The 126,972-nt window shown below is 40.7% G+C and overlaps 5 protein-coding genes across 12 annotated transcripts; 3 read left to right on the top strand and 2 right to left on the bottom strand.

The window, feature by feature from the left end:
• Window positions 1–7,541: 7,541 nt before the first annotated feature.
• Window positions 7,542–24,517, top strand: adck2 (aarF domain containing kinase 2). Of its 2 annotated transcripts, XM_043709389.2 has the most exons (8): window positions 7,542–8,915; window positions 13,214–13,360; window positions 14,921–15,049; window positions 19,412–19,507; window positions 22,233–22,484; window positions 23,375–23,503; window positions 23,844–23,897; window positions 23,998–24,516. In XM_043709389.2, the coding sequence occupies exons 1-8, from the start codon at window positions 7,989–7,991 to the stop codon at window positions 24,133–24,135; spliced, it is 1,872 nt and encodes a 623-aa protein (XP_043565324.1). In that variant the 5' UTR covers window positions 7,542–7,988; the 3' UTR covers window positions 24,136–24,516. The 2 variants fall into 2 exon arrangements, with proteins under 2 accessions (XP_043565324.1, XP_087853411.1); XM_087997285.1 differs by lacking the exon at window positions 19,412–19,507 and having other exon boundaries at window positions 23,998–24,517.
• Window positions 24,518–26,919: 2,402 nt separating this feature from the next.
• LOC122559376 (uncharacterized) lies at window positions 26,920–68,946 on the bottom strand. 4 transcript variants are annotated; one of them, XM_087997284.1, is made up of 8 exons: window positions 68,456–68,946; window positions 57,301–57,513; window positions 53,406–53,765; window positions 51,487–51,626; window positions 49,885–50,053; window positions 48,023–48,251; window positions 41,497–42,237; window positions 26,920–27,027 (listed from the first exon to the last, which is right to left on the bottom strand). In XM_087997284.1, the coding sequence occupies exons 2-8, from the start codon at window positions 57,502–57,504 to the stop codon at window positions 26,984–26,986; spliced, it is 1,887 nt and encodes a 628-aa protein (XP_087853410.1). In that variant the 5' UTR covers window positions 57,505–57,513; window positions 68,456–68,946; the 3' UTR covers window positions 26,920–26,983. The 4 variants fall into 4 exon arrangements, with proteins under 4 accessions (XP_087853410.1, XP_043564762.2, XP_087853408.1 ...); XM_043708827.2 differs by lacking the exon at window positions 26,920–27,027 and adding an exon at window positions 31,021–32,436; XM_087997282.1 differs by lacking the exon at window positions 26,920–27,027 and adding an exon at window positions 33,532–33,671.
• A 5,220-nt stretch (window positions 68,947–74,166) lies between these two features.
• Window positions 74,167–82,251, top strand: ndufb2 (NADH:ubiquinone oxidoreductase subunit B2). Of its 2 annotated transcripts, none has more exons than XM_043709390.2 (4): window positions 74,167–74,327; window positions 78,375–78,519; window positions 81,041–81,134; window positions 82,153–82,251. In XM_043709390.2, exons 1-3 carry the CDS (start codon window positions 74,182–74,184, stop codon window positions 81,113–81,115), a joined length of 366 nt encoding a protein of 121 aa, XP_043565325.1. In that variant the 5' UTR covers window positions 74,167–74,181; the 3' UTR covers window positions 81,116–81,134; window positions 82,153–82,251. The 2 variants fall into 2 exon arrangements, with proteins under 2 accessions (XP_043565325.1, XP_043565326.1); XM_043709391.2 differs by having other exon boundaries at window positions 81,948–82,251.
• Window positions 82,252–87,131: 4,880 nt separating this feature from the next.
• Window positions 87,132–110,786, bottom strand: prdm4 (PR domain containing 4). 2 transcript variants are annotated; one of them, XM_043709393.2, is made up of 12 exons: window positions 110,768–110,786; window positions 109,436–109,502; window positions 108,722–108,852; window positions 104,285–104,470; window positions 103,161–103,955; window positions 100,641–100,790; window positions 99,746–99,864; window positions 97,625–97,710; window positions 96,872–96,999; window positions 94,566–94,832; window positions 91,373–91,541; window positions 87,132–88,585 (listed from the first exon to the last, which is right to left on the bottom strand). In XM_043709393.2, coding segments are annotated over exons 1-12 (2,409 nt in total). In that variant the 5' UTR covers window positions 110,769–110,786; the 3' UTR covers window positions 87,132–88,275. The 2 variants fall into 2 exon arrangements, with proteins under 2 accessions (XP_043565328.1, XP_043565330.1); XM_043709395.2 differs by lacking the exon at window positions 110,768–110,786 and adding an exon at window positions 109,594–110,673.
• A 2,290-nt stretch (window positions 110,787–113,076) lies between these two features.
• LOC122559614 (achaete-scute homolog 4-like) lies at window positions 113,077–116,773 on the top strand. Of its 2 annotated transcripts, XM_087996906.1 has the most exons (4): window positions 113,077–113,389; window positions 114,141–114,218; window positions 114,831–114,970; window positions 115,420–116,773. In XM_087996906.1, the coding sequence occupies exon 4, from the start codon at window positions 115,616–115,618 to the stop codon at window positions 116,174–116,176; it is 561 nt and encodes a 186-aa protein (XP_087853032.1). In that variant the 5' UTR covers window positions 113,077–113,389; window positions 114,141–114,218; window positions 114,831–114,970; window positions 115,420–115,615; the 3' UTR covers window positions 116,177–116,773. The 2 variants fall into 2 exon arrangements, with proteins under 2 accessions (XP_087853032.1, XP_087853031.1); XM_087996905.1 differs by lacking the exon at window positions 114,831–114,970.
• Window positions 116,774–126,972: the final 10,199 nt, after the last annotated feature.

The raw sequence follows: 126,972 nt of genomic DNA, 5'->3' as shown, positions 1-126,972 counted from the left end.
GCAAAAATGTTTAAAATACCCAAACCGCCCTCATGTACAAATATATAAATATGTATTAAAAAAATATAAAAAGCCCCCCATTAACTACTGAAATAAATAAATAATAACTAACAACAACCTAATAAATAATAATAACACAGCTCAGCCAAACAAAACACTAACTCTTGAATATCGAGAGTATTAATTTTCACCTTTTCATAAGTTTGCAGTTCCCCCCTCTGGATATTGGACTCGTAAAGCACAATCATTACAGCTACATAAAAGCCCTTATTAGTGTGGCAGACAAATCTGTATCCAGGTAGTTCAAAAATGGCTGCCACGTATTACAGAAATTCTCAGTTTTGTGGTGTACCATACTTGTAAAAAGATTCAGGGGGATATGTTCCATAACAATCTTCTGCCAATCTGACAGTATCGGGGGATTGTTGGATACCCAACCGAACAAGATATTCTTTTTTGCGCAGAAAGTGAGGAAGTTGAAAACTGTTTTCTTATGTGCATCGACAGGGAATACACTGGGCAGGCCAAGAAGAAGAAGGATCAGGTCCTTCTCCACCCTTACACACAAAATCCCTTCCATTGATCCGCTACAATGCTCCAGTATGTTTGAAGCCTGGTGTGACATAGCCATAGAGTCATAAAGATGTACAGCATGGAAACAGACCCTTCGGTTCAACCCGTCCATCTTGACCAGATATCCCAACCCAATCTAGTCCCACCTGCCAGCATCCGGCCCATATCCCTCCAAACCCTTCCTATTCATATAACCATCCAAATGCCTCTTAAATGTTGCAATTGTACCAGCCTCCACCACTTCCCCTGGCAGCTCGTTCCATACACGTATCACCCTCTGTGTGAAAAAGTTGCCCCTTAGGTCTCTTTTATATCTTTCCCCTCTCACCCTAAACCTATGCCCTCTAGTTCTGGACTCCCTGACCCCAGGGAAAAGACTTTGTCTATTTATCCTATCCATGCCCTTCATCATTTTGTAAACCTCTATAAGGTCACCCCTCAGCTCCGACGCTCCAGGGAAAACAGCCCCAGACTGTTCAGTCTCTCCCTATAGCTCAAATCCTCCAACCCTGGCAACATCCTTGTAAATCTTTTCTAAACCCTTTCAAGTTTCACAACATCTTTCCGATAGGAAGGAGACTAGAATTGCATGCAATATTCCATCTGTGTGAATTGGAAAAAAAATGTAAAATCCCAGCCTGTAGGATGGAGGCACCTCCAGACATCCACCAACCTTAACTCCACACGCAGATCCACTAATTGTTTAGTTTGTACAGAGGGTATCGAGGAACCGTTGGGCAACATGTCTACTGTGGGATCCATTAGACAGTTAAAATCTCCCCCATAATGATATGCCAGACTCGAGACTGATCACTTTCAAGAATGCTTCGACCAGAAATTTGAGGGGATGGGCCAGAGGACAATAAGCATTTAAAACACCATATTCTTCCCCATTTATCAGGGCTTTGAGGATTACAAACCTCCTGTGTGTGTGTCTTTAACACACTCTAGTAGCTTAAATGGGAGATTGCTCCCGAACCAATATAGCCACTCCCCTACTTCTGGTATTAAAAGATGAAAAGTAAACTCGATCAAAGCCACTCTGCTGTCATTTCAAATGCTCCCTATCATCCAAGTGTGTCTCCTGTAATGAATCAATATCCATCTTTTCCTTTCTAAGACTCGAAAGTACCTTCTTCCTTTTAATTGGTGAGTGACTCCCCTTGATGTTCGAGGTATACCATTTAATCAAGTCATTAGCCATAACCTTCTGCAGTAACATTTAAATTCCAGTGAGGAGGAACTCGGATTACAAATCGCCGAGCCTTAGTGTCGCAAGATCCATCTAACATATAAAACAACATAAACTAAAACCACTACAGTTAACAAACCTACAAAGCTTTCAAAAACTATATGCAACAAAAAGCAAAAAACAAACCAAAATATAGAGTGCCAATGATGCTGAATAGGGGAACTCACCCCCGCCCAAAAGGGGCATTTACACATCTCAGAACCCAACTTCCCATCCCGCTGCCAATACTGCAGTCAGGGCATTTAAATACCTGAACTGGGCATAAACTGCCCATAAGTAGGCATCTAGGCATCCCAGCCATTTTCCCTCCTCCTAGCTAGAGCTGCACTGCAAACACAAGCAGAAAAGAAAGAAAATACACCATGGAATAGCGATGTGAACAAAGAAATTTTGAAAAAAAAAGTACCCCACCCATCCTTTGGTACAACTTAAATTAGAAATTGAAAGCACACATCCCAACTGCCCGAACATAGTTTAGACCAGATTATTACCAGAAATGAAAAAAGGAAAAAAAGAGCCATGACCGGACTTCCTTATTTTTTAAAGAAAAAGAGAGACATACGCAAACAACACTCCTATTTGTACGTACTGAATTGTTCAGATTAAGTTAATTTGTCCACAAAGTCTCTTGCCTTCTCCAATGTGTCAAAGAGATGTACAGATCCATCTAAGGTGATCTGAAGCACTGCTGGATATCTCAGAGAGTACTGAATCCCGAGTTCCCTCAGTCTTCTCTTGACGCTGTCATTGGAGTTTCTTTTCCGGATCACCACTACTAAGAAGTCCTGGAAGAACATGATCTTAGAGCCCTCGTAAACTAGGGCCTTTGTATTCTTGCCCTGGATTCTGAAAGCTTCTACGATTCGCTCCTTATCCCTATAGTGATGAAACTGCACCAAGATAGAATGAAGATGTTGGTCCAGACCTGACCTCTGCACCGTGACCCGACAAGCCCTCTCAATCTTCAAACCTCTCATTCCAGCCTCCAAGTTAAGGAATTTCGGCAACCAGTCCTCAATAAGTTCCACCAGCTGCTCACTTTCCTTACCTTCTGGCAGACCAATGATCTGAATATTTTTTCTCCTGCTCCTGTGCTCGAGGTCATCAACCCGATCAACTCTGGATCCTATTCTTGGAGGAACCGTTATCAGCTTCCACCACTGTGACTCTGTATTCTACTTCATCTGTCCTTTTCTCCAGGTCTCCCAGCTGCTGTTCATGCTTCTGCAGCATGATAGAGATCGGGGCCAGCTTCTCCTCTATCTGCTTGCCCAACATCTCGCGAGATCTTGCAAGCTCCTTCACTAGGATCTGGTAGGAAATAGAGTCCGAGGATCCCACAGGCTGGACTGCGAACCCAGTCTCGGACGTACCTACTCCCTACTTCAGCATTCCTGGATGGCAAAAACCATGTTAAGTTGCTGTCTTACAGTTTCTTGGGATTCCACGATAGGTCCGGGTAGGGTGTGCTAGGACTTTGTCACACTTGCAATGCAGTGTGGAGCTCTGCAATGTGATCTTCCTGGATCACCGCCGTTTTGGATCCCCCTAATATGTTTTAATAGGTTGGAAGGCTGAGAAGTGCAACATTATGAGGTTATCCGTGGGCTTTGGTTGAGTGAGGTACTGAGGTGGCCATCCTTAATGGAAATGCATGTGTCCAGGAATGAGACTGATTCTAAGAGTAGTTCATGGTGAGTCTGGTAGTTGGATGAAACTTGTTGATATCACTGTAGTTGTTTCATTGACTCCTCACCATGGGACCAGAGGAAGAAAATCTTATCAATATATCTGGTTTATAGTGTTGGTTGGAGGTCTCGTTTAAACTTGAAAAGTTGTCATTTTGGGGTGTAAAGTTGGTGCCCATGGCTGTTCAGTGTGTCTGGATGAAGAACTGGTTGTCAAAAGTGACGATGTTATGGTCGGGGATGAAGCAAATGAATTGTAGGATGGTGCTCAGAGATTGGCAGTTGTTGGTATTGAGTACTGAGGCTGTTGCAGCGATGCTGTCGATGTGGGGGATGCTGGTGCAGAGTGCCGAAATATCCATTGTGACAAGAATGTTCCTGGTTCGGTTGGCCCCGTGGGTGCTGATGTTTTGTAAGAAATCTGTAGTGTCACAACAGAAGCTGGAGGTGCCCTGCACAATGGGTTTCAAGATGCCCTCGACATAGCCAGAGAGGTTCTCACACATTCAAGGGTGTGGATGAAAAAGTCTTGAAAAAGCACAGCAGGTCAGGTAGCATCCGAGGAGCAGCAGAATTGATGTTTTGGACAGAAGCCCTTCATCAGGAATGAGGCTTGTAGGTCAGGGCTGAGAGATAAAAGGGAGGGGGTGGGGTTGGGGGGAAGGTAACTGGGAAAACGATAGGTGGATGGAGGTGAGGGAGAAGGTGATAGGTCAGAGGGGGGAGTGATGGACGGGTCCGGAAGGCGGTGCTGAGTTGGAGGCTTGGGACTGGGATAATGTGGAGGGAGGGGATGAGGAAGCTGTTGAAATCCACATTTTGCAGGGTGTGTTTGCAGGGTCCCAAGGTGGAATTTGAGACATTCCTCCTTCAGGCGTCCGGTGGTAATAGTCTGGCAGTGGAGGATACCCAGGACCTGCATACCCTTGATGGAGTGGAGGGGAAGTTGAAGTGTTCAGCCACAGGGCAGTGGGGTTGGTGGGTGCGCGTGTCCCAGAGATGTTCTCTGATTGTAGTAAATGTCTGTGGTTAGTCGGTCAACAGAGTGATGGAGAGATGGAAATGTGTTGCTGGAAAAGTGCAGCAGGTCAGGCAGCATCTAGGGAACAGGAGAATCGACGTTTCGGGCATTAGCCCTTCTTCAGGAATGGAGTGATGGAGAGGTCCAGGAAAGGGAGGGTTGTTTCCAAAATGGTCCAGGTGAATTTGAGGTCAGGGTGGAGGTGTTGGTAAAGTTGATGACCTGTTCAACCTCCTTGTGGGAGCATGAGGTGGCGCTGATACAGGTTCTCACACAAGGTCCCATTGCCTGATATGATGGGAATTCCAGGTGTGTTGACTTTCTGTATCTTTGGAAGGCAGTAGAAGTCCCCTATGTGAGAGGTACGTGGGATGAGAGTGCGTAGGGTACTCTGAAGGACTGGATAAAAAGTCTTGATCAATCTATTTAGTTCACTGCTGTGTTCTTTGGTCGGATTGGCTAGTAGTTGCCTGCAGTGTTCCTAGTTGTTCAGTTGTCAGTACACTTCCTTGCAGTAGTCCACTATATTCTGTATGACGATGGCCCTTCCTTTTTCTGCTGGTTTGATGACACTGTTGCGATTGGTCTTGAGAGCATAGGTAGCATTACGTTGTGATTGGGAGACGTTTTGCTCTACCTTGTGAGTGTGAATGATGAATCTGGCATTTACACAATTCCTGATGGTTTGTGCATACATGTCAAGCCCAGAGCAGCAGCCCTCCAGAGGAGTCCAAATCAACTCCTTCTTTGGTCGCTCTCTGACAACTGTTCTGTTCATCAGTTGTCTCACTGGGCTTGGTGCTGATATCTTGGAAGAATTACCAAAGTCTCATTCATCTGATGAATTCCTCTGTGTCTGCCACAAGACCAATGGGATCCATGGGAGGCGGGGCAAAAATTGAACACTTAGCTGAGAACTTCAATCTCTTTGGTTGAAGGGTGTGGTCCGATAAGTTGATGATTAATATCCCCATGGTGGTACTGTTTTCAATTGGTGCCAGGGGATGCTTGGCTACTGCTGGTGGTGATGCCAAGTTTCTCCAGTTTCTTGTTCTTGGTGTGCATGTAGGTGGTGTAGTTCCATCGCCTTGTCTGCTTGGCAATGTCTCGTAACTATATTGATGTATCTTGTGGAGAAAGTGAGGTCTGCAGATGCTGGAGATCAGAGATGGAAATGTGTTGCTGGAAAAGCGCAGCAGGTCAGGCAGCATCTAGGGAACAGGAGAATCGACGTTTCGGGCATTAGCCCTTCTTCAGGAATGAGGAAAGTTGGTCCAGCAGGCTAAGATAAAAGATAGGGAGGAGGGACTTGGGGGAGGGACGTCGGAAATGTGATAGGTGGAAAGAGGTCAAGGTGAGGGTGATAGGTCAGACTGGGGTGGGGGCGGAGAGGTCGGGAAGAAGATTGCAGGTTAGGAAGGCGGTGCTGAATTTGATGGATTTGACTGAGACAGGCTGGGGGGAGGGGAAATGAGGAAACTGGTGAAATCCGAGTTCATCCCTTGTGGTTGGAGGGTTCCTAGCCGGAAGATGAGGCGTTCTTCCTCCAACCGTCGTTTCGCTGTGGTCTGACGATGGAGGAGTCCAAAGACCTGCATATCCTTGGTGGAGTGGGAGGGGGAATTGAAATGTTGAGCTACAGGGTGGTTGGGTTGGTTGGTCCGGGTGTCCCAGAGGTGTTCCCTGAAACGCTCCGCAAGTAGGCGGCCCGTCTCCCCAATATAGAGGAGACCACATCGGGTGCAAAGGATGCAATAGATGATATGTGTGGAGGTACAGGTGAATCTGTGGTGGATATGGACGTTTCCTTTGGGGCCTTGGAGGGAGGTGAGGGGGGAGGTGTGGGCGCAAGTCTTGCACCTCTTGCGGTTGCAGGGGAAGGTGCCGGGAGTGGAGGTTGGGTTGGTGGGGGGTGTGGATCTGACGAGGGAGTCACGGAGGGAGTGGTCTTTACAGAATGCTGATAGGGGAGGGGAGGGAAATATATCCTTGGTGGTGGGGTCCGTTTGGAGGTGGCGGAAATGGCGGCGGATGATGCGCTGTACATGGAGGTTAGTGGGGTGGTAGGTGAGGACCAGTGGGGTTCTGTCCTGGTGGCGGTTGGAGGGGTGGGGTTCAAGGGCGGAGGATCGGGAAGTGGAAGAGATGCGGTGGAGGGCATCGTCGATCATGTCGGGGGGGAAATTGCGGTCCTTGAAGAAGGAGGCCATCTGGGATGTGCGTTTTTGGAACTGGTCCTCCTGATGTATCTTGTGTGCAAGCTCAGAATATGGACTCTATCTCAATTTCAAGGTTATTATGTCTGCTATAGAATTCGCGTACTAAATGATTGAGGAGTGTGCGAGAGGTGTGATGGCAAAAGTCTCTCAGCATAGCCTGTGTTGTAGGTCATCTTGAGTGGGTTCGTGATCTGTAGTCGTTTCGGAATCTTTCCTGCTTTCTTGCATTTCTGCAGAAATTTGATGTGTATGTCTATATGCACAATCATTTTGGAGATCCTCTCCACTTTGACCTGGCAGTTGCATAAGTTGTATGACACTTTTATCTTTAATTATAAATTCTGTGTCCTATAATCCTGTCCCATTAGCTACCTTGATGAAGGAGCAGTGCTCCCAAACCTTGGACTTCCAAATAAACTTGTTGGACTATAACCTGGTGTTGTGTGATTTTGAACTTTGTCCAGCCCAGTCCAACACTGGCTCCTCCACACCACAGAGACAGAAGCGTAGGGGCGGGGTGTCAGGAGACAGGCCAATAGGAGGGCGGAGGGGGCAGGGACCTGAAGAAATTGACCAATAGAATGGGATCGGCCTGATGACTGTCCAATAGCAGGGGGGAGAGGCGGGTTAAACGGACAATGACCAATAGGAGGATGGAAGGGGATTGTAACCCGTGGCACCAATAGAAGGAGAGATGGTGGAGAGCCGGCCGGGTGCGCGTGCGCAGTGCCCTGGTCTCCGGGAGGAGGGTTGTTTTTGTTCATTGTCGCCGAGAGAGAGGATCTGGTCGGCTCGGTTCAGGTGTATTAACGCTGGGGGGGTCTCCAGGTCCAGGCAGGAGGGAGTCCCTGATATGGAATGACAGTGTGGAAGGATCAGGAAAAGAAAGAGGAGAGAATTGCACACTATAAGAGACAAGGTGCTGGTAAGACAGCAGCCTCGGAGAATCATTCATTACCTGTGCTTCGTTAATGCTGGAGAGAGCTCACTGAGGCGTTCATCATCGCGTGAATCTGCTGCATTCTCCCTTGGCAATGAAGAGACTGGCTGCTGTGAGATAGAGACTGGCTGCTGTGAGATTGAGACTGCAGTTTGCTGTTTATAACTGAACTGCAAGACAGAGCAATATTTTTGCAGGTCTGCATTGGACCACATGGAAGATAAGGGTAGAAATTAGCCTGGCTTTCCCAGGTTCAACATCAGTAAATCCTGTCTGGTTTCTGTATCCCTTCACTATGATGGCTGCATTTTCCTTCAGTTGCAGGATACGTTCAGTGATGTTCAAACCTATGTCGAACATCACTGTCCTGATATCAGGCAGACCTGCTTTGAAAGCGTCTTTCAGATTGAAGTATTTTCCCAAACTTACTCTTGCTTATCTAGGTCTGGGAGCATCATCAGTTGCAAATTCCCAAAAGGCGGTCACTATGGAAGCAAAAGTGTTACATTGGCCAAATTCAAAAGCTAAACACTCATTTTTGAAAGATCTATTCTGGAAGCTTCGTTTAACTGTTCAAGTGGCTGTTCGAGCTGTGATTCTGCTGTTGAGGTTTGGACCTTTGTTGCTGCTGTATCCAGTTTGTCTTGCATCTTCCAGTTTTGGTACTTTCTGGTGTAATTTGCTTTTGAGATCCATTGAAGCTGCAGGTCCTACTTACATTAAACTTGGTCAGTGGCTCAGCACCAGGAGGGATCTCTTCTCAGCAGAGTTCTGTGATAAGCTCTCCAGACTTCATGTCCATGGTGTACCACATCCGTGGCACTACACAGAATATAGTATGAAAAGGGCCTTTGGAGAGGGCTGGAGTAATATATTTCAGTTTGAAAATAAGAAACCCATCAGATCGGGCTGCATTGCTCAAGTCTACAGAGCTTACACTGATCCAAGGAACATTAATAACTCTGAATTTCAGAAACTTGTTGAAAGTTTTGAAAAAGAGGACCACTTTGAAGCCTGGGAGGTATTTGGGCTTCAAGGCATATTTCATTACATATTTGGTAAAAAACAGAATGATTTTCAAGATCAGACCAAGAAAGTTGACCATAATGACCCAGAAAATGGGGTTGAAACTGCTGAGGAATCTGCTGGAATACCAGAACTGGAGGGTAGAAAGATATACCATCACCCTGAACCAATAACACTCATTCCAGTGGCTATCAAGGTATTACATTTTACAGAAGACTACACATGTGCTATAAATAACCTTTCAAGTTTAGTTTTTTTCCTGTAGAAGCCATTTTTAGTGCTTAAAAATTAAATACGAACGTTAGGTTATTATTGGTGTGTTTATATATGTGTGCAGCTGTATTAGGGTGCTGGTGCGAATGAAAAGAGTTCTAAGGCTAGATATTTATGTTTTCATTTTGCCATGGAGTAGAAGATAGTTCATGAAAAGAATAACTTTTGTCATTTTTGTGTACAATGCCTGCATCAAGATAATTAGACATAATGGTCACTTGGTAATCCAAACCCTGAGTATTGCTGAGAAAAGGGAGAAATTATTCTAGTTCTTCAACTTGTGTTCATCAGATCAGCTTTGTAAGAATGCCAGGCTTCAAAAGAAGTGATAATTCATACTGCATAAGAAGAGAGTTGGCATATGAACTATGATTGGTAAAGACATTGCCGTAGACAGTGCACCAGGGAACACTTAACGTCCAAGCTTTTGTTTAAATCCAAGCAAGTAAATGTTGATTAGTCAAGCCATGAGGGAATGGCTATCTCCAATCTTTTATTTAGTTGGAAATTGCTCAGTTCTTCTTAATTGCAAAGGACAGTACTCTGCAAATAAGTATGTGTACCTTCTAGCAAGTGTAAGTGAGCTACAGTGCAAGCCCAACTGTTAATCTTAAATTGGTTGTTACTGTAATCCTTGTACAAACAGAATTGTTTGCCAAATGCCATCCAGTTGTATACTTATACGTTGATTCCAATGTTTTAGACAAACACAAGTTGGGTTTGAGTATGGTCATTATATTGTCTGTTGCTAACGCCCAAAAGGTTTGATGCGGTCATTGGAACCTATGGCCCATTTGCTTAGCATCACATTCATTGAAATTCATATACCACATTGTATATTGTTATGAAGTTATAGGTGTACCGTACCTTTAAAAGAGAGTGAAAGCTGGCAAGGACTGACTGAAAGCAGAGTGTGCTGAACAATTTTAAAATGTAACATTTGGCTGTGAAACAAATAGCTGGAGCTGGGTTGCTATGTTACTCAACAAATTCAAATTCGGCAAATCAGTTTACATTATGCCCCAAGATACCAAAATACAATCGAGTTTGAATTTTAATGTTTTGAAGACATAAAACCAATGAGATGGTCTGATGTTTTGGGGGTATATGAAATCAGGTATTTTGAACAGTTGGCCAGAACAGCAAAGAGCAGCTAAGCATCAACAGACTGCTAGAAGAATAGCTCTCTAAAAGGTACCTGTCTGTAAGAAATTTGCGCAGCAAAAAAACCAAAGAAAAGATGACCCAGGAAAATCTACAAAGGAGAATAGACACAGCTGGCTGGTTTTGAAATGTGATTTTTTTTTTGTAAATCTTAATTAGAGTTTTTTTTATCAGACCAGTATTGTAGAGTGGGAGGCAAAAGATAGGTTTAAGAGAAAGGAGTTGTAAATAGTCATTGTCTAATATTCTCTTTTGGACTGAAAGAATAAAATTGTTAATTTTTTTTCTTTAAATAGTGATATTTGGGGTAGTTCTTTGTCACTCAAAATTTAACAGATTACGAGGTGAGGTGAGCTTTTCTGTGTGTCTGGTTTAAATTAGCAGAGGGGTTTACTCCATATTGTAACAGTAGTAGGTAGAATATCTTTTTGACTTGGTGGCAGCATTGTGTTAATGGAGCATATCATCCATTTTACTATTGTCTATCTCTGATTATTATGGAATATTCTGGATTATCCAAGAAAAGTTGATGTTCCAGGCTGCTGCTAAATAGTTTCAACAGGAGTGTTATTCTTTACAATCAGGAGTTGCCATCAATCCAAATATTATTTTTTTGCCTACTACACAAATAAGTAAATACAGTGCAACCCATGTATCAGCGGAATTATTTTCCATGGTTTCAGTTATCCATGGTTTACTGCAGCCCGACTATATTATGGGGAACCTTCCAGAACAAGGGACCAGGAGACTGTCGGGAAGATAAATTTACCATTGAAATGAATGGGCTCGCTCCTATCCGTTGTTTCGTGCTTCTGTGGTAGGTCTTGGAATCTATCCTCTGTGGGTACAGGGAGGGGATCCATTGTATATAAGTTTCAGTGACAGTGTGATACCAGATATGTGGGCCATAGTGTCCCAACGACTGATGGATTATATTAAATAGCATGTCCATTTGTTTGTTTGCAACAAGCAGAGCATTAACGATACTCAACTATTCCATACTTGCAAAACTCAGAACATAGCAGTGGTCTAAATATATATTTCCAAGGGCTGCTTGTGTGATTTTTTAACATGGCTACTTTTCATTTTTGGGGTCTACCTGTTGGTTTTCAGTTGCACCTTGTTCATTCCCACACTCCTTTAGAGTGATTTAGACCCTTTAGTTAATGCAGTCACAAAGTAACATTGCCTTCTATATGTGTGGTTTTAGGTGTTTTTTTCTTTCAACAAGAAAGGAAAGTTATTAAAGATTGTATTCGTATATATAAAATTGTTTAACTTGGAATCTCTAACTTAAGATATTGATGTTAATTTTAAAAAATTGAATATCTCAACACACATGTTCCTTTTCACTCAGCTGCCATTCTGCTTCACCTCCCCACACTCGAACACCCTGCACAGAATGTTACATAGTATGTCAAAACAATTATTTTCCTTTACACTTTAAGTTAATATTTGATCATGCATAACTTAAAATCATCAGAAAGCAATGCAAAATAAAGGTCAAGATTAAGATTTTCAAATTTTAATTTACAACTCCAAAGAAACATGAATGAAGGAGGTTCGTTGCTGACATGAAGATAATTATAGAAGGTAAATGTGATTATAGACCATGTTCAATGTACAATGTTCAAGCTCACCAATGTTTGCTTGTGAAAACAAAAGAAAATGCTAAAGTAACTTTAGGAAGAATGATGCTGAGCTGGCCAGCAACTTTATAAGCTCTCCAGTCTGGTTGATATTTTTGCTCAGCATCCCTGCCCCTGATAGGCCTGAGTTTCAGCCAATGAACCTGTCACCCTCAATCAGTGGTGAAATTTGGGGCCAGCCTAATGGGCACGTACTTCCTTCAAGTTGAGTGAGTGACAGTTACCCGGGCGTGCTGTCACCTTGTCAAAGTCTTCTGCAGGCTGTGCGTCTGGTCAGACCAGCTCCTCCAAACCAAGATTTTCCTACTTTACTGCTCCTGCAATGATATATTCTGTCTCTTGAGAAGCAGCAAGAGTGAGAAAGTGGGAACTGGTGATTGGAGGAGCATGAGAAACACAGGATCTTTGGAGAAATAACAATTCACAGACTCTGGCTTATTTACTGGAATTGGTCAACATATGATTGATTTTGTTTCCCTCCAGGTATTTGGGTGCTTTCATGGTGAATTTAACCACTGTTCCAATGTATTTTAAATGCTGGAATTTGGTATCCAACATTAGAGGTGGTAATTCTACAATTGGACATCAATGGCTAAAAAATCCCAATTATGTTAAGCACATGGATGATGATGGGATGGTGTAGGGGGAACGAGCTGAGAATAGTTCACAAGTCGACGCAACATAGAGGGCCAAAGGGCCTGTTCTGCGCTGTATTGTTCTATGTTCTAACCAATTTTATAATTATCTGTCAGGTTCATTTGTGTGCATGCTGGAAGGTGCTATAACAAAACCTTTGGAGATAGTTGTTTCCTGGTGTATTACCCAAAGCAATGTCTTGACCAATTAGTGACAACTTGCCTGATTTGAATTTAACAAGAGTTTAGCATTTAATTTTTTACAATAGATTCTTCTTAACAATGCCTCTGCTAATCAATCAGAACCTCTCTTCATGCAATATAAATCATTGTTCCCTTTCAGATATGGTATTCTTCTGATTCTGTCTGATGAGTGCAAGACAAAAAGCTTCAGCAGCATTTTTCAACTGCTCAACTTGTTATACTCCTCACTTATTTCACAAGCAGGTCTCAGATTAAGTCAGCATGCTGCGCACTTGTCCTCCTGTTTGTAGGATCAATGTGCCCTAATCACCAGTGTCAATAAAGCAAACCAGCATGACCTTTTCATTTCATACAAGGCCATCTTTGAGTCTGCCTGTATGTCTGTGTCAATTAATATTACATTTTAGGCATTTCTGCAACCATGGCTAAGTTCTCCAAACTGTTTTCTGGCGATAATTTACAATTAACAGAAAGAGATGATATTCATTTCGTCCCATTTGGATTTTATAATATGAGACTGCAGAGTAAGACAGTTTGCAAAGGTTCACATCTACTATTTCTGTTTGTAGGTGATGCATCCTGGGATAACCCATCGAGTCAATATGGATCTGATGCTGATGAAAGCAACAAGCTGGGTTCTCAATCTCCTGCCGGGTCTGAAGTGGCTGAGGTTGACTGAAGTAATAGGAGAATTTGAAGAGGTCATGAAACGACTGGTGAGGACACAAATTAACTAAGTCTGCTTTTGACCATGGCCTTTCTGAAAGATTGGACAGGTGGCTTTGTGAGGGAGGAGGCAGGAGAGTGTGTTAATTGGAGGAGATGGATGTTCTTTTCCATCTTATTTGCAATTCAAGTACTTTTCAGAAATCTTCTTAGTAAAAGAAATACCGACGTCATATTATATTTTTTAAAGTTCTTACGACTAAAATGGCTAATAGTCGGTGTTACGTCAGCCTGTGTAAATTAGTACTTCTGAAACTAAAGTGAAATAATTGTATACATCATTGACTAAACATGACTGTGAGGAGAAAGTAAGGTCTGCAGATGCTGGAGATCAAAGTTGAAACTTTATTGCTGGAACAGCACAGCAGGTCAGGCAGCATCCAGGGAACAGGAGATTCGACGCTTCGGGCACAGGCCCTTCCTCAGGAAGGGCCTGTGCCCGAAGCGTCGAATCTCCTGTTCCCTGGATGCTGCCTGACCTGCTGTGCTGTTCCAGCAATAAACATGACTGTGTCAACTTATTAAAATGATGAATGATTCAGCAGCAGTGAACTGAGCAATGATAAAGTTTACATTTTTCAACTGCTTAGCAATCTCAAATTATCCGATAATAATAAATATCAATTCTAGGCTGGCAAGTAACTAGCAGTGATCAATCAGATCAGCAAACATTTAGTGAACTCCATTGGACTCATCATCCTGCATTCCTGTTCCAACTGAAAACAAGTGTAACCATAAGACCTACTTCACAAAAGCAGAAATAATTCAGAAGAAAATGCTTATTTTAATCATACAGTTAACTGTAAAGTATTTTCTCTCAGAGAGACCTACTCATGGGTTGACAGTCAATCACTTAATTTTAAGCACTTAAAGAACTTAACTGGAACTGCGATTAGCTGTTTTGCCTGCTGTTTTGTAAATGCTGTAGTTATGTGAGATTGGCTACATTTGATGTTAATCATTGTAAACTCTGACTAATTTTGTAGCAATACTATAGAATAAGTACAAATGGAGAACAAAACCTCGAATTAACAGTGTAGAATTAGTGCTTGCTTTCCCAGCATGATGGCTCAGTGGTTAGCACTGCTGCCTCACAGCTCCAGGGTCCCAGGTTCAATTCTGTGTGGAGTTAGCACATTCTCCCCGTGTCTATGTGAGTTTCCTCTGGCTGCTCTGGTTTCCTCCCACAGTCCAGAGATGTGCAGTTCAGGTGAATTTGCCATTTTAAATTGCCCACAGTGTTAGTCAGAGGTGGGTTACTCTTCAGAGGGTTGGTGTGGACTGGTTGGGCCGAAAGGCCTGTTTCCACACTATAGGGAATCTAATAATAAAAAAAATCTAATAATAATATTTCTTCCTGTAATTTTCTTTAATGGAATTTAAAATTTTCTCTTTTTAATCTTAATGATTTGTCTCAGGTTAAAAACTATCTTGTGATTTTTTTTTTATATAAGTTATTGGGTTAGTTAGTGAGAAATTACTTCCTTCTATAGTTCAACTCAGACAGCATTTATCTAAACTAAACACTGTTTCCTGGCATTACCCGACAGATTGACTTGCGCCATGAAGCAAAGAATATGGAGAAGTTCCGAGAGAATTTTCAGAATATGGAATCAGTCAAGTTTCCAATACCTCTTAGGCCGTTTGTCACAAGAACAATTCTGGTTGAAACATTTGAGGTATTTTTTTAAACTACAAGTTGTTGCTGAAATTTGTTGTTGGAACAGGGTGAAACAGGATTTTAATTTGATTGCCATTGTAAAACATGGGAATTGGTTTAGCTCAGTTGGTTGGATTGTCGTATTGCAGAGCAGTGTGATGCTAACAGTGTGGGGTTCAATTCCCATCACCAGTTTGAGGTTACCATGAAGGACTCTCCTCCTCAATCTCTTCACTCGCCTGAGGTCTGGTGGCCCTCAGATTAAATCACCACCAGTCGCTTCTCTTTAATAAGAGAAGCCTCTATGGTCTGGTAAGACTATGGAGACACCACAACAGTGAAACATAAAAGCAATAGATATGAGAATTTAACTGCAGGAGAAAAGATGAATTTTGACTTAATTCCATTCTAGTCAGATCACAGCTGGAATAGAGTGAACAGTTTTGTCCCCCTTATTTAAGGGAAGATGTATTGGGATTAGTGGCAAACCAGATAGACGGATACCAGATATAGAGGGACTGTCTATGAGGAGAAGTTGATTAGATTGTGCCTTTACTCATTGTAATATAGATGAATGAGAGGTTTTTTCCCAAAATCTGTAAGGTTATTCGGAAACTTGACAGGCTAAGTGTGGAAAGATTGTTTCCCCTTATTGGAAATTCTAGGACCAGAGGGCATTATATCAGAATAAGGTGTCACACATTTATGTCAAAGATGAGAAGATCTTTGTTTCCTTCAGAGGATTCCAAATCTGTGGAATTCTTGACTGCAGTGGGCTTTCAAGGCTAGGCCATTTAGTACATTCAAAGTTAAAAATCACTCAACACCAGGTTAAAGTCCAACGGGTTTATTTGGAATCACAAACTTTCAAAGCACTGCTTCTTCAGGTGGTTATGGAGCAGAACATAAGACACAGACTTTATAGCAACAGGATTGAATGCCATGGAATGTAATATTAAACAAATCTAGCTTTTAATATTACATTCCATGGCGCTGCAATCCTGTTGCTAAAAAGTCTGTGTCTTATGATTCTGCTCCATAACCACCTGATGAAGAAGCAGTGCTTCGAAGACTAGTGATTCCAAATAAACCTGTTGGACTATAACCTGGTGTTGGTGATCTTTAACTTTGTCCACCCCAGTCCAACACCGGCTCCTTCAAATCATAGTATATTCAAGGCTGAGATGTGCAGATTTTTAATCATTAAGTAACTCAAGGGATATGGAGAAAAGATAGGAAAGTGGAATTGAGATTTATCAAATCAGCCAAAATTTCATTGAATGGCAGATCAGACTGGATGGGTTGAATGGCCTACTTTTGATTTTGCATCTAATGTCGAATGTAAATGGATAAATGAACATATGACAATTACATCACTAGCCGTTTATTGACACATACTGCAGGAATATTCTTTGCAATTTGTTCACCCAGTCTCGAATCTATTGCAGTTCAAAAGAATGAAGTTATGTCAATTAAATGACAATTGAAAGACTACAGTAGAACATCAAAGCTAATAAAGCTCTTGAAGGAAGCTGATGGTTGTAAAAATGATTTCTCCTTGGAACACTAGTAGTTAGCAGCTGATCATGTGTGAAATGACACCTAATATAACAGCCCAAAAAAAGATTACTTGCATGGAAGAACTTGGAAATTACATGAAATGGTAACATGCTAGATAAATTGAATTTTTAAAACATCTGGTTAGGAATGTGATTAAAGTGCATACAGGCGTGTTTGTTCAAAAATTCTAGTCTTTCCTGAGAATTCTTAATATTGCAAGCATATCAAATTTAAGTGACATCATTTAATCTGCTGTAATTTTACACAAAAACATATTAATTAACAGAGGTTGGTAAGATAAGATTGAAATGGCCTCAGTTTCCCAATAGACTGAAATTCAGTTTTATTACCAGGCCATAACACAGGTGAAACTTAAGAGGTCCTAGAAGTGGTGGTCCTTAAAATTTTTCTCTTCTTCAGAATGCATTAACTACAAATCCTAGCACGTACTAATCTTTGCCTCAGAAATAAGATACGTGAGTTTAACTGCAAAACAGAGCTTCCAAATAATTATCTCTCAACAACCTTTAGAATGGACCTATTATTCCTAGACAACTGAGTAATATGAAGTTGAATGTATTTGTATTCATGAACATACAGGCCTGTAAGAAACTGGAGCAATTAAAATAAATATTGTCAAATGCTTAGAAAAAGTACACCTGAGACAGTAGAAGAAGTATGAGCTGGTATTTAGAATGGGTTAAGGAAATATCGAAAAACTCTTTGAACACAGTGTAGTTCTGGAAGTGTCGTGTATGGTAAACTTACATCGTGTTCACAGCGTGGAAGGTAATCTGGAGGAGAGGAGAGCTTTTTCTTTTCCTATTTCTTTTTTTCTTTTCCCACAATACTGCCTAACTGCGGTAGTGCTTATTTTTTCCCCAGCACCCATGTGTGTGTGTGTGTGTGCAGGTGTGAGACACAGTGAAAGACACAAGGTGCACAAAGTTTTATTCAATTTCCACCACCTGGAAGCAAAGAAACACCCAAGTGGCCAGTGACAAGCAATGCCCTTCACATCAAAGGGCAATGCTGCGTGATCAAACAATGAGGAGAGGAGAGCTTGTTGTAATGGAGCACTTTGTGACCCCACCCCACCTTAATTATCATTCCATTGGTTTCAATCGAATTAAGTTTCAAGCTGCTTGTAATGAACGTGAGGGTGGGGTGCTCTCAGATTGCCACGGTACAGTAAGGTTAACATTTACCCCAATATATTATGATTCTTTTTAAAAAATAATTTTTAAAGTATCATTCTGGCAGGCCTATTGGCTTTTCATGACTGATTGGAAAATTATTCTGAGCAGCAGTTTCTCTTTGGAAAGAGGGAGCTTATGCTGCCCAGAAAGACAAAGATGGGCAATGTCTCTCCGAAAAAAAGGATAAACCAACTGAGGTCAATAACGTTTTCTAGTTCTTGCAGTCCTGTCATCTTGTGCGTTGGAGAATGTATAGGTAGCTGTACGGTAAGTTTGTAGGGAGCATTTCTCCTCTACGTTCTAAGACAGATGTGTGCTTTAGAGTCATAGTCATACAGCACAGAAACGGACCCTTAGGTCCAACCAGTCCATGTCAAACATAATCCCAAACTAAACTAGCCCCAACTGCCTGCTCTTGGTCTATATCCCTCTAAACCTTTTCTATTCATGTAGCTATCCAAATGTCTTTTAAATGTAATTGTACCACATTCATCACTTCCTTAGGAAATTCATTTCACATGCAAAACATGTTCTGAAAAAATTTGCCTCTCCTGTCTTTTTTAAAATCTCTCTCCTCTCACCTTAAAAATGTGACTCCTCGTCTTGAAATCCTCCATCCTAGGGAAAAGACAACTACCATTAACTCTATTATATCTCTCATTAATTTATAAACTTCTATCAGGTCACTTCTGAACTTCCTGCACTCCAGTGAAAAAGTCCAGCCTATCCAGTCTTTCTTTATAACTGAAATCTTCCATACCCAGCAACATCCTGGTAACTCTCTTCTGAACCCTCTCCAACTTAGTAATATACTTTCTATAACTGGGTGACCAGAACTGGACACAGTGTTCCAGAAGAGGCTTCACTAATGTCCTGTACAACCTCAACATGACTTCCCACCTCCTATACTCAAATGACTGAGCAATAAGGTGAGTGTGCCAAACGTGTTTTTAACCACCCTGTCTATATGTGACACACTTCAAAGAATTATATATCTGCACCCTTAAGTCCCTCTGTTCTACAACACTACCCAAGACCCTACCATTAATTGTATAAGTCCTACCCATGTTTGTTGTACGAAAATGAAATGCCTCGCATTTATCCAGATTAAACTCCATCTGCTGTTTTTCAGCCCATTGACCTCTTTCATCAAGATCCCTTTGTTATCTTAGAAAACCTTCTTCACTGTTTACTATGCCACCAATTTTGGTGTCATCCACAAACATACTAACCATGCCTCTTATATATTCTTATGCAAATCATTTATATAAATGACAAACAAAAGAGAACCCAGAACTGATTCCTATGGAAAACTGCTGGTGAAAGACCTCCAGTTCAAAAAGCACCCCTCCACCATCATTCTCTGTCCCCTCAGCGCATGGTTACTACAGAATCTTATTTTATATTTCACATCATCCTTTATTTACACTGGGAATGTGTAAGTTTTATGCAGCAGTAATAGCACTGGCTCAATATCGCATACAAAACAACTGTTTGATGAATAAACTGATATTTTAGAGTCTGGACAGGGAATTCAGAACACTCAACATTTAATTAAATGCTACTATATACCATCACAAGGGACAGTGAGAGTCTAACTTTTCTGTGTTCTTTGTGTTTAGGAGAATGAACCCATCTCAATGTACTTGGCAAAGGATGTACCTTGCGTATTGAAACAGAAGTTGGCAAGAGTTGGGGTGGAGATGCTGCTGAAGATGGTAACTCAGGGCAAATGGTCACAGGTTCTGAAAATGATGTGAGGACAGGGTCCACAAAATATTTAGTATGTTGTTCAACAGTATGTAAAGGGAGAATATGAGAAGTACTGATTAATTGGACCAGACAATTACACTTGCATATGTGAAAACAGACTGTACAGAGAGCTGCACCTGTGTCCCAATAATAATAACCCATTAAGCATTTTCCAAGCACAACACTTTACCTGACTTAACGTTACTGACTCACGCTGCGATAAGTAATTACCCTCCTTTTTGTATCTGTAACTGGGCATTGCGTATTACCACTCTTCTAATGAAGAGTCACCAAACTCAAAAAGTAACTCTGTTTTCTCTCCACAGATGCTGCCAGACCTGCTGAGTTTCTCCAGAAATTTCTGTTTTCATTTCAGATCTCCAGCATCTGCAGATCTTTGTTTTAATTGAGTGTTGCCAGGTTGTTTAACAGTGGCATCACAAAATCAGCGCTTGTCCGTTAACATACAAGTGTTTTCTTTTAAGAAACACCTCAATTGATTTTCCTTTTTGTCCCTAGCTCGGGAACTGTAAGACCAACTGAATCATTTCCACAAGAACAGGCCTGAAGTTAAACTGGATTTTTTTTTTTGTGGTCTGTTTGACTCACTGCGTAACATGTTGGGAGAATGCAACACCTTTTTATTAATTAATGTGTTTGTGTGCTTAATATAAAATTTTTGTATTGCTCAAAATTAATCGGAGTAAACTGAACATTTCTTTAATGTACAACAGGTGTAGGATGCAGTGGAAGCAAAGTAACATATAATGTCCTTCATTTGTTATTCCACATCACCCTCATTGCTTCCCATCCTTTCCCTTAGACCATACTCTGTTTTTGCCTTCCTTACTCTGTACCGATTCTTCCCTTCCCTCTTGCTTCAATGACTCATCTACTCTTGTATTCTTGTATATCAAAGGTTACAGTACAATCAGAAGAAAGCACAGCAGGCATTACCACCACCACACTAGTGATTGAGATAAACTGCAGACTTCTATGTAATTGATTGTAGACACCATACCAAGTGTCATAGTTAAGAGAAACACAAATCAAACAGACTCAGCAGTTTAATACATTCTAATAATGTCTCTTATTGTGTTGCTTATGGTGAGCCACAGGGTGTTGATATCAAGTTGGGTGCTTATGGTGTTTTAGGAATAACAATGTCCAATTTTAAAATAACAAATAGTCAATCTCCAGTGGCACTGGACATGGGAATTCAAGGCCGCTCACAGACCTATTGAATGAGTGATTGTTGGATAGTTAGGTGATAAGGGAGTGAATAAAAGGGATTATGAGCGGAAGAAAAGGAGGGAATGTGATTAATAGGAGGGGTTCAGAGAAAATGAAATTGGGGAAGAGATGCAGGAGGAGAATGATGAGCCAAGTTGGGGAATGGGTTGATAAAGGGTATGGATGAGTGAGGAGATAGGGTGAGAGCAGGGCAGATAAGCAAACCTGGGGATTGGTGGAGGGGAAGAAGCTGTTTGGGGCAAGACAAACAAAGAAAGTGTATGAGATTAGGAAAAGCATAGGAAACAATGGGGCATTGATGCAGAGTCACAGGGAAAAGAAGTAATGAGTAGAGTGAAGCAGCTAAGGCTCAGAGAAGTTGCTATGTGATCATAAAGAAAAACTGATGCAAATTTGCTGTTAGTGTCAATGAGAGAACAGAAACCAGGGAAGGATATGATCTCGGGTCTTAAAGGAAGTATAGTGCAATAAGTGGTCCTGTGGAAGTAAAGGCATCAAGAACAGTTGTGTTTGTTCTCAGCCCTCACTGCTGCCTCTGTGCATACAAGTTGGTGGATCCATGTCACTTTGCTGTCAAACAGTTTAATGATGCAAAAAGGACGTTTAACACTGCAACTTAGTTCCTACACAAATTGGCAAGTTTATTGGCAGATAATTGGTCTCCTAATCTGAGAATCATTGTTACAAGCCCTGCAATCAATATTTTTTAAAAAAATTTATTTTATTGATTTTTACCAATGCTGAAACTCCCCAGTTCAGAAGACTAATTGGTTGCTGTAGAAAGACTGTCATTCCTAGGTATCTTGTATTGACTGCTTGAGTTGAGCTTGTATTGACTATTTGACTAGACTCGAAAAGGGTTGCTCTTTGACGTAGCTGCATTTTTTCCATTACTGGTTTTGTTATTAAGAAGACAATTATAATTACTTTCAAAGTGACAGAAAACATTTCGAAGCACCTGTTACTTTAATCAGTGACTGGCACTAACATGTGCCAGAAGTGCTTCCCTAGTGTTGGGTCATAAATAAACACAGTCTCAAGGAAGAGAGAGCCAACTGATAGAAGGAACATTGTTTTGACTCAAATTGTGATAACAGTCTTTTTCAAGTAAAAAGTTAAAAATCACACAACACCGGGTTATAGTCCAACAGGTTTATTTGGAAGCACTAGGTTTTGAGGTGCTGCCTCTTTATCAGGTGGTGAATAAAGTGATTTATGAGAGGAAGAAAAGGAGGGGATGTGATGAATAGGAGGAGTTCAGCGAAAATGGAATTGGGGAAGAGATGCAGGAGGAGAATGGTGAACTACATCTTTGAATGATCTACATCAGGTGCTGTACTTTTTCAAGTACAGCAAATTAATGATTCTGAAAAAGACGTTTAGTTTTCTGTGTTATTGTGACAGTGTTCCCAGTTGAAATATTATTTTTCTCCATAGGTGTTTGTGGATAACTTTATTCATGGAGACCTTCACTCGAGAAATATTTTCATCCAGGGGGCTAATCAATTTGATTTACAAAATGATGACAAGACGACGATTGTAGACTTATGTGATACGCTAATTGTTAATGTGCATCATTCCCAATGCCCATTAAAGCTTATTCTTCTAGATACTGGCATTGTTACTGAACTCCATCCATCTGATGTGCATAATTTCAAGGCTGTCTTCACTGCTTTAATTGAAGGGCAGGTAAGAGTATGTGAATTCTTCTTCCTCTGTATGTACCATTCCATCCCCAAAAGACCAGATAAGGGAAGTGCTGCAAAATGTAGGTCAATCAACTCTCGTAATCGTGTGTTTTTATTTTACTTTACTTTTGATCTAACTTGAGAATTTCAAGTTTGCTTTTTACATATGACAAAAAAATTATTACTTCAATCCACTTTAATGTAGAATTTTCAGTTTCCTCCTGCAAACATTTAACATAAAATTGTAATATTTGGATATCAAATCATGAGACACATCCTGAGTAAATATATTGGATATCATGCTCTGCCAAAATTAGAAGCTGTACATTCCAACCCTACCCTACATGTGATATTGGTGACATAGAGCATTAGTTAACAGGAAGGCATAAATTCATTTATCATTTGCTTATGAGAGTGCATTCCTTTAAGGATTAAGGTATTCTTCACTGAGTGGCTCTGTGGGCCTCATGGCCCTTTCTTGGTCCAGACAAAGTTAAAAGCTGCTTCTTGCTGAGATTAACTGATTTTGATCAATTTTATTGATACTTGCTGATGGGGTTTAGTAGTGATATCAAAGTCATTTAATTAATTCTACCACTAAGTATTTAACAGTTGAATTGTGTATTTGATTTTGTACTTAGTAACCATGGTGACTGTTCAGTACCTTGTATTCATTAAGCTTTCCTCTTTAGGTCGTTGCATCCAGGTTAGTTTCCTATTCATTTTTAAAGCTATATTTCTGCTTTCCTCATTCTTAATTTGAGTTTTTATCCAGAGAAGCAGTGTGTTGGGCGTAGGTGGTCAAATTGCATGTCAACAAAGATAGGTGTACTAAATTTACCTGGATTTTGGCTTCATATTGTGTAATACTGCACGCTGTTTTATTTTCAGGGAGAACAAGTTGCAGAATTACTCCTGACTCGGTCTAGAACCAATGAATGTCCGGACATACAACTTTTTAAATCTGAAATAAAAAATCTCTTCAGTGAAGCCAGGAAGAAGACAGATTCTCTGGGAGAGGTATTAGCACATTGACATTCCTTAGTTAAGGCCGCATTAAAATAATACTGATATAATTCAGCATTGTCATGCAGGAATTGTTCATTGTAAAGATATTCAAAGGTTTAATAGAAATATCCAGTTAATGTATTTGTCGTCATAATGGTGATTTCTACATATTTGTCCCCAGGTGAAGTGACTCCATGAAATACTACAGTTGTGTGGTTTATTTTAATCACCTAGATTGCTGTCAGATAGAATGGAAAGTGGGCTGATGGTACCAGTTGATGAGGAAGAAGGAAAGATGTTTATTTGTTGGCTGATCAATTTTAAATGTTTTTTTGCCCTCTTATTTTCTCAGCTCCATGTTGCAGGTTTACTGTCTCAGGTTTTGGAGACACTGTTTGCACACAAGGTAAAGTGAAACTCTGAGTTTGATGACATGTGGAAATCCATGTTTTTGATCAATTAAAATGTGACTGCATCTTTGTTTGCACTTCTTCCCTCAACTCCAGGTCAAGGTGGAAAGTAACCTGGTCTCCATCATTTTTGCCTTCATGGTCTTGGAGAGCCTCAGTCATTCTCTGGATCCCAAGCTGGACTTTCTGGAAGTGGCCAGACCTGCGCTACTGAAGAACACCCAAAATTTGTAATGATGTTCTCGAACTGTGGCATTGCATTATGACCACCCTTACACATGAAAGGAGAGAGAGCACCTTTACCAGAGATCTGCACCTATTCAACTTTGACCAATGCAAGAGTAGAGATTTAACTACAGGATGATGCCAAGTCCAATAAAAATTCATTTGTGGAGTTATTTGTGTATAATCAGACTGTTGAGCCCTTGTGACAGTGTAAACAAAATGAAAATGCAAGATTATGTGTGTGTACAAATAGACTTCTTGGATATATTGATTTTATTATACTGCACCAACAAACTGAACAAATGTAGCTTTCAATCGTGGTGATTTGAATCAGGGAGTGGGGGGGGGGGGGGGGTGTTAAGAAGTTGGTACAGTGTGTACCATGCTGCAGAGATTTATACAACAACCTAATAAAATGCTAAAACTCAACCATTTCTTATGTCTCTAATTTTAACTGTAGTATGCCTCATGTTTTTTTAAAGAGAGAAAGAAATAGTGCTTACAAATGTATAGCATCTTTCATGACTTTAGCCAAAGAACTACTGTTGAAGTACAGTTACTACTGTAATGTAGGAAGAGCAGCAGCCAGTTTGCACACATGAAACTCCCATGAACAGCAATGACCTGATAATCCATATTTTTGTTTTAGATTAGGTTACAATGTGGAAACAGGCCCTTCGGCCCAACAAGTCCACACCGACCCGCCAAAGCGAAACCCACCCATACCCCTATATTTACCCCTTACCGAACACTACGGGCAATTTAGTATGGCCAATTCACCTAACCTGCGCATCTTTGGACTGTGGGAGGAAACCGGAGCACCCGGAGGAAACTCACACAGACACGGGGAGAATGTGCAAACTCCACACAGTCAGTCGCCTGAGGCGGGAATTGAACCCGGGTCTCTGGCGCTGTGAGGCAGCAGTGCTACCACTGTGCCACCGTGCCGCCCCATTTGTGATACTGATTTGAGCAATACAGATTGCCTAAGACATCAGGAATAACTCACCCTTCATTTTGATGGAGTTGAAATATTTGTATCATAATTTGTTTTGAGATTTGCACAAGTATTTGTGTGTATGCAGCAAAACAAATTATAAAGTCATGACTGCAACACAAAACCTTTTCAAATCATTTACAATCCACAGGGTAGAAAACTGTTTTATTGGGGTTTTTTTGGTCACCTAGCCATTCCAGTCTTCATTTCTCCTCGAGCTTTTTTTCCCCTGAATTTCCTTAGCTGATTAGTGTTTCTCTGCTTTTTTGCTCTAATTCTTAGCTAAATGCACAATGATCTTCTCTTTGCCTCTCCATCCTCCAGAGGGCCCAATTATACCCCCAGCACTGGCTCATCACCAACTACAACACCAAATATCCTTGCGTTCCAATCTTTCCATTTCATGTGTAACTTGGATGCTTAGCTTCCTGTCATCACACTTCACCTATCATTGCCTCCATGGTTGATGATAGCTGATGTACAATCAGACCCTTTACATTTTCTTATCAAATGCCCACTCTATCAAAAACAGGGCCTTGTTTACTACAGCAGCTATTGTGGATGATTATATGAACATTTTGAATTTAGGTGAAACTTGGCTGATGGGTGGAAATGGATTACTCCTGACTGAATATTTTCACTTGCCTTTTGATTGGTGGTCATATGGCACATAGAGTCATAGAGATGTATAGCATGGAAACAGGCCGTTCGGTCCAACCTGTCCAGGCCGACCAGATATCCCAACCCAACCTAGTCCCCCCTGCCAGCACCCGGCTCATATCCCTCTAAACCATATTCATATACCCAACCAAATGCCTCTTGAATGTTGCAATTGTACCAGACTCCACCACTTCCCCTGGCAGCTCATTCCATACACTTACCACCCTCTGCGTGAAAAGGTTGCCCCTTGGGTCCCTTTTATATCTTTCCCCTCTCACCCTAAACCTGTGCCCTCTAGTTTTGGATTCCCCGACCCCAGGGAAAAGACTTTGTCTATTTATCCTATCCATGCCCCTCATAATTTTGTAAACCTCTATAAGGTCACCCCCTCAGCCTCTGACATTCCAGGGAAAACAGCCCTAGCCTGTTAAACCTCTCCCTCTAGCTCAAATCCTCTAACCCTGGTAAATCATTTCTGAACCCTGTCAAGTTTCACAACATCTTTCCGATAGGAAGGAAACCAGAAATGCATGCAATATTCCAACAGTGGCCTAACCAATATCCTGTACTCAATACTCTGACCAATAAAAGAGAGCATACCAAACGCCTTCTTCACTATCCTATCTACCTGCAACTCCACTTTCATGGAGCAATGAACCTGCACTCCAAGGTCTCTTTGTTCAGCAACACTCCCTAGGACCTTACCATTAAGTGTATAAGTCCTGCTAAGATTTGCTTTCCCAAAATGCAGTACCTCACATTTACCTGAATTAAACTCCATCTACCACTTCTCAGCCCATTGACCCATCTGATCAAGATCCTGTTGTAATCTGAGGTAACTTTCTTCGCTGTCCACTACACCTCAATTTTGGTGTCATCTGCAAACTTACTAACTATACCTCTTATGCTCGCATCCAAATCATTTATGTAAATGACAAAAAGTCTTTTAATGACACTTTGATCTCTCCCACTACTCTGGCTTGTCCTGTTCTGAATACTTCACTTTGTTCCACACCTTTCACCTTCTTCAAAATTCTCATTCCTTATCAGAACCCAAAACCCACCTTGTGAACTTTTCTCCAAGATCTCTGTCCTTTTTTTGTGCTTTGATGTTTGTATTGAGTGACTCATCATTTTTGATTTCAAATTCCATCTGAGTTGACCATCCATTTCTCTGATCTCATTTATGAAAAAAAATTCTTATTTCGTTTTGTCCTTCCTGAACCTCTGTCTCCATATTGTTTCTGTGAGGCATGGATTAGGAGTGGAAGAAATGACAAATTTGGTTAGTGTGGTAGATAACGGCATCAGTTGCATAATGCCATCTTTCAACAACTCTTTATTCTGCTAAAAAGCAAGATTCACTAGATTTGAATGAATACATTTTAGGAAAGCTGTCAGGTGAACTAAAACAATACATTAGCACTGATTTTATGGACATGGAAGATCTATATCTTCAGAGTTTTTAGACAGTCTAACTCCCATGCATGCTACTACTCAAATATCAACTCCAGGAAGCAGCAGTTATAATGTTGCTTTGAAAGTTTTATCTTGAAAAAGGCCACTGTCATAAAACAGGATTGGTGGTTAGTGTGACGATCCTAGCTGATGGCAATACTGAACAAAATAAGATTTCAGAATGAACACTGGCTTATTAGATCATAGGTTTGATATTTTTGTTCATTAACCTAGTGGTGAATGACTGAAACATATCCACACAAGACTGCAGATCCTTTTTAAAATAATTGAACGTAAGTTTATTACACTAAAGGAAAAACAAGTAAACGAAGCTGCAAATACATACACACTAGAGTTAGAACGATATTAAAACATCACAGCAAAGTTTCAACATGTTTCACAATATCACCCATTAGAGTGTCAAGCCCAGAGAAATTACACCCACATCTCAACTGTTTCCGTTTCTGCTTCACTGACTTCTTTCTAGCTTCTTCAAAATGCACTGGGGAGACCGTTTGATGATTTCTTTCTGAGTCTGCTGTCTGAAACTCTTCACAAATCTGTAAGCCTAAATGTTCTAGGTTCCAAGGACATGCAGCTTTCAGTTCAAACTCTCCTGACCTGGAAGCTGCATAAACTAGAAATTTCTGCCGGGGTGGCTGGTTTCCTGAACTGAACAGGAATAACTCTTACTGGGAGAGGAACTAAAATGAAGTTCTGAATTCAGCTTTGTTGTCGTCTGTACTGAACTGAAGACCTTGCTTCTGAACTCAATCCCTGATTTTCTGAACTGAACTGAAAATAAAGTTAATGGCCTTAATATCTATGTGTCCTACACTGAAACGTATAAACATGGTTTCATTAACTTCACTGAGGTCTGCAGTCATAATATTTTTAAACAATGATGAATTTTTCGGCTCCATGATGAGTTGCAGGCCTTTTTTTAATTTTTAATAAAACCTTCTCTTAACTGACTCCCATCAATCTGCTTGAAAGCAATCAAAATTCCAAAAACAATAATACATACTACACACGTTGTTACATCAGGAAGCGGTTTCCTTAGATGAATAAGAAAGAGGAGGGCCCAGAGATAGTCAACAGCACTACATGAGTGGAAAGAGGAGGACTCAGAGACACCTAAAATCTCAAGAGAGAGAGAGAGAGAGTGGATTCCAGATAAAACACGAGAAGAAAAAATTGTATAAAACTGACATTACACAGGTGTGACTTGATTGGTTGTTGAGTAGTTGCTGTTGGGGCCTGTGTTTCAGTTCTGTAATTTTGAAAAAACAAATTTCTAATCTTGCACAGAGAAGGAAGAATTTGTAGGCACAGGAGAGGGAGCTGATTTGTTGATAAGATCAAAGAAATACCACATTTTGCTAATCTTCAGCTTGTAGCTAATAGTGTAAGAGTAAGGTTAAAGTAATTAAAGTTACAGTAAGTCAAGCAAGTTAAAAGTACATATTAGGGGAAGATTGGAGGCTTGGCAGTGGGCAAATGGGATATCAATCCAATGACGTGTGGAAAATCACAGATGGTTCTTGTGACCTGGTTGAGTCCGTGCTAGTCTACACAAGCTTGAGCTCTATGTTTCAGAGCTTGAGCAGCAGCTGAGGTCCATCCTTGAGCCAGAGAAGTATAAGGATAGCACATTCTGAGAGGTGATTACACGGTACATAAGGGTAAAACAGGCAAGTAGGGAATGGGTAATTGCCAGGCAGTCCAAGAGAAGCAGGCAGATAGTGCAGGAATCCCCAGAGTTTCACTCACTAAGTGGTTTTCCATTCTGAATATCAGTGAGGGTGATGGATTCCTGAAGGAGTGCAGTAAGAGCCAAGCCCTTGACATCACAGGTAGCTCAGCTGTACAGGAAGGGAGGAAGAAGACTGGAAGGGCAGAATTGATTGAGGATTCTTTAGTTAGGGGATCACACTGGTATTTCAGCAATCATGGCATCAATGTGACTCCAGGATGATTTGCCTGCCTGGTGTTCGGGTCAGGGATTACACAGAACAGCTGCAGAACTTTTTGTCTGGGGAGGTCAAAAAGCCAGAGATCACGACCCTCATTAGTATCTATGACACAGGTCGGAAGGGGGATGTGGTCCTGCAATCAGAATTTAAAGAGCTGTTTAGAAAGTTAGCAAGATGGACGTCTAAAGTAGTAATATAAAAGAAAAATATTGTGGATGCTGAAAATCTGAAGAAGGCTCAAAATATTAACTCTCATTCTTTTTGCACAGATGCAAGGATGTTGCAGGTAGTGAGAGTGTAAGTTGCAGAGATGGATGCAATTACATTGCACACTGTAACACACAGATCACCAGCTGTGGAAAGGCTATAGAGGAACAAATCTTCAAGGAAATTACAGAGTTGTAAACAGACAGTACTTATGATGGGGGTTTTCATTATCCATATATGGAATAAGATAGTGGTAGTGTAAGGGGTAGCAAGAGACAAACATTTCTAGATTTTATTCAGGAGAATTGCAGGTCATAGATAGCCAACCAAGCTAAATACATGGGAGAGATTATGTAAAACGACTGGAGCTAACAAGAGGAATCCCAAAGTCTTCTATCAGCACATCAGTAGTGAAAGATAGAGTAGGACTGACTAAGGACCAAAAAGGGGAACTACACTTTAAGGCAAGAGGCATGAGTTATTAAATGAATATTTTGCATCTGTCTTTATCTATGCTGCCCAGGCCATGATATCAGCAGAAATAATAATTAAACTCAGTTACTAGAAGGGTGTAAAATTGATAAGGACAAAATATTGGATAAGATGTTGAGACTTCAAATTAATAAGGCACCAAAACCAGATGACAGGCATCCAAAGATATTACAGTTAGTGTGGAAATGACAGACATCAGAATTATCTTTCAATCATTCCTGGATTGGAGATGGTGCTGAAGAGATGTAAACAGGATGCCCTTGTTCAAAGTTTGTAAAGAGTGGCCAGCAATTACAGCCCAGTAAGTTTAACTTTGATGGTTGGAAAACTTCTAGAAAGAGAGGTCCTCAGTATCACTGATGCCAGTCTTCAGCCAATTTGAATCACTCCAAATGATAGCAAGAAACAGTTGGAGGTACTTGAGACTGTAAAGGCTATGGACCAGACAACATCTGGCAATAGTACTGAAGACTTGTGCTCCAGAACTTGTCGTATTCCAAGCCAAGCTGTTCCAGTACAGTTATAACAGTGGCATCTACCCAACATTGTGGAAAATTACCCACCTATGTCCTGTGCACAAAAAGCAGGAAAATCTAACCTGGCCAATTATTGCCCCATCAGTCTACTCTCTATCATCAATAAAGTGATGGAAGGTGGAATCATCAACAGTCATATCAAACAGCACATGCTTAGCAATAACATACTCACTGATGCTGAGTTTGGGCTCTACCAAGAGAATGCCCTTGACATCAAAGCCACATTTGACCAATGTGGCATCAAGGAGCTCTAGCACAACTGGAGCAAATGGACAGCAAAGGGAAAACTCTCCAATGATTGGAGTCATACCTGGCACATAGGAAGATAGTTGTGGTCAGTTGGAGGTCAGTTATCTCAGTTCCAGGATGTCTCTGCTGGAGTTCCTCAGGGTAGTGTCCTAGGCCCAACTATCTTCAGCTGCTTAATCAAAGACCTTCCTTTAATCTGAGGTGTTGTAAATGGTGCTGAACATTGGATATACTGATGATTGCACAATGTTCAGCACCATTCACAACACCTCAGATGTTGTTGCAGTCCATGTTCAAATGCAGTAAGACTTGGACAACATCCATGCTTGGGCTGACAACTGGCAAGTAATATTTTGGCTACACAAGTGCCAAGTGGTTATCATTTTCAACAAGAGAGAACCTAATGATTGCCCCATAACATTCAATGACATAACCATTACAGAAACCCTCATTATCAATATCCTGGGGATTATCATTAATTACAAGTTGAACTGGACTAGTTCTACAAGTACAGTTGTTATAAGAGCAGAACAAAGGCTAAGTGTGCTGCAGTGAGTAATTGTCTTCCTGACTCCCTAAAGCCTACCCACCATCTATAAGGTCTAAATCAGGAGTGTGATGCCATTTTCCTGGGTGAGTATAGCTTCAAGAACACTCAGGAAGCTTGACACCTTCCAGGACAAAACAGCCCACATTATTGTTTGTGACTCCACCACTGACGCACAGTAGCAGCAGTGTGTACCATCTACAAGATGCATTGCAAACATTTATCAAAGGTCTTAAGACAGCACCTTCCAAACCCACAACCTCTACCATCTAGAATGACAAAGGCAGCAGATACATGGGAACACCACCACCTGCAAGATCTTCTCCAAGCCACTCAACATCCAGACTTGGAAATATACTGCTGTTCCTTCAGTGCCGCTGGTTCAAAATCTGGGAACTCCCTCGGATGGTATTGTGGATCTAGCTACAGCAAATGGACTGCAGAGCTTCAAGAAGGCAGCTCACCAACACTTTCTCATGACCAGTTAGAAATGGGTAATAAATGATGGCCCAACAAACATATAAAAAGTTATTGCAGTTAGAGTAAACAAGCAAATGAAAAAAATATGAATTGATTTGAAAGAGTTAGTATGGATGTCGAAGGGAAAATGAAGCTGACGTTTTTTGAAGAGGTAACAGAGAAGATTAATGAAATGGAAACTAATTATGCAATGTACATGGACTTCCGAAAGGTTTTCTATGTTATGCTGCACAACAAATCTATGAGGTAAGTTATATGTCATGGAATAAAAGGGTCAGCAGTGATGTGAATACAAACTTGATTGATAGATTGGAATCTGAGAGTAATGACTAATGAGTATGTTTGGGGCTGGAAGTTCGATCAGCATTGAGCCTCCCTACTCTTCCTAGTAGATATAAATGTAAATATATCAACAATTTTGATGTGCAGGAGACAATTTTAAAAGCTTGTGGATGACACAAAACTTGGGAAAATTGTAAAATTTGAGGAGATAGTGCAGAACTTCAAAGAGATATTGATATTTTATAGAGTGGCAAAATAGCAGAAATCTCATTACAGCTTGTTCAGAAGGTAAGCTGCAACCTTTGCATTGTCGCTCATAATCTGTTCTTAGCAAATGCTTTTCCTACTCCTGCCCGTCATCTTCTGTTCACCAATTTGCCATTTCTCCATTTGCTTCATGATTGAAGTTTGTCCATCAGGCAGTTGCTACGGGAAGTACATAGAAGAAATTAACAAAATCTTAAGCCACTTATTGGAAAAAAAACGATAAATTTAAATTAGACCAATAAAAAGATTTGCAACCCTTGACCAAGGTCGGAAATGAGAATATTCCACCCTTGTTTCTGCTCAAACTTCACCCTACATTTCCCCACTCCCCCCACCCCACTTCCCACCCTTCCCTTAGCCACCTCTTCCCATTACCTCTCTCCCCACCTACCTCCTCATCCCCACTCCCCACAGACCCCCGCTACCCGATTTCTGCCACTGCTCAGCACCCCAACTGCCCCACCTCCCAACACCCACCATCCGACTATTCACGAGAATGATGAACCTGTGGACAAACTATAAGAGAAAGTAATTGAATTGGGAATCTATTGGAAGGTGTTGTGATTCACATAAAGACTCATAACTTTTAAAGAGAAATTTAAATTTCAAATTAACAGCTGAGAGGGACATTAGCAGCAGAAGATTGTTGAGTCAAAATATAAAGATTTCTGAAAATGAGCCTTATGATCCGTGGAAGATTTAAGGACTTGTGATTACCTCTTTAACAAAGAGGAAACAAGGTTTAGCCTTAACACTTTTGTTATCATCCAGGAACAAGATAAGAGCTAAGGTTTCTTTTTGGAATTGGAGTCTGATCATTTTAACATGGATAAAGGTTTGGACAAAATGTTAACTTCCTTTTTTCACATGAAGAAAATTTATCAAAAAGATGATTTACTGACTGCTGATGAAACGTCAGATTTTTGGCAAGTTTAGAAAGATATGCCAGTAATGTTGAAGAGTACATAATGGAATTCAGTAGGCAAGACTGCAGGAATTTCATTTAGAACCCCCCACCCCCCCAACCCAGCCAATGCTGGTACTTAAGTTATTGACATTTGCCAAAGTCTCAAGCATGGAATGACTTCTAATTTGACCAGAGTTAAATTTGTGTACAAATATATACAGCTCGAACAATTGTCAGAAATTCTAAGAAAAATTCCGAGAAAACTATTCCTTTGCAGCAGTGTTTTGTAGTGCAAAGGATGCAATCTGTGACATAACAGAAAATGGAGAAAACAATGTTAACAAATTAGTAAGAGGAGAAAGTGAGGTCTGCAGATGCTGGAGATCAAAGTTGAAACTTTATTGCTGGAACAGCACAGCAGGTCAGGCAGCATCCAGGGAACAGGAGATTCGACGTTTCGGGCACAGGCCCTTCTTCAGGAAAGGGCCTGAAACAAATTAGTAAGACTATTTAGATTCAGGTCACAGGTGACAATATGAAAGTAGAGCTGTAACTAAAAGAAATGAGGACTGAAATGCTACAGATAATTTTAATATTTGACATTTATAATAAGGGAACAAATCCCAGAAATGTTTGGGGTATAATTAATCAAATGTTTTAGATGCAAGATCTTCCATGTAAATACTTTATAGGCAAGTAGCAGGAATGATATTAACTCCATGCAGTATCTGTACATAGGAGAGTTTGATAGAATTATGCTCTGCATTTTAAGCCTTGCAATTGTCAACTGTTGAAGTAAAGCCATTACCAGAAGTTACAGAAGATCATTCTACAGGATGGCCTGAAAGTACTGAAGAAGTACCTGAAAAAATTAATTCATTTTGGCTGTACAGAGGTAAATTTGGGATATCATGACAAGTCATTTGCAAGTCCTAATACCAAAAGTATTACATCAAGACCATGTATGTTTGTTACATGACAGATACATGCGTATTGAATGCATAAAACAGCTAGCATACAAATCTATATCCTGTTTAGTAAAACAATACTATGGCTTTAAGAGGTGTATTTTGTCCTTTTTTTGCAAAAGGAGGTTAAGACAGAGGTGCTGAGTGGACACCTCTCAGCCAAACCAATAAAGTAAACAGCCTGTGGGGTCTTGGGTTTTTTTTAAAGGTGGTACAGTACAAGCAGCATGAAGAGTTTGAGTCAGGCTCCCATAGATCAAGGGTTTAGATTAGCTTTCTGTAGTTGTTGGGGTTTTTGAAGCTGCCATACATCTCTCCCTGTTACAGTAAAATGCTTGAGTTCTCTCTCTCTTTGCCAAAATTTTCTCTTCATGCTCTTTCATCCTGGACTAGATTGCATGTAAGACAATCTATTTTACTGAATTCACCTTTGCCATGGGCGTGTTTATAGGATGTTACTATATTACTATACAGTTGCTGTTTAGTAGTTACATAAGCTTTCCAATATTTAAATTTAAACTAATTCTTCTTTATTTTGTTTGTATTTTAACTGTAGAGTAAAAATAAAGAATGTTTTTCTTAAAGCTAAGTAGAATAACCAAGTGAATTACATCTGGAACACAACACCTTACACTTGCCTTAAAAATAAAAAAGGTTAGGGTCTAGGCCATCTCCTTGATATATTTGTAGGGGGTTTGGTCTGGTCCATAACACCAGCAATGAATCAAGATATTAAGTAACTCATGCATGCATATGAGAGATGCTAAACATATCAGTCCAGAAGTGGACGGAGCCTCTATATGCAAATAATTTTTCATCCACTCCTTGAATGAAAACAGCAACAGATTTATTCTTAGTGGATGGGGAAAATTTCATTCTTGTGGAAGAATTACTTCTCTAAATTTCCTATTGTTAAGTGACTTAACAATTTTTGTGACCTAGATCAGAAAACAGACTGCAGTTTACTGGCATTATCATTTCAAGACATGTAAACTAAGTGATGAGTGACTCATATCACATTGCTATCCCACTATTCAAGAGAGTCTAGCAGAATCTTCAGTACTTACTATCAAAATCAATTATCATTATCATCAAGAAACTAAATAAGATTTTCACAATGCATTGCTGCATTTTCTTGCTACATTGATGGAGAAAGGATTACCATCCCAGCACAACCTAAGCTCAGAAGTGAACATGAAGGCAACCAATTACCTCAGTATTCTGAGACACAGCACATTCTTCTTCAAAGAAGAAGGAAAGTGAAGAATACACATGAGCTGAGTAGGTAGAGAACCACCAAAATTGCACTGGGCAATTCACTTAGTTATTCTACTTGGATTTAAGAAAACCATTCTTTATTTTTACTCTACAGTTAAAATACGAACAAAAGAAAGAAGAATTAGTCGCAATTTAATGATGTATTATGTTTCATGGTCACTATGCCTTTAAATGACACGGTCATGATGTCATCATTGCATCATAGCATGTGACCTAAAAGTATAAAGATCCCATACTCCTCTTACCTTAAATTGTTTGAAGCATGATACTCTATGAAAAGTATACTGCTCTGTGTAATGTGATAGTTTAAGGTTAGCCCAGGCACTAATAATTGTACATAAGAGCTACTTATAATAAACATCTGTTGGATTATTCAATAGTATAGTATCCATGCTCAGTTTCTTATCTTACTGGAGATATCATAAGCATTGCCATATCAGGTAAAACACCATGCTAGAGGCAAACTCACACCAATTTATATCTCTTTTCCACAGATAATACATACACTACCCTTATGAATCATCGTTTTTTTGGAGTGGGTAAAGCATCGAAAGTTTATCATGTGAAAGATTAGTTGGAATTTGCAGCAGTGTTCTATAATATATTAATGTCGCTAACATTAGATGTTTTATTTTTAAACTGGCATCTCTGTAAATTATTTTATGTTTTGTTAATAAGAGGAAGTATATCAAACTATTAATTTAAACTAATTGAAATAAATAATATTTTGTTAAAATATTTAATTCTGAGGGTCTGAATGTCACTATGGATTATACAGTCTTACCTATAGACACAGATTTCAATCAAGCACTAACAAATGGGATGGTCCTAGTGGGCTGCAAGGTGAACAGCCATCCAAACAGGATGATGCTGGTGAGCTAGACAATCAGACATGATCATGAAGAATGGTGGAACAGACTCAAAGGGCCAAATGGCCTCCTCCTGCTCCTATCTTCTATGTTTCTATTTTCCATGAGCTTGATGAACATTTAAAAACAAGCCTAAATGCAAATTATTTTGTGGCACAGTAATTTTCTTTTTGTTGTGAAAAGAAACTTGCTTCTTTGTGAATCATTGAACCAATTTTAATCTTACATCTAAGAATCTCTTTAAAGAATGTTAAATATTGGTAATAACTGGGTATTGTTAAGTTCAACAAGAAAATAGTGAGGCTGATATGTCCGAGTATCTATGGTCGCTGCATGTCACTAATCACTAAATACTCATCTGTTTGATTCAATATTGGTTGGTTCCAAAGCAGACCTGTAAGGAGCTATTAAATATAGTGAGGAAATGGAGTACGACGATTTTGCTTGGAACTGTAAGAATGTAAATGTAGCTGTTGCATTTTGTCTTCAGGCCAGACCCCCTCAAAATATTTCAAGAAAGTAGCCCGGGCCATAACTTTGCTAGTTTTTTAAAGCACATATAAAGTGGATATTCCAGAAGGAATGCAGCTGGTCAAAACATTTAGTTTTAAACAAAACAGCATTTATTTACAAGATTTCTAAATGAACCACAAACAAAAAAGGGAACAGAATATAGAATAACTTAATCAATCCGAGAACCCAACAGATTGTCCCAACTAAATGATACTATTCCACACACTTGTAACAATTCCCATAAACACCCCTTGGCAAATAAGGAAAGATCAAACTCAGGTTCTTACAGGAGAGTTGTCAGAGAGAGGGAGGATCAGCACAGACCTGCCTTCTTTGGGTCCAGCAGGTTCAAAAACTCTGCTTGCTAAAACCAAACCAAACCAGAGAAAAGCCGAGCAAGGAGAACTGGCCACTCCCCTTTCATTGCACCAGTGTTTTTAAAACTTTAAAACCTTTTGGCAGAGGCAGTATCTGTTAGCTATAATCAAATTGGCCCTAAAACCCTTTAAACCTTGACCCCCTGGAGTCTCCTGTGAAAAAAAAAAACAAGGACAACATAAAGGAGCAGCATTGTCACAATTTATAATGTCAGACAGTGGGATTTGTGGAATGATAGGATATGTAAGGCTGAGATCCCTCTTTTGCAGTTGACCTGGTAGAAATGCAAGAATGTCAAGTTGCATTGAGCTGCAGGAAAGCAATTTTCCTTGACATGCTTCCCCTCTATAGACATTGTTCTCATGGTAACCAAGCAGTCTCAAGTGTTATTTGAAAGAAGTTTCTCCTACACTTCTGTGGAAATAAAGTGTTGTTTAAAGATAATCTGACCATAGTGAGATTAGAAGAGCAGGGTAGTGGATGAGAGGGGAAAGGGGCTGTGACTAGGAAAACAACTTCCACAACAAGTTTGGAACTCATTGCACAGAAAATTGGAAATTAAAACTTGCTGGGGAAAAGGGGAAATAAAACATTAAAATGAATGCTTCTGCAAGCTGACAGTGTGTTTAATAATACCTGAGCAGGATTAATCTTTTCAGGACTTAGTTGCTGAAGGAACACCTGTGAACCACTATAATCAGGCTCCAGAGTCTGGTCATCCATTTTCAAAATGACTCTCTGGTTCACATGTCCAGAGAACATGTGGGAAACCCTGGGAAAGGATTTAACTACCTGTGCTGTTGGCTGAAGGGTACTTGAGAGGAAAATGAAGAAAGCAAATAAGTTCATTACATTAAATACATAGATAACAGAGTTTAAGGCTAAACATTCCAAATGTCTATGGGAAAGTTCTAATGTAGTTTTGGTAGAGGATTGGTGGAGGTTGTGGTTGCAATTTGAGGAAAAAATATATTTTGAACTTACATCTTTGTCCTCAAGTTCTCTTTTAGGAATGACAGAATGCGACGTGGAGTTTAGACAGTAAAATGGAGTAGGTGCTTCTATTGTGCCTCCACAGGTGGGGATCCTTCACTCTAAAGATTTAGGTGGAGCCAAAGTGGTAGGTGGATGTCCCATCCCACCAAACTTTCAACGTCCTGAATAGGTTCACAACATTTGTAGCCTTTTGTCCATCCACAATTGACCCTTAACGTCCCAAATTAGGGATCAGTTTTTGGACATAAAATACATCAGGGAACCCAGTTTACATCAGAGTAAGCTACCAGTGTTAACCCTGCTCCCTGCTGTGTGGAAGCACTGGAAATCTTATGTGGATACACAGCAGTAGAGGTAGGTAACATGTAGAGTGTAAGAGCAATGAGGTCAAACTGAATATTTTTAAGACATCAGTTAGATCTCAGCTGAAGTACTGTGTACAAGTCTGGGTGCCATACTTGGGAAGGGTGCAAATCTATTGGAAAGAGTGCAGAAGGAGGTTTGCAAGAATGCATTGAGGAATAAGGAACTTGAGATATGAAGGTAGATTGGAGAGCCTGGGATTGTTTTCCTTAGAACTGAGAAGGCTAAGAGATTGGTCGAAGTTTTCAAATTCACTGGGGGTCTGGACAGAGTAAATAGCAAGAAACTGTTACCACTCAAAAGGGTCAAGATTGAGGGAGCACGGATTTAAAGTAAATTGCAAAAGATGGAAATGTAGTGGCCGATGAAACCTTTTCACATAACAATTTATTTGGATTGGGAATGCACTTTCGGGAGCATTAGAAAATTTATTGAATCAAACAGTGTCGGGTTATGGAACAAAACAAAAGAATAGCACAAAGAAAGTATGCTTATTTGGAGAGGTAGTCCAGAGATAGAACATAGAACTGTACAGCACAGGAACGCGCCCTTTGGCCTAAGATGTTGTGCTGAACATGATGCACAATTAAACCAAACCCTTCTGCCTGCCCTTGGTCTATATCCCTTTATTCTTTGCATATTCATAAGCTTAACTAAAAGTCCCTTAAATGCCCCTATCATGGCTTCCTTCACCACCTCCCCTGGCAGTGCGTTCCAGACTGTTACAATTCTCTATGTCACAAACCTGCCCTTCACATCTCCTTTGTACTTTCCTCTGCTCACCTTAAAGGCATGCCCCCTAGTATTAGACATTTCGACTCTGATAAAAAGATTCTGACCGTCAACCCTATCCATGCATCTCATAATTTTATGGACTTCTATCAAGTCTCCCCTCAGCTTCTGCCTTCTAGAGAAAACAATGTGTGCTTTTCTAGCCTCTCATTATAGCTCATACTCTCTAATTCAAGTATATTTCCTGATGGGCTGAATGGCCTCCATAATAATTCAGTATTCTGTGAATTGTATTTCAGGAATTGGTTGGGTTGTGGATGTAGGGTTGTGGGAGGGAATAATATGTGGTGAAGATTGAACTCCAGATTTGGCCACCTTGGCAGGAATGGTACTGAACTGGGTAATGCTGATTTAATTTACGAAACGCTGAATCTGGAACTGGGCAGAATGCAAGGCTGGAAATGGAGACAAGTAACAAATATGAATTACATTTGGTCCTAAAACTAATTAGGACCCTAATTTACATTTTACATTAGGTTCCCACATGTTTCAGCTAGGAGCACTAGCTCTCTAATCAAGGCTTAGATTAGAGTGGTGCTGGAAAAGCACAGCAGGTCAGGCAGCATCCGAGGAGCAGGAAAATTGACGTTTTGGGCAAAAGCCCTTCATCAGGAATAGAGGCAGGGTGCCTGCACAGTGGAGAGATAAATGAGAGGGGGCTGGGGGTGGGGAGAAAATAGTATAGAGTACAATAGGTAAATGGAGGTGGGGATGGAGGTGATAGGTCAGAGAGGAGGGTGGAGTGGATAGGTAGAAAGGAAGATAGGCAGGTAGGACAGGTCATGAGGGAGGTGCTGAGCTGGAAGGTTGGAGCTCGGGTGAGGTGGGGAAAGGGCAAAATGAGGAAACTGGTGAAGTCCACATTGATGCCCTGGGGTTGAAGTGTTCCGAGGCAGAAGATGAGGCGTTCTTCCTCCAGGCGTTGGATGGTGAGGGAGCGGCGGTGAAGGAGGCCCAGGACCTCCATGTCCTCGGCAGAGTGGGAGGGGGAGTTGAAATGTTGGGCCACAGGGCGATGTGGTTGATTGGTGCGGGTGTCTCGGAGATGTTCCCTAAAGTGCTCTGCTAGGAGGCATCCAGTTTCCCCAGTGTAGAGGAGACCGCTTCCGGAGCAACGGATACAATAAATGATATTGGTGGATGTGCAGGTAAAACTTTGATGGATGTGGAAGGCTCCTTTGGGGCTTTGGATGGGATTGAGGGAGGAGGAGTGGGCACGGGTTTTACAATTCCTGCGGTGACAGAGGATGGTGCCAGGAAGGGAGGGTGGGTTGTTAGGGGGCGTGGACCTGACCAGGTAGTCACAGAGGGAACAGTCTTTGCGGAATGTGGAAAGGGGTGGGGTGGGAAATATATCCCTGGTGGTGGGGTCCGTTTGGAGGTGGCAGAATTGTCTTCAGATGATGTGGTTTGTTCGAAGGTTGGTGGGGTAGAAGGTGAGCACCAGAAGGGTTCTGTCCTTGTTACAGTTGGAGGGGTGAGGTCTGAGAGCGGAGGTGCCGGATGTGGACGAGAGGAGTTGGAGGGCATCTTTAACCACGTGGGAAGGGAAATTGCGGTCTCTAAAGAAGGAGGCCTATCACCTTCATCCGTACCCCTATTCACCTATTGTCTTCTATGCTACTTTCTCCCCACCCCCACCCCCCTCTCATTTATCTCTCCACTCTGCAGGCACCCTGCCTCTATTCCTGATGAAGGGCTTTTGCCCGAAATGTCAATTTTCCTGCTCCCTGGATGCTGCCTGACCTGCTGTGCTTTTCCAGCGCCACTCTGACCTAGACTTTGGTTTCCAGCATCTGCAGTCCTTGCTTGAACCTGTAATCAAGGCCTACCAAGTGAGTGCATTGGACAGGCTTCTGGGGCCAAATCAGCAAAGAGTTTTTATCAATTTCTGATCAACTGGGCTGTTTACATTTGGATGCATGGCAACAGGCGATGAAGAATGCACTTGACATTTCTTGTAGATAATGCTAATAAGTGGCATGATATTGGAGTTCTAACACTGTGAACACAACTCTAAATCTAACTGTGAGAAACATTTATCAAAGGATCCATCAAAAACAGCTGTCAGAGTACATAGCCAATGGGATTCTTGCTGGATATGCTACAAGTATAAATGAAATGCATTAGTCTCAGAAATGAAACAATATCTCACCAGATTTCTTCTGAAGAGGGACTGAGGGGATCCTTTTCCCAGATGTCCACATATCCTTTTCTTTCACTTTGTCTTTTTTGCCTTGATGAAGATTAAACAGTCCACAGTCAGCATGTAAGGCTCTACCTCCAGTTGTAGGCTCACTCCAGTTAATGTCAATCAGGTTAGCAGATTTACACCTTAAAGTTGTCTTGTCAGTGGTCCTGCCAGGGGAAGTCTTGCTTCCCATCCCATCAAATACTACATTTAAACCTTTCTTTTTCATCATTAGTGATTTTGACTGAATAGGTAGATCATGTTGAGCGAGTTGTTCTGTTACTTTCTGATTCAGATTCCTTCTCGTCAGGTCAATCGCAGGGACCTTTTCATCTTTGAGTCCACTTCTAGAGGCAACAGACATGACAGGAGATATTCCATCAGGGCTCAATGAACATGGTGGGTTATCAGGGATCCAGCACACTGCTTGACTGCAATCAGAATGAATGCCTTGGCAATCAAAAAGGCCCCTGAAATGATGCATAGGCTCCACACTACTCTGTAATCCTGGGTACCCGGGTGGCACAATCTGTGGATAATCAGGGTAAGTTTCTAGAAGTTTCTGTTTAGCTGTGGTGGTCATCTGGAGTTCCAAAATGATTCGCTGACTCTGGAGCACAGGGATCCATACAGCTATTCCAGGATGAACTTTCTCTGTTTTGCCATTCCAGAAATTCACTATTAAACCTTCTCTGCATACATGATCTACAAACAAAATTAGATTTCAGTTCTTTTCCTATTGTTTTGCCTTCAGGTTACTTTGAACTTGCAACTGTTTTCTTATGCAAAAATATCTCAACTGAGGATTAAGTGTTAACAACAATAAAGGTAAAGTTAATGACAGGGTGAATAGAAAGATGACTGAAAAGAAGAACACATATGTAGCAATACAGAACCATAATTGTTACAGTGCAGAAAGAGGTCTTTTGGCCCATCATATCCACACGGGTTCTCAGAGAATATTTTAACTTAAACCATTCATCAGCTTTTCTCCAGAACCTTGCACATTTTGTCTATTCAAATAATCATCTAATACTGTTTGGACTGCCTCAATTAAACCGACCCCACCACTCTTCCAGGCAGTGCACTTCAGATTCCTATTATTCATTGAGAGAAAACATTTATTGTCACCTCTCATTTGCTTCTTCTGCAATTACTTTAAATTTGCACCCTCCTCTCCTTGACTGTTTAAGAATGGGAACAACATCTCCTCATCGATTCTGTCCTCAGCTTTATAATTTGAAAACTTCTATCAAACCTCCTGCTAGCTTCCTTCTCTCCAAAGAAAACAGCCTCAACTTCTCCAATCTATCTTAATAACTGAATTTTCTTATCCCTGGAACTACTCTCATAAACCTTTTCTGCACCCCCTCCAGTGCATTCATATCCTTTCTGAATGATGTCCAGAACTGCACACAATATTCTAGCTGAAGACTAACTTGTGTCTTACACAGGTTCAGCATAAACTCCTTGTTGCTGCATACTATACCTCTAATAATAAAGCCATGGATATTACTTACTTTATTAACTGCTGTCTCAACTTGTCCTGCTCCCTGAAATGACTTATGCACACAAACACCCAGATCTCTCCGCTCCTGCACTCCTTTTAGAATAATTCTATTTTATGTGATCACTCCATTTCTAGAGTGCATTACCTCACACCTATCTCCATTGAATTTCATCTGCCACCTATCCACCTACTTCACAAACTTATCAATGATCTTTTGAAGCTCTGGACTCTGTACTATCCCTCAGTTTATAATTCTTCTAAGCTTTGTACTGTATTTAAATGATGAAATTATCACCATACACCAAGGTCTAGTTCATTAATACATAGCAGAAAAAGGAAAGGTCTCAATCTTGACCCCTAGGGAACTCCACTACAAATCTTCTGCCAACCCAAAAAAATCCATTAACCATTATTGTCTATTTCCTATCAGTCAGCCAATTTTATATCCGCATTACTCCTGCATCTTTTATACGATGAAATCTGAGTTTGCTCACAAGCCTGTTTTGTGGCTTGTTTTAGAAGTCACATTAACAATATTACATTCATCAATGTCTCAAAAAAATTCCAGCAAATTAGTTAATTTCTCTTAAATCTGTGTTGGCTCTCCTCAATTAACTCATGTTACTTCATTTCTCGATTATTGTTTCTCAAAGTTTCCCCACCAATGTTAAATTAACTGAATCGTAATTACTGAAATTATCCCTGCATCCTTTATGAACAAAACAAACGGAAAGAGATGGTGATAATTCCGTAACAATCTGTTAGTGCACAACCAGAATAGTGTGTGCAGTTTTATGTACAATTGGTAATTAAAGGGAAAGTTCAGTGGGTTTTAAAGCTTACAGGAGACTCGCCTCAACAAAAGCATTGAATATTTGAACTGATAAGTACATGATAAAACCTCTAAACTTCTGTCTCATTTCTGGACTGGATTCAATGCCTCAAGAGCACTGTAGCTATCTGAGGAGAACCAAGAAGAACAGCAGAAAATTGACAAACTATATATGAAATGTCAACAGAATTCAGCATATCAACTCTACCTCAGGCATAGATATCCGGTAATAAATATACTGCAAACTTTAGGAGGCTGTGGCTGAGCTGGGCATGCCAACTTCTTCTTAAAACTCCCAGCTAGGAGTTCATCTTTCAATCACACTGCTATGGTCTGTTAATGTCATTGTTCAGGTTAAGAGAAAGAGATGGTGATTATTAAAATTCTTTGAGCGTTTATAAACGAGAGGCATCAAGGTCATCAAGTTGGTTGAGACTAAAAGATTGAGCAAGTCAATAAACTCACTTCACAAAGTGAAGTTGTGTGTCTTGGTTTCTACCTCTCTGATTAGCTCAGAAGCTATTAATAATGGGAATACAGTATGGTTGCCTAAAGTTTGAGATTGGAAACTATGAATTCTTTAAAACTGCAAGTTGTAAGTAAAGGTAGTTTGGAGGAGAGTGGGTGAAATGAAGCGTTAAGTTTCAGGATATGATTTCCAACCAACATTCTCTGAAACTGAACCTTAAAGTGAATGGAAAAATGAAATGGATATGTGGATATGGGTCATGTCTACACTGAGAAAAGAAAGGTATGACCTTGGCATTGTTGTTTCCTATTGGAAGTACATTCAGGTGTAAAGTATTTTTGGAGCTAGAGGCTGAACAATTGGACACTGAAGAAGGTTTGGAAATTCTATTGAAATTTATAAGAAAACAATCTAATATATGTATTGAGACATGGTCAGATTTTTATAAATTTAGAAAGCTGGATGGTAAGAAAAAGGTGATGGAATTTAGTAGACATTATGCAAGAATGAAAAACTTCTATTTGGTGATTGCTAATTTAGTGCATAATTATTTGCATTATACTTAGGCATTTAACATGGATAGACTCCAACTATTAACCAGAATTAAATTTTCAGGACAAAATATACTTTTTGAACAAATGTCAGAAGCTTTTAAACATTTCCGAGGAAAGCATTCATTTCCAATGGCTTTCAATGTCTGAAATGCAGCATTCAGTAGCAACACAAAAAGTGGAAAGTTCAATGATGGCTGGATAGTCTAAAAATACCATTATGGGCTGCAAGCATCTACAAAAGAATTATATCAAAAAGGATGGCAGCTATGACAGACAACAGGAATTGGGGAATTATCAACTGAAGAATGAACCCTAAGAATGCTTGGGAAATGGTAAACAGATGTCTCAGATGAGACTCTTAAGTATTGTTGTATAATGAATTGTCCTAAATTCAGTAACAAGGTTCTGAAGATGATACATGACATGGAAGGTTCAGAAGGAATTGTATTGACAGTATTGAACTTTCAAATCATAGATTCAGTCAGTTGTGTTGTGCTGGACTATGGTTGCGCATCTACGTATGTTAAGCAAATAAGTTAAAATACTACATAGATTCTTGAAATACTAAAGACTTAAGTAAGGTTAAGGGAAGGGAAATACACTAAGCAAGCTATTCATGGAAAAAAGCTCAAATGAAACTGAACATAGAATATAAGGCAATTATTAATTTAGATTTACATTATAAACAATCAGGACATTATTCTATCTAATTAAAATATTAAAGAAATGTTAATGGCACCAGAGACAGGAGTTTAAAGGAAAAATGGCTAATAAATTTACTTGTTCAGTTGCTGTCTCACAGGTTAAAAATAAAGAAGAATACAGGAATATGGAATGATGAATACACAAAATTTTTAATCAAAGAAACTAGCATTAATGTAACAAAAAAGGACATCATCACTGCCCATAGTGAGTCTCCCATTAGCAACTATTCAATCTCTTTGGTAAGTCTCCATTCCTTTGTCTGTCCAACTGTTCTTCTCTCTTTTTGGGCTCTATCTCCACCTATCATTTACTCCTTAGCCCCTCCTCCTACCCTATCCCCTGCATAAAAAACAACTTTTTCCTAGCTACCTCCAGTTCTGAGGAAGGGTCACTGGATTTGAAATGTTAACTCTGATGTCTGTACACAGATGCTGCCAGCCATGTTGAGATTTTCCAGCAATTTCTGTTTTGTTAAAAAGGCAAGGGATGACACTATGGTAGGGTGCTGGAAAATACTGAAGGGCAGTCTGATCTTAGGATTGCATAACCACAAATCCCTGAAGGGAGCAGAGTAGATAGACAAGGTGGTAAGGAATGCATATGGGATATTTGCTGAAGTACAGAATACAAGGGTAGGGAGGTTATGCTGGAACTGTATAAAATGGTTGTTAGATCACAACTGGAATACAGGACTCAGTTCTGGTCACAACATTGGAAGGATGCGATTGCATTGGAAAGTGTGCAGAGATTTAGTAGGATGCTGAAATAAAGCTAGGTGTTGGAGAAACACAGAAGATCTGGCAGCATCTATGGAAGGGAAACTGTTTTAACATTATGAATCTGACATGACTCTTTCTTAGGACTGAAAGGGGCTGGAAAATGGTGGTTTTTATGCTGTAGACAGAGGGGAAGGAGGGGCAGATGATAAGGATGCCAAGGCAAAATTCAAAGGGAATGCTTTCATTCCTGGATGTTGCCTGGGCTAGAGAGTCTGAGCTATGTTCAGAGACTGGATAGGCTAAAGGTTGTTTTCCTTGACGCAGCAAAGATTCAGAGAGACATGATAGAAGTGTGATTTGGATTAGTGGTGCTGGAAAAGCACAGCAGTTCAGGCAGCATCCGAGGAGCAGTAAAATCTTTCTTGATGTTTCGGGCAAAAGCCCTTCATCAGGAATACAGGCAGAGTGCCTGAAGGGTGGAGAGATAAATGAGAGGAGGGTGGGGGTGGGGAGAAAGTAGCATAGAGTACAATAGGTGAGTGTGGGTGGGGATGAAGGTAATAGGTCAGGGAGGAGGTGGGGGAAGGTAGCAAAGAGTACAATGGGTGGATGGGGGTGGGATGAAGGTGATAGGTCAGAGAGGAGGGTGGAGTGAATAGGTGGAAAAGAAGATAAGCAGGTAGGACAAGTCATGGGGACTGTGCTGAGCTGGAAGTTTGGAACTGGGGTGAGGTGGGGGAAGGGGAAATGAAGAAACTGGTGAAGTCCACATTGATGCCCTGGGGTTGAAGTGTTCTGAGGCGGAAGATGAGTCGTTCTTCCTCCAGGCGTCGGGTGGTGAGAGAGCGGTGGTGAAGGAGGCTCAGGACCTCCATGTCCTCGGCAGAGCGGGAGGGGGAGTTGAAATGTTGGGCCACAGGACAGTGTGGTTGATTGGTGCGGGTGTCCCAGAGAAGTGTGTAAGATTGAGGGGCATAAAGAGAGTGAATAGGAAAGCTTTTTCTCCGGTAGCCAAGGGGTCAATAGCCAGTGGGCAAAGATTCAAAGTAAACAGTAATCAGTCAAGAGAAGAGTTGAGAAAATGTTTTCACCCAGAGGGTGGTAGGAGCCTGGAACATACTGTTTAAAGGAGTGGTTATAATATTTTAAACAGTATTTAGATATTCATTTGCATTGCCATGGCATTACAGGTCTCATGTTACGGGCCAAGAGCTAGAAAATGGGATTTGTGTAGTCTGATCTTTGTTGACTAGCTTGGACACAATGGGCCAAATAGCTGTCTCCTATGCTAAAGATGTCTGTATTACTTTAAATATATGTTAGGGCTGACTCCATATCTGTTTGATGTTGACTATGGCAAAACCTAATTGGTTTAGATTTTGACAGGTTTCACTAATTGTTCTATGTCCATCTATTTCTTCCAAAGTAGGTACATTAGATGTCTTTGTGGTGCAGGATTAAAAAGAATTAAGAAGTAAGAGGTGGTGTGGAATTGAAACTTATTTTTTAAAGCGAATCTTTCTCTCATTCATTCTAACAACAAATGTGATGCCTGGTGTGGGGTATTTCTTTACAATGGTTGCTATCTTAATGTGGGATCTTAAATGGAATAGTGCTTAAAATACTACTGAAATCAAAAGATCACCTATCAGAAAATTCATTTCATACATATTTCTTATGTGTTTTGTTGAAATTCTTTACCTGAATTTAATCCCCGTTCCTCCCTTCCTTGTAACACTGTTCCTGGGCCATAACAGTTCATGCCAATCTCCCATGGTGCCAAGACTTTGCATCCAGGTCCAATGGCGTGTCTTCGAGCATCTTCATAGTGTATGATATCATAAAGGGCAGTTTCATGCATGCAACAGTAGGCCTTTCGCTTTATTTTCTTATCTTTGTCGAACTGCACCAAGAATCGACTTGGAAATCCCTAAATATAACAGTTCATCAGACATCATGGATAGTGTTTGGCCATTATTTTCATCTTTAAAGGATACTTTTTCTTCTCTAATCTCTAGTTTCAATAAAAAGGTAAATGTGGCAGCTCAGAATGAATAGTAACAGAATAATTATGTTGTTCAGAGGAGTGATTCAATGTTATTTAAACAATATAAAATACATGTTTACTTGTTAAAAACATATTATAGGCTAATCACAAAGGTTCTGCAGATGACAATGGGGGCAGTTAATTTGAAAAGAAAGGGCAGGTCAACAATTTATTAGCAGATGGAATAACATTTCATAGTTTCAATGGTTTCTTTTCTAGGCTCAAGACTTTGACTGGCATTGTCAGAAGATAAATCTCATCTTTAGGTTTAACTGGTAAATAATGCACCAATTCAGAAATTGCTTGAAAATGTCACAGAGGTTAATCATGAGCTGACAGTTTTGTTAATCAAAATCTCCAATGTATATTTTTCTGCAGAGAACATGGAGTTTTCCTCATAGCAGAAAACTAAAAAACGCTGACCACTATTGGAATGGCAAATTAGGAGCTTTATCAAAAAGCAGAAGTGCTAAATATTAGCATTAGATTTAAAATAAAGAGCAAAAGTGCACTAAAGAACTTGCAGATTGTAAGCAACACTGGCCATATACAATAGAGAGTTCTCACGACATTGAAATATCTAAAATTGATCTGAGATTGAAAGGAACACCTACCTTTTCCCACTGTTCTACTGATGGATACTATTTAGGTGGACTAAGTTAGAGTCATGTTGTTAGAAAGTGTAATGTAGGAAAAAAAGTAAAAGAATATCATGCCATCTGTCTGGAAAGGGTTTGGAATTCTGCATCTCAAGAACACATGAGAAAAACGATGTCTAATCTTAACAAGACATTATATCAACCAAGATCCTAGGAAGGGACTGCAATGTCAGGAGCATGAATAATGATCAACATGGAGTGACAGTACTGTGCTTTTAAGAGGGATTTGTTCTGTGCTGTTTTGGCAGAGAGATGTTGCCAGTGGTGCTGGAATGTCTGCTTCATAAGCAGCAGGTTAATAGCTTTGAGCTCCTGGAGTGTTTCTTTTTAATTAGACAAAAAAAATGTATGCTCACACAAACCCAAGGTTTTAGTTTAGCTTTCAGTTGAAGTTGAAGTTGGGATTTCAGTTGGGAGTGAGATACAGCTCTCTTCGCTGCAGCTAATACTTGGAGTTGTTTCTCTGCTGCTAGATTGTTTATTTTGATGTTCCTTTCTCTGGACTAGAGATAGCACATTAGACAATCTGTTTTGCTGAATTTGCCTTTGCCAGAGGTGTGTTTATGGTGATATATTGGAACGGTTAATGATTTGTTTTTTTTTGTTAAGTATTTCAATAGAGTTAAGGTTATGCCCATACTTTTTTTTGTTTGTATTTTGACTTTGGTGTAAGAATAATGTATGGTTTGTTCAAAGCTTAATAGTGGACCAATCAAATTACATCTGGAACACAGTACCTTATGCCTGCCTTTAAATTAGATAAAAGTTAGTGTCTTGGCTATCTCTTTGATATATTTTGAGAAAGTTTGGTCTGGTGCATAACAATGGTGAGGCAAAGAAACATCATAAACAAGCACCTTAACTTCTTGGGCAAGTCTTCCCAGGTAATAATATCCATCACTTTCCCTTCGAGCCAAAACACGAGCTCCCCTTATCAGCTCTCCCGCATAGGAATCAATTAAATCTCCTTTTGTATTAACCTTCACATCACAAGGATGCAATGTACTCCAGCTACATAGAAGAGGCCTGTGTAAGTAAGACAGGTACAGACAATATATACAGAATACACAGTAACTAGTTAAAAAATAATAGTTGAAATGTAAATTTTTGATCATGCTTTTGCGTGCAGCCAATTGTTTGAAAAATACCCAAAATTTTGTGTTTGACTTAATGCAAATACTTGCAATGTAAATGATTCCCTTCTCCTATAAAGTTAGGCACTGGGGCATATTCCCCTCTTCAGAGAACTGTAGACCTGGCAGGACAAAATTTCTAGCAGCCCTTTTAGTCATCCCAGTCCTAACCCACTTCCCTGGGTCATGGCTACATTAAGTATTAACTGTGAAATACAATCAGGATTTCCACTGTCAGAAGATCAGTAATCAATCCAAAAAACAGAATTCTAGTAGTGCTGCAATGAAGACAACTACATAATCCTCAAGGAGATTAAACAGTCCAATGCATTCTGATGGGCTCAACCCTATTACTTTGATTGTGCTTTTGGCCATGCATCTTACTGTCTCCTTTTGCACCTTGTCATAATCCCAGCGAATGGTAATATTGGACAAGTCAGAGTCCTGGAGTGAAAGCTAGCTTAATACATCATAAGTTTCATTTTTGCAGTTTGGCTATCCTGGTGACCAGTCACTGAACGTATTTGTAACAGGTTACTAATGTTCTTTAAACAAAAGAAAATAACTTGAGTACATAAAAGAAATAAAAACTAACCTATATATAATTTGACACTTTTGAAAGATCTTACTATAAACATCAACAAAGAAAGACTAAAATCTTGTTCCCATCAAAATCCTTTCCAGTCACTCAACCTCAGAGAATTATATCTCTGACCTTAACTTTAAGATTTCCTTCTTACCAAGGGTTACCAGCTCTTTCTAATCCTGACAGCTGGATTTTATTTCACTTCTTACAAACTATAAACTACCCTCCTGTTAGGATGACTTATTTTTTTCTGAACTCAACCTATTAATGACTCCTGACCATTTGTTTCTGAGCAGATCATTTAACTTGGTATTGTAAAAATTCAGCAATTAACTCCCCAGGAAGTTTATGTAGTAATTTAATCACATAATTGACAAGCTATCTAAGCCCCTTCACAAATGACTTTCTGACTTGTTATAAAAATGTAATCTTCACAGAGTTAAAGCCCAAATTGCTTTTCATCTGCTTTAAAATCCAAACTTCCAAATAATAACAATATATTAAAGAAATAAACCATTATCACAAGCTCAGTGTTATATAATGTTTGATATTTACTATTGTCAAGTGTCTTGGAACATTTTACTACAATTAAGGTGCTACATAAATGCAAGCTGCTGTTATTGTTGATAGCAATCAACATTTTTCCAATATTTTGTTACTGATCAGATATTCGAACTGATAAGAAGGCAAACTCTTCAGGGTAGAATATAAACACCATGCTGCTCCTCATAATGTCATACCTGAAAGGCACAGCCACATGTAATGGCCCGATTGGGCTGTAGGGATCTCCACTCAATGTAGCAACCATGTTGCAGCAATTTGGTTCTGGAGAGTTTATCATCATTGGGTCAGAATAGTTGAATTGGTAGACTGGAATAAGCTGCAAATGATAAGATTTCCAGGACTGTTGTTAGGAAGCCTTGTAATATCATTTTCAATTTTTATTCTTATAAATATTTAAAAATGTATTGACTTTGTAGTCATCACAATAACTATCATTGTTGTCCTAAATATTGATGTCAAATAATCCCTATTGAAAAGATAGTGAGCACAACAGAAAGCTCTCAGTATTAGATTAGGTACAGTGAGAAAGGGTCCATGAGAAAGGGTGCTAAGTGCTCTGTAAAGAACCCCATCACTCTGCCTCCACAGACTTCCACTGGGACCCATGTTATGAAATTCTCACTGCAGAAATAAAGTTACTTCAAAACAAAATGTAAGAGTTGATGCATTATTTTACTATAATGGCTTCTTTTTAGCAATTTTCCACTGATACTGTGGAATGAAGTTATGAGATTGTGGCATACATAGAATTCTACTACCATATTCAAGTGCAAGCAAAAGCTTTAGCCTAAAATCTAGTAAACTATGAGCAATATACTGAAAATTCTCCATCAACCCCAGAATAAAACGATCAAAAGGATATAGATCATAGAGATGTACAGCACGGAAACAGACCCTTCGGTCCAACTCATTCATGCTGACCAGATAACCTACTCCAATTTGCCAGCACTTGGCCCATTTTCCTCTAAGCCCTTCCTATTCATATACCCATCCAGATGCCTCTTAAATGTTGTAATTGTACCACAAGTGAAACTTTACACTTTGCCATTATTTAATATCTTTAACGTATTTTAAATAGTTAAACCATATGAATCTCAAACACAACTAACACAAAATGATAAACATGAGTGGAAAATTCTAGAAAATAATTTCAGTTTGAAGAGAAGTATTGGGGCAGCATAGTAGCTCAGTGGTTAGCACAGCTACCTCACAGCACCAGGGACCAGGGTTCAATTCCCACCTTGGGTGACTGTCTGTGTGGAGATTGCACATTCTCCCCATGTCTGTGTGGGTTTCCTCCCATAATCCAAAGATGTACAGGTCAGGTGAATTGGCCAGGCTAAATTGCCTGTAGTGATAGGTGCATTAGTTAGGCGTAAATGTAGGGGAATGGCTCTGGGTAGGTTGCTCTTCAGAGGGTCAATGTGGATCTATTGAATGAATGTCCAATTTTAAAGATATTAGATTAGATTAGATTAGATTAGATTACAGTGTGGAAACAGGCCCTTCGGCCCAACAAGTCCACACCGACCCGCCGAAGCGAAACCCACCCATACCCCTACATTTACCCCTTACCTAACACTACGGGCAATTTAGCATGGCCAATTCACCTGACCCTGCACATCTTTGGACTGTGGGAGGAAACCGGAGCACCCGGAGGAAACCCACGCAGACACGGGGAGAATGTGCAAACTCCACACAGTCAGTCGCCTGAGGCAGGAATTGAACCCAGGTCTCAGGCGCTGTGAGGCAGCAGTGCTAACCACTGTGCCACCGTGCCGCCCACGTTGTTTATTTACATTTTAATTTTAGTACTTTTGCTGTAACATTTGGGAGTATAAACAAAATACAAAATTATTTAAACTTCTGTTAATATCTTTTGATCTTATCTTAAACCTAAGTTTTTAAAATAGATGGAACTGCCTTATTACATATTTGGAAATAAGCTATCTTGTTACACACAAATTTTAGCATGTCCCTAATTGTAATGCAATTATTGAAAGATTGCTATTGTAGATGGTAAAAGACAGTCCCATACACCACAAGTATTAAATCCTCAGTTTACTATCATTATTTTAGACATTTTCAAACCCACTTGTTCTGTTGAATCACTTCTGTTGAGTCTTGCTGTTTGAAAGGCAGCACCAGTCTGCCATGCTATCTTTTCCAAGAACTCATGAGCCTCAGATCTGCTGTGACGTCCCATCACATATAGAGTGTGTACCGGTCGAGCTTTTGCTGCATATGTCAACATAGTGTAGATTTCTTGCGGGTTGATGTCAGGTATCCCATCTGTAATCAGGCAAACTGCATCTGTGGCTGGATCATCTAATGCAACAGCTAAAGCACGTTGCATGTTTCTACCAGTTTGACACTCCAAAGATTTGATCCATGGGATAGTTTTCTCTACTGCCTGAAGTTTGCAATCAATCAAATTGTCACTGTATTTTGCAACCTAGTGAAAAGGTAAATAAAAAAATGTTAAATTACTCAGATTTGCAAAAGCCTTAATTGTGTAACTAATCAGGCATTGGTTTACACAGGGGAGGATTGGATGTTTTTGATCCTCAGGTGACCTGCTCAGATTGTCCAAAGTCAAAACTGGGATACAATGTGAAACCATGTGGAGGTGAGGATGGGTGATGTTGGAAATGTTGGGTAACTGATGACAAGGAGTCTGGAGGGAAGGACAATTGAAGATGAAAGATCATGTGTTGTCATCTCCTGGATTATGTCCACCCAGAGTTGGCAACATTATTTTGCAGATCATTTAAAAGGTTTCAGCAGCATTGGAGCTATCAGCACCGAAAAGGTAGTGGCAACTCAATTGGGGTCTAGGGGAGTGGTGGTGGGCATTGGTATCGATCTGCTGCCTGCAATGCAATTCTATGTGATGGGTGTTTACAGGAAGAATGACACCATTTCATGCAGACTTTCTGCCTCAAGACCCAGCTTTTCTGTTTGACACAAATGAAAAAGGTGAAAACAATGAAATTTGATCTATTCATATGAAGTTGTTGAGAAATCAGGACACTTAATGAGAAGATGTTGTCTGGTCACTTTACTCTATCCAATGCAGCTGAATAACACACACATGCAATGGAATAAATATTTAGCTTAGAATGACAAATCAAAGCAACCATTGATTTTAGGCAGAGATAGCAATAAGCATGGCTTTACACATCTACTCAACACTGACATATTTTTTCGGATGAAATTTGTAACTGAAATTTACTAAGACATATTGTCATGAATGATCACCATGAGAGATTTCAGGAATGTAGCAAAAGAGGTTGTGTTAATTCACTAAGAAAGCTTTGAGATGGACATAGTGTTCCTGCTATGGCTATTTCCAGTGAGATTGGAAGTCATCAGGAATCTGGCTGACATTCATGTCGGCTGACAGAATCCAATTATATGGTGGCTGGTCAATTAGTGAGGGTGACATGGTCAGATCTTATGGTGAGGGCAAATTTGATGTCAGGAAGGAATTAGGAATAATAATATTAATAAAGAATATTATTTTTGTGTAATAAACTTTCTTCAGTTAAAAGTATATTGACAGCTTAGTGTTACAATGTTCAGCGACTGACCTCCATGATAAACATAAAAGAAGAATAAAACTTGTGATCTATCAAGCCAGGTTCTACTATGGAACCTGATTCCATCAGCTGGGATCATACAGCATGCTGACTGAGTCACCACTCCTCAGTCTTTCAGATCTGTACATTTTTACACAGGGAACAAGTCTTCAAAATTGTATCTTCTGTCCAAGAAGCCAAAGCAATTCTTAAGCTATTTATAAGTAACCAGCTTTAACTGGGCTGGTTAATGAAGGCATGGGAAAGCTATGTTGCTTAAATTATATTTGGGAGGTGATGTTAAATTGCCTAAACTGATGTAAATTATATTTAATGGCCTATGAATCATTTTAGTGAGGTTCTGTTACCAATGGGCAACTTTTCCATGCCATTACCTTACTGCCACGCACTTAATATCTGGGCACATTTCCAGCGGTTAGAATTCAGACACGTGGCCTCCTACATGATTCTCTGCTCCAGTGGATAGCTCTACATTGAGCCCATGATTTTTCACCAGATGTGTTGCATATATTGCACTTCAGGTGTCAGTTACATGTTTTTTTTCCATTTGTAATTTCATCTTTTGCTTGTCTTTTGTTTTTTTTTGGGGGGGGGGCAGTGTGTTGGCAAGTATATTCAAAATGCCAGCCTTCTAAAACTTCCTGTCTTCATACATTCAAGTCCCAAAACCAAAGTGTTGTTCAGCTAAACTGTTACACATTTTGATCTCAGTCCTAAAACTGATGAAGCATAGGTTTGATAACCAGTACTCTTCTCTATCCCGGTGAGCACTTGAAAGTTAGGCACCATCTAATGGAGATAAATCTTTATCTACAAATATTGTACATTAATTACAATGCTTGAGAACTTCTGAGAAAATAGACCAGGTATAGGATGAGTGACATGCAGACAGTCAATTTTTTTTTTAAACTGACAACTTGTCTCTATTTCCACAATAGCTATGGAATTTCAGTTAACTAAATAGGTTTAGGAAATAAGAAAACAAAACATTGAAGTAGTTTATGAAGGACATCAAACATCTTTACCCATTCTGGCCTATTTGTAAATCCAATAGAAATCTGAATGGCTCTTAACTGTTCTCTAAAATATCTTTATTGCATTCAAAAAGGCAGATCACCACTACCTTCTCAAGGACAATTATAAATGGACAATAAATGTTGGCTTGTCCAGAGACACCACACCCGGTGAATGATTACAAAAAGGTGCTCAGGACAACTGGTTAGATTGGTTAGATTTTAGCTCAATGACAAAGAAGACACTGTTGGCTCTAATAGTAGAAAATATAGGAAGGCAACAAAAGGATCACGTAACATCTAAGATGTAGTTATGACAATATAATTAAAATTGAAAAAGAAAGAGAATGGTAAAGACCTTTACTGGAAAAGTCTGAGTTTATTAAGATGTGGAAACTGGCCCAAATAAACTAGAAAGAAAAGTTGCAGAAAATATATTGTACAAATAATGCAAAACATTTGAAGAGAACTCGATTAAATTTTGTTCTTGGCATAATGCCAGAGGAAAAAGTGCAGAATAAACTGGAATTCTTTGGATGAATAGTGAATTTAAAATTAAGATTATAAATTGAAAGGAAAAGTTGCTATACTATTAAGAAAGAGCAGAAGAGATTGAATAATTGGATAGCCCTTTTAAAGAGCATAATGGATTGAATGGCCACTTTCGTGTGAAGATATTCAAGATGCTTTAGAGAGATGTATTGATAAATCTGGACCCAAGGATCCAAATCAAAATCAAATTAAACATAAAGGAAAACAACACAAATTAGAGAAGATAAGAGGAGGATGAAGCAGACTGACAATAACACAATCCAATCACATGATATCATTTTTGCAGGACAAAGACAAGACACAGCTCAGTACATGGACCTACTCATCTCTCAAGGGCATATTCCTTGAAAACATACAGTAAACTAAGTAAAATAATTGTCACAGTAAAAGAGCAAGATCCATTGAAGATGAAGAACGAAACCTTATGGAACATATAGATGTGATGTAATAGAAAGTGAGAATAGAATGGGTACAACAGGAAAAGATGAAGCAATCAGATGAATTGCAAATGGAGAGGTTCAAAGTGGAAAAGACCCTGTGTCATTATAAATTTTAAATAACAATGAGACAGGTTAGTATCAAGCTTGAAATAGGAAAGTACAAGCATGTGAAAGGAGGGAAAGAAAAGTATCCCCTCTCATAAATGATGCAGGTGTAAGCAGTCTCACACCCCCTTTCCTATCACAAGATGCTAGGGTGAACATGAACTAGTGACATATTGATTTAGATAAATATTTATTTATGTCTACAATGTTATTCTTAACTGTACTTAAGTCTTTTATTGACTTAATAAACTAAAGAAGTAACTTACTGAACAACCTACCTTGCCAGCGAATGCAATGATGTTGAATTTGCTATTAATCATTGCAGAGGCCTGAGTGAACAGGGCCTGGATTAAGTAGTATTTCACTGCTTCTAGTTTGGAATACATACTTTCAGATATGTCCAGAACAAAGGTTACATTCTTGTCTTTAATACTCCTGAAAAGAAGGCTCCCGGTGAAACATAAAGGAAAAAAGACTGCCATAATGAGACCCTGAAATGAAAACAATGTAATTAATTATGCACCATATTGAACCTCCAGTTTCTCTTCCTCAGATCCAATAAGGTGTTTAAAACTGACATTCCATAATTCAGTGCAGCACAGTCCCTTTCACAATGCACGATGGAAAATCCCGCACAATAACAATGTTATTTTTGAAGTATTGTATTTAATATAACACTATATTCAAACTATTAGACCCAACAGCATTTTCCTACTTCCGATATTTTGGTATTAATACTAATTGCTTCATCTGCAAATTATGCCATCAAATAACAATCCAATGTTTCCCCAATATTACATCATGCTGTCTCCAAACATCACACCCAATATAAATTGTGCCCAAACTATTTTTTTTACAGATCACTACAGGCAGTTGTTTTATGTGATGCTTATTGAAGATAAACCTCCTGCGTGTCTTTGAAATAACACCACAGGATCTGTTATGCCCACCTAATCAAGCAGTCATGGCCTCAATTTTAAAATACCATCTGAGAAATAGCACCTCTGCTGTGGCTACCAGCCCTGTCACACTAGCCTGGTCAGTAAACTGAATGACTATAGCTTGCTTAGTACACATTTTAGTTCGTAATGATCCTAGTTAAAGCTGATCAACAATCAAACAAGTTATTACTGAAGGTTTGTTAGGAATTGAAGAGACACATTTATTAACAGGAACTTACAGGAAAACAACATATGATGATTAAACCTAGTACCAATAAGACAAAATAATAATGATATGAAGAATGTCCCAATTAGTCTCTGTGGTATACCACTAGGGCCAATTGATTAAGTTCCTTGTTGATGAAATGGAGAGGTTAATGTTTGAACTCAGTTGCAATTGAATGGTTGTTCTTTCATTACACATGCACACTCTATACAACAACAAATTCTGGAAGACAGAGAAGATTCCAGCTGACTCTCCAAGTGTGGCACTTTATAGTTGCCCAGTTATTTGATTGCTTTTTGTTCGTGTAGGCAGCATTTTTAAATTTTACAATCCTGTGGATTCAAGATGGCGGTGACCCAGTAGGTCTGCTCTGCTGAGCTCTGCACCAGAACCCAGACAAAGTGGTGCACTCATCCTCCCTTTATTACCCAAAGTGGTAGAAATAGTTATTTTTGACTCCTAGAATTTTTCAGTGTCAGTTTAAAATAGTTAGGAAAATTACCAAAGGGAAGGGACCGCAGGGATTGCAGCAAGCAGGGCACCCTCCCCCTCCCCAGCAACAACGGACACACCCATGGCCACAGCATCAGCCTTCGCAATTGCCCCAGGGGACCGGAGCAGAGCCTGGTCTTGAAGTCTGTGAAACTCTGAGAGAAGATCCATTCAGCGATGGAGGAGACCCGGGCCAGGCTTGAACCGATCTCTGTCATGCTGCAGAAACATGACCAGGAGATCCAGCATCTCGGGCAGCGTGTTGGGGAGGTGGAGCAATGGTCCGTGGCCTCCAAAACCGCAGCGGAATCCTCGGCAGGTCAGGTCCAGGCCCTGGAACAGCAGGCATGGGCATCGGAGGGGCAGGTTGATGACATCGAAAATCGAGGTCGTCGGAAGAACATCCGTCTGGTGGGGCTTCCAATTCAGGAGGAGGAAGGCCAGCTCGACAGCTTCTTGGAGCAATGTCTCCTGTAGTTTCTGAAGCTGGAAGTTGAGGTAGGCTGGGTACAAGTCAAGGGGGCCCACCTGTTTGCAGTGCGCAGACCTGGCTGGAACAACGCCCCTGCCTGGTCCTAACGCGATTCCAGCACTACAGAAATAAGCAAATGATGCTGGAAGCCTCTAGAGCACTGGGGAAAGATCCACGGGCTCTGATATACAAAGGATCACGAGTTATGGTTTTCCAAGACCTTTCTGTGGTTGTGATTCATAAGATGAAGTAAAAAGGCAACTGGGGGACTTGAATATCCAGTATTCTGTAAGACATCCGGCAATATTACGTTTCAGCCACGAAGGGTCCGTATTCAATTTTGACTCACTGGAAAAAGCAAAGGACTTTCTGGATGCTTTAAAATAGACTGGCTGGCTTGAATAATATGGACAATAATGTTTATTTTGTTTTTCCTTGTAATTTGCCTGGTTTTTCTTGTTGTCGAGGGGCTTTTTAAAAATATATGTGGGGTCATAATTGTTTCTTTTTTCTTTTCCCTTCTCTCTACCCTCCCATAATCCTTTGTTCTTTTTTCTTATCATTTCCTTTTGTTTTTTGACTTCTGGTATGGGATGTGGGTGGGGCGGTTGGGGTTAGAGAGGTTATGTATTTCTGTTCTACGAGGAGTGCCTAGGATTACAGTATGGATGGGACGGGTTGAGTGCCTACTTTTAACTTTCTTGTTGTAAGATGTGTGTATTTTTTCTTACCTTGTGTTGTCTGGGGTGGGGCATGGCTTCAGCTAGAAGGAACAATGGAGGAGTTCGTGGGTAGTATGAGCACCCCCTGTGGGCAAGGGGGAAAGTCTCCTTTTATTTGTGTTTTCTGTTGGTTAGAAGTTTTGATTTGGTAGTTTAAAAATTTATATGAACTGTTTATTGCTTTCACTTGGCACACTATGAGTGGGTTTTTTCCTCCCGGAGGTCACAGACTTTTTTTTTAGATTCCTTACAGTGGAAACAGGCCATTTGGCCCAACAAGTCCACACCGACCTTCCGTAGAGCAAGCCTCCCAGACCCATCTCCCTCTGACTAATGGACCTAACACTATGGGCAATTTAGCATGGCCAATTCACCTGAGCTGCACATCTTCGGATTGTGGGAGGAAACCGGAGCACCCGGAGGAAACTCAGGCAGACACGGGGAGAATGTGCAAACTCCACACTCCTGAGGCAGGAATCGAAACCAGGTCCCTGGCGCTGTGAAGCTGCAATGCTAACCACTGAGCCACCGTGCCACCCACCCATTTTAGATGGTTATGGCTAGCCATTCGTTTAAATGGAATGTTAAGGGGAGTCATTCACAAATTAAGAGAAAAAAGATACTTTCAAGCCTTAGAAAAGAGAGAGTCGATGTAGCCTTGCTTATAGAAACACATTTAGCCAATAAGGAGCGCTTGAAATTGCAACAGGGAGGATTTGGACAGGTGTTTTTCTCATTCTTTAATTTGAAAAGTAGAGGGGTTGCTATACTCATCCAGAAGAATCTCCCATTTCAAATGTTAGACCAAATTAAGGATGAATATGGATGGTTTATCATTCTTAAAGCTTTAATACATGGAGAGGAATATGGGATTTTGAATGAATATTGCCCCCTGACACATCCCCTCAAATTTTTAACAGATATGCTTTCCAGGTTGATAGCTTTTGGGATGCGTCATACAATTATAGGGGGAGACTTTAATCATCTTATTGATCCTGAAGTGGGCAGGATGCCTAGGGGTCTTGCAGGTATGTGCCCACAATCCAGGCAGTTGGTGGATCTGAACAGGGAGCTGGGGTTGGTGGACGTGTGGAGGTGTCTTCACCCCGAAGGAAGGGATTTCACCTTTTTCTCTAAGCCACTTAAGTGTTATACCAGAATTGTTTGAATTCGGTGCTGTCTTGCCGAATAGAGAACGTAGCCATTTCCGATCATGTGGCAGTGTACTTGGAGGTCAAGGCTGGTGGTAACAGGATAGGCTCCCAGCACTGGCGCATGGACCCTTTCCTCTTGAAAGATATCAAGTTAATAGAGTATTTTTCACAGGAATTTAAAAACTTTTGGGATGTTACGGCCAGTAATCCATTGGTGTCTGGGAGACTGCAAAGGCCTATGCAAGGGTTTGATTATTTCTTACTCAGTGGCCCAGAAGCGGCAGAGGGGAGAACAGCAACATTTGCTCAAGGCTCGCCTGAAGGCAGTTGAGTTAGCTTACTTTGACAGACTGTCTGTAGCCAAATTGGAGTGGATTACAGTCCTTAGGGCTACTTTGAATGCTGCGTTCACCCAGACAGCAAAAAGGGAAATCTCCTTTGCGAGTACAGAGGTTATTTGAGTATGGTGATAAACTGGATAGGTATCTAGTGTACCTGGCCAGAAAGAAGAATGCCCCCCCCAATCTGTGACATCCATCAGAGAAAGTGCTGGTAATCTTACTTGCGATGCCAAAAAGATTAATGCAGCATTTAGGAAGCTCGGAGCTGTACCGGTCAGAGGGCTGTGAGGACAGATTTTTGAAGATGGAGTCCTTTTTTAAGATCCTGGACCTCCCAGGCATAACTTCAGAGCAGGCATCCTTTCTGAATGCTCCCTTGACAATCCAGGAAATATTGGAGGCGGTGAGGCAGTTCCAGAGTGGGAAAGTGCCTGGCCCAGACAGTTTTCAAAGTGACTTTTATAAGGAGTTTATAGATATGCTGGCCAGATCACTCTTGGAGATGTACAACTACTCATAAAGTCAGGACTGCATTCCATCCTCTCTCTCAGAGAAGCAATATTTTTCTTATTCTTAAGAAAGGGAAAGCTCCAGAGGATTGCACTTCATACAGGCCCATAACATTACTGAACTTGGATTTTAAAACTCTTTCAAAAATGCTATCGTTAAGGTTGGAGCGGGTTTGCCCATCATTGTAAAGGAGAACCAGACAGGTTTTATCAGGGGTCATAGGTCTAACAACAACATTAGTTAAGTGTAAAACATGGTCCAGATATGCCAGCAATGTTCAATTCTGGGCATGGTAGTCTCCCTGGGTGCAGAGAAAGGGTTTGACCGGGTAGAGTGGCCGTACCTCTTGTGTACTGGAGCAGTTTGGTCTTGGAGGGGTTTTTGCCAGGTGGGTGGCAGTGTTATATAGTGATCCAAAAGCAACAGTTCTCACAAATGGTATAAGGTCAGATACTTTTAGGGTTGGCAGAGGCTGCTGACAAAGGTGCCCTCTCTCGCCACTATTATTTACCATTAGCTGCTGGCGGAGGCCATCTGGAGGGATCCCAATATAATTGCCCTGGAGATAGGGTCAGGCAGACATAAGATCATCCTCTATATGGATGATGTTCTTCTCTTTTTAACTGATCCGATGACATCTGTGTCCCATTTAATACAAGTGATTAATCAAATTGGTTTGTTCTCAGGGTATAAAATTTACTTTATGAAGTCGGAGGCCATGCCTGTGGGGGGCCTTACAAAAATATCTGATTTTGGGAATGGAACCCGTTTCCCTTTCAGATGGTCAGAGGGAGATTTCCTGTATTTAGGAATTTTTATCACCCCAGCCTTCAATCAATTATATAAAGGTAATTTTGTGCAGTTGCTAGAGAAAATAAGGCAGGACTTTCAGCGTTGGGAGGATCTTCCAATATTTTGGTTGGGTAGAATAGCTCTGGTCAAAATGAATGTTCTTCCTCGCTTATTATATCCCATGTGAATGCTCCCCTTGATGCTGCCAAAGCAAGCACCACAGAAGCTTTAAAGTTGGCTTAGATCTTTCATCTGGTGTCATAGGCGGCCTCTTATTAAGCTGGACAAATTGCAGCGTCCACAGGGGATGGGAGGTTTGGATTTTCCAGACTTTAAGAAATATCAATTGAGTTCCTTACTATCCTATGTGGCTGACTGAGCCTGCCAAGACTCGTGACCAACTTGGCGGGATATCGAGGTCTCCCAGGCAAAATCCCCCTCATCAATTTGTTGTCTATGGACAAGATGAGGACTGTTATGGACCATTGCAGGAATCCGATTGTCCTTAACACGGTTAAAGCATGGAGAGTGATGCGGCAAGGTGAGGGCAACTTACAAAAAGCTTCCCCTTTCACTCCCATAGTAGGAATGTTAGGATTCTGGCTGGGTTATTGGACTCTGGCTTTAAACTTTGGGAGTTTAGAGGCATCTCCTGTTTAGGAGATTTATTCAACAGGGAGGTCATGATGCCTTTCGAGCAGCTGAGTCAGAAATATGAGCTATCTAGGAGGGACCTCTTTCGTTAGGGACTTTCTACAGAAAAAGACTATATTGATGGTTAGTCCCTATAAGTCAGATATGGAGAGGAGAGTGCTCCTGTCTCCCGTCACACTCTCGGTCAGCACCCTCTATCACTTGTTATGAAGTAATGTTTCAAAGGACTCTATGCAGAATCTGGATTCGGAAATTGGGGGTAGAAATCTTGTCAGAGGTGTGGGAGGATATTTGGGAGAACGTAAGGAAGATTTCAATTTGTAATAGGTTGCAGGCTATGCAACTGAAGGTGTGCCACAGGGCTCATTTGGCACCGGAGCGGCTTGAGAAATATAAGACAGTAGCATCCCCAACGTGTCCCAAATGTAAAACAGATATTGGCACTCTTACTCATTGTTTGCGGTCATGCCACAAGCTTCGTAGGTATTAGGGTGCCATAGCGAGTGTTTTGGAAGATGTCTTGGGGAACTGAGGTTAAATTGGATCCAGTGTCCCTCCTCTTGGGTTTGCCAAATCTCCCCTCTTTGGACGTGCATGGGCAGAAACTGTTTAATATTCTTTAATTCTGTGCGAGGAAGAACATTCTAATGAGCTGGGTGTCGGAGAATCCCCCAGAACTTTTGGGTTGGCATAGGTTAGTTATGGAGCACATTCCCCAGACTTCCTTATGAGTATGGTGCACCAGAAAACACAACTGAATTATTTGGATGCAGATTTGTTGACTATAATCGGTCAGGTCTTTGTGTAGTCATGAGGGCTCTGTCTGGCGGTCCGGGGGCCCCTGGGAGGAAGAATCCTGAACAAATACGGGTTTGCTTACTGATGCTCCCGGTGGTGGGGAGCTTCAGTGGGGTTGTGCTAACTGCAGTAACTTAACTGAATATAACTTAATTTACCTTGGTTTAATTTAATTTTTTTTCTCTTAGTTATTTATTGAATTGTAGTTTTTGTAGGTTTTTTTGTTCTTTCTCTCATCAGTGGTTTGTGGAGTAGAGTAGTAGTTTTATTTGTTATGTTATTATATTATAAGGTTGTTATACTATTTTGTACTAATTTTGTAACTTTGTAAAAAATTTTAAATATTTTTTCTCAATAAAAATATTTACAAATAAAGCTCACAATCCTGTCATGTCCACTCTCACCTTCAACAATAGTTTCCAGAGATCATGCATTTCATTAGCAATAAGCTGAAGACCAATTCACTCCCTCTATTAATTCTATCCTTTCCTTTAATCCACCAAACTTCCCAGGTCAAAGGTTCACCGTCTTACTCTGAATTTGAATTTATCTCCAGTTTATCTCTTATTTATCTCTTTATGTCATTTCCAAATTGTGTTGACTACCAAAATTCCATTCCTGTCTCCCATATTAGCTGATATTAACAATGAAAAATATTATTTAAAAAAGATCTTCTTTATTATTGTTTTGGTCTGCACTGAGAACTGGTGAGCATTAATTTCTGTGTAAAGTTAACAATTAACTAAAGATACTGTTTAAGTTAAGAGATGTTAAGTTTTATTCTAGCCTTACAATAGTAATATACAAGGTCTCTGAGTGCGGTTCCAGCTAGCTAACAAATTGTCTGGTTAAAACAGACCTTTTCAGGAGTTTGAATGCAGTTGTTTGAGAGATAAAAAAAAGGGAAGGGTTTTCTTTGTGCTGCATTTCTGTAGAGTGTAAAGTGGGAATTGTTCAATAAAGAAGTTCAAACAGGAGGGCAAGGAAATGTTTTGTTTTCTTTCTTTTGCTTTGGCTTTTACTTTGGTATAGGAAAAGAAACTGATTAGAATAACTTACCGGTTACTCACCACTTATTCTAATTGTAATAAAGAGTTTTTAAAGTTACAGTATAGCAGATTAGCTCAGTCAAGTGGAATACAGCCTGCAGTATGTGGGAAGTCATGGATGTACCACGTGCCTTAGACAAATATATCTGCAAGTAGTATAAGTGGCTGTGTAAGCTTGACCTCTGGGTTCCAGAACTCAAAGTGGTGGTTGGAGACACACTGTGCATCCACAAGGCAGAGAACCATGTATGGAATATTTAAATTGAGAATTAGAACTAACTTGATTGTCACATGTACGCATACAAGTACAGTGAAAGGTTTACAAATTGGCATGTATGGTAAAATCTTAGGTACAAAGGTTCCTAGATACAGATTCTTCAGAATATATTAGAATAATACAAAATTTAGGGATAAAGTAGGAAAATAAAGGAATACAAAGGTCAGAATTACAGTCCTTCCACCCCAGTCTGTGTCAGCACCCATCCCCCAAACTACAAATGAATAAAGAAGAAATTACATAAATAGAGTTAATCTTCTGAACAAGGGAGTCTACAAAGACAGGGCTTTTGCAAGATCTCTGTGAGGACCCACAGTCAGAAGTCCTTGCTTTGGGCACTGCCCTCGGAGTAGCTAAGTCAATGTTTCAGGCTTTCGGAGCACCACTCCTTGCATGCCTGATGGAAGAGCAGCACTCTGAAAGCTTGTGATTTCAAATAAACCTGTTTGACTATAACTTAATGTCGCTTGATTTTTGATCTTAGAGAAGAAGAAATCGAGTGTCTGAAAGCAGATTTTAGGGAATTAGGAAGTAAATTAAAAAGTAAAATGTCTAGAGCAGTCATCTCAGGATTACTCTCAGTGCCATGTGATAGTGAGCATGGGAATAGGAGGATTTATCAATTGAAAAATATGGAAAAAAATTGGTCCAGGAAGGAGAATAGCAGATTTCTGAGGGATTGGGACTAATTCTGGGGCAGGTGGGACCTGCTCAAGTTGGATGTATCACACTTTAACATGACTGCGGCTGATATTCATAGAATCCCTACAGTGTAAAAGCAGGCCATTTAGCCCATCAAGTTCACACCAACCCTCTCATGCAGGGAAATTCGCCAGTACTGATTGGGAGGGTTTAAACCAGCTTCTCAGAGATGGGAACCTAAAGAATGGTCATAGAAAGTCATAAAAATGGTAAATGAGACCAGAAGGCAGGCGAAATGAAGGCAAATATCAACTATGCTTGGAATGCAGAATAATACTAAAAAGGGAAAGTTAAGTGCACTCCACCATCATTTTCTCCAACTTGTAGATTGCAATTGACTGGTCTATTGCAGTCTCTAATAGTCAATCTGACTGCCTGCCAGTGTTCCTTCACTAGGCATGTCTGACAGTTGATTTCATCATCTGCCCATATTCCCTCATTGTGCACATATCAACCATCATGCCCCTGCATGACTTCTACTTTTGGGAGCTGTGCAGCTAGAGAAAAGCACAGGCTTTAACAGACTTTATCATCATGTTTCTACTTGGTCCAGATGGACTATCATTGCATGATAATGTAAGTTTTGTGTTGGAAATACAAACTAATGAATCAGAAATATACTTGGAACTGAAAACAATGTATTACAGTACTAGAAACATAGGTGACCATTCAGCCCATCATATCCATGCAAGGTCCCTGCAAGAGCAGCTCAGCTAGTCCTGCTCCACTGTTCACTTTCTGTAGACCTGCAGCTTTGTGTTCTTCATCTTATCATCAAAAAAGTCTGTGCTGGATAAAAAACAAATTATGGGGAACACTGCTGCAACCCATATCCAATATCCAAGTAATGCAAATAGATCCGGAGCTCTGAAGCAAATTGCAATCACAGAAGTGACCTCTGGTGCCTCACAGTTGAAAGCAGCAACATTCCGAATGTTCTAGAGATGTGGATCCAGAGGCTGACCTGCAGTATGAGCAGTAGCTGAGTGATGTTACAAACTACAAGGGAAAGCAATAATAATGCCTGGAGAATCCGGGCCATTTAAAAAAAAAACAAAAAAGTATACAGCTTCCATGAAAATAAATTTCTGTTCATAACTTTAAAACAAAAGAACATTTGCTTTCTCTGTTACCAGAGTATATTGATAAGTAGAAGTGGGTATTTGGAATGAAACCACATAACAATGCAGTGAATTCAAAGTTAGGTTTCCCCTGAACAGCATGCTTTAAACAAAGAAAGTTGAAGAGTTGAAGGCTGTATTTGAAAGCTGAAGTCATTTGTTTACAAACCTACATACAACAAAAGATAAGACCTACATTGAAGCATCACTTCACATTTGCCATCTTCACAGATGGTGAAGTAATTTAAAAAAGTGATTGTGGCCATGAACTCTACATTCAAAGTCTTTGAGAATAAAGAAGAAATAATGGCAATTCAGTAGCATGATGTGTAGAACTTCGTCCACAGACATCTTTCAGCAACTACTGCAGAATTTGAAGGACTGTGAACACTTTTCGCTGCAGTTCAATGAGTCCATTGACAGAGCCCAACTGATTGTGTTTTTTAAGGACATAAGGATCTTGTCACCTTTTTGCCCGTTAACGAGGCAACAAGAGGCGAGAGTAGCTACAATGAATTCAAAAAGGCATGTGCTTGAGATAAGCATTCTAATAAAGAAACTTGTTTCCAGTACAACTAATGGTGCAAATATGGGCTTTGTTGCGTTTTAGAGAAATAATCTTGACTTCCTCTCTTCCATCAATTATCACAGTATAATCCACCAGCAAATATTAACATGGTATGATGCCAGCCATAGTTAAGATTGGTCATTTGAGCAGGCTCCAGAAATTACCCGTAACATCAAGCGAGAACCGTCCAAGGAGAGAAGAAAATCAATAATCATGAGAGTGGAGGTATATCAATGCAGTGACATTGTCAGAAATGGTTATCTAAGAAGATCCTAAATACCTGAACTCTGAACAAGTAGCCTTGAGTTTAAGATTTTTAGATATTACATTTTTACATGGTCTCCGCCAGGAAATCAATGTGCACCTAGCCCACAAAGATACATCAAGGATTTATCTCCATTGCAATTACCACCAGATACTTGAATAAATATTGGCATTCTATTGTTGCAACCACAAACTGAGAAAAAGTGAAGGAATAATATAACAAAGAAACACTTTTTCATAACATCCCCAAAACTGAATACAGATAGCTTGTTCACCTACACACAAAATGCTCCTATTACAAACATTGAACAGTTTTCAAATATGCTATTCGACAGTGAAAAGGGACTCACAGCAGGATGAAATAATCCTTTTCCTTTTAATGTCTGGATTGTTTCTTGTCTTGTACACACTTATTCCGTCCAGTATTTTGCTTGAAGCTGTAGGGTATTCTTTGATCCTTTCAGGTTGGATCTCAATTTGCAAAAATATTCTCTCAGCTTGTCATTTTCTCTGATATTTATCTCTTTCTCTGTCTATTATAATGAGTTTCTCTCCAGCTGTAATTCTGATTACGTGTGCCTCACCTTTTGTCTGTAGTATTCTTTTTGACATACATGTACATTCCTCCTGTGACTGTACAGCATGTAATGTCTCTATACTTGTAACTTTCCAGTATGTGTCTTCTATACGACTGCTTATTTCTTTGTGTACATCTCAGTTTCAAAATACCAGCCTGGAAACATGTCTGTTTGTGACTTCCTCATTTGTTTTTACTTTCCTGTGTGCTTTTTTTTGGTAGCTCCATTTCACTGTCTTCCTACATTCTATTTTGTCACGAGAGACTTAACTCAATAACTCACTATATCGATGCCCTCCTGTCTCTCTCGGTTTCTATTCTGAAGTCTCCTTCTTATGAGTTTATGTTTCTGTTGTTACCTAGGAGACCACATACAATTGGTGTATACTAATCTTTCAACGCAGAGATAGTTTTAAATTACTCTGACTATCCATGTTTTATGATACTCCAACTAAACATTCAGGCTATTACCACAGCTAGCTACAATCATAAAAAGTGATTTTTAAAGCAAACAAGCTTTAGTAACAGAATGAATCAACTGAAATGTTAATGCATCTAGTGGTTTAATCCAGGTAATATCAAGCTTTTGTTTCACTGCATGCTACTAAGATACAACTCCATACAAAGACACAGGATTCTAAATATAAAAATATTTATTAATCAACCTGTTCAGAGATACAAATGTATAAAAAAAAGTAGGAATAGTTTTGGGTGTAACCCTTCTTCAAGTCTAGGTATGGTGTAAGATAAAAGGGAGGGGGCGGCAGGGTGGTGAGGTGGGGATAGGTGAATATAGCTAGAGGATATGACCTGGTTGGTCGATGGGAGGAATGAATCTAGTTGGTGGCTAGAAGGATGGGTCAAAGAGAGGAATGGAAGGGAGGGGAGGGGCTGGGAAGAGAGTCGGGTGATGGGAAGGGAGGTTATTTAAAATTAGAGAACTTAATGTTGAGTCCTCTGGGCTATACGCTGTCCAGCAGAAGATGAGGTGTTGTTCTTCTAATCTGTGGTCTGATTCATTGTAGTAATGGAGGAGGCCAAGGATGGTCATGTCGGAAAGGGAGTGGGAAGCGACAGTGAATGGGGGGTCAGGTCAGCCCCTCCAGGCCCAGCTGAGATGCTCGGCGAAACATTCACTTAGTTTACATTTGGTCTTTCCAGTGTAGAGAAGACCACATCAGGAGCACTGGATACAGAAAACAAGGTTGGAGGAGAGGCAGGTGAACCACTGTCTCACCTAGAAAGACTGTTTGGGGCCCTGGATGGAGGTGAGGAGGTTGGGGAAGGGTGGGGGATGTGCCAGCAGGTTTTACATTTTCTGGTTGCAGGGGGTTTGGGATTGCTCGGGTCTTGCTGCATATGGACACAGATTGCTTCAGCTTCTGGAGAGTTCCAAATAGTGAACGTTGTGTGATCATCAGCTAACATCTCTAATTTTGATCTCGTGATGGAGGGAAGGCCATTGATTAAGCAGTGAAGATAGTTGTGCACTACTCTGGGAATCACCTGCAGAAATGATTTTGGGGATTGTAATGATTGACTTCCATCAGCCAAAACCGTCTTCTTTTGTATTAGGAACCAGTATAAAGCAATCTAGGAGTCATTCTCACTGATATCCATCACATTTACTGTAGTTTTATTCGTCAAAAGGGAATAGGTCATTTAAAGGCAGCAAGCAAAACAAAAGGAGGGAATGGAGTTCAAAATAGAGTGGATAGTTCATAAACTAAAAACAGCAACTAAAGGAAGCCAGCAAGTGATCCACATAAAAAAGCACTATAAAGGAGTGTAGCTAACATTCATGTTGCTGAACCACGAGCAGCAGGTCACTGCAGCCAAGGTCAGCATCACCTTGCACTGGATCGAACCAAGTCCCAGGAAATCACCCTCTCCTTGCAGGCGAAAGAGGGTACTGCAGATTAGAGTAAAGATTAGAGTGGTGCTGGAAAAGCACAGCAGGTCAGGCAGCATCGAAGGAGCAGGAAAATCGGCATTTCGGATAAAAGCTCTTCATTAGGAATGAGGCTGGGAGCCTTTGGGTTGAAGAGATAAATAGGAGGGGGCGGTGGGGCTGGGGAGAAGGTAGCTGAGAGTGCAATAGGTGGATGGAGGTGGGGTAAAGGTGAAAGGTCAGAGAGGAGGATGGAGTGGATAGGTGGGAAGGAAGATTGACAGGTGAGACAGGTCATGAGGACAATGCTGAGCTGGAAGGTTGGAACTGGGATTGGGGGAGGCGGGAATGAGGAAACTGGTGAAGTCCACATTGAGGCCATGGGGTTGAAGGGTCACGAGGTGGAAGGAGTTTTTCCACCAGGCGTCAGCTGGTAAGGGAGTGGCAATGGAGGTAGCCCAGGACCTGCATGCCCTCGATGGAGTGGGAGGGGAAGATGAAATGTTCGGCCACGGGGTGGTGGGGTTGATTGGTGCGGGTGTCCTGGAGGTGTTCTCTGAAGTGCTCTGTGAGTAGGCAGCTAGTCTCCCCAATGTAGAGGAGACCACATTGGGAGCAACAGTACCGTAAGTGACATGTGTGGAAGTGCAGGTGAAGCTTTGATGGATGTAGAAGGCTCCTTTGGGGCCTTGGACAGAGGTGAGGAGGGGTGGGAAGATGTGGGCACAGGGTTTGCAATTCCTGTGGTGGCAGTGGAAGGTCCCAGGAGGGGAGGGTGGGCTGTTTGGGGTTGTGGACCTGAACAGGTACTCATTGAGGCAACAGTCTTTAAGGAAAGCAGATAGGGGTGGGGAGTGAAATATATCCCTGGTGGTGGGGTCCGGGTTGCAGAAATGTCGGCGGATGATGTGATGTATACCTCCATATACACCTCCAGGACATGCGCACCAATCAATCCCACTGCCCCATGGCCGAACATTTCAACTCCCCCTCCCACTCTGCCGAGGACATCCTGGGCTTCCTCCACTGCCACTCCCTCACCACCCGACGCCTGGAGGAAGTACGCCTCATCTTCCGCCTCGGAACACTTCAACTCCAGGGCATCAATGTGGGCTTCACCAGTTTCCTCATTTCCCCTCCCCCCACCTTACCCCATTTCCAGCTTAGCACCGCACTCATGACCTGTCCCACCTGTCAATCTTCCTTTCCAACAATCCACTCCACCCTCCCCTCTGACCTATCACATTCATCCCCACCTCCATCCACCTATCGCACTCTTAGTTACCTTTCCCCCAGCCCCACCCCCCTCTCATTTATCTCTCCACCCTGGAGGCTCCCAGCTTCATTCCTGATGAAGGGCTCTTGCCTGACCTGTTGTGCTTTTCCAGCATCACACTAATCCTGACCCCGCCCCGCTGCCAGTACTGGGATACAGCGGGTGAAACAAGAGAAAAATTGAGCAAGTCTGCATCATCTGTGAAGATAAAGTGGAGTTAATCTTGAAGGATTGGCGCTGACTCGGTGGTAAAAACAATGACTGCAGATGCTGGAAACCAGAGCTTAGATTAGAGTGGTGCTGGAAAAGCACAGCAGTTCAGGCAGCATCTGAGGAGCAGTAAAATTGACGTTTCAGGCAAAAGCCTTTCATCAGGAATACAGGCAGAGAGCCTGAAGGGTGGAGAGATAAGTGAGAGGAGGGTGGTAGTGGGGAGAAAGTAGGTGAGTGGGGAAGGGGATGAAGGTGATAGGTCAGGGGGGAGGGTGGAGTGGATAGGTGAAAAAGAAGATAGGCAGGTAGCACAAGTCATGGGGACAGTGCTGAGCTGGAAGTTTGGAACTGGGGTGAGGTGGGGGAAGGGGAAATGAGGAAACTGTTGAAGTCCACATTGATGCCCTGGGGTTGAAGTGTTCCAAGGTGGAAGATGAGGCGTTCTTCTGCCAGGCGTCTGGTGGTGAGGAAGCTGCGGTGAAGGAGGCCCAGGACCTCCATGTCCTCGTCAGAGTGGGAGGGGGAGTTGAAATGTTGGGCCACAGGGTGGTGTGGTTGATTGGTGCGGGTGTCCCGGAGATGTTCCCTAAAGCGCTCTGCTAGGAGGCGTACAGTCTCCCCAATGTAGAGGAGACCATATTGGGAGCAACGGATACAATAAATGATATTGGTAGATGTGCAGGTAAAACTTTGGATGTGGAAGGCTCCTTTAGGGCCTTGGATGGAGGTGAGGGAGGTGGTGTGGGCGCAGGTTTTGCAATTCCTGCGGTGGCAGAATGTGCCAGGACGGGAGGGTGGGTTGTAGGGGGCGTGGACCTGACCAGGTAGTCATGGAGGGAACGGTATTTGCGGAAGGCGGAAAGGGGTGGGGAGGGAAATATATCCCTGGTGGTGGGGTCCGTTTGGAGGTGGCGGAAATGTCAGCGGATGATTGGTAGGGTGGAAGGTGAGCACCAGGTGTGTTCTGTCCTTGTTACGGTTGGAGGGGTGGGGTCGGAGGTGCGGATGTGGACGCGTTGCGTTGGAGGGTATCTTTAACCACTTGGGAAGGGAAATTGCGGTCTCTGAAGGAGGCCATCTGGTGTGTTCTGTGGTGGAACTGGTCCTCCTGGGAGCGGATACAGCGGAGGCGGAGGAATTGGGAATATGGGATGGCATTTTTGCAAGAGGTAGGGTGGGAAGAGGTGTAATCCAGGTAGCTGTGGGAGTCGGTGGGTTTGTAAAAAAAAATGTCAGTGTCAAGTCGGTCGTCACTAATGGAGATGGAGAGGTCCAGGAAGGGGAGGAAGGTGTCAGAGATGGTCCAGGTAAATTTAAGGTCAGGGTGGAATATGTTGGTGAAGCTGATGAATTGCTCAACCTCCTCGCGGGAGCATGAGATGGCACCAATGCAGTCATCAATGTAGCGGAGGAAGAGATGGGGAGTGGTGCCGGTGTAATTACGGAAGATCAACTGCTCTACGTAGCCAACAAAGAGACAGGCATAGCTAGGGCCCAAACGTGTGCCCATGGCTACCCCTTTGGTCTGGAGGAAGTGGGAGGATTTGAAGGAGAAATTAAGGGTGAGGACCAGTTCAGTCAAATGAATGAGTGTGTCGGTGGAAGGGCCTAACAGGTTCTTTCCGCACTGAAGGGATTCTATGAAGCTCCATAACTAACGTATTCTCTTACTCAGTCGGTGCTCACAGTAAAAACAGGATCGACCTGACCTTCGCGCCTACACGCTGACATGTTCCAGTACTTTCTGTAAGAGAAGCTCAACTGTCATTTAAACCACACCCCATGAGGTCACACACATCAGCCATCGAATCCGCCCCTATTAGGTATGTCTCCACCGCATATGGTCACATCCATCAACCACCGAACCCGCCCCTATGAGGCGTGGCTCCACCCAATGAGGTCGCACCCAACAACAACAGAATCCGTCCCTGTAAGGCATAGCTCCGCCCCTATAAGGCATGGCCCCGCCCCATTTGTTTTCAGTCTTCCCACCCAGGTCACGCCCATCCACTGCCACTCTCTCTGACCATTAGGCTCTCACGAGACCTGTTTGGTCTGGTCCTGCCCACCTGGGGAAAAAGCCCCGCCCACCGCAAGCTGTTCTTGAAGCTGCTGTCCAATGAGTGTAGAGCTTGTTGGAGGGTGGAGGCGGTTGTACCTGGAGACAACAGGCGCCATGTTGTGGGTAAGGACAATCGGGACGGCGCTGAGGAGTGGTTCCCGGTTTCTGCAGGGCCGGAGTCCTGGCAAGCCCTCGGTCAGGAGGTGAGTAGCCGTTTCATCAATTAGATGCTGTTTCAAACTGTAATGCAGGTTCTCAGAATGCCATCGCGAAGGGTCACTATCTGCTGAAGTTGCCTGTGTATTGTGAAGGACGTTGCCCCCAGTTGGACCGTGCTGTAGACCTGTCCTAATGGAGACACCTTTCTGACCCAACTTCAGTAGGCTGCATGAGATGTTCTTGTGACTTTGCAGAAAAAAAATGATAGCAGATTCTGTACTGGGGAGACTAGGAGAAAGTGAGGTCTGCAGATGCTGGAGATCAGAGCTTAAAAATGTGTTGCTGGAAAAGCGCAGCAGGTCAGACAGCATCTAAGGAGCAGGAGAATCGACGATTCGGGCATGAGCCCTTCTTCAGGAATGGGGAGACTATCAAAGCCATTTAGAAGAGTGGCTTGTCAAAAGATTCAGGAAAGCTCCAAGGTTGATTAATGCTGAGAAGGTCAGCTTCGTGCACAGTTGGAGTCTCAACAACAACTGAATACATAACGGCAGGAGGCAGTGGTTAGTGGTGGAAGGTTGGATTTTTTTTTGGATTGGAGAAGGCCTGTTGCCAGCAGTGTTCCATAGGGATTCGTTCTGGTTCTTTTTTGTTTGTCATTTACATAAATAATTTGGATGAGCATGGAGAAAGCATGGTTAGTTTTGTGGATAACACCAAAATTGTTGGCATAGTAGACAGTGATGGTTTTAGATTTGATTACTTAATATGGAAACGGGCACTTCGGCCCAACAAGTCTACACCGACCCGCCGAAGCGCAACCCACCTAGACCCATTCCGCTACATTTACCCCGTCACCTAACACTGTTTAGCACAGCCAATTTACCTAACCTGCACATTTTTTGGACTGTGGGAGGAAACCAGAGCATCTGGAGGAAACCCACACAGACATGGGGAGGACGTGCAAACTCCACACAGTCAGTCGCCTGAGGTGGGAATTGAACCCGGGTCTCTGGCGCTGTGAGGCAGCAGGGCTAAGTACTGTGCCACGCAGAAGAGATTTACCAGGATGTTGCTGGCTAGGGAAGGTTTGAGTTATGAAGATAAGCTGGATCGATTGGGACTTTTTTTAACTCAACTGTAGGAGATTGAGAGGCAACCTGGTAAAAATTTATAAAATAATGAGGTATAAAGAGAATTAATCATAGTCGTCTCCTCCCTGGGGTGGGGTGGGGGGAGGTTTCGGGGCTAGGAGGCAAATTTTTAAGGCAAAGATTTTTTTAAAAAAAAAAGACATGAGGGGCAAATGTTTTACGCAGAAGGTGGTTTGTATGTGGAACGAACGTCCTGAGGAAGTGGTGGATGTGGGTACAATTACAATTGTTTAAAATACATTTGGATAAGTACGTGAATAGGAAGGTTTGGAGGGATATGGGCCAGGAGCCAACAGGTGGGACTAGTTTAGTTTGGGATTATGTTCGGTTTGGACTGAAGGGTCTGTTTCCATGTTCTGACTCTGTGACACAATATGCGATCATCTTGCAGCAGGGAAGACATATTCTTGTAAATGTGCCTTTGCAAAGCGCTGTAGGTAGAAATGCAGACCTATCTGTTGAGGTTCATTCTGAGCAAGTCTAAACATTGTAACAGACACTCTGTTATATGGTTTGTTGCACAATGAAACAAACATCAACTGGAGAGTAATCAACTCTAGGTACTCTTTGGTCTCCCTGAAACTTGTTGCTCTTCCAATGCAAAGAGCTGATTGTGGCCGAGTGCAGACTTGAACAGCTCAAAGTGTCATAGAGTCATAGAGATGTACTGCACGGAAACAGACCCTTCGGTGAAACCCGTCCATGCCGACCAGATATCCCAACCCAGTCTAGTCCCACCTGCCAGCAGCTGGCCCATATACCTCCAAACCCTTCCTATTCATATACCCATCCAAATGCCTCTTCAATGTTGCAATTGTACCAGCCTCCACCACTTCCTCTGGCAGCTCATTCCATACCCGTACCACCCTCTGCATGACAAGGTTGCCCCTTAGATCTCTTTTATATCTTTCCCCTCTCACCCTAAACCTATGCCCTCTAGTTCTGGACTCCCTGACCCCAGAGAAAAGACTTTGCCCATTTACCCTATCCATGTCCCTCATCGTTCTGTAAACCTCTATAAGGTCACCCCTCCGCTCTGACGCTCCAGGAAAAACAGCCCCAGCCTGTTCAGCCTCTCCCTAAAGCTCAAATCCTCCACCCTGGCAACATCCTTGTAAATCTTTTCTGAACCCTTTCAAGATTCACAACATCTTTCCGATAGGAAAGAGATCAGAATTGCATGCAATATTCCAATGTCCTGTACAGCCTCAACATGACCTCCCAACTCCTGTACTCAATACTCTGACCAATAAAAGAAAGCATACCAAACGCCGCCTTCACTATCCTATCTATCTGCGACACCACTTTCAAGGAGCTACGATCCTGCACTCCAAGGTCTCTTTGTTCAGCAACACTCCCTAGGACCTTACCATGAAGTGTATAAGTCTTGCTAAGATTTGCTTTCCCAAAATACAGTACCTCACATTTATCTGAATTAAACTCCATCTGCCACTTCTCAGCCCATTGGTCCAACTGGTCAAGATCCTGTTGTAGTCTGAGGTTACCCTCTTCACTGTCCACTACACCTGCAATTTTGGTGTCATCTGCAAACTTACTAACTGTACCTCTTATGCTCACATCCAAATCATTTATGTAAATGACAAAAAGTAGAGGACCCAGCACCGCTCCTTGTGGCACTCTACTGGTCACAGGCCTCCAGTCTGAAAAACAACCCTCCACCACCACCCTCTCTCTTCTACCTTTTGAGCCAGTTCTGTATCCAAATGGTTAGTTCTTCCTGTATTCCATGAGATCTAACCTTGCTAATCAGTCTCTCATGAGGAACCTTGTTGAACGCCTTACTGAAGTCCGTATAGATCACCTCTACCGCTCTGTCCTCATCACTCCTCTGTTACTTCCTCAAAAAACGCAATCAAGTTTGTGAGACATGAATTTCCATGCACAGTGTCAAGACTATGATTGAAGCATGACCAAACATTGTGGCAGCTGCCACATGGGTGTAAGCTCCTGTCATGCCACACCATTGAGCTGGAACTTTTGAAAATTCCTTCTGGCTGTTTATACCAGTGACTTTGAGGTGTGGAGTATATATTGTAAGTGTAACTAGAATTGGAAGTATAGGGATATCTCCATACCTAGTACTGTATTGAAAGAAATTTAAGGTGTATTGCACTTTTCCTAGGTGTGAATTGATGTTGTAATTAATAAATTTCAAGCAAAAGAAATGTACGTTTATGTAGTGTCTCAGGATTGCCCGAAGAGCTTCACAATTAGGCATTTTTGAAGTGTAATCATTCCTACTGTAGGAAGCAGAATGTAACTCAGCAATAAGTAGGAAGCCATTGGCCCTTGTAACCTTTGACCATTTTCTTTCTTAATTTTAGAACTGATAGCTTAGGCCGACTTTGTAAATGAATGAATGAATCCAGGTACTTGCAAAGAAACGTTATGTAGTTTCATTTCACTACCCCTGTTGTTATTTGATAGATGTGTCACCCACTTAAAGCATAGTTCTTTCCTTTCTTTCCAGTAACATTGAAGTGTGCCCACCTTGTTGTCAGATTCCGGGTCAGGCGCAACATCTGAGTTTAAAGTTTCTACACCTGTGAAAATCCTCTATTGAAAATTCTTTCTCTCTCTTTCTCGTCCCTTTAAATTCTGTCCAATAACTATACATTTTTCTTTTGATAGGAAGGACAGAATTGATTGGCCTAAAATCTTTACAACTATTATCTGAAATATATGCACATTCAATGGTCCTCCTTATTCTTGCTAATTCTAATTAATTAGTTTTGAGATTTTGCATTTGTTGACATTGAGGCTCTCCAGTGGTATAGTGAAATTTGAGGTATCCTTGGCAATTTTACCAGGGTTTATTCATTTCCCTAAAGAGGTTAAAATATTTCTAAAATTATGACTACTGATGCATCTGATCACATTTCCTGATGTATTCATATCTTAACTCCTCTTTCGCAGAGCTGGTGGTGGACCACATATTGAGCCCCAATATCGACAGTATCCACAATTGACCAAAAATCAAGTACTGGAGGCTGAGTTTCTTAGTGGTTTCATGTGGTTCTGGATTTTCTGGCACCTATGGCATGATCCTGATGCAGTCCTTGTGAGTACTTTGAATGTCCAGGATTTCTTGTAGCATCTTATGGTTTTCACTCTACAGTTTAAAAATTAGTGAAGACTTATGATTTGCTTTGCTTTTAGGATTCGTGTCAAATGACCATTTTAAGAGATGGTTCTGTAAAAATAAGTAAAAGTACTTTGCTAGTTCTAGAACTTCCATTGTGTTTCCTGGTTATACTTCTAAGCAATGCAGAATTTCATTAACAATTTAAGGAAAATCAAAGATATGAGGTGGTGTTTGTCAAATTAATGTGTAAGGAAAAGCACTACAAAATATTTGCGTTATACATTAAGAGTGACAATACAGCTAAATGATTTTAAATTTCAAAAACAGATGTTTATGCACATTATCTGTCTTGGAACCTTCAATATTAGTACAGCAGTTAATAAAACATGTTGGGCCTTGGGATTTATAAATAGAGGCATAGACAGGGAGTCGTTCTAATAGTACATAAGACACTAGTTCAGCTCCAGTTGCAGTATTAAATTCCTTTAGGAAGGATGTGAGGAATTTGGTGATTCTAGGAATGAGGCTGTTAATTACTTAGTTTAATTAGCAAAACTGGGGTTTACTTGGAGCAAAGAAATGTAAGAGATTTGACTGAGTTGTTTAAAACCATGAAGGTTTAGATAGTTTCTCTCCATGTAGGCTATTTTACTTCCGTCATCAATGGTATCAAACAGTATTTTACACTGAGCCATGTAAGGAGGTAAGAACAAATGATCAAAGCTTTGACCAGTGAGAGTGTTTTATGGATTATCTTGAAGACAGCAAGGTAGACATTGTAGAGATCCGAGGATATGGTTGCCAAAAGTAGAACAGTTAAAAGTCTGAAAGAAACAAGAGGCCAGAACGGAAGAGTGAAGAGATCTCGATAGATTTGTGAGGATAGAGGATCAACAGAAATAGAGAGGAAGTAAAGTAATTGAGAACTTCGTAAACAATGATGAAAACTTAAATTTAAAAGTCAAAGCATTGCTGTACTAGGAACAAGTGTAGGCCATCATGCACAGAAGCAATAGGAAATCAATACACCATGTCAGTTAGGAAATGGACATTGAAGTTCAATAAGCTTCAACAGATTTTCCTAGTTATGGTGGTGTTTATTTTCTTGGTTGATTATAGTGCAGAATTTCACAAATTGATTACCTTTTTGCTCAACTTAAAAGTTCATTTTGATCCTACCTCCTAAAGCCTAAAACTGAAAGAACCAGAATTGGGTTTAAGTAGCTCAAAACCACTTAAATACAGGAATAAGATGCCTTATTAAGGAAGTAAGTGACTGCTGAAAGAGTTCTGACTGAACACACTAGCCCATTTGAACTTTTTGTGGAAATAATGTCAATACATTGACCTGGATTTTCCAATTCTGATTGAAAATAGGGATTTCAATCCAGGTTAGACAAAGGTTTGTTCACTTACTTCCTGGGATTTTCCTGGCTGGATTTGTGATGCAGGGTTTATCACAATACATGCAATCCAATAACCTGACGGGCAGCATTGGAGGGATTGTTGCAGAAACCACACCCTGTTTTGTAGCAATAGCTAGCATATACAAGTAAGTAAAATGTTTAAAGGTCCCAAAGCCACTTAGACAGCTGCTGAGAGGGTAAATGTGTAAGGTAGGTGGGTAAGGGGAAATGTAGAGTGACAGGTGGATTGATGAGCATGGGGATAGAATAGTGGATGACTGGGTTGCTGAAGGAACAAGACAGCAGCTGGGTGGATGAGGCAATAGTATAATGGGTGGGTGGCAAGGGTATTATGGCAGGAAAGTGGATGAAGGAGGAGGTAGTATGGTAGGCAATTGATTGAAAAGGCAGGTGTCAGGAGGGTACAAGGTAATGTCCAGGATTGAGAGTTTGTGTATGGGTGGTGAGGGGGTGACAGATTCATTAGAGTTTGGTGGGTGGGGTCCAGATTTGTAGTTAGCCAGGAATTATGGGGCTTTTTAATTCCTTTACCTTTTCCTGACTAACTATAAAGGTCAGTAAGTCAACACTCCAAGGCCTCCAGCTATAACTTAAGAATCGAGGACATTTTTGGAAACTTCCAGGTGTTGACCATTGGAAATTTAAACTTCGCACGCAATTACCAGGTAATCATTATGTTGGGATTTACAAGATATCCCAATGTGCATCTTTCAGGGTACATCCTCGTCTCGAACTTACCAGAGTGGAAGATCTTTGCCTGTATCCATATAAGCTAAACAAATTAAATGTGTACACAAATAAAAATAAACACTTGAGTCTATTATCTAGAGAAAATGTAAATGAATGCACTGCAAAACAATACAGCAAAAATGTTGTAAAGGCTTAACCATAATAAAAATTACATTGTTTCAGTACCTACAGTGTAGTTTGTTTTTGATTTCCTGTTAATAATCTTTCATAATTTCTCTCAGATTTAAGCATGTAACAAATTAGTCCTTACATTTCTGGATGTATTGATGTTTAAGCTATTACCTCCTGCCCTATTTATTAACTACATATTTTTAAAACAGGGTCATTTTCCTTATCCTGATCCCTCCAAATGGACTGATGAGGAGCTGGGCATACCTCCAATTGATGAGGAATAACCTGAACTAGCTTTGAAATGTAAGTTTCATAGAACTACAGTCTACACTTGTAGAGGTGGAGAAATATCTTTAGCAACAACTTGTTTGCATAGTATCTTTAACACAATAAAACTGCCCAAGATATTTCACAGGAATGTTATAAGAAAAATTTGACACCAAGCCACATTAGGTAGTATTAGGGCAGATGACCAAAAGCTTGGTAAGAGATTGTCAGAAGCAACTAGGAAACACCATTCTGATTTGAGAAATTGTGCTAGAACTCTTGCCCGTAATATTGACCAGCACAGAAACTTACACACAGGAGCACATGATGATTGTGCTCTTTTGTTGTCATTAGTACTTTTTCCTACTCCATTGTTTTCGTCAATCTGATCAACCTGCCTTCCCAGACATCTGATTTTTGTTCATGTAAAAAACATGACTATGGGCCCTTGCTCTGGTTCAGTAATATCATGGTCGATTTTTATTACCTCAACATTTCCTGCAGTAAACCCAGATCACTTAATGCATTTAATATTTAAAAATATAAATATAACCTTGGAGACTAGCCTTCTGTGTTAATATATTCCTTGGAGGTTGAGTCATTTCTACTTTTAAGTACTGCTTTAAATTCTGTTTTGCTGCCTCCCTGTTTGTGGACCTGATTTGGTGCTTTGGTTCAGTAGGAGTCAGCAGTTCTTCAGTATCTCCCTCAAATGACCATTCTTCATGCCTTGAGTTAAGATGGTGACTGAAGACTATTGATCAGCACCACCACAAAGTTTGCATCCAGTGTGGAGCAGAGTTACTGCCAATCTGAATTTTTTTTTGTTTTGATTTTATTTCTTTCCAGGTTCACCAGAGAAGAAATGTAGCACTGAGCTAATAGCCAGGCTAAGAATCAAAGTCTGAATCTTTTTCTAGTCTGCATGCACGATCCATGTTAAATAGTCACTTCACCACAGAGCCACTAGGCAACAATTCTTTTCTTGTAAATACTTGTTCATTTTAAGAATACTTGGATGCTAAACAATAGTGTTGTACCTTTTGTTCCACAGTGTTTCCTTGGTGGGCATTTCTGGGGATGTTCGTCTGACATTTGGGGAAAAAAACAACATATTGTAAATTAAATTGAAATAAATATATTATTTGGACAATTATCTGTTATGCAATTTCTTCTATCCAAATATTTGTCTGTGTCTCATTCTTGATGAACGGCTCCGGCCCGAAACATCGATTTTGTTTTTTTTCTTTCTTTCCTGCTCCTCGGATGCTGCCTGACCTGCTGTGCTTTTCCAGCACCACACTCTCGACTCTGATCTCCAGCATCTGCAGACCTCAGTCTCCCTGTGCCTCTGTACTATCAAGCAAGTCAACGTACAATGCCAGAATTAGTGTGTTCTGATAAACACTGTGATTGGAGCAGTGGGGAAGAAGAATGTTGACTACAGATATGATTAGCCTTAATCACCATATTTCACACCAGTACAATTTGTATTAAGTCCATTGTTAAAAGGATTTGTTCAAGTGCATTCTGGGTAATCCAAGATGGAGGATGGGAAGAAATTCTGGATATGAGAGCTGCTTTTCTTTTGAGGTATTTAGGTGTTGGTGATTTCCTGGAATTCCAGGAGCAGCAATTACTTTCATATGCTGTTGCATTGTTTTGGAACTTGAGGAAAATAAAATCAAAACAATGGCACTTTAGAAGGAAGAAGGACAGGCAAAAGGACAGAAAGAAACCCACACTGCTAACTGACACAGTAGTGAATGTGCAGTTACTGCCTTTGCTGTTTGAATTCATATCTCTGGACATTGGAGTGCATCAAGGAAAACTTAACAAATAATGAAATTCACAAATGATCTTGGAGGAACCTGGTGTGGGAGAGCTTACAACACAGGTACAGATAAGTGCATAGTTTTTAACATGTAAGTCTACAGAGTGGATTCTGTTGTATTGAAATGTCTCAAATTTAAAATATAAACCATAAGTACTAAGTTAGCCTGGCACACTTTTTTTTTAAGAGCAAAAGATGGTGCTGTTTTCTGGATCTGGAGATTATGAAGGATCAAAGATGGCCTTTAGTAGAAGAATATGCTCTTGTCTGATGTGGAAGTTTAGGGAGAGTTTACATGTTACAGAGGATAATGTATTTTGGTCACGCAACCTATCAGATCAAATGGATCAGTTGGAGCAACAATTAGAGGCAACGAGGAATTTAAAAGAGTGATGGATGGCGGTTATAGGAAGAGAAAGTTGCAGATACAGTCACATGGATGGGTTAACTCCAGGGAAGGTAAGAGAGGTAGGCAGGTAGTGCAGGAGTCTTCTGCGGCTATCCCCATTTCAAACAAGTATCCTGTTTTGGAAAGTGTATGGGGTGATGGACTCTTGGGAATGAATTGAATTGAATTTATGAATGGAACAGAACATGAACAGCCAGGTTTCAGGTATTGAGACAGTCTCTAACGTAATGAAGGGTTTGTCTGGTTCCAAGCAATCAATTGTGATAGGGGACTCTTTAGTCAGAGGCACAGACAGATGTTTCTGCGGCCAGCAGTGAAAAATCTGAATAGCGTGTTGCCTCCCTGGTGCCAGGATCAAGGATATCTCAGAGGGTGTAGAATGCTCTCAAAGGGGAGCGGGACCAACAGGAGGTCATACATTCCAATGTGAACAATGACATCGGAAGGGAAAATGATGAGATTCTGAAGGGAGAATATAGAAAGTTAGGTAGGAATTTTAAAAGGAAGTCCTCGAGGGTAGTAATATTGGATTACTCCTGGTGCTATGAGCTAGTGAGGATGGGAATGGGAGGATAAAACAGATCAATGCATGGCTGAGGAGCTGGGAGGAGGGTTTGCATTTTTTTTTTGGATCACTGGAATGGCTTGTGGGGTAGACGTGACGTGTACAAGAAGGATAGATTGCACCTGAATTGGAAAGGGACTAATATACTGGCAGGGAGATTTGTTAGAGCTGCTCGGGAGGATTTAAACTGGATGCAAGTTTGTTCGCTGAGCTGGAAGGTTCATTTTCATAAACTAACCTTTCAACTCCGCATGTAAACTTGCATCCAGAATCTCAACCTGAGCTACAAATCTTCTCAGGATTTAAAGTAGTAGGGTGGAGTGACCCAGGGAGATAGAAGAACGAGGTCAATCTGAGACTGGTACAGTTGGGAAAAGGAGTGAGTCAAACAGTCAGGGACAAAGGAGAGAACAAGGTAGGACTGATAATTAAACTGCATTTACTTCAATTCAAGATGCCTAACAGGGAAGGCAGATGAGCCCAGGGTATGGTTAGGAACATGGGACTGAGATATCATAGCAATTACAGAAATGTGGCTCAGGGATGGATAGGACTGACAGCTTAATATTCCAGGATACAAATGCTCGAGGAAGGATAGAAAAGGGGGCAAGAGAGGAGGGGGGAGTGGTGTTTTTTATAAGGGATAGTATTACTGTGATACTTAGGATATTCCTGGGAATGCATCCAGGCAAGTTATTTGAGTGGAACTGAGAAATAAGGATGGGATGATCTCCTTATTGGGATTGCATTATAGACTTCCTAATAGTCAGTGGGAATTTGAGAAACAAATTTGTAAGGAGATCTCCGCTAACTGTAAGAATAATAGGGTAGTTATGGTTTAACTTTCCAAACGTAGACTGTGACTGCCACAGTGTTAAGGGTTTACATGGAGAGGAATTTAATTGTGCACAAGAAAACTGATTCGGTATGTGGATGTACCTACTAGAGAAGTTGCAAAATTTGACCAACTGTTGAGAAATAAGGCAGGGCAGGTGACTGAGGTGTCAGTGGGGGAGCACTTTGGAGCCAACTACTATAATTCTTAGTTTTAAAATACTAATAGAAAAGGATAGACCAGATCTAAAAGTTGAAGTTCTAAATTGGAGGAAGGCTAATTTTGATGGTATTAGGCAGGAACTTTCAAAGGCTGGAGGCAGATGTTCACAGATAAAGGATCAGCTGGAAATTAGGAACCTTTCAACAATGAGATAACGAGAGTCCAGAGATAGTATATTTCTGTTAGGGTGGAAGGAATGGCTGGTAGGTGTAGGGAATGCTGGATGACTAGAGAAATTGAGATTTTGGTTAAGAAAAAGCAGCATATGTCAGGTACAGACAGGAGAGATATAGAGAATCATTAGAGAATAAAGGCAGTACAAGTATACTTAAGAGTCAAATCAGGAGGGCAAAAAGGGCCATGAGATAGCTTTGGCAAATAGAGTTAAGGAGAATCCAAAGGGTTTTTATAATACCTTTAAGGACAAAAGGGTAATGAGGGAGAGAATAGGGCCCCTCAAAGGTCAGCAAGGCAGCCTATGTGTGAAGTCACAGGAGATGGGGGTGATACTAAGCGAGTATTTTGCATCAGTGTTGACTGTGGAGAAGGACATGGAAGATTATAGAATGTGGGGAAATAGATGGTAACATCAAAAATGTCCATATTACCAAACTATCAATTTGGATACAGAACTGGCTTGAAGGTAGAAGACAAAGTGGAGGTGGAGGCTTGCTTTTCAGACTGCGACCAGTGGAATGTCACAAGGATTGGTGCTGAGTCCACTACTTTTCAACATCTATATAAATGATTTGGATGTGAAAATAGGGGATATAGTAAGTTTGCAGATGACACCAAAATTGGAGGTGTAGTGGACAGCAAAGAAGGTTACCACAGATTACAACGGGATCTTGATCAGATAGGCCAAGGAATGACAGATTGAGTTTAATTTAGATAAATGTGAGGTGCTGCATTTTGGAGTGTTGATGAACAAAGACCTTTGAGTGCAGGTTCGTAGTTCCTTGTAAGTAGAGTTGCAGGTAGATAGGATAGTGAAGAATGTGTTTGGTATGTTTTCCTTTATTGGTCAGAGTACTGAGTATAGGATTGGGAGGTCATGTTGTGGCTGTACAAGACATTGGTTAGGCCACTGTTGGAATATTGCAATCAATTCTGGTCTCCTTGAAAGGGTTCAGAAAAGATGTACAAGGAAATTACCAGGGTTGGAGAATTTGAGCTATAGGGAGAGGCTGAATAGGTTGGGGCTGTTTTCTCTGGAGCGTCAGGCTGAGGAGTGACCTCATAGAGGTTTATAAAATCATGAGGAGCATGGATAGGATAAACAGACAAAGTATTTTCCCTGGGGTGTGGGGTGTCCATAACTAGAGGGCATAGGTTTAGGGTGAGAGGGGAAAGCTATAAAATGGATATAAGGGGCAACTCTTTCACGCAGAGGGTGATGCGTGTGTAGAACGAGCAGCCAGAGGAAGTGGTGAGGCTAGAACAATTGCAGCATTTAAAAGGCATCTGGATGGATATATGAATAGGAAGGATTTAAAGGGATATGGGCCAAGTGCTGGCAAATGGGACTGGATTAGTTTAGGATATCTGGTAGAGTTGGACTAAACGGTCTGTTTCCGTGCTGTACATCTCTATGACTAACACTCAAATTTATATTTTTTGTACATTTCACCACATGGTTAATGACTTCAGTTGAGTAGGTGGCTCAACAAGGAGTGCATGGAATAAAGGTCTTCTAGTACTGGTCTCCTTCTGATCGGAAAGATGTTGTGAAACTTGAAAGGGTTCAGAAAAGATTTACAAGGATGTTGCCAGAGTTGGAGGATTTGAGCTAGAGCGAGCTGTTGAATAGGATGGCGCAGCTTTCCCTGGCTGAGGGGTGACCAAGGGACAATTTTTTCACACAGAGGGTGTTATGTATATGGAATGAGCTGCCAGAGAAAGTGGTGGAGGCTAGTACAATTGTAACATTTAAAAGACATCTGCATAGGTATATGAATAGGAAAGATTTGGAGGGAGATAGGCCAGGTGCTGGCAGGTGGGACTAGATTTGGGTTGGGATATCTGGTCGGCGTGAACGAGTTGGACTGAAGGGTTTTCTTCCATGCTGTACATCTTTCTGACTCTAGTATCAAAACAGAGTGGTTTATTTGGCTTTTTTGTGAAATATTCTAAAAATTGATTTCTTAAATTTGAAATGAGACTATATCTTTTGTCTTTAAGATAAAACCACCATAATTTTAATTCATCTTTTTAGTATTACTTTGAATGGAACATTAAGGAAAATATATTACCAAAAGATGATGTACAATATATTACAGCTAAACACAGGTCAGCATTGTCTTTTTGGCCAAAAAAAAACACCTTGTTTGTTGCTTACCTGCATATGTTTTTTCCTAAGCCATTGGAGAGTCACAAGAACTACATTAGTGTGAGGCAGCAATACAAGTTTGAAATATTTTACAGTCTACTTGAACTTTGCCTTCACTGTTCATTTCCAGTTCGCAAAACGTGTGAATTATATCACTTGCTACAAAAAGTCAATTATCTTCCAATGTGCATTGTACCTCCATGTGCATTCACAAAACTGTTTCAGATGAAAAGTTAATTTCTATTTTGTCTAGATAATCAGGTCCATTAGAAGATACCTGCTGAATACTGATATACAATAGGTGCACATTTGTTCTTCCACTAGATTGATTGATTCACACTGGACTAAGCACTGTAGAGTAAGATTTAAGATGCACACTTTGAACTCAGTTTATGCTTAACACTTTGAAGCAAGGTTACGAGTGCATTGATTTATTTTGCATGTTAACCAAACTCCTCACGAATCCTTGATATCATTAATTGTGGACAGCAAGGAGCCATGCTTCTTCTCCTAGAACAGCAATTCAGGTAAATGAGTGTCTCCCTTTGTCAGGGTGACAGATTGTCATGTTCTTAAAACTCACATCAGCAGACTAGTTCTGGTTAATCATATTGCAGGTCAATCTCCAAGATACTTGTATGATTTTATAGAAATGAAATGATACACCTCATAAAATCTATGTTTGGACTGATCCTGAGTAAGAATTGACCAATTTAGAATTAAGACCTAGTTTCATATTCAGTGTGTCTGATTCATGTCCCTGATACTCCTTTTAATGGTACCTCGCTGCTCTGTGCTCATCTACTCTTGCTTAATGTGCTCCATTATTTACATTTCTGCAATATTTGGTTCAGGGGAGCTGCTGTGATCTTCTATAAGGAATCTATTTGCATGTTGTTCATAAGATTATGAAAGCTCTGCACTCAATCCATGAAGGTGTTCTTGCTCAATAGGACAGTCACATCTGAAATATTTTGCAACTCCTACTGCCCACCCTCTTCTGTGGTGTAATTGTCATTGTTCAACTGGCAGGTCCCTCTACCAGACTGCAAGAGTTCTTCATCCTCACTATCTACATCCTCATCCTCTTCCTCCAGATCTTGCATGGGCAGGCATGTCTTGGAACCTTTGCAGATCTTTAAATGTCTAGTTAAGTGATACTTTGTTAAGTATGCCTTCGAACACTTCTCACAGATGAAATCCCTTCTTCCTTCATGTGAATTGAGATGTTTCTTTAAGTGTGTTGTCCTCCAGAAGAGTTTGTCACAGTTTGGACACTTGATTTGCCTCTCTCTGTACAAAAGCGTAAAAAGAATTATTTTAGAGGTGTTAATTAAAATTCAATGCTTATTTTTGGTAGATACCATGTATGGTGTTATAATATTGAAGTCACAGATCCTTAACCCCTAATCTTTCTCAATGCCTAAACATAGTGTAACAGTTTTTTTTTCTTCATTGCAATTTATGGCAACTTGCATGAATGAGCAGTAATGCTTTAAGTGCATTCAAAGCTACACTGGCCCATTCTAGTCAAGAAATGTGGTGACATTAATTTACTGTTTTTGAGATGATCCTAGTATGCTATCAGTTTTGCCTCAGACAGAGATTTAATTCAGGACCACTCAATGATTTGACTATATAATCTAGGCTGACATCTGTACAGTATTGAAGAAATATTGCTCAGTCACGTGTTATATTTTGGATGAAACATGAAATAAAGTCCATATGTTCAGTTCACACTAAAGATCCCATGGTTGTATTTAAAGAAGAGCAAGACAGTTCCCCCAGAGTCTTATAACAATGCTAGTACTCTTTGTTGCTTGCTGCTAAACAGACTTGCATTGTTAGAGAATATACAGCCCAGAAATCAGACTCCATTTTTTAAAATCTAAATTCACCCAATGGACTGTGATGGTTCAAGAAGGCAGTCCATCACCACTTCTCAAGGGCAACTTGGGAAGGCCTTGCTAATGATGCCCAAGTCTCAAGAAATAACAAAAAAAATCCTTTGAACCCTCAAAATGCCATTATCAATTTTTTAAATAATGCAACCGAAACAGCAGCCTTCCCAAATACAGTGTAATCAAGGTTCAATGCAGATTTAGCACAACTTTTTGTTCCATTTCCATCCTTCTAGAAATAAAGCATTTTGTTTGACTTATTTACTAAGGCCTTGCTAATCTGTGGTGCAACGTTTAGTTACTAATAGATCCATTTGTTCTTCTACCTAATCTATATTTGCACTTTCCAAATAATGTGACCGTACTATTCTCCCTACCAAAATGTGCCACTTCATTAGTCTACTCTGCAATCTTATTGTTGTCCTCATAATCTGTAGAAATGCTCCGCACTGATAACCATCCTCCCAAATCTGGTGTCATTAAAGTCAAAACCAAAATTTCTATATTTACAAAGTCCAAATCCTTAATAAAAATTGGGGACAGAAGAGATCCCAGCACTCATCCTTGTGAAACATCACTTCCCATCTTCTGCCACTGAATAAATACATTTTTACTCCCACTCTTGAAGCCAGCTAGCAATTCATTCTGACACTTGTCCCCTTACTCCCCATTCTAATACTCTATTCATTGGCCTATGATGGAACATCAGAACCAAGGCCTTTTGAAAATCCAGATAAATAACGTCTACTACTGTTTAATAAAGTAGCTCAAACAAGATTTTCCCTTCTGAAATCCATTCTGACTGCACAATATTATGTTTCTCATTTTTTAGCTGTTCTGCTGTTTACTCCTTTAGTATGGATTTTCTTTCCCATCTCTGCTTTAAGCTGACTGTTTATATTATTTCTTAGACAAGTTAAATATAGGGAATACACTAGGAATTCACCAGCCATTGCTTTTTTTTCTTGCAAATAATTGAAAATGTAACTAGTAATTTGATAGTGCAGAACTTGAGTATTGCTGAAGAGAAAGTTTTTCATCTCTCAGGACAATTCACAAGAAATACTAGAGAGAGAAATCAACATTTATACTGTATGACAGGAGGATGCTGATTGATAGATAAGTGGACTAATTGGCAGGGCCACAGGAAGACCAGTGAAATGACAAGAGTCAGTCCCACACTGCTAATACGATCGGTATATTGCTGTTCATGTCATTAATTAAAAGCCATTTACTTACTCGGTGGTTATTGGGTTCAGTGAATGTAACTGCATTTGCGATCATCTTAAAATGTAACAATGGAGAATTGAGGAGCAGCAAAATAGACGTTTCGGGCAAAGGCCCTTTATCAGGCTTTTGCCCGAAACATCGATTTTCCTGCTCCTCGGATGCTGCCTGACCTGCTGTGACTTGACTCTAATCTCCAGCATCTGCAGTAGCCACTTTGCCCAATTAGTTAATTGATCCAGCTATGATTACTTAATAATGTGTGCATAATTCTGCCAGAGAGAAGACATTAATTGGAAGATGACTCATTCCATTAAACCTTCCATTACTACTAACACCACATTTTAATTTTTTAATTTTGTATCATGCAAATTGTTCAGTTAAAACTCTGAAAGGGGTTGTGCAAGGGGTTCATTTCATATCAATATTATGAACATAGAAAGATGTGGAGGTGCCGGTGTTGGACTGGTGTGGACAAAGTTAAAAATCACACAACACTAGGTTGTAGTCCAACAAGTTTATTTGGAAGGACAAGCTTTCAGAGCACCGCTTCTTTGTGAGTTACCTGATGGAGGAATAGCGCTCTGAAAGCTTGTCCTTCCAAACAAATCTGTTAGACTACAACCTGGTGTTGTGTGATTTTTAACTGCATAGAATGAGACCATACTTAATTTATCTGGGCAGTGTTAAACATTTGTGTTGTAATATGGTAGCTTTGTGAATCTCAATTTGGTTTCCATATGACTTTTGATACTCTTAAGCATAAACATTGCATTTGCTGGCCAGCATTTTCCAATGCTCCAACCTTACAGCAATGCTGAAAAAGGGGATTACATTCAATGAGGTATGTATTTATAGTTGGATTGACACACTAGATTCTGCAAATAAACTTAGCAAATACTCAGTACTAACAAGAAAACAAAAGAGCTAGAACAGCTAATGGATGACTTACTGTGTATGGGTCAACATGTGCTGCCGTAGGTCCTGCCGCCGCATGAACATTTTCTCACAATAATCACATTTCAGGTTCTTCTCTCCTGTGTGGATTATCATGTGAGAGGCCAGGTGAGCCTTCTGAGTAAAAGACTTGTCACACATTTCACAGCGGTAGTTTTTCTGACCTGAAAGCAAATGTAAACATATGCATATATATTTTTAAAACAGGCTAATTCACTGCTTTACACTTATTTGCATTAATATCCTAATACTGTTCTTATGTCAAAACACCCAATATTATGATAGTTGTTCCAGGATTTTGACCTGTTACAAGCAGCAGCAGTTTTCTTTTCTGTCTACTCTGTACATGGAGTTCATCATTTTGAAAGCACCTATCAAATCTCCTCTTAGTCTTTTCCTCTCCAAGGAATACCAAATTCTCAGTCTCAAATTCTCCAACCGTTCCTCATAACATAAATGTTACATCCCTGGAATCATTCTCATTAACCTCTCCTGGAGTCTCAGTGGTGCGTTTACATCTTTTCTATAATATGGCACCCAGAATTCGACACAATGCTCCAGCTAAGATCTAATAGTGTCCTATAAAAGTTTATTTTCACTTTCCTGCTCTTCCATGCTATACCTCAGTAAGGAACTGCAAAATACTGTATGCTTTAACAGCTCTACCTGTCCTGTCACCTTTTATGATTTACATGGCCAGGTGTCTGTCTTCTGTATATCCTTTAGTTTATACTATCACTTTGCATTTCTTTGCAACAAACTTCATCTGCCACCTATCCATCAGCTCCCATCAATTTATCAATATCCTTTAGATGTCATCTCATGACTGTTCTGGGCTATTTCCCCAAACTACTCTACAGCACACAACTCCTCCCTGAAGTCTCATTTGGTCTGTCTCCTCCACATTCCCTTGAGGCAATTTCTCCCTTGTAACCTCTTTCCCCCAACCTTAATGAGTCAGAGGTCAGACAGAGTGTGCCTCACAATCTTACTGTTCCCTACTCCTCTAGCTATGACTATTTTGCATCTAAACTTGCTGCGGAAAAGCTCTACAGGCTAATGTGAGAGAGAAACACCCTGTGTTTAAACAAGCAGCTTCTAGCAAAATTTGCCACTCTGCTTACAGTACCCCGTAGAAAATTGCTATACCTGTTCAGCAGAAAGTTCGCATTATCCAAAAAGCATCTACATTTCATCAACTATGTTATAGCCAATTCATGTTGATGAAGTGCGCATTATACCAGAAATACCTGTATTTAGCACCAGATTCCCAGCGATATTTTGTCTCAGTTACAGAGAGTGGGCTTATATTTACAAAACATTCAGATTCTTTCAACCTACATATTAAGTTCAATAGCATCATGAAGTACTGGATTTTTTTTAGTTGTAAAATAGGACAAATATACTTAATCTTTGTGCTTTTATTGTTCTAGTAACAGAAACATATTGCAAAAAATGCTTAATGTATTGGAAATACAGTTCCTGAAGAGAATAGGGAGAGTGCCAGAAAAGTGGAGGGTTGCTAATGTAGTGCCTTTATTTAAGAAAGGTGGTAAGGAAAAACTAGGGAATTATAGACCAGTGAGCCTATAATTCAGTGGCAAGTACGTTGTTGGAGGGGATTCTGAGGGACAATTTACATGTATTTGGAAAGGAGGAGAAAGTGAGGACTGCAGATGCTGGAGGTTGACTATCCCTAACCAGTCCTTGCCTTTCCAAATACATGTCAAAAAGTGTGGTGCTGGAAAAGCACAGCCGATCAGGCAGCATCCGAGAATCCGAAGAGTCAATGTTTCGACTTATACCTGATAATGAAGAGCTTATGCTCCTCAGTTGCTGTCTGACTGGCTGTGCTTTTCCAGCACCACGCTTTTTGACATGTATTTGGAAAGGTAAGGACTGGTTAGGGATAGTCAACATAGCTTTGAGCATGGGAAATCATGTCACACGAACTTGATTGAGTTTTTTTGAAGAGTTCTCAAAGAAGATTGCTGAAGGCAGATTAGTAAATGTTATCTCAGGCATTTGACAAGGTTCTGCATGGTAGACTGGTTAGCAAGGTTAGATCACATGGAAACCGGGGAGCTAGCCAACTGGATACTAAATTGGCTTGAAGTAGGAGACAGAGGGTGGTGGTAGAGGATTGTTTTAGGATTGGAGGCCTGTACCAGTGGCATGTCCCAAGGATCGATGCTGGGTCCACTGCTTTTCATTATTATATAAACGATTTGAATGTGAAGATAGGAAGTTTGCAGATGACACCAAAATTGGTGGTGTAGTGGACAGTGAATCTCAAAGTACAATGGGATCTTGATCAAATGAGCCAAGGAGTGGCAGGTGCAGTTTAATTTAGGTAAGAATGAGGTGTTGCGTTTTGATAAGGCAAACCAGTGCAGGACTTTTACAATTAATGGTAGGTCCCTGAGGAGTGTTGCTGAACAAAGACCTAGGGGTCCAGGTATATAGTTTCTTGAAAGTGGAGTCAAAGGTAGACAGGATGGTGAAGAAGGCAGTTGACATACTTGTCTTCATTGGTCAGTGCATTAATTATAGGGGTTGATGTCATGTTGAAGCTGTACAGGACATTGGTGAGGCCAGTTTTAGAATACTGTGTTCAATTCTTGTCTCCCTGGTATAAGAAAAATGTTGATAAACTTGAAAATATTCAGAAAAGATTTACAAGAACTTTGCAAGGACTGGAGGGTTTGAGATATATGGAGGGGCTGAATAGGCTGAGGAAATTTTCCCTGGCGCGTTGGAGGCTGAGGGCTGACTTTCTAGAGATTTATAAAATCATGACCTTGGATAGTGTGAATAGCCATGGTCTTCTTCCAAGGGGAGGGGAGTCCAAAACTAGAGAGCATAGGTTTAAAGTGAGGGGGGCAAGATTTAAAAGGGACCCAAGGGGTAACTTTTTCACACAGAAGGTGATGCGCATCTGAAATCAGTTGCCAGAGGAAGTGCTGGAGACAGTACAATTACAACATTTTAAAGATTTCTGGATGGGTACATGAATAGGAGAGGGTTTAGAGGGAAATGGGCCAAATGCTGGCAAATAAGACAAGATCAGATTAGGATATCCAGTTGGCACAGATGAGTTGGACCAAAGGATCTGTTTCTGCACTGTATAACTCTATGATACACTGCTCAGAGGTATATTTAGCAAAAACTGAATATTGTAAGCTTACCTGTGTGAATTTTCAGGTGAGTTCGAAGATTGCTGGGATCGCTGAAAGCCTTGCTGCAGAACTCACACTTGTGTGGTTTCATCCCCATGTGTCCCATCATGTGAACATTTAGTTTGGTAGAAGAGGTGAATGCTCTTGGACAGATGGAACACTTCCACTTCCTTTCCCGACTCTGTCCATGACTGCTCAGATGTGACTTCAGCTCACTGTATGTACCATATGCCTTGCCACAGTGACACATGTGTACATTTGGATGCTCTGGAACTCCTTCAACAAAATATATACACAAAGATACATATTCCATTCCTCAATTGGTCAGTGGGTGCATATCAAGTTCTGAAATAGAGCTATAGATGCAATGAATGTTTCTGTAACAATACATAAGGTGCGACACCATGGTTCAGTGGCTAGCACTGCAGTTTCGCAGTGCCAGGGACCCGGGTTCAATTCCAGCCTTGGGTGCCCGTCTGTTTGGAGTTTGCACATGTCTTTGTTTCCTCTAGGTGCTCCGGTTTCCCCCCATAGTCCAAAGATGTGTAGATTGGGGAATTTAGCATAGCCAATTCACCTATAGTGTTCAGGGATATGAAGGTTAGGGGCATTACTCAGGAGTAAATATGGGATGGGAGAGGAATGGGTCGGTATGGACTTGTGGGCTGAAGGGCCTGTTTTCACACGGTAGGATTCTACAACAAGAAATAACTGCAGTTGTAGGTCAGTGCAATTATCTATCAAACTAAGTCTTCAATGATATTCAATTACCCAGCCGCCATAGCTCTCTGGAGTAGAGGATTTTTGAAAGCTAACCACCCTCTGAGAAGAAATCTTTATCAACTTAAATGGAAGACTCGGTATATTAACCTGGGAATCCTATTTCTAGATTTCCCCCCAAAAACCATCCTCTTAGCATTTACTACACCAAGCTCCTTCAAAATCTTTTTATTTCGAAAAGTTCACCTCTTGTTCTTCAATAGTCTACTGAGTAAATATCAACATGGTCAACATTACATGGTAAGAAAACCCCTTAATTTCAGTAGTTATCTTTCTCTGAATTGTCTCCACCAAAGTATACTCCTGAAATAAGAGGAGTAAAAGTGCGGGCAGTACACTTGTGGTTTCACCAGTGCCTGATACAGTTTAGCAGGACTTTGCCATTTCCGTGCTTTATCCCTTTGCAATAAAGACCAAGATTCCATTTGCCTTCCTAGTTACTTGCCGAAGCTGCATGGTTACTTTTTGTCATTCATATATAATGAGACCCAGATCTCGACTACAACATTCTGCAGTCTCTCTCTTCATTTAATTAAATTTCTACTCAACACTCTTCCAACTACAGCAACAATCCTTACACTTTCCTAAATTACACTCCATTTGCCAAATTTTAGGGAAAGGAGAAAGAACTTTTTAACTCTTACTGCCACCTTAAATTACAGCAAACCAATTGAAGATAACAACTCCAGGTACTGGTCTCCCACAATGCACATATATCTGAACTTCCTGAGGTAGTAGAGCACAAACAAAAGGAATCTCCATACAATAGCATACATTTTCACAAATGAATTTAATCGATAGCTTTATAACTCAAGTAGACATTTCAAAGAGAATCAGAATTGTGAAGTCAGTATCGGTTTCTAATTGCTAGAGACCCAAGCTGTTTTGCTGCATGCAACAAAGGCAAGTAGTAAATGTTGACCTAATCATGTTTCAGGTTTTGCAATTGTACTTAAGTTGAATTTCCTAGCTTTGGTATGAACTGAGACAGAAAATAAAGATGAACAAATTAAGAGGAAAGAGCATACTGAACACAAAACAAATCAGAATAGATGGACAGTAAATATTTTTAAACATACAAGTCGTGCCCACATTTTCTCTGTCTTCAGTCTAGAGACTTTTAAAAACGATCCTTGGTTTCTACTCATGCAGATTTTTGAGTAGGAACGCAGACAAAATAGCTGCCGACTCCCAGATCACTTTTTGGATATCAAAGTGTATATAATCACATTCCATAGGGTTCTTGTGACACAGTGGTAGTGTCCCTGCCTCTGAGCCAGGTGACCCAGGTTCAAGTCCCATATACTCCAGAGGTGTGTAATACCATCTCTGAACTGGTAGATTAGAAAATATCTACAACCACGTTCCATGCAATCCCATTACACTGTCCTGAGAAGCCTGATAAGGGACCAAATGAAGAGATTTCAGCCTTGCTACAGAGCACAGATAATAACGTCTGGTTATTGCATTTTGAATTATCCAGAATAATTAACTAAATTTAAAACAAATTAATGGGAAGACCGAGTACCACTTACCAAGTTGCCTTGCATAGTCCCTGGTATAGTAAAAAAGTAGCTCATGGTTAGGAGGAATCTCTTTGGATGTACAGAAATAAATCTTCCCATTGTGAGGATAGGCTACTAGGTTTTGCTCCTCCCGTGTCCTACAGGAGATGTAATAATTGTTAAATTAAATATTGTAAGTTTTAAAAACTGTCCAAATCACCATGTCATACTTTCTGCCACTTTCATCACACTGGCAGAATAAGCAGGCACTAGTGGGCGGCACGGTGGCACAGTGGTTAGCACTGCTGCCTCACAGCGCCAGAGACCCGGGTTCAATTCCCGCCTCAGGCGACCGACTGTGTGGAGTTTGCTTGTTCTCCCCGTGTCTGCGTGGGTTTCCGCCGGGTGCTCCGGTTTCCTCCCACAGTCCAAAGATGTGCAGGTCAGGTGAATTGGCCATGCTAAATTGCCCGTAGTGTTAGGCAAAGAGGTAAATGTAGGGGAATGGGTGGGTTGCGCTTTGGCGGGTCGGTGTGGACTTGTTGGGCCGCAGGGCCTGTTTCCACACTGTAAGTAATCTAATCTAATCTAATTTTCGGCCTTTTTGTAGCATATTAGCAGGAGATCTATGCAAATGTTGAAAATGGAACATTTTCTTTGCTAAATATAATTTAAGCAGATGAGCAATAAACTTATGGGTTTTGCACAAGCAAGCTGTAACCTGCTGTCAGTATTTTATCTTTTGTGATATCTACATTGCATATATCCTTACAATATACTCACCTCGCTCGGTGTACAAACATCATCCAGTTACAGATGTTCTCATCTGCTGTCACTATCAGAAATTCCAAAACATAATTGCAAAATATCTGAATTAAAAAAACAAACACAATTCCATCATAAGGTAAAATACTTCGGGACTGTAACAGGAAATAGATAAAGAAGGAGACTTGAAAATGTTAAGAGGAAATTAGGCTAATAAAGATTCATAAAATATACTACAGCGCAGGTCATTCTGCTTACACGTGCATTTCATAGCGTCATAGAAATGCACAGCATGGAAACAGACCCTTCAGTCCAACCCGTCCATCTTGACCAGATATCCCAACCCAATCTAGTCCCACCTGCCAGCATCCGGCCCATATCCCTCCAAACCCTTCCTATTCATATATCCATCCAAATGCCTCTTAAATGTTGCAATTGTACCAGCCTCGACCACTTCCCCTGGCAGCTCGTTCCATATACGTACCACCCTCTGTGTGAAAAAGTTGCCCCTTAGGTCTCTTTTATATCTTTCCCTTCTTACCCTAACCTATGCCCTCTAGTTCTGGACTCCCCGACCCCAGGGAAAAGACTTTGTCTATTTACCCTATCCATGCCCCTCAATTTTGTAAACCTCTATAAGGTCAGCCTCAGACGCTCCAGAGAAAACAGCCCAGCCTGTTCAGCCTCTCCCTATAGCTCAAATCCTCCAACCCTCCTTGCAAATCTTTTCTGAACCCTTTCAAGTTTCACAACATCTTTCCAATAGGAAGGAGACCAGAATTGCATGCAGTATTCCAACAGTAGCCTAACCAATGTCCTGTATAGCCTCAACATGACCTCCCAACTCCTGTACTCTGACCAATAAAGGAAAGCATACCAAATGTCTTCTTAACTATCCTATCTATTTGCAACTCCACTTTCAAGGAGCTATGAACCTGCACTCCAAGGTCTCTTTGTTCAGCAACACTCCCTAGGACCTTGCCATTAAGTGTATAAGTCCTGCTAAGATTTGCTTTCCCAAAATGCAGCACCTCACATTTATCTGAATTAAACTCCATCTGCCACTTCTCAGCCCATTGGCTCATCTGGTCAAGATCCTGTTATCATCTGAGGTTACCCTCTTCGCTGTCCACTACACCTCCAATTTTGATGTCATCTGCAAATTTACTAACTGTACCTATTGTGTTCGCATCCAAATCATTTATGTAAATGACTAAAAGTAGAGAGCCCAGCACCGATCCTCACTCAAACTGTCTGTAACGTGATTGACAAATAGGGAACGGTGTTGCTAAAGCGTAAACTTTTAAAACTATGTGTTGGCTGTAATATGATTGCATTGCCAACACTAAGTGCTATTTTTATATAGTTACGGGATCATACCTTCAAAGAACTACCTGTATTATAATTCTCAAACTGCCACCAAATGGTATTACAATATCTATATTGTGATAGATATCTAAATGAGGAGCATTTAGTCCATCTATCGCATCCTTGTCCAGATGTTTATGATTCCCTAAGCTTTTGAAATTCCCCGAACTCATCACATTTAAATGAACAGTTTTTTTACACCAGACCATTCTAGAATTGGTATCAAATGGTTCCAGGCATCAAACTTTATTTTGTTTTGCCCTTTATTGTTTCCCATGTGCCTCAGTTCATGAAATGACTGCAGTGCTCAAATCAGATGGTCTGACGAGAGTACAACAGATCTTCAAGAGAACTGCCTCAGAGTGCATTCTGCTAATCTGCCAACAGATTTCAGCATTTTATGAGCTAGGTAAACACAGTTCTATAATAAGTCAAATCATAAAAGCACCCTGATCTCTCTGATTTTCTTTCCTAGTTAATTCAGTGAATGTGCAAGATGTAGTACACGTGCACGGGCCTTGCTTAACTGAGATCACATGTCAAACAACTGTCTGTATTACTTAGTTTATAATGAATCATATATTCAACTGGATACAACTACATTTCCAATTAGTTGCATATCCCAGTGGCTAATGCATCACACAAGACTCTGTTGGGCATGTTATTGTGTTCCTTTCCATTCACCCTGCACCCTCTACTATTTAGAGTTAAAATAGTATTAAAAACTCAAGTACAAGGTTTGATTTTATGATATATATCAGTCATACTAACCTTCCAGATATTAGTGTTGTTTTTGTTTGTCCAATCAGCAACTTCCAACAAGTTAATCTCTTCTCCAATCAGAGGTCCAAAACAAGTGCGTATGGGAATTGTTTCTTGACTCCACACACCTGCCAGAGATCAGACCCAGTGAATAAGGCTGCGGCAGAGTCTGCAAAGAGATCCAGTAACTGAGGGAGTCTGGGTCAACAGATGCATTTGGGCAAATTGAATGATCAAACATTATTAGTGCTGCCAGTAGGTTTTCTGATTCCAGTGAGGTGGGTGCAGGTTGTTTGGTTGAGAGGGCTACAGAACTAGGAGGCAGCACCAATTAAGTTAGTAGGCACAAATTAGCCATGGAAGGGGCAGAATGGAGGGAAGGAACAGTTGTGATTGGTCATTTAGATGGAAGTGCCATTTGTTTGGCTTTGGAAAGGGGTAATTATTTTGGACCATATAAATGGGGTACAAGGAGAACTTGTGGTGCAGTGGTAATGTCCATAATTTGGACCAGCAGGTCCTGGGTTTAAATTCCACATGCTCCAGATGTGTTTAATAGCATTTTTGAACAAGTTGATTAGAAAATATCTACAAGAGGCTACAATTAGATTTAGGGCATGTCAGAGGACCCTAAAGAAGACACATTTTAAAATTATGCCACACGAAGGATATCCATTAAAACTAAAGGAAAATGTATCAAACGTTTTCAAAGTAAACAAAGACAGAAACACATTTCGGGAAATTAAAAGCACAGCAGACAGTTTAAGTTTAATTCCACCGGAGCCAACACAATGAATTTTCAGTCTAAGCTATTCCAGAAGGTTCTCAAAAGAATCCTTAAGATAATAACTTCCCTCTCTAAATAGGTAGACCATACAATGAGATGAAACCAACATCTGCCTACCAATATCTTCTCCCGTGATGGACTGTCTGAGGCTTAGCTGTTTTGGAATTGACAGTCGGGCTCGGCTGCTCACTGGTGTGTCTGGTATAAAAGTTACTGCCCCATGTTCAGGACAGTCAGCAGGATAAGCACGGTCACATACAGTACACCCTGAAGGATAGTGAAAAAAAAACTTCTATATCAAAAGATGTACATTTTCATCACTGGCTGTTGACGCTGCTTTTACATTAGTCTTCACCTGTCAGCTCCCAGGTCTGGTGCAATCTGCAGTCATCAAGATAAATATACCAGATTTTTTAAAAAAAAACAGCTGGTGAAAAGGCTGAATTCTGGTGGTGATTAAAATGTCATACCTAGTCTACATTTGAATACTGTATAATGTGAATACCGTGAATCCCACAGTGTGGCCAATTTTTAGAAGGCCCTGCAAAATAAGTTCAGGAGAATGGTGTAATTAGATTAGATTCCCTACAGTGTGGAAACAAGCCCTTCGGCCCAACAACTCCACACCGACCCTCCAAAGAGTAACCCACCCAGACCCATTTCCCTCTGACTAATGCACCTAACACTATGGGTAATTTAGCATGGCCAATTCACCTGACCTGCACATCTTTGGATTGTGGGAGGAAACCAGAGCACCCGGTGGAAATCCATGCAGACACAGGGAGAACGTGCAAACTCCACACAGACAATCGCCCAAGGCTGGAATCAAACCTGGGACCCTGGTGCTGTGAGGCAGCAGTGCTAATCACTGAGCCACCGTGCCACCCCGCTCAGCCTCTTAAGATCCAGGTTATAATGTAAAAGCAGCTGAAACATTATTAGAAAATATTTTCTGCCATTGAACAAACATATCCAAAATTTAAGGAAGATTGCCATGTGATGACAATATGAGCTCTCTGACTACGAGTCGTCAGCTTGTGACACTTATTGAAAACATCGCTTTGGTTTCTGAATGAACGGGCAGATTTCACATTTCCAAAAGCTAAATAAAATAAATTAACAATGGATCTACTCAACCAATGTAAGTACTATAGTAAAGAGTATCAAACCAAAATAAAATTCACGGTTTCAACTACCAGTTATACAGCTGGCTGAATGTTTTCTTTTTGGCGAAGTCTGATTTGCATCACGTCTTTTGGAGGGATTGTTGTTACAAATCCCAGTGAGATTTCTCACTATCTTATCAAAAGTGCATCATTAATTATCTACCACACTCTATGGCATCTCTCTCATTCAATTTTATCCCCATCTTACCATTTGCCAGAATGATTTGCTACTCTCTAGATATCTATTGAAACACTAGCATATCTTATGCCTGCATCACTTCAGAAGTCCATTGTGCACCTGGACAAGCAAAATGACTTTGGAGCTGCCCTACACAGTTTCTGCCCAGATATAGCAGACAGTGCTCCACTTTACGGATTGGCTTGGATGTTCTGCTGGTTGAGATAGGGCAGATGTGAGGAGATCTCCACCTGCAAAAATAGCAATGGAGGCCACAACATCACACAATACCTGCCTGGTCAGAGGTTGCCATCCAGGGCAGTGCAGTCTCAGCTGTCTGGAGGAATGAACAGCAGTGTAGGAATGACATTCTCCACTCAGCCTGCATCAGTGCCACATCTGACTCTTTGATAACTAAAACTTATTATCTAAGCTTCTTACCTAGCTCCCACCAAAACTCATGCTGTACCATTCTCACTATTGCTTGCAATATCTTCCCTCACTTGCTGTCACCTACATTCCCTTTAATATTTCCTGCTCCTGCTGCTGTTTAGACCTCCTTGGTCCAAGGCCACAATACACTGCATGGCCTCTGTGCTGCTGACTCATTCACTCAGAACACTTCCTCCATCTATACCCAAAATAGCAGCTGTGCCTCCCTCTTTCAACTCCTTTAATAACTGCCTGCCTCTCTCTCTCACATTTCATGAAGAAAGTAGTTCCCATGAGACAAAGAGTCAAGATGGGTGGTGGGCTGCCCAACATTCGGCTCCTTACTCTTGACTGTCACTGATTGACTGACCGTGTCTAAATCCTGGACTGGTACTGAAGCATGACCTTGATTTAGTGCACCATGGCCCCTGAGGCTATCTTCCCTACTCTGACTGAGGACTGCTGATAAACATAACAACCTTCCTGGTTTTGTGTTGTGCTAAATAGCAAGACAAGGCAGGGACACTGGGAGCAAATAAACTTGGAGAAACTAGGTGCAAGCCAATCGGCCAGAGGTACACCTGGTCCAATCTGGTGCTTGTCCATGAGTGTACAGCATCTTTGCAGTAACATTACTGTGATAGTTGCTGGTGCAGCCTCAAATCAACCCAAAAGTGGTACCACTGGGTGAAATAGGCATTAGAAATAGCTGAAATGAACTGCTTTACTCTGTTTTTATCTATAAAGCCTTAGAGAACATCAGTCATGCAGTATGTCAACAAAGAGACATTTTATCTTCAGGACTCAAAGTAAAAAGTTTCATTCTATAAATATTAATGTTAACAAACAATCATTACTTACAAATCGTAAAGGAATCTGCCAGATTCTCTTTATTGGAGCTGGAATCCTCCATTTGTAGAGATCCTGACACATATGAAAGGTTTTCTGAGGACCCATCTACCTGATTGGTCCTCATGGAGACCTCTGTTGTAATAGTGGAAACAGAAACTCTGTCCAGTCCTACACTGGATCCATGAAGAGACACTGGCTCAAGTGAAGGCAGTGAGTGAGAAGATGAAAGTGCCACTCCTACTGGATTTGGGTTTATTGTAGCAGCATGGATGGAGTCACTCAGAGAATTCTCTGGCATGTTGTTTACCCGACCAGTTATTTGTTCTGGTTCCATGACAACTGGTAACTCTATTGCATTAGCATGTATTGGAATTATTGTATTCTGACCTACTGCCTCTGCTTCCAAATTATTCCCCACGGAGTCCACAGTTATTGTTTCATGGTTTCTGGAGCCAGAAGACAATGCCTGTGGCTTTCCTGTTACACCATTCATAGTCAAATCTTCACTCATCCCTTCTGTCGAGATGGGACTATTAACTCTAGAAACTGTTTCCATGGAGATGTTAGCATTCAGTGGAACTTCCTGGTTGTTGCTCTGATGCAGATTCTGGGAGTTGTGAGTGCCTACATGTCTCGAGTCAATGGAAACGATGCTTGATTCCAAGCCCACAGCACCATTAGGTTCATAATGATCAAGGGTAGGTGGGTTGCTAGAAACAGGCAGTGCAGGGTTTCCATCCACACTGATAGCGCTAGAATGGATGTACTGGGGAGGTGGTCTGTCAGCCAAGTAAGACAAAATACCTACAGCAAATAACAAGTGTGAATTAATGATAAAGTAATAAACATTAATTTCATATTAAAACATTATACTTCTCTTCATTTTCGAGGCAAGGTACAAGAAGAGAATAGCAGAATGTGGAGTGTTAACACCACTTCTTGGGCAGGAACAGGGCTTTTCATCTCAATGTGAATATGCAAAGTGACAACAACCTGAATCTTTTTGTTGTTCAATTGCCCAAACGTTGGGCATGTATTGAAGGAATACACAATACATTTCTGGCAAGATGTTTAGAACTTTGAAAGAAAGCAAACACTAAACAGTTCCCTGTTGTTGCGAGATCTTTACTCACCCGGGAGAATGTGCCGAAAGTAGCTGTTCTCCAAATGTGGATATGGAGGAGGTGGCAAAGTATAATTCCGCTCTGGAATACTGCACATTACTCCACGTTCTCCAATACTCATTGGAAGCATTAATGAAAGAGCTGACGGGAGGGAGCCTAAGGAAGGACTAAGGTTCGGTATTGCCACTGGCATTCCTGTGATTTAAACACCAAGAAGTCAAATGAAGTATTCAAGCATGTACCAAACATCTTTCATATATGCTGCACAGCACATTATGTTTTGCTCAAATAAGTAAAAGTTAACTGCTACAAGCACAAAGAATAGTGGAAAAACTCAGTAGGAGAAAGTGAGGTCTGCAGATGCTGGAGATCAAAGTTGAGTAAAACTCAGTAGGTCTGAAATAGAAAGAGTTAATATTTCAAGTCGGGGGGTATGACTTCTTCAGAACTGAAATGTTGGATCATTTTTTAATACTTTTGACAGAGGCAAAGAAGCAAGGTGGAAGATGGTGGATATGCCTAGTGCAAAAGAGAAAGGAGTTGTTAATAATGGTGAAGAGAAAGAAATTTAAAATGGGTGTGAAAGAGAGAATGGATTTTCCTATGAAGAGCAAAATAGGCAAGTCACAAAGAACACAAGGCTTTTTGACAATGGGGAAGAGAGAATGTAAGAAAAATGGAGGACAGACATAAGGCAGGCACTTTCAGATGGTGTTGTTCTTCAAACTGGAGTTGCATCTTGTTGGAAATTTGCAGCCAGCCCAGGACAGAAATGTTAGCAATAATAGCAAAGTGGTTTATTGAAATGGCAAGCAACTGGAAGGCCTAGATCATTCCTACAGACAAAAAGGGTGGTGCTCCACAAAGCAGTCACCCAGTCTACATTTGGTCTCAACAATGTAAAAGAAATTGCATCATAAGCAGGATATTGTAAGCAGTAGATTGCTGTCCCTCCTAATAATCATCATATATACCATTTTTGTGCATATTTGATGCACTCTGATAGTATATTCAGAACATAACTATATGGTTTTTATAGAAAGCAAGGTGAAAAGCAGAATTAGATCCTTAAATACCAGTAAATTTGCTAAACACAATGTTATGGAAAATAATTTGGCATGTTCGATTATACGGTGACCCTGATTATGATTTTGCCCTATACGAATTACATGCAGTAGTGTGAATTTGCATGAGCTTTTCAACAATTAGCTGAAATCAAAGACATCAAAGCATTCTCATTACAATCCATCAAAATGTGATAAATTAAAAAACCTGAGAAAATCAAATTACAAGTATCTGGTTGAGTCTTCTATGACTGTTGAAATGTAATTTATTGTTCACTTACCACTTACTCTAATCACCTAACCAGAACTTAGTCTGTCCTCTTACTCCTCTGGTACTGTCACTTGGTTTAGAATCTCACCTTCCACTTTTGCTTCTTATTTAATATCTTGTTTTTCTACTGCCCAGTTTCAAGTGCCATTCCTCCAACCAACTTTCTACTCAGCTGCGGTATCAAAACCATAATTTTCAGCCTACAACCTAGCAAAGATAGATGAATTTATTCTCTCCACAGTCATCTATCTGATAATGGGAAGGTCATGAGAAACAAAAATAGGAGCAGACCATTTTGCCCTTCACTTCTTCTCTGCAACTCAATAACAGCAAGACTGATCTGATTGTGGCTTTAATCCTATTTTCTAGCCTATCCCCATTACTCTTGATTTCCTTGTAGATCAACAATCTAACTCAGCCTTGAAAGGGGAAAATTCAATTAATTAATTAAATCCAAAATATAAATAGACACAAAAACCAGTCTCAATAATGACAATCAAGAAATTTTATACTAATACCCAATCTGTTCCCTCATTTCCTTTAGGGAAGGAAATCTACTCTCCTTCCCTGGTCTGGCATACATGTGATTCTAGACCCACATTGTGTGGTTCATTCTTAACTGGCCAAGGAAGTGTCCTAGAAGACCATTCAGTTCAAAGAAATTAGGGATTAGAAACAATCCTGGCTTTGGAAGTGATGCTCACATTGGAATAAATAAAATATACATAGAGCCTTCATTGCTGTCTCTGAAAGAAATTTCCAAAGATTAACAAACCTCCAAGAGAAATTTCATCTAATCTCTGTTAAATGGGAGACCGGTTCTGGATTCCCCCAAGAGAGGAAACAATCTTGCAGTATCCATCCAGAATCTGATATGTCTAAATAAGATCACCTCACCAGTACTGTGTATAAATGTAGCAAAACTATCCTACTTCCATATTCTATTCCCCTCACAATAAATGGCAACATTCTATTTGCCTTCTGGATAATTTGTTGTAGCTGCATACTAAAACTTTTGTTCCAAGATTTCCAGATCCATCTGTAACACAGTTCTGTGATTTTTTTAAAAATTTAAATAATGTACTACGTTTCTATTCTTCTTATCAAAGTTGACAAGTTCACACACATTACACTTCATGTGGTATTTTTTACCCACTAACAACCTATCCATTGAAGAGTCTTATTATCATTGTCGCAACTTGCTTTCTTATGTTTGTATCACCAGCAAATTTGCAGTTGGTGCCTTTATCCATTAATATAGATTGTGAATAGTTGAAGTCACATCACTGATGCTTGGGGCCCTCTACTAGTTCCAGTTTGATAGGTTGAAAATGATCCATTTATCCAAGGTTTCTGTCTATTGTTAGTTATGCACCTCCATCCGTGCTAATATTATCTTAGATTATGAAGTAAACTTATGCTTCTTCAAAATCCAAATACACATCTATTAGTCCCCCCTTATTCACCCTCTTGCATCCTCAAAGAACTCTATTAAATTTGTCAAACATGATTTCCCTTTCATTCTCGTCTTCTGTTAGTCAGTCCCTGAGTATCAAGGAAGACTTTCTTTTACTCCCGTATTGTGCGTTCTCAAGTGATGAAACAGTCCAATACTGGATCAGCAAACCCTGCCACAGGTGGGGCAGGTGTTGTTTGATGTGCGGTGGGTTCTGCAGTTTTCAAACACATCTTCCACTGTTTGAGCTTGGGCTCCATCTGGGCCTGTAAAGACATTCAAGATCGTTGGTACCTTTGCTGCTTCTTCAGATTGAGCAGTCTTGAACTCGAGATTCCTATGAGTCAGTGGAGATATTGCATTTGTTTAATGGAGGCTTTGAGGATGTTCTTAAAGTATTTCCTCTGCTCTCCTGATAACTACTTGCCATGATGGAGCTCACAGTAAACAGCTTATTTTGTAAATACTGTACGTATCAGTCTATGTATCATGTTCAACCCAGATAATTGACTGTAATCAGTGCCTTGATACTGGGGATGTTGGATTAAGACAGCATACTGATACCAGAGCTGAAAATGTGTTGCTGGGAAAGCACAGCAGGTCAGGCAGCATCCAGAGAACAGGAGAATCGACGTTTCGGGCATAAGCCCACCAGAACCTATCTTCCCAGCAGATTTCCAGGATTTCATGCAAATATCACTGATGAGGGTTTCTCAATGGAGGTCTGCCCTGCATTGTCCATGTCTTCAACAGGAGGGCTGGTAACACTGCTGCTCAGTAGATGATGAGCTTGGTGTCAGTTTGAGGTCTTTGCCATTAAATACACTGTTCCTCTGACAGCTAAACACTCGGCTTGGTGCACTGGAAGCCATGCTGAAATACCTTCCTTTAACAAATCCATGTTCTGCCTGATTCTACTACAATTTTTTAAATTTCTGCTGCTCCTTCCTTAGTTCTAAAAACTTCCCAATAACAAAACCTAAGACTATAATTTCCACTTTTCTTAAAACTAAATCAAAGAACAGCAAATGCTGGAAATCTGAAACAAAAACAGTATTTGCTGGAGAAACTCAGCAGGTCTGGCAGCATCTGTGGAGACAAATCAGAGTCAATGTTTCAGGCTCAGTGACCCTTCTTCAATCTATTCTAAACTTCAACTTAGATTTCAATAAAAGCCAAATCCAAATGCAAGTTAAATTACCGAGAGCCCTAAGGCACAGTAATTTTACAGGCAAAACTCTTACAATCTCGATAATAGGTTTAAGACCATAGAACTCTAACGGTCCAATAAGGCTGACAAAATTTGAATGAAAACAGCATTGAGGTTCTAAAGTAATACTGATCATCCACAAATTCCCAAACTGGTGCTGTCAAGAGGGAGTGTGTCGTGCATGTATGTGCTTGCGATTGCTAATCCCAACAAAGATTTAGACTTTTATGCATTTGGTAAGGCAAGTACATCTAGGAAGATGATCACAAAAGCTTTATGAGACTTTTATAAGTAGTAGTAATCCTAAACAAGGAAAATGCAACTGGCACTCTAAGAGATTGATGGGTGACTGGTTAACAGAATGTGTAGTCAGCTGTCCGTTAGCTAGTGGGAAGTATCAGCTATTGCAACCTAAAGTTTTTCTGTTTACATCAGCTTTTCATACCTGGAGCTGGGAGAGGGTTGTGGGTGGGTGAACCCATGCCCAAGTGACTTCCTGTGACAGGTAAGGTGCTGCTAACAGATGAAGCATTCAGTTGATCCATCCCCACAGGGCTCAGGTTGATGTCATTCATGCTTAAAAATAGACAATGTTATTAATCAGTGATTGTGGCCTGAGATTAACTGCAGATGTAGCATTCTCTCAACAGAAGTTCATTTCATCAAAATTGCAGGAATTAATACTTAACGCATATGTAACAAAGACATTTCCTTCCACTAAAAGGAAAGACATCAATTCAATACCACTGCCAAATGTAATTAGTAATAATGGTCACCTCCAACCCACAAATCCAACAAGACAGAATTTCTAGTCCTACTTTACAAACCTGACCATTCTGGAATCAGAGGTTTGATTATGTAAAATCTGTATAATTCAAATGTTTGTACTGTAATGATGTTGACTCTGCACTTCTGAACATCACTAGCTTCCTTCACTTATGAGCTAGAGACAATTAATTGATCATAGCTCAATGACCAAATGCCATTTTTTTTTAAATCGCACCATTCTGAACAGTCATATTATAGATTCTTCTGTATTTACTCACCTTCTCACTGTGCAACCAATTGTAATATCAAAGAAAGAAAAAAATTCAGTTACTGCACTGTAGAGAAAATAAGGTGGTTATTTCATACTGTTATGACAAAAGCAGGAATTTACCTGAAGCTATCTCCTGGTTTGTCTGACCCCAGAAGGTTTTTGCTGCAGAAGTATCCATCTAGTCCCACTATGAAAAGCAAGAGAATATTAAAGTAAAGATAATATATGAACTTCAGTATACAGTTTCAAAGACACTTGGACTGTGATAGTATCCCTACCTCAGTCACGTGGCCTGCATTCAAGTCCTACCTGCTTCAGAGGTATATAACAACATCTCTGAACAGGTTGATTAGAAATTTTGTTTTTCCACTAGTCAAGTTACAACATAAACCACATAAATTTCATGTCCATCTACACCATCCCTCACAAATCCCACTCAATACTAACACAGACACACCCAACCAGAATACAATTCTGTAGCCCCAACCCAGTATCAATACAAACCTGCCTTACTATCGAGGTCACATAGCTGCATGGACTATCTTGGTATATGCTGAAAATGTATTGTTGGAAAAGCGCAGCAGGTCAGGTAGCATCCAAGGAACAGGAGAATCGACGTTTCGGGCATAAGCCCTTCTTCCTGACCTGCTGCGCTTTTCCAGCAACACATTTTCAGCTCTGATCTCCAGCATCTGCAGCCCTCACTTTCTCCTATCTTGGTATATATCACGCTTACTACATACAAATGCAATGAGCATACATACATCCACAAAACCCATTGAATACTACAGGAACCTAATGGAATGGCACAAAGTGTAAGGCTACACCCACGGATCCATTAATAGATACAGATCTTTTACCACACATTTTTAGTCTGTGGAACATATAAATTGTGCAGATGTTGCACGTCCTGCTAAAAAATGGACAGATCTATGCTAGCCAATTAGTCTTGTTAGACATGGCCTGTGCCAGGTGGGCACAAGTCCTGCATAGGGCCTAGTGCAAGCCTGAGCTAGGCACACAGTAGGTGCGGGGACAGGCTGGGCACAGGGTGAGAGCAGGAACTTGCTGGGCACGCAGTGGATTCAGTGACAAGGCCAGGCGCACAGTGGGTGCAGGGAAAGGGCCAGGCACAGGGACAGGGTTGCTGTAGGGTCAGGCTGGGCAAAGGGCGTGTAGTCAGGTTATAGGAGAGAAAGCAGTGATAGGTGCCCCCGCGGTGGGCTCGGCTCAGGTTCCAAGTTGCCCAGTCAGGGCTGTCAGTCTCAGGGTGACAAACACTGCTGAACCAGGGATCAGTTAGAGCAAATGATGCTCACTGACCCCTGGATAGGCAGCCGGCCCCAATCATCCTAATGTCTGCTGGAAACCGGGCCTGGGGCCTGGGCCCAGGACCCACAGCCGGGCTCCCCACTGTCCCCGCTGGGCTCCCCACTCTCCCGGGTTTCTTACTTCGCCTCCTTTCGGATGTCTTTTTGCGCCGATTGTTTGTCACCTACCCGACAGTCTGCGCAGCCGCACACCCACAGCCCGGCCCGCGGAGCCGCAGTGCGCCTGCGCAGGCCCACTCCGCCCACCGCTGATCAATCTCAGAAATGAGTCGATTCAGCCCCACACTGTTACACTGAGGCTGCAGGGCAGGATCAACGAGGTTGACAAGACTGTCAAGACATTGGGGAAGCTAAAGAAAAAAAATTCATTTGTTCAATCATATCCTGATGACACAGAGTTCTCTGTCTCCAATTAATTATATCTCTGCATTGCCATCATTTTCATGTAAGCAAACTAGGCTTATCAATTTGTGTTCACTAAGAAAGCACATTAAATGGAGCCAACGCGGGGCTTTCAACATACAAGTTTGCAGATGGAAAGGAAAAACATTTTTTTAGTTTTAATAACTATGTAATTAATGAGCTATAAGAGTAATTTTAGGGCACAGAATTGCTTGCCATGTAGGAAGAAACCAGCAAAGGAAGTGATCTGGGAGTTCCATCTGAAATTGGAAAAACTATGTCATTGCTTCCAAATTTTCTACAAAGTAAAAGATAGCAAAATCCAATGAATTTCCTGGTGACCATAATTTCTTTCCAGTCCAGCTTATGTAAGGATCTCCTCTCGAGCATACATGTCCAGAAACTAATTGTGGAAGCAGGACCTCTAGGTGTAGTTACAGAATGGGAAGATCAGTCCTGCTCTCCCTCAACCTTGTCTCTGCAATTAATGATGTCACATATCCATGTGTTAATCAGCACCCATAATCCACCTGCCCTATCCAACATTCCGAGCTACATTACCTCAATTATGTACACTATGCTTTCCTGACAAACTGCTTTTCTTCTATATTTGTTTGTGTGTATCCCCTTTCACACCTCCAATCTATACTCCACCACCCTGCCAAATTAGTTTAAACCCCCACCAACAGCACCATCAACCCCCACAGACAAGGATGTTGTCCTGTTTGGGTTCAGATACAACCCATCAGTTTTGTACAGGACCTTCCTTCCCCAGAAAGTGAAACAGGAACCTAAAGCCCTCTCTCCTGTACCAACTGTTCAGCCATGCATTTACTTAGTTATCTGCCTGCTCACCAGCACATGGCACCAGAAGCAACCTTTGAGCCTTTGAGATCCTGCTTTTCAAAATGTTGCCTCGCACCCTAAATTCTTGCTGCAGGGCCTCTTACGATTTTTTCAAAACTCAACCATGGACTTCGGGAAAGAAACTCACTGTTCCCCATTTCTCGGTAATGCTTTTAGAACGAACCTTTTCTCTGTTCTCCACACTATTTTTAACTTACTCCTCCCCCTGTCTCAGCATTGCCTTTAGAATGAATTCTCTCTCCACAATTTATAAACTTGCTGCTCATCACTGTTTGCAATTAATTTTTCCATTCTCCTTAAACTCGCTGTGCCCCCTGTCTCAGCAATACGTTTAGTATGAATCCTCTCCTTGTTCTCCATACTATTTTTAAACTTACTGGTGATCCTCTCTTGGCACTACAGGAGAACAGTTGAATGTGCACCAAAGCTTTTCAATATGATCTCCTTTCCCTGACAACATGATGGGTAGCACCCACAATGATTACACAATATCTAATCCTTTGAGATCGAGAGTGGGTCAAACAAAGTTGTATTATGGCACTGACATTCTTTGACATATCCTTCCTTTTGCAGCTATTATGTGCCTTCAGATCATCCACTCTCATTCCAGAACTGACAACAAGCTTTGCTTACCTCAGAACCAAGGCAAAGTTGTGTCACACTGACGTTAATCAGCATTGATAATGTGATGGAGGTTGTGAGGAGACCTGAACAATATATGCCAGGCAGGAGAGAAGTCTGGACAGTTTCCAACTTCATTGTCTCATCATAACCATCTACTGAATAGTTTCCCCCAGTTTACTGAGTCTTTTATCTACCAGTTTAGCTACTACTTTGTATCTATCTTTATTAATGTTACCATTTGAGTATAAATACTATGCTATCTTAATGTTTTCATCAGAGTATAACTATTGTGCTACCTTTTTTATAAATCCCATTTATCATCATGTGTATATTTGCATATATTTGTCTTTATATTAATGCAGCTCGATACTACTGACTGGGTCTGATTTCCAGCTCCCTTCCCATTTATCCAGCTCATCTGCGGTATTCTTCGTACTAAAGTTGAAATCTGATCACTGATTTATGCAGTAGTGATGTTATTTCAATCGCCACTATTCAAACGTTTCCAAGTGTCTGGGTGGGAGGAGGCAAGACTCTGAAGAGTCTGTGCTACTCTTTGATCTGAGAGAAATTATCTGATCCCAAAACACAAGAGCCTGGAGCAGTCTTCAGTATACCTTGAAAATCAGAGCAAGAGACCATCCATTTGCTTCTGGTTTGTGAAGCTTTCCTCAACTCTGAGGTCAAAAGACAGGAATTTGAAAAGCTGCTCAAACACTGGAAAATCTCAGAAGTCTTTTCAAGTTCAAAGAAATCATAAGTGTCTGTGCTTCCTGTTTTCCTCAGAGAAATATCAATCTGCGAAGAGTACGGTGAACACTAAAATGGCCAGAAAATTCTAGAACGAAAGGTAAGGAAAGTTGTACCCAAACCAATCACAGTAATTGAAAATAATATTCAGGAGTATTATGATTTTCAAACAAACTTGCTTTTTTTATTCTTGTTTAAGTTATTTGTGTCATCTTTGTTTTCATCTTGTTTCTTTATCTTTCTCTCTCTCTCTTTGCCTCTGTTCCAAATCCATATCTCTTTCCTTTTCAGTATTTTCTTTTCATGTATTGTTTTTCTTCCTAACTCTTTCTTCATTATTTTGATTTTTGTTTTCAACCATTGTAGGAATGTTTTTCTCCCTTTGATTTTATACATTTCACTCTTCATCTCTGGTTAAATTCTCCAGTTGGACTTTGATTTTATCCAGTTTTTTCAAAACTGTATTTTTTTTAAAGTTATATTTCAATATTTCACATTTTTCTAATGTTGCAATACTCATATAAATTTCCTAATCAGGGATATTGACTAATAGAGATCAATTTCTCTTTCTTTATATCTGTCCCAATCCTCCGCTTTCTTCTCTTCATTTTCTGGGTACTGGGATTGAGAGTAAGTATATTACCCTGTTATCTACTTCTTTCTAATGTATTTCATTGTCTTTTATCTCTCATTTTACTTTTACTTCTTTGTTATGAAGATTAATTTCTAGTTCCGCCTATTTTAAGATACTGCCACAGAGATAGTAATTCCTGAATATTCATTCCCAGTAAACCCACAAGGTAAATAATATGAACTATTACACTGATGTCTGACACTATTTCCTTCTGCAGTATTTATAAATGAAATTTAAGCCGTGATGCAAGGAAAACATTCAGGCAAAACAAGCAAAGGTCTGCTCAAAATTCACAGTAAGTTACATCTAACCTTGACTTTCAGTGTTTCAATATCTTACTGATCTGTTGTTTTGAAGATGTTTTCTTCATGATGTTGTCTCAGCCTTTATCCTATCTGATTGAGTTCATGAAGAGACAATTCACTGTCATTTCAACTTATAGAAAATTTAGTGATGTGGTGACAATGTAAATTACCAAGTGTAAGAAAACAAGGAATACTTTTCATGTTTTACAGAGACAATGGATTCAGTTCCGTCCAACTCCCGGTGAGATTGTGACCTAGCAAATTACCAGTACAAGTTCCATCTGACTTTAATGACCAGGAGTCATTAATAGTCTACTGGACAAACTCATTTCTGAACAAAGTGACACTATCAATGAGGTTGACAGGCAGGAGTGAGACTTTTGGTGGCAAGGGGCCACACCCAGAGTTTCAAGGGAAAGGTATCTTGCATCAGGTCTGGAAAGGACAGTCTGAAGGTGATCATGGTTTTGGGGAAAGTAGTGGAGTTGAGGATAAATGGAAACCTAGAATAAATGTGCTTCAAAGTCTCCTTGTGAGGGTCATACCTGTACTCATGCTTCAGTGGCATCACAGTAAAACAATTAAAAAAAAACTCGTTGAAGGTTTTCTTGCAGTTTGGCCTGCCAGGGAAGTTCTTGCCAGTGGATCATACTGCAGTAAGATTCCAGTTGTACCATCTGGACTCAGTCTGCATAGTCAAAAATTGATCCGCTTGTTTATGGTGCATGTCGTTGGCTAATAGGTGAGTTTTTAGCTCAATTTTAATTGAAAATCCTCTCCCTTCTATCTCTCCCTATTACTGCTGGACAAAGGGTAATTTGAATATCACAGTTGAGAATGGGTGAACAAATAATATTAATTCAGAACTTCTCACAGAAAGTATAGTGTAACAAACAAATCTACTGATTTACAATTGTTAGGCCACACATTAGTTGATAGCTAACACTACAGGGTAATTACAGCAAGTTTTTCTACATTCTCGGTGACCAGGAAAGTTAATTTAAGAGCCATTTGTTTTTTGCCTTCTCCTATACCACCATAATGTGTCTCATTAAAACGTTGTTTGCCAAAATATCATATATAAGATAGCATCAATGCTGTGAATATTTAAGTACTGACATAAATTCAGAAAAAGACCAGTTCTGTTTTTTTTGTGTAACTGACATTATTTGCATTTTAATTTTGGAACAGAGTATTCCATCAAGAACACACAGAACAGCTTCTATACCATTTAATATTTATTGACTTTTTTTCTGAAGTTTGAAAGAGACTAATGTGACATGAGGTGCATTTGAGAATTTCAAGCTGGGAATATTGGCATTACCAACACTGACATAATTTTTGACAGTAAATTGCCGTAAAGGGTGCTCAAGCATTGAAATTTGAAATGGATGACAATCAACGAGGATCAACACTGGAAAGAATTCCTTACCCAAGACCTATTGGGGTGCCCACGGCGAGGGTACATGAGTGTCTTGGGATGCCTTTTGCAGAGGGTTTGTCATTGTCTTTTCCTGTTGATCCTGCATACCTGGATCGTACATATCGTGAAGGATATGCCAGCAGGCTGTCTTATCTACCTTTTCACAGCCACTTGGGGATCTATGATTATTCCTTTGAGCCAGCTTTTATCAGGAAACGCAATGAAAGGGAACGGCAGAGAGTCCGTTATGTTAATGAAGGCTATGCACGACTCAGAGAGCATCTTCCTGATGATTTTGCAGACAAAAGACTGAGCAAAGTAGAGACCTTAAGGGCTGCGATCAGCTACATCAAACACCTTCAGGATTTACTGAACCCTTCAGAGACTAAAGAGAGAAGGTCTCTATCTCCAAGAGCCGTGGAGATCCATAAACTTCCATGCCCTGGTCCACGGAGAGATGGTAATAGTGATGGAGAATCCAAATCCTCTTCACCCTTCAGTGAACTTAGTGAACTAAGCAGCTAACCAACATACTTCATCTAGAAAATGCAATCCATTTAACAAGCAGTCATCTATTGTCTTTGCAAAATACTGTTTGCCCGACCTTTTTTAGGGTGAACTGTAATCTGTTCCTTCATGCAGAAATGATCGTGTAGCAAATCATTTCTATGTGAACCATGAATGCTCTCTCATTAAGCCAATCCATCTCCAAGGCTTGGCAGGTAAACAGATGGAAACAAGAAGCAAGAAGGCAAAACATAAAATTCACAAAATTCAAACAGAAAATATAAAATTCAGAGAAGGTAATTTTGGGCAAATCTTTGCTATTCAAACAATGGAAGATGTTTTAGAGTTTGTAGACATTGACATTTTCATTTCAAGCTTCAATTATTTTTGTCTCCCTCAAAGCAAAATCTATATATAAAGGATTCTGAAGAGGAGGGAGAAGACACAGCTGAAAATTGTCAGTGACTGAGCTCTGTAATGTAGATATTTAACAGTATGTTTACACAGATCAACACTTCTTCACAAAGCCACATATGTTCAAGTCATTCAAGACTATTGTGTAGAGTGGAAATAAAACTTGAGGAAAAAAATATGAATTTTTATTTGCATAGTATGCTTCAAACAGCAACAACTTGTATTTTTCTAGTACGGATACCAGAATAAAATATCTTAGGAGCATTATTAAACAAAATATGCTACTAAACTCCATAAAAAGATATTAGGTCAGACAAAAAAACAAAAGATTGTTGAAGGAGATGCATTTAAGGAGCCTGTTAAAGGAAGAAAGTGAAGCAGAGAGTGATTAGATAACTGCATGTGCCAACAATGGTGAAGAGGTTAAAATTGGGATGCCCAGGAGACCAGGATTAGATTAGTGCAGATATCTTGGATGGTTGTGGGGCTGGAGGAAAAGGGTGGAGCCATAGAAGGATTTGAATCATAGAATCTTTACAGTTTGGAGGCAGGCCACTCAGCCCATCGAGTGCACACCAACCCTCTGAAAAGCATTCCATCCAGACCCACCCCTCTACCCCCTATTCCTGTAACCCTGCATTTCCAACTAATCCATCTAACCTACACAGCCCTGAACACAATGGAGAATTTAGCATGCCCAATCCACCTAACCTGCACATCTTTGGATTGTGAGAGGAAACCAGAGCACCTGGAGGAAACTCATACAGACACAGGGAGAATTTGCAAACTCCACACAGACAGTCGCCCAAGGGTGGAATTGAACCTGCTTTCTTGGCACTGTGAGGCAGGAATTCCAATGACTGAGCTGTCCCTGTGGGCTAATGGATAAGGTATTGGCCTCCTTAATTGGACGCCTTCTAGCAGAGCGCTTTAGGGAACATCTCTGGGACACCCGCACCAATCAACCACACCGCCCTGTGGCCCAACATTTCAACTCCCTCTCCCACTCAGCCGAGGACATGGAGGTCCTGGGACTCATTCACCGCTGCTCCCTCACTACCTTACGCCTGGAGGAAGAACGCCTCATCTTCCGCCTTGGAATACTTCAACCCCAGGCATCAATTTGGACTTCACCTCCCCCCCACCTCACCCCAGCTCCAAACTTTCAGCTCAGCACCGTCCCCATGAGTTGTCCTACCAGCCGATCTTCCTTTCCACCTATCCACTCCACCCTCCTCTCTGACCTATCACCTTCATCCCCACCCCCATCCACCCATTGTACTCTTTGCTACCTTCCCACACCCTCCTCCCCGACATATCACCTTCATCCCCACCCCCATTTACCCATTGTACTCTATGCTACTTTCTCCCCACCCCCACCCTCCTCTCATTTATCTCTCCACCCTTCAGGCACTCTGCCTGTATTCCTGATGAAGGGCTTTTGCCCGAAACGTCAATTTTCCTGCTCCTTGGATGCTGTCTGAACTGCTGTGCTTTTCCGGCACCACTCTAATCCAGAATCTGGTTTCCAGCATCTGCAGTCATTGTTTTTACCTGGACCACCATTCCCACTTGAAGCTTGAATACTGGAGTCATATTGGCAGCAGGATATTCATCCTCTCAAATTCTCTCCATACATCCCAATGCCAAACCTCCAAATCTGTCTCTGGAGAGGTATTAAATTCCTCCCCAAGATCAACAATAGGGAGGTCTGCTCTAAGATGGTTATCAAGAAAAGGAATAGTGTTGGTAGCTATGAAACAAAATTTGGAACATGGACAGAAAACAGTTGCTTCAGTCTTCCCAATAATTAATTGGAGGAGCTTTCTTTTCATCCAATTCTGGATGTCAGATAGATTTCTAACAACTGAGGATTTAAGAGAAGTTGCATTCATCTAAGGTAAAGGGAAAGTTACCATACTCCTACCAAACCATGAGCCTGTGCTCTCATTAGAGAGAGAGAGAAAGAGAGAGAGAGAGGATTGATGGTGGTTTAACTTGAGAGTCACTGTGAGGCAAGGGGTGAGATTTAGAAGGAGAGATCTTCAATGCAGGCAGTGCAGGCAATTGAACCCTTGCTGTTGGCATTACTCTGTGTTGCAAATCAGCCTTCCAGCCAAGTGAGCTAGTGTCTCCAAGCAACAATAAGTGAGACAAGGTGAGCATACTGGTAAACTAGGTGGAAACATAGTGAAAACATCCACTATATTTTCAGAAACATACAGAGACTATTTATAAAATATAAAGATCTGGGCATGCAGTTGTACAAAACAGAGAGCATGTCTTGAATCTGTGCAATGCCTTCAACTGCAAAGGTCATCTCACGTTACCTCACAAGGACATAAGGGAATCAAATGTCAAACCAGGGGTATATGAACACAAATTTGGAACAAGAATAGCAAATTCAGCCTCTTGTGTCTACTGTGCAGTTTGTTGAGATTGTGACTGATCCAGTTGTGGTTTCTACTTTGATGTCATTCCATATACCCTTTAACCCCCTTATCAGGTAATTATTTCACTCAGCCTTAAAAATATTCAATGATTCAACCTCCACTGCTGTTTAGGGAAGAGAATTCCATAGACTAACAAACCTTTGAATGAAACAAAACTCCTCACCTCTGTCTTAAATGGAAAATTCCTTGTTGTTAACTTGTGTCTCCTAGTTCTGGTCTCTCCCACAAGGGGAATAGTCACTTCAATATCCACCCTGTCAAATCTACTCAGAGCTTTTATGTTTCAAAAGAATCCCCTCCCATTCTTCTACACTCAATTGATACACATCTAACTTTCTCCTGTAAGGCAGCCCCTTTCTCGAAGAGTCAATTGCGTGAACTTTCCTTGTATTGCTTCTAAAGCAATTATATCCTTTTATAAATAAAGAGGGCAAAACTGCACACTGTGCATTAGATGTGGCCTCACCAATGCCCTGTAGAATTGTAGCAAAACTTCCCTATTTTTATCTTCCATTCCCTTTAACAAGATTCTATTTGCTTTCCTAATCACTCACTCTACCTGCTACTAACCTTTTGGAGCAAAAAGCCCTCTTTACTACAGATTTATGCAACCTCTATTTAAATAATATACTGCTTTACTATTCCTCTTGCCAAAGTGGAAAAGGTCACATTTTCCACATTATACTCCACCTGCCATTTATTTTGACAACTCAGTCATCCTAACAACATCCCTTTGCACACTCCTTATGACCTCTTCACAACTTACTCTCCTACCTATGTTTGTGCCATCAGCAAATTTAGCAACAATAAACTTGGTCCCTACATCCAAACTATTTTGGAAATAATTGTGGTCCAATGCTCATCCCTGTGGCACTCCACTGGTTACATCTTGACAAATGAAGGCACATTTATCCCTATTCTCTGTTTCCGGTCACCCAACAATCCTTTATCCATGCTAATATGTCATCTTCTGCATCATGAACTCTTATTCTTTATAGTATCATTTAATGGGGCACCTTGTCAAATGGCTTCTGGAAATCCAGTAGACCATAAAAGGTATGGTGGGAAGAGGTACACTATATCTACATGTTCCCTTTTATCCATGTTGTTTGTTACTTCCTCAAATAATATTAATACATGAGTCAAACTTCGATTTAGCATTCAGGAAACCATGTTGATTTATGTGATTGCATTCAGATTTTCAATGGGTACAGTGACAGCCTCCTTAGTAATGGATGCCAGAAATTTCCCTTTGACAGATGTTAGGTTAACTATGCTTTCTGTCTGTCTCTTTTATTGAATGTGGGATACATTCGCTATTTGAAAATCATACAGAACCTTCAATTACACTTTGGGAAATTAAACCCGATGCATCTACTATCTCAGCAGCCTTTTAAGGGCTTAGGATGGAGCCCATTGGACCAGAAAACTCATCCGCCTTTAGTTCTAATAATTTTCTCACTACCCTTTCCCAAGTGATTGTAATTGTATTAAATTCCTCATTCCCTTTCACTTCCTGATTTTACAAGTTTTAGAGTTTTTTTTGTTTCTTCCAATGAGAAGACAGACAAGTTTGTGTTCAATACATCCATCATTTTTAACTTCGCCATTTTTGGCAGAGATCTTCCAAAATTAGATACCAGATATGCCCTGAAGGATGCGCCTTTTGGAAATCCTAATATGTTGATGTCAAGGGAATTGCTCAGCAAGTTTGAAGTTTCAATGCGCAATTAGTCTGCGTCCAGAACCCTCTAAAAAATTTCCAACTCTAAGCTAAAGATGGAGACTTCAGAGGTCCTGACCCGCTTAACTGATATTAAAGTGGAGCAGCTGAAAGGGTGGATTTTCCAAGTTGAAAGAGAGTCGGATATTGAAAAAAATTCAAAAACTACAGTATGCAGCTTTGAATTATGGGCTGAATTAAAAAGGTCTGTGCATTTTTCTAGGATGTATTCAAAGGATTAAAACCAGTTCCTGAGTAGCTATACTACTTATCAGACCCCTCCACTGAACCCCTCACCAACTCTCTACTCATACCCACTGCCTTCCTGCATATCCTCTGCACCCCTCCCAAATACCCTCCTGAGACTCTCTCTCAATTGTCTGTCTGGCTCAACTGTACAGAACTTGCTCTGAAATCCCAAATCATGGATGTCAGGTTTACTAATTACTTATTTCATGGCTTTGCCACTGAGTGTGAAAAATAAAATCCAATTCTGTCTCCTTTATTCTCCACAACAGCAGGAAATTATAATACAAACTCAACCCAGTTGATCCTGCAAAGGTCTCCTGCCTAATATCTGAAACTGGTGTTCAAATTGGGATAGCTGTCTCAATCTGTCTCTATCTATTCAAGCAACAGTCAGACATAGTCATAATCATGGAATCATACTTTACAGTTAATGTCCAACCTCCAGTAGCAATACCACCACTCCTGGGTAGATCCTGCCTCAGTGCCTGGACAGAACCAGCAGAAATGGTAGCACAGTGTTTTACAGTCAGGAGGGAATTGCTTTCAGAGCATCCAAATTGTCTCTGGACTTCAAGAGGTTTCATAGTATCGGGTCAATCATGGACAAAAAAATCCTTCTGCTGATTGGCCATGTCCTGTCCTCCCTTGGTTCTTGAATCAGTACTCTTCCATGTTGAACACCACTTGGAGGAAACACTGAGGATGCAAAATATACTGTGGATGGAGGACTTCAACATCTATCACCAAGAGTGGCTTGGCAGTAGCACTACTAGTTAGGTTCTAAAGGGCATAGCTGCTGGACTGTGTCTGCAGCAGGTGTGAGGGAACCAACAAGGGGGACAAACATACTTGACCTCATCCTTATCAATCTGCCAGCTGCAGATGCATCTGTTCATGACAATATTGACAATATTGATATGAGTGATCACCCCACAGTCCTTATGGAGTTGAATTCCTATCTTCACATTGAGAATACCATCCATCATGTTGTTTGGCACTATCGCTGATCTAAACAGGATAAATTTTGAATTGATTTAGCAGCAACAAACTAAGCATCCATGAGGCACTGTGGGCCATCTGCAGCAGTCAAGTTGTCTCTAACATTATTTTCAATGTCATGGCCAGGCATGTCCCCCACTCTACAATTATCATCAGGCTAGAGTATGCACCCCTGGATGGATGCAGGAGTGGCAGAAGGGCATGTCAGAAGCAGAAGCACCGGGGCTACCTAAAAGTGAGGTATCAACCTCATAAAGTAAACAGATAGGACTATTTGAGTGCCAAACAACAAAGGCAGAAAGTTGTACACAGAGCTACGTAATGCAACAACAAATGGATCAGATCTAAGCTCTACAGACCTATTAGATTCAGTCTTGAATGGTGGTGGACAATTCAACAACTCACTGGGTAAGGATGCTCTATAAATATCCCCATCCTCAATGATGAGGGTGTCATCAAGGCTGCATTTGACTGACCTGTGCACAAAGGAGCGAAAAAATAAATTGCTCGGAAGATTCAGCAGGTCTAACAACATGTGTGGAGAGAAAAACGATGGGTTAACATTTTGAGTCAAAGAGCTACTGGACTCGAAAAATTAACTCTGTTTTTCTATCCACAGATGCTGCCAGACCTACTGACCTTCTCCAGTGCTTGCTGTTTTAGTTGAGGTCTCCAGTATCCATAGTTGTTTGTTTTATATTAGCATCAAGGAGCCCTAGCAAAACTGGAGTCAGTGGGCATCAGGGTATGGGGAGATGCTCTGCACCAGTTGGAGTCATAGCTGTTACAAAGGAAGATGGTTGTAATTGTTGGAGGTCAGTCATCTGAGCTCTAGGAAATCTCTGCAGCTGTTCCTCACGGCAGTGGTGCTGGAAAAGTACAGCAAGTCAGGCAGCATCTGAGGAGCAGGAGAATCGAGGTTTTGAGCATAAGCTCTTCTCCTGCAAGGGCAGCAAATACATGGAAACAAAACAACCTGCAAGTCCCCCTCCAAGTCACTCACCACCCTGACTTGGAAGTATACATCAAAATCCTGAGCTCCCCTCTCCAATAACATTGTTGGGTACCCAAAGCAAATGGACTGCAGTGGTTCAAGAAGGCAACTCACCATCACTTTCTTTAGAGCAAGTATGGATTAGTGGTAATGACAGTAAAGCCTGCATCCTCAAATGAATAACAAAAATGATTTTGGCAAATCAGTCAGCACTCTGCATTTGTTGAAACAATCACAAAATCTGCAGGATTGGAGATGGCGGTGTGGCACTGGGGTGTAGAAACTTAAAAATCGCGCAACACCAGGTTATAGTGCAACAGGTTAATTTGGAAGCACTAGCTTTTGGAGCACTGCTCCTTCATCAGGTGGTTGTGACACAGAATTTATAGCAAAAGTTTACAGTGAGATGTAACTGAAATTATATGTTGAAAAATACCTAGATTGTTTGTTAAATCTCTCATCTTTTTGAAGGAACATGTTGGTTTCAGCTCTTTCATGTAAATCGCGGAACCTTTTTAAAGGTACATTCTCAAGTGAACTTTAACAATTGATGTCATGTCGGCCCAGATGATGCATTGAAGGTGTGAGGTGCCCTGTGTGAGACTGTCTGTACAACAATGTTCAGACTGATTCTAATCTAAAAAATGGATTTACAGAATGTTGCATGGATTCATGCAGTTTTTGAGCAAAATAAAATGTAATTCTGCAAGTGCAAATTCACCCCACAAACTTATATGTGTGTGTGTGCATGTGGAGGTGTGTGTGTGTGTTGGTGGGGTGGGGGTGTGTGGTTTATGATTGTCTATGAGAGATTATGTGTACATGTGTGAGTATGAGTGTAAAGGGTTATAAATCTGTGAGGGGGTGAGAGTGTTTGTGAGTGTGGGAGTATATGTGTGAGCGTATGAGAGAGAGCCTGTGTATGAGAGAGGGTCTGCATTAGTTTATGGGTCTGTAGGAGTGTGTGCGGGTGTATCTGTTGGAGTCTGTGTGTATAGGAGTGTGTGTGTGTGTGAATGTGTGTGTGTGTGAGTGTGTCTGCATGTGTGTGTTTGTGTGTGTACTGCAGTGGGGTCACCTGCAGTGTGACATGAAGCCAAGGTTCCGGTTGTGGCCAAGCCTATGGGTGCCGAACTTGGATATCAGCTTCTGCTCAGCCACTTTGCGTTGTTGCCTGTCCCGAAATCTGCCTAGGAGGACGATCACCCGAAGGTCCAAGATCGCATGTCCTGGACCGCTGAAGTGTTCTCTGACTCAGAGTGTCTACACAGATACCACCATTACGCATGGGGATACCTCCCACCGTGTACATGGCAGTACTCATGCGACTCAGCCAACGTTGTCTATCTCATACGCTGCAGGCAAGGATGCCCTGAGGCATGGCACATTGGTGAGACTGAGCAGAGGCTATGGCAATGGATGAATGGGCACCGCACAACAACCAACAGATAGGACTGTTCCCTCCCAGTTGGAGAACACCTCAAGTGTCCGGAATATTCGACCACGGACCTTTGGGTAACCATCCTTCAAGGTGGACTTCGGGACAGGCAGCAGCGAAAAGTGGCCAAGCAGAGGCTGATAGCTAAGTTCGGTACCCATAGGGAGGGCCTCAACCGGGACCTTGGGTTCATGTCACATTACAGGTGATCACATTGCACTATACACAGACAGACAGACAGACACAAACACACACACACACCTACAGACACACACACACACCTACAGACCCATACACTCACACAGACCCTTTCTCATACACAAGCTCTCTCTCATACGCTCACACATACACTCCCACACATGCAACCTCTCACAGACTTATACCCCTTTACTCTCACACTCACATACATATACACACTGTCACAGACACTCATAATCACCTCCCCCACCACCATACACACACATACATATATAAGTTTGTGGGGTGAATTTGCACTTGCAGAATTACATTTTATTTTGCTTAAAAACTGCATGAATCCATGTAACATTCTGAAAATCCATTTTTTAGATTAGAATCAGTCTGAACATTGTTGTACAGACAGTCTCACACAGGGCACCTCACACCTTCAATGCATTATCTGGGCCATCTTGACACCAATTGTTAAAGTTCACTTGAAAATGTACCTTTAAAAAAGTTCTGTGATTTACAAAGGAAAGAACTGAAACCAACATGTTCTTTCAAGAAGATGAGAGACTTAACAAACAATCTAGGTCTTTTTCATATATAATTTCAGTTACATCACACTGTAAACTTTTGCTATAAATTCAGTGTCTTACAATTGTGTACTCCACAACCACCTCATGAAGGAGCAGCGTTCGAAATCTAGTGCTTCCAAATAAACCTGTTGTACTATAACCTGGTGTTGCGCGATTTTTAACTTAACAAAATATGTAATGAGTGTCAGCCATGGTTCAATTGTTAAGACTCTTACCTCTTAGCCACAGAACACTAGGTTCAGGACCTCCTGCAAGGTTTTGTGTGTAACTCTAAAGGCTGACACGCCAACATTGCACTGGGAAAGTGTTGCACTGTTGGAAGGTTCATCAGATGGATATAACAAATCCCAAGGCAATATGTTCCTGACAATCAGGAGAGTTATCTGAAGTATTCTCACCAATGTTTATCCCTTAATCAACGTCACAATAAAAATATTATTTGGTTATTAAATCACTGTCATTTTAGCTGTTTGCTGTGTGCAAAGTGTGCGAATAACACTTCAAATACATTTCATTTTCTATAGGTGATTTGGTATGTCAGGTTGTGGTGAAAGTTGCTGTATGAACACAAGACCCGCTTTCATTATAATATCAGAAGTAAAGATATTAATTTTTGTTAACTATCTAAACATACCATAAATTAACATTATTATTTATGTTGAGGAATTGCCATCATACACGTAAAAATACCTACAGATGCTATACCTTTAAAATAATTTTATCTGCTGACTGAATGAAGCAATCACCCCTATGCTTCTACCACACGTGAGATTATAGATATACCAGCACTAGATCATATCTTCGACTTCCTGCACACATTCTCTGCTAACTGACAGAGTGAGCTCATCAACTGAATATTTGGAGATTTGACAAGGCATTTTGAATGTCTTGGATTCTACATGAAATGAAGTTGGCTTGTTCTGATTCATCGTTGGTGTGAAACCACAGCACAGATTAGAAACAAAGGGGCTAGAGTTTGACCAGATAAGCCGAGATCTGTTAGTGTGGTGGATGGTGAATGCTGTCACTCTCAGACCTCCAGCTCTTTAAAATAATAATTAATATTAATGATTTTAAAATTACCATTTCCATTTTGTACCAAGTTTATGGTGAAGTATGTAATACCAGAGTAGTAGGTTGTTGTAAAATGCGACCTCTCACTTTGTCATTGAGCAGTAACATGAGAGAGCATGGGCTGGTGCCCTCCTCTTTTATTAAACATTGCCATTGCAGATACAGAAAAGCTGAGGGCCCCTCCACAAAACTACTATGGAAGATGTTCCAGGAAGAGGAAACCTCAGGCCAAACAATATTGTTGTGCGATTATTGGCCATATCTTTCAGAAGTGATCCTGCAATTCTTCCAAAATCTTACAGGGGAAAGGGAAAATTGACAAGAAAAATACAATATGACTAAAATGAACTTATGTTCAATTTCACAGGAAGTTTCCCACATTCGGAAACAAATGAATTTGTAATTTTTGCACATAATATACCTTTTAGAGTGTCATATCTTAATGCTTTTGATGATCTTTGATTCTCTCAAGTTTCAGTTAACAGAAATGCTTTACATGCCTCAATCATCTGTTTAGCAGGTGAACATTAAAGGTTAGCACCTGCTTCAGGTAATCAACATGAAACACTTCCTTATACAGTAACTTGTAGTTATAATTTCACCAGATCCTTTGATCATACAAGGAAAACTGTTCATAGAGGCAGAGGAAATAGTTATTATCTGGTCATCCAATTTAAAGGACTTTTTAAAATCA

This window comes from Chiloscyllium plagiosum, unplaced genomic scaffold (assembly GCF_037043375.1).
Source record: "Chiloscyllium plagiosum isolate Xiang-an unplaced genomic scaffold, Cpla_swu_hap1 HiC_scaffold_19, whole genome shotgun sequence".
Taxonomy (NCBI): domain Eukaryota; kingdom Metazoa; phylum Chordata; class Chondrichthyes; order Orectolobiformes; family Hemiscylliidae; genus Chiloscyllium; species Chiloscyllium plagiosum.
The sequence above is the reverse complement of the archived record's forward strand: the minus strand, read 5'-3'. Positions and strand labels throughout refer to the sequence as shown.

What these genes read in the sequence shown, in the direction of transcription:
- adck2 (XM_043709389.2), top strand. Translation starts at nt 7,989, where the DNA reads ATGATGGCTGCATTTTCCTTCAGTTGCAGGATACGTTCAGTGATGTTC. An exon ending in TTCTGGTTGAAACATTTGAG is followed by an intron (nt 15,050 to 19,411) that starts GTATTTTTTTAA and finishes CTTTGTGTTTAG; the next exon opens with GAGAATGAACCCATCTCAAT. An exon ending in CTGCTTTAATTGAAGGGCAG is followed by an intron (nt 22,485 to 23,374) that starts GTAAGAGTATGT and finishes TTTTATTTTCAG; the next exon opens with GGAGAACAAGTTGCAGAATT.
- LOC122559376 (XM_087997282.1), bottom strand. Translation starts at nt 57,504, where the DNA reads ATGGCAGTCTTTTTTCCTTTATGTTTCACCGGGAGCCTTCTTTTCAGG. An exon ending in CATGTGGCTGTGCCTTTCAG is followed by an intron (nt 50,054 to 51,486) that starts GTATGACATTAT and finishes TTACTTACACAG; the next exon opens with GCCTCTTCTATGTAGCTGGA. An exon ending in GACTTGCCCAAGAAGTTAAG is followed by an intron (nt 48,252 to 49,884) that starts GTGCTTGTTTAT and finishes TGTTATATTTAG; the next exon opens with GGATTTCCAAGTCGATTCTT.
- ndufb2 (XM_043709390.2), top strand. Translation starts at nt 74,182, where the DNA reads ATGAGTGTAGAGCTTGTTGGAGGGTGGAGGCGGTTGTACCTGGAGACA. An exon ending in GGCAAGCCCTCGGTCAGGAG is followed by an intron (nt 74,328 to 78,374) that starts GTGAGTAGCCGT and finishes CCTCTTTCGCAG; the next exon opens with AGCTGGTGGTGGACCACATA. An exon ending in ATGATCCTGATGCAGTCCTT is followed by an intron (nt 78,520 to 81,040) that starts GTGAGTACTTTG and finishes TTTTTAAAACAG; the next exon opens with GGTCATTTTCCTTATCCTGA.
- prdm4 (XM_043709393.2), bottom strand. An exon ending in CAACCCTCTCCCAGCTCCAG is followed by an intron (nt 104,471 to 108,721) that starts GTATGAAAAGCT and finishes TTTAAATCACAG; the next exon opens with GAATGCCAGTGGCAATACCG. An exon ending in GGACTATGCAAGGCAACTTG is followed by an intron (nt 94,833 to 96,871) that starts GTAAGTGGTACT and finishes ATTTTGTTGAAG; the next exon opens with GAGTTCCAGAGCATCCAAAT.
- LOC122559614 (XM_087996905.1), top strand. Translation starts at nt 115,616, where the DNA reads ATGGATGACAATCAACGAGGATCAACACTGGAAAGAATTCCTTACCCA.